Genomic DNA, 122,500 nt, shown 5'->3' with positions numbered 1-122,500 from the left:
AACTTGTCAGAATGGACCTTTCTTTAGGCCGGAGGAAAGTTTTTTTATTTCTATCTGCCTTATTGACCGCTGGTAAGTGTTGTAGCGTGGTAGGTATATTTGGAGTGAGAGCGTGTATTTATTTGAAAGGATAGTTTTGATTAAGTTTATTTAGTGAAACACACTTTTAAAAGGGAGACTAACTAATTCCATCATGCGACTGTTCCTGAATCCTGAATCGCAAGTCTGGCGGCTGGCGTCGGAGGATTCAGGAAGTCTCGCATAGGTACCATCCAATACAGACAACAGGCCTACGTGCATGCGAGGTCTACGCGACTCGCATCAAATTCAAAATAACTTTATTTTTCCGTTATGAACTTCACATGTGGAGGAGCAGCAGCGTGTTTCCATACCCAACAGTGCATACAATAAACAACACGCGAGAAATAAATAAATAAATAATTAAAAAAGATTCCAGGTATTAACACGAGAGGATACAGTTCAAAGAGGGGTTCAGCCATTCAAAAGTCGTATGGATGCCGGGACAAAGCTTGACAGGGCTACTTGTCCTTACTATAAGGCCCCTGTGTCAGTGGCCTGAGGGTAAGAGGCAATAGGCCTACTGGCTGTGTAGAGTGTGTGTGATGTCCAAGGTGATTTGTGTTGCTTTTTGCTTAGTCCTTTTGTCGTATATATTGATGAGTGATTCCTGCTGTTGTCCAATTATTTTGCTGTTCAGTTTGATGATTCTGTTTAGTGGGTTCCTATGGATGTTGGACAGTGCTCCAAACCAGAAAGTGATGTTAAAGGTGATTATGGATTCAATGAAACATCTGTCGAATTCCTTTGAGAACGTATTGATGGACCTGGAGTTTGCAGAGTTTGCGAAGGAAAAAGATGGTATCACTATTTGTTTTGAAGTTGAGTTAGTGGTCGGTTGTTGTCCCAAGGCATCTATATGTGTCTACCCTCTCTATCGGCTGGGGCCTTACGGAAGTCTATTATTAGTTATTTTGTCTTGGTGATGCTGAGATCAAGGCAGTTCCGCCTGCACCTGTCTGAAAAGGTGGCCAGCTCAGACTGTAACTGGTCTGATGAGTTGGTGGAGTCCACGATGACAGTGTCGTCAGAATACTTGATGTATGTAATGTCTGGGTTTGTGCTTCTGCAGTCGTTGGTGTAGAACAGTAAGCTCCGTGCAGCATCGTAGTGTGGCGTCGTCTACCACTCTGTGACGTTTGTATGAAAACTGAAGCAGGTCAGTGTACACTTACTGACCTCTGCCTGTAGTTGAGTGAGAATTAGCCCCTCAAAGTCTTTCATGACCTGGGATGTAAAGGCCACAGGTCGGTAGTCATTATCCCAGGTGGGTTTACTAGTCTATATACCTACCTATTGTTTATATCCGATGGAATGTTGACACACCGCTACGTAGAAAGGTTTACAAAGATACTACTGAATCAAAATCTGAATCAGAATAGCTTTTATTACCTCCTTACTTACATCTTATTTTAAGAGTTAAATTCTTAGGCTTGATTCCTCAACAGCCAAATAGCAGCAACAATACAAGATAAAGTATATCAAGATAAGTAGGCCTACAAATTAAAATAGGTAAAAAATAAGTCGCAGCATCGATCACAATAATAAAATAAATAGTCAGTATTAATAAGAGAAACTAAAATAGTTTGAGTAAGTTAAATAATAAAAACATAGGTATAGTAAAGTGTAAGTGTGTTCTCAAGGTTATTACTAGTTATAATGTAGTCATACTTATATCATTATGGTTGTGTTTGACAGGAATGACTATATATATATAAGGAAGTGTCATGTGATGGGAGTTATCTGTACTGTGATCCCCTTGATTCGTACTGACTGTATGCGGTGGCACATAGAGAAGGTGTCCGGTATAGAAGGTGATCAGGGCCTCCAGGTGATCAGGGCCTCCAGGTGATCAGGGCCTCCAGGTGATCAGGGCCTCCAGGTGATCAGGGCCTCCAGGTGATCAGGGCTTCCAGTCCGGATCCAGGGGCTTCGTTGACAGTAGAGGACGGTCAGCTGACGGCTCGCTCTTAGTTTTTCTCTCCCTCAACTTCTAATTTATTGACGGTTCCTAAGTGGAACCAAGGGGTTCCAAGGGGTTCCACTTAGGGACCGTCAATAAATTACAGTTTGAGTGACACAAAATCGTTGTAATTTACATTGTGTGTGACTTGCTCATATTAGAGACAATCATCCCTCTTGCTCCACTTGCTGATTTGAGTAACTCTGTCACCACCAGTTTGGTATTTATTAAGTTCTGGTGGCCCCGTTTTCTGTTGATCAACAGTTCTGCAGGTGACTTCCTGTGAGCCAGTGGTGTGGCTCACAGGAAGGGCTAGATATTGTTTCCCGAGTCCATATGAGGTTTAGGAATCTGTTTGTTTTAGCAAATTCAGCTTAGGATCTACAGCTAAATTGAGGTCCAGTGTCTTGTTTGCCAGGCTCGTAAAGAAAGACTTGGTGTGGGGAATCACGGCAGAGGCTTTGGTGTCCTTCAGTTACGCAATTTCCGGTCCGTGCCATGAATAGAGGATGAGGTATATTACCACTTTGTTCCAAATGTTACTCTATGGCATGCGTGGTAAGCGCACTCAAGGGTTCCACAAATTAAAGCATTTGGTACGAGAGGACTTTAGCATTGTCTATTCTGCATTCCCGTCTGGTTATAGGCCGATTCTTGAGGGTCAACTGTGAATGCTCCGGCATAATGTCCCAACGTTGCAGAGAGTAGCAGGTTGTCAAGTCCCTGGGAAAGTTCAACGAAGCCTACTGACTGCACAGAGGCTGAGTCACCGATCACCAGGTTTAAGGTGTGGCTCACACTGGATTTCCTTCCTTTGTGTCCAGCACTCTCTGATGTACACCCTGATGTTTCCTCTGCAGGTGGCTTTCTTTGTGATTTGTTTGGCCACGACTGTCAGAGATGTTTACTTTGAGTTATTCTAGATGCTTATGAAAGTATCATACATGTCTTTCAAAGTTGTGTCATGGACGAAAACAACAACCCACAGAATGCTCCCCAACATCTTTCTACTGTTTACCACATGCTTGACAATGGATTACTGCCAAGTGTGGCTTTTGTCAGGTATACAGTAAATTATGACAGCCAAATACTTAGCTCTCTGAATGGCCTCCACATGCTTCCGTTCAGCCTGACTAAAAACATGAGTTATTGTGGGTTTTTTTTTGGGATTCTTGGCCAAGCCTAATAAAAGAGCCTCCTTTTATTAGGCTTTGCCAAGAATTCAAACTAGGCCAATTCATAATCAACCTCCTAATATGTATTGGCTTCATTAGATTTGTATTGAGCCTGGCCGTCATTTTTTTTTCTTAGCCTTATTTAAAAATGCTTTCATCGTTTATTTGGTAGGCCTATCGTTTATGTCTGTCAGTGTCAGGTCTACATCTTTCTCTTCATTACCACGTGTTCATTCAGGTTAATTTCTTCAAGGATAAGAAAAAATAATGATTGTACAAAGGTTCATATTGATGTCCCTATATTCTTTGTTATAGATACAGTTAGACACCCTTTCTCTTTCATCTACAGTTGGCATATTTGGTGACCCGTGCAAAGTCACCCATCAGGGCAAAGCAACGACGTACAACATCTCAAACCCTAAGAGCAATCCAACGTGTGAATACAGCTGGGCTGATTCTAATGTAAGTAAAACATTTATTAAGGTGGATTACTGGATTACTGAATGATTGTGATTAGGGATGTCCGATATTGGCTTTTTTGCCGATATCCGATATGCGATATTGTCCAACTCTAAATTTTCGATTCCGATATCAGCCGATACCGATGTCGATATTGGGGTTATTTTTCCTCAAACCTAATTTAGGTAACATTACATATCTCCTGTTGTGGAATTAACACAACATGCTTAATGTTATTGTGATGCCCCACTGGATGCATTCTTGAATGCAACAAGGCTTTCCAAATGTTAACATTGTCTGTGCAAAATAAGAAAAATACTTCAACTTAATTTAAGGGAAAAGTGCCATGATTATTTTTATTTTTTTAATGGTCTCAGACAACAGTTTGGATTACACTCTCCCTGAGATAATCTTGACAATGCCCACAACAAATAGGGCAAACTTGACTTCACAAATGATAAAACATTGTACCTGAACAACTATGTGCAACATAGCAGTATGTTTCTTTAACTAAAACTCAATGACCTTGATTGAATAAATGCACAAATATGAGTCAATTACAATGTGCACTGTACTGCACAATTTTGAAAACATTTATTTGAGCTATATAAAAAAATTAAAAAAAAAAAAAAATCGGTTTTAAGGCAAAAAAAATCCGATACCGATATTGACAGATATTACATTTTTATGCTAATATCGGGCCGATAATATCGGTGGGCCGATAATATCGGACATCTCTAATTGTGATTGATACTAAAATGAGCAGCTGAATATTTTATTCAATGAGTTTAATCGCCTACTGTTTTAGTGGCATTATGTTGCACATTAGGGTTATGTTGCACTTCTCCAAAGCATTGATTTATTGGCCATTTCTAGCAGCAACGTTGTACTTCAATTTGACACGGAGTGACATACAGGCCGACGCCATTTTCAATTCTGGGATGGCTACAGTAAGTGTTCTTATGGCACGTTTCCACCGGCGGGTTCGGTTCAGTATGAATAGGTGCGGTACGGTTCGCGTTTCCACCGCCAAATGTGGGCGGGGTCCCGACTAAGCAGTGATTAGCCATATTTATCTCTCAGTGCTCCTCCGTTGGGGTACCAAGACGGTGGAAAGGAAACGATGGAAACGCGCCGTATTAGATGATTTGGCAAAGGACCACGCAATAATTTGGAGAACAAATAAGATGTTTTTGTGATGTGTTTAGTTTAACTTTTAGGTAAATTAAGGTGTATCAATGTGTGTGTCAATCATGTCTAAAAGTCCTACACGTTCCTCCTGTACGCTTGAACAACAGGGCACTGTACTGGCAACTGACGGAGGTCCCAATAATGGAAATATATCCTCATCTGACTCCTTCCTCACGTTGCCTGGATGCCTGAAGAAAGTTTGTGTTACAATTGATTGCCATCCGAAGGTAAGAGAACCTCAGTACTTGAACTCCATTCAGACAGGAAGCCCTGTGCATTGTTGTCATCTCTGAATGTTTTCTGTAGCTGGCACTGAGCCAATCTCCGCACAGTGTTTAAATATGTCAGTTCTGAACCTTTCGTGAGTCTGATTTCCAAACATTGGCATCATATCCTCACAACATAGCCACTATATCAGGATTATTCCTTGTTTCATGAGTAGCCTATTCCTTAAAATAAGAAATAGATTTGTGATATTGCTACTCCTGTATAACCATGGACCAACCTGGTCCTCCAAGCTCACATAAGGTTTCTCTCTTCAGGTTTTGTGGGCCTATAGTTGAAAAGTAGGATGTAAGGCTATGTTATCACAAGTCAAATAAATGGTGAACATCGCTATTGTTACATTGTGGTCCAACACATTACTTGACAATTAACCACTTCCACCCAAGCATTTTGTTATTTATTATCTCCTCAAACAAAAGGTCAATCATTAAAAGCCCCTTTAATATAGGGGCCAATCTGATGCCCAATCTTTGGCTTGGTGACTGGTTAATACCCGTTTTGTCCGAGTGAAAGCAGGAACAAGAAATGTTAATTTTGCAATTCATCTCATCTCATTTTCGTCCGCTTATCCGGGGTCGGGTCGCGGGGGGAGCAGCTCAAGCAGGGGGCCCCATACTTCCCTTTCCCGGGCCACATTAACCAACTCTGACGGGGGGATCCCGAGGCGTTCCCAGGCCAGTGTTGAGATATAATCTCTCCACCTAGTCCTGGGTCTTCCCCGAGGCCTCCTCCCCACTGGACGTGCCTGAAACACCTCCCAAGGAAGGCGCCCAGTGGGCATCCTTACCAGATGCCCGAACCACCTCAGCTGACTCCTTTCTAAGTAAAGGAGCAGCGGCTCTAATCCGAGTTCCTCACGGATGGCTGAGCTTCTCACCCTATCCCTAAGGGAGACACCAGCCACCCTTCTGAGAAAACTCATCTCGGCCGCTTGTACCCGCGATCTCGTCCTTTCGGTCATCACCCAGCCCTCATGACCATAGGTGAGGATAGGAACGAAGATCGACCGGTAGATCGAGAGCTTTGCCTTGCGGCTCAGCTCTCTTTTCGTTACAACGGTGCGGTAAAGCGAACGCAATACCGCCCCCGCTGCTCCGATTCTCCGGCCAATCTCACGCTCCATAGTACCCTCACTCGCGAACAAGACCCCGAGGTACTTAAACTCCTTCATTTGGGCTAAGGACTCGTTTCCTACCCGGAGTAAGCAGTCCATCGGTTTCCTGCTAAGAGTCATGGCCTCAGATTTAGCGGTGCTGATCCTCATCCCAGCCGCTTCACACTCAGCCGCCAGCCGATCCAGTGAGTGCTGAAGGTCACAGGCCGATGATCCCATGAGGACCACATCATCTGCAAAAAGCAGTGACGAGATCCTCAGACCACTGAACTGCAACCCCTCCCCACCACGACTACGCCTCGATATCCTGTCCATGTATATCACAAACAGGATTGGTGACAAGGCGCAGCCCTGGCGGAGACCAGCACCCACTGAGAACGAAACTGACTGGCTGCCGAGGACACGAACACAGCTCTCGCTTTGGAAGTACAGGGATTGGATGGCCCTGAGGATAGACCCCCTTACCCCATACTCCCGCAGCACCTCCCACAGTTTCTCCCGGGGGACCCGGTCATACGCCTTCTCCAGATCCACAAAACACATGTAGACCGGATGGGCATACTCCCAGGCCCCCTCCAGGATCCTTGCGAGAGTGAAGAGCTGGTCCGTAGTTCCACGTCCGGGGCGAAAACCGCATTGTTCCTCTTCAATCTGAGGTTCGACGATCGGCCGAACCCTCCTTTCCAGCACCTTGGAGTAGACTTTACCAGGGAGGCTGAGAAGTGTGATACCCCGGTAATTGGCACACACTCTCTGGTCCCCCTTTTTGAACAGGGGAACCACCACCCCGGTTTGCCACTCCTTTGGCACTGTACCCGACTCCCACGCGATGTTGAATAGGCGTGTCAACCATGACAGCCCCTCAGCACCCAGAGCCTTTAGCATTTCTGGCTGGATCTCATCAATCCCTGGGGCTTTGCCACTGCGGAGATGTTTGACTACCTCAGTGACCTCCACCAGGGAAATTGACGACGAAACACCATCAACCTCGAGCTCTGCCTCCAACATAGAGGGCGTGTTATTCGGATTCAGGAGTTCCTCAAAGTGTTCCTTCCAACGTCCGACGACCTCCTCAGTTGAGGTCAACAGAGTCCCAACCTTACTGTACACAGCTTGGATGGTTCCCCGTTTCCCCCTCCTGAGGTGCCGGATAGTCTTCCAGAAACACTTTGGTGCCGACCGAAAGTCCTTCTCCATGGCCTCTCCGAACTTCTCCCACACCCGCTGCTTAGCCTCCGACACGGCAGCATCTGCAGCCCTTTGCCTGTCGGTACCCTGCAACCGAGTCAGGAGTCCTCCAGGATATCATATCCCGGAAGGCCTCCTTCTTCAATCGGACGGCTTCCCTGACCACCGGTGTCCACCACGGTGTCCGAGGGTTACCGCCCCTTGAGGAGCCTAAGACCCTGAGGCCACAGCTAGCCGCCGCAGCTTCAGCAATGGAGGCTTTGAACACCGCCCACTCCGGCTCAATGCCCCCAACCTCCACAGGAATGCCAGAAAAACTCCGCCGGAGGTGTGAGTTGAAGATACCTAGGACGGGGGCCTCCTCCAGACGTTCCCAGTTCACCCGCACTACTCGTTTGGGCTTACCAGGTCTATCCGGAAATTTCCCCCATTCCCTGATCCAACTCACAACCAGATGGTGGTCGGTTGACAGTTCCGCCCCTCTCTTTACCCGAGTGTCCAAAACATGCGGCCTCAGATCAGATGACACGATCACAAAATCGATCATTGATCTTCGGCCTAGGGTACTCTGGTACCAGGTACACTTATGAGCACCCTTATGTTCGAACATGGTGTTTGTTATGGATAATCCATGACTAGCACAGAAGTCCAATAACAAATGACCGCTCGGGTTTAGATCAGGGAGGCCGTTCCTCCCCACCACGCCTCTCCAGGTGTCTCCATCGTTACCCACGTGGGCGTTGAAGTCACCCAGCAGAACTACGGAGTCCCCTACTGGAGCCCCATACAGGACTCCATTCAGGGTCTCCAAGAAGGCCGAGTACTCTGAGCTGCTGTTTGGTGCATACGCACAAACAACAGTCAGAGTTTTCCCCTACAACCCTTAGGCGCAGGGAGGCGACCCTCTCGTCTACCGGGGTAAACTCCAACACCGCGGCGCTCAGCCGGGGATTTATGAGTATCCCCACACCCGCCCGGCGCCTCACGCCCTTGGCAACTCCGGAGAAGAATAGAGTCCAACCCTTATCCAGGAGAACGGTACCAGAGCTGAGACTGTGCGTGGAGGTAAGCCCCACCAGATCTATCTGATAGCGCTCCACCTCCCTCACAAGCTCCGGTTCCTTTCCCCACAGCGAGGTGACGTTCCACGTCCCCAGAGCCAGCTTCTGCCGCCCGGGTCTGGTCCGTCGAGACCCCTGACCTTCGCTGCCACCCATGTGGCTGCGCACCCGACCCCAACGGGTCTTCCCACAGGTGGTGGGCCCATGAGATGAAGAGAGGAGAGGTGCCACGTCGTTTGTTCGGGCTGTGCCCGACCGGGCTCCGTGGCAAACCCGGCCACCAGGCGCTCGCCATCGAGCCCTCCGTCTGGGCCTGGCTCCAGACGGGGGCCCCGGGCTTCCTCCGGGCCGGGTCACATCTCCTCTTATTCCGATATTCATTGAGGATTTTTGAACCATTCTTAGTCTAGCCCCTCACCTGAGACCACTCTGCCATGAGAGACCCTACCAGGAGCACAAGGCTCCAGACAACACAGCCCTCAGGTTCACAGGGACACGCAAACCTCTCCACCACGATAAGGTGACGGTTCCAGGAGAGGAATTTTTTTTTTTGCAATACTTAATAAAGAGGTATTGACGTCAGCTAGAAGCCATCAATGCTATTGAATCTGTTCTACAACTTCCAAACTGCAACACTAGCAAATGGAATATACATCTGTGAGCCAGTGGTCCCAGAAAGTGTTTTAAGAGTTGACTTGAAGAGTTTACTTTGTGTAAAACACATGTTCCTTTTCTCCTCTCATTGTAGCACCACACAACCTGCTGCCCCAGTGAGTTTATTTTTATACTTGATGTATTTGATATATATTATCAGCAATAAACATAAATATTTAATTTTGAATTCATGTTTTTTTGCTTAAAATATTATTCCAATGTCAACATTATTTCAATGTAAAACAAAATTATATTTTCCCAAAATAATTTCCTGTTAATCTGATGTGATGATGGAACCAATATCTTGGGGATAAAATTAGTATAGAGTTGAATTATATGAATGGTTGGTTTTAAGTTTTAGTTAATGTTTACTTTGCATGTTTATTTCAACAGCTGACTGCACTGCTGCACCAGAACCTCAAGGTAGGGATGCATTACTTTCACCAACTCCACAAATGGCAACATGCAAACCTATTGTCTTCTGTCTTAGTTATCTGGTAGATTACGAACGTCTACAATTAATATATAGAATTAGACTACGCCAAATGTGGTCGTTATTTATTTTAATTTTAAATGTTTTCTCTTTTTCTACTGAACTTTGGTTGTTCTTGTTGTTTGGTCATCTAATGTGAACTCTTTTGAGGGCGGTACAATTAATTTGACCTGTCAGTATTGTACTTTTACAGCTATTCCCGCCTACAAATCTGAAACTAATTGTTGGTCAGAAACTTTCATTTCATGAGCAAATGTTTTCATTCTGGATCAAATTTTTTGCTTTGTATGGTATATAAACCATGAATTTCAAAGTAACACATAGATTTACCTCGTAAAATTAGAACAATCTTTAGTGTTTGCCAAACCTGAACCAAGATATTCAACACCCAAATCGGCCGATTAATTTGAAATATAGTCAGCAATTTCAGACTTCATATGGGTACAACAGAGTTAAGCAAACCCTGTTGGGGGAGGCTGAGTGTGGTAGCCATTAGTGTGTGGTCTTACTATGCGTTGATTCAGATTCAGAGGCTTTGCCAATCACCCTTCAATGTATTTCTGCTTATAGAACGCACTGACCCCACAACCAGCAGCCCGGCTCTGGCTGTAGTCTTGACTCCAGGGGGCATTGCAGGGACTGTGGTCGGGACTGTCGTGGTCATTGCGGTGGTCATTGCGGTGGTCATTGCGGTGGTCATTGCGGTGGTCATTGCGTTTGAAAAGAAAAGAAAGAAAAAGGGGTATTGCAAACAACATTTTCGATCACAGTCAAATGTCCTAATTGTCGCAGCCAGTAATTAGGAACCATCTTCACCCAATTAATCCATGCGCAATTCACACTGTTGGCTAAACATTATTTTCACCTAGATCGCAAAATTTTGTCGCTCTTTACTGTGAATCTAATGTGTGTGTTTGTAAGCCTACATCTATTCTTCTGGATGTTCAGTGTGGCTGTATGAAACCCATATTATGAGGGCTCGAACAATATTATGGTGCTCTTGTGCATTGAAGACTCTTTAGCCTACAGTTGATTACTAATTGAATTAATTGAATATGGATTAAACACCCGATAGAGGCAAGGCCTACATAGTTTAGTGAAGTGTATGCACAGACCAAACGATAGAAAGATAATCAAGAGGTTGATGTGGTCTGACTGGTTATTGTTGATTTACTGTTGAAGTAGATAATGTTGATACTAAGGCTTTGCCACACAATGTCTTATGGATATCATAGTAAACTGTAATTTGAGATTATTGTGCGCCACAGAATTTTTTAATTAATTATTCCTTTAAAATAAGAGATCTTTTTTCCTTTGAATTATACATTTTGATATGGTGGAAATATTTACATGCAGTTTATTTATGATGATGCCCTTTTTTCACTTTCTAATAATACAGTTTGTTCGAGCGGTTCAAGGGAGCGTGTTCTTCAAACGAACCACAAAGCGGAAGTGGAGCAGATGGAAGACCAGAGGTTATAGCGATGCTAGACGTTTAGACACGTGACAAGGTTGAGTTCTATTGGCTGTGGAAGCTGGCAGACTCTTAATGCTGTACCAGAGTGTGCACTTTGGAGTGATTTTGGTCCAGTAACACAGAAACGGGATCATGTATAAATCTGAATAGGCTGAATATTATAAATCTATAAAAATATGAATATTATATTATTATATACTAGACAAAGTATTATTATTATTATTATTATTATTATGATGATGATGAGGCTGGTCAAGTGGAGTGAGTTACAATGTTCAAATGAAAACAATACTATAAATCCAGTGTAGAACTGTGATTGCTGATCAACATGGGAGGCATATGTAATGATGTGGAAGCTGTGGAAGCTCTTCATGCTGCACCAGGGCGTGCACTTTGGAGTCACGTGTATATGAATGAATCTTATTATCGAATTGAATTTTGTACTCTCTTTCTCTCAAATATTGCATTTAATTTACGACTATGGACTTAAAAAAAATCAATATATACAGTATCTATAAGTTATACAAAAATTCTACAATTTATTTCAAACTCTAGGCCTATATACTCACATATATATATATTTTAACAGGATCAAGACAATAAACCCTATTAGATATAAATGCATGTTATTCTCCTGTCTCTTTGATTTCTGGATGGATTATGTATACGGTTAAGGGTTCAGCATGGGCTGTGTTCTTGAGACATTGGCAAGGGGGCGTTTTTTTAATCTTCCGATGTGGCGTGATGATGACTCACAGAAGGGAATTTACTAACCACAGAAACGTCAGCATGCGGTTCAACTCTGATTGTTCTTTGCTTCATAAATAAATTGGCTTGACTAGTATTGCAAATAATCTCAGTCTTGCACTTCTTACAATCTCTGAATCCTGAAATTCATACTTAAAGCAAAGTTGACTGTCTAGGTTTGATGTCAGAGAGATAGTACAGTGAGCCAAACGCTGTCTACTGCCGCCCCCTCGTGGAGAGAGATGGTACTGACGCTGATTATTATCATTGTTTTGCTGTCGTAGATAAATATAGCTATAACAGCGATACTATAACATAATATAATATCGCTCTCGCCCCCTCTTCTCTGTCTATTTCTCTCAAGCCTCCACACAGACACGCAGACAAACATGCATCAGCGCACACACACACACACACACACACACACACACACACACACACACACACACACACACACACACACACACACACACACACACACACACACACACACACACACACACACAATAGTAATGTAATAATGATGTAATTATTTCAGTCTATCTATCTATGCTACTTCTGATGAGATGTTTCAATCTAACAACATTGGATCAATGGTTATGAATGGTTTCTTCTCCACATAATGGAAAACACCATTTAAGGTTTTATGATTTTGTAGATTAGTTAAAGTTAAACATTGGCACTTTGCCATTTCCGCTTAAGCCAAGAAAGACCGGGGGTTTACCTGGGTAAAAGAATTTGGCGTGCCTGATTTACCATTCTGCCCACTTACTCTGTTCACCTGAGGCCTGTTTCAGGTAGCTGGTTTAACATACTCTGAGTTTAATCCTGCGCTCTGAGTTGGTTGATTCAGAGTTCAGGGTTGAAAAGCAACTCTGGGTTTTCGGTTTCAGAACAGGCGATCAGCGTTGGCTTAATCAACTCGGAGTGTGTTCACGCTGGGTTGGGGGCGTGCCTGTTGACTATAAAGAGCCATCATCAATGGATCTCTGATAACATGATCAAACATGGACCAAAAGCGGAGATCCACTTACTTTTCCCCACGGAATTGGAAATTCTAATGAACGCGTATGCCGAGCAGTTACCCCTTTAAACAAAAAAAAACAATACCGCCGCGGCAGCGAGAGCGCGAGAGATTGCTTGGCAGGAAATAGCTGAACAAGTCAATGCCTGTGTAAAATAAATTAGTTAAATAAAATAAGAGGATAGTTTAATATCTTCCACTCATTCAATATGTAGGCTAAATTGTGTGTGTGTGTGTGTGTGTGTGTGTGTGTGTGTGTGTGTGTGTGTGTGTGTGTGTGTGTGTGTGTGTGTGTGTGTGTGTGTGTGTGTGTGTGTGTGTGTGTGTGTGTGTGTGTCAATTTACGCAACCCCAAGTTGCCCCAAGAGGATTTGGCAGCAAATGAAGATGAAGTACAAAAATATAGTTAAAAAATGTAAACTAATGTTTAATTGAAATCAAATCAATTGTGCTGTTTTGCCTGCTTTTCAACATGTGATGGGCCTATATTTAAGCAGTAAATGTAAGAGTATGCGTCCTGTGGCTGAGGGCATCCCTGGGGGGAGCTCCTCTGACCCCCCCCCACCCTCCAGGATAGAAATGCCTTTATAAGAGGTTGGTTATTCAAAATAATTAAATATGTACACGCAACACAGCACGTTACAAATTAGATGGGGATTCTGGCTCAAGTAATAATTTCACTGTCTAATCATCTTCTTCCAGTTACTGATGGCGTCATCGCCCTAGGCTACTTGAACCAGATGCCCACACCAACCTTCATGCAATTGTAACAATTCAAAAGATGCAAAAGGATGCTTTGGAGATCCAAATTTTGGAACATAAGTTAAAGGTGGGTGAGGTGGAAACTGGGATACTGTTCCCTGCTCTAAAAACATACCCAATATGAATGACTTTGTGCTTTCAGGAAATAAAGAAATCCTCATAAAAAGTAGATTGTCTTTATTAGAACACGGGCTGTGGTGGGACAAGTTATTTTGTTGAACAGTTTACTCAAAGGGTTTTACTTCAGTGAACATTGCAGACGATTATGCTGAGCATGTGCGTGTAGAGCGGAACAGCATCTGGTTAAAAGCAGTACCAGGGACTTTTCTGCCTTGCATTCTTAAAATGAATTTCTTGACTTGCAGCAGTTATAGGTCCGTGGTTAGTCAGCTACTCTGATCATGGGAAAGCCACAACGTTAAAGTGACTGTAGTAGCCTACAGAGCGGGTGGGATGCACGGGGCAGATCATTCTACTCATGCGTTAATTGCGTCAAAAAACTTAAACTTAAACTTCAAGCATGCCCCCGGTGCGTTTGACAGTTAACATGGGGGCTGAGAAGGTGGTCTAAATAAATGATGGATTGCGCTTAAAAACGATAGCGCTCGTGAAGAAAATTATCAGGAAAATGAAGTATATCCAACCGGGGTCTTAATAATCGTTCCTCACGGAGATTCCTTCTGAGGATCGAAGCCTCTACTACGTACACAGGCTCTCGTAGAAAAGGACATGCCATTTCTAACACTTCCTTCTGTCGGAGAGCTGCCCTCTGCCTTAGATAACAAACTCAGAGTAGGTCTAACCACCTCCCGAGCAGGTTAGGTCCACGGCGTATGTTGCCGCAGCAACTAACTCTCGGTTGCGCTGAACCTGCTACCTGAAACGGAAAATCCAGAGTTTCCACTAACTCAGAGCGAACAAACTCGGGGTTGCCTCAAAACCAGCTACCTGAAACAGGCCTCCGTTCACAGAACACAAGCTCGTTTACCTTGTGTCTCTGTTAGAATAAACCATCTGAGGAACATTAACCACTCTCCGAGTCATACCTAGCCCGAGACGACCATACCACAAAGGATCGAATTTGGAGTCGGAATGAAGTTGATTTTTTTATTCATTCCAGCCTTATTTACCGGTAAGTGTTGTAGCTTGGACTGTATTTGGAGTGAGAGCGTGTGGGCTGGTATCTATTTGAAAGGATCGTTTTTTAAACGACGCATTTATTGAGCGAACCACCATAAACGTAACGCGCCTAACCTGCCGCTTGATCATTGTGTGTCACAAAAATGGTTCAACGCGCCTAACGATTTCAACCCGACATTTTTTAATACATGTGTAACTTTGTACACATTTGTTACTTCGGCCTACTCTGCTAAATATATATGATCGATTTCTCCTCAGATTAGGCAAAATGTTGTAGCGTGGTCTATATTTTGAGTGAGAGCGTGTGGGCCGGTATCTATTTGAAAGGATAGTTTCGAAACAACACATTTATTGATCGAACCACACTTATTACGACTATTATGTGTGTTCCTGAAGAAGACAGCCTTCCTAGTCAGAAGTTGGGAAATCGGCAACTAAATACAATTCTTGCTAACCCTATTGAATAATTATTAGTAGCCTAACTCCATATTGGAGGACAAATAAATAAATAATTAAAAAATATTCCAGGTATTAAACGATACAGTTCAAAGAGGGGTTCAGCCATTCAAAAGTCTTATGGATGCCGGGTCAAAGCTTGACAGGGCTACTTGTCCTTATAGGTGCTCTGTATCTGTGGCCTGAGGGTAAGAGGCAATATTGCCTGGCTGTGTAGAGTGTGTGTGATGTCCAAGGTGATTTGTGTTGCTTTTTGCTTAGTCCTTTTGTCGTATATTGACGAGTGATTCCTGCTGTTGTCCAATGATTTTGCTGCTCAGTTTGATGATTCTGTAAGGGAATGATGTTAAAGGTGATGGTGAGGTATGGATTAAATTACAAATATGTGGAATGCAACGGGTTGATGGACCTGGAATTTGCAGAGTTTGCGAAGGAAAACGAGACGTTGCTGGAACTTGGAGTGGATGGTATCACAATTTGTTTTGAAGTTGAGTTTGTGGTCGATTGTTGTCCCAAGGCATCTATATGTGTCTACCCTTTCTATCGGCTGGGGCCTTACGGAAGTCTATTATTAGTTATTTCGTCTTGGTGATGTTGAGTTGAGATCAAGGAAGTTCCGCCTGCACCTGTCTGAAAAGGTGGCCAGCTCAGACTGTAACTGGTCTGATTTGTTGGTTGAGTCCACGATGACAGTGTCGTCAGAATACTTGATGTAATGTCTGGGTTTGTGCTTCTGCAGTCGTTGGTGTAGAGTGTGTAAGGAACTGGTGAGATGACAGAGCCCTGTGGAGCACCTGGAGAGATCCTTCTGGATGAGCAAAGGTGGCCTTTAACTAAGTTTTTGTCCCATTAGATGGGGTTGCCCAGTATTAAAGGCACTTGAAAAGTCTACAAACACCAGCCGCAGAAATGACTTGGGCTTCTCCAGGGCCGGATTAACAATTTTCTGTGCCCTGGTCATCAAGGCTCAAGGGCCAAATCCTGGGCCCCTATACTATAGGTACTGATGGGCCCCCCTGCGCCAGGTTGTTGACGGGGGGGGGGGGGGGGGGGGGGGGGGGGGGGGTTGGTCCGGAGCGATTGTTGAGGGGGGGGGGGGGGGGTTGGTCCGGAGCGATTGTTGACGGGGGGGGGGGGGGGGAGATAGTAAAAAAAATTGTTTTGGTCGTGTTATGTGGTGTCTGAAGAAGTATGTTTGCACTTTGAAAAAAAAAAAACGTTATCAAGGGCCCCTTTCATGTCACGGGCCCTGGGCAAGTGCCCAGTTGCCCTAATGGTTAATCTGGCCTTGGGCTTCTCAAGGTGGGTGTAAGCTCCGTGCAGCAGCGTTAGTGTGGGTCGTCTACCGTAGACTCTACCCGTCTGTTACGTTTGTATGAAAAGTGAAGCAGGTCAGCGTACTTACTGACCTCTGCCCTTAGTTGAGTGAGAATTAGCCTCTCAAAGTCTTTCATGACCTGGGATGTTAAGCCACAGGTCGGTAGTCATTATCACGTTTACTCTACACCTACCTATTGTTTATATCCGATGAAATGTTGACACACTGCTACGTAGGATTACTACTGAATCAAAATCTGAATCAGAATTGCTTTTATTACGTCTTTCATTTCATCTTATTAAGTACACAAGGGTTAAATACTTAGGCTTAATTCCTCAACAGCCAAATAGCAGCAACAATACAATATAAAGTAAATCATGATAAGTAGGCCTACAAATTAAAATATGTAAAAAATAAGTAGCAGCATCGATCACAATAATAAATAATAATAAAATAAATAGTCAGTATTAATAAGAGAAAGTAAAACAGTTTGAGTAAGTTAAATAATAAAAACATAGGTGTGTAAAGTGTAAGTGTGTTCTCGAGGTTATTACTAGTTATAATGTGGTCATACTTATATCATTATGGTTGTGTTTGACAGGAATTACTATATATATATATATATATATATATATACATTAGAGCTGTGAGTTAAACGCGTTATTAACGGCGTTAACGCAAACCAATTTTAACGGTGTTCATTTTTATTATCGCACGCAAGCTAAAATCATTCAAATTAATGTGCTTTATTTTTATCTCAAATTATTGGATCACATACTCTCTTGCGCTCCGCCTCCAACTACGAGATGGTTAGTTACATCTTTCCCGCTGTCGGCTCCCAGACCGAGGAGCGCAGGTGACACGTTCCCTCCAGGGCCGATGCTCTCTCGGGGGCAACAACACCCTTCACTTTGACCGACAGTGAGTCTGCCTATAGGTCGGAATATGATGGAATGAAGCGGCCACCGATTCTTGACAGGCTGGGTACTTTATTCTTACACACAACCGGACTCGTTCATTGCTTCACTAGACTGACACGCACGCTATCGCTCGCTCTCCTCGCTCGTCCACCTACTCGCTGACGTCACACATAAACACACGCACACAGACGCACACACACACACACACACACACACACACACACACACACACACACACACACACACACACACACACACACACACACACTGCCAGTGATATGCGCACGATATTTCCCCGTGCTCATGAGATACTTTCTCGTCCGCACGACATACTTTCTCGTGCGCACGAAAGTATACCACTTTGTTCCCAATTTTTTTCTTCCCAAGTGCAGTCAAGGGTTCCAAAAATTAAAGCATTTGGTAGGGGAGGACTTTCGCATTTTCTATTCTGCATTCCCGTCTGGTTATAGACCGATTCTTGAGGGTCAACTGTGAATGCTCTTGCATGATGTCCCAACGTTGCAGAGAGTAGCAGGTTGTCAAGTCCCTGGGAAAGTTCAACGAAGCCCACTGACTGCACAGAGGCTGAGCCACCGATCACCAGGTTTGAGGTGTGGCTCACACTGGATTTACTTGTTTGTGTCCAGCATTCCCTGGTGTTTCCTCTGCATGTGGCTTTCTTTTTAAATTTGTTTGGCCACGACAGTCAGAGATGTTTACTTTGAGTTTTTCTAGACGCTTGATGAAAGTATCATAGAGTCCCATTCAAGTTTGTGTCATGGACGCAACAAATCCCACAGAATGCTCCCTAACGTCTTTTAACGTCACAGTTAGCTACCACACGCATGACAATGGATTACTGCCAAGTGTGGCTTTTGTAAGGTGTACAGTCCATTATGACAGCACAATACTTACCTCTCTGAATGACCTCGACATGCTAGGTTCTGTTCAGCCTGACTAAAAACACAAGTTATTGTCTCCCCGTATTTCATCATTTCATTTCATCTTATAGTTTTATTTTGCCAACCTCCTTTGGTATGTTTCTGTTTTTTTGGGAACTTGATATCGCTTATTTGTATGGGGCCTTTATTTACCATTTTAATTCTCCCCTTATCTGTCAGTTGATCTGCCCATAAGGTGGGGTCTTCACCAATGATCGCAGTCTCTCACACATCTGCGGCTCTCGTTGGCGCTGCTCAGGTGGCTCTGGGGTGGGGGTGATGCAATCTGCTGCTGCCTGTCTGTGTCGCCTCTGACCCCTTCCTTCCGCACTGTTGCTGCTGGTACATCGCAAGCAATGGTTTGGCACTCGTTTGCCAAGAATTCAAACTAGGCCTATTCATAATCAACCATCCTAATCTGTATTAGCTTCATTAGAATTGTATTGAGCATGGCTGTCATTTTTTTCTTAGCCTTAATTAAAAATGCTTTCATTGATTATTTGGTAGGCCTATCGTTTAATGTCTGTCAGTGTCAGATGTACATCTTTCTCTTCATTACCACGTGTTCATTCAGGTAAATTTATTCAGGGAAAAGATAAGATTGTACAAAGATTCATATTTTCTCTCTATATTCTTTCATATAGATAGACAATATAGTTAGACACCCTTTCTCTTTCATCTACAGTTGGTGTATTTGGTGACCCGTGCAAAGTCACCCATCAGGGCAAAGCAACGAGGTACAACATCTCAAATCCTAAGAGCAATCCAACGTGTGATTACAGCTGGGCTGATTCTAATGTAAGTAAAACATTTATTAAGGTGGATTACTGGATTATTGAATGATTGTGATTGATATTAAAATAAGTAGCGGAATATTTTATTCAATGAGTTTAATAGCCTACCTCTCTATTGACCTACTGTTTTTATATTATGTTGACATAACAATTATATTTGTAGTTATCGTGGGGTTAAGAAACTTATCCGATTTTTTTTCTGTTGCACTTCTCCAAAGCATTGATTTATTGGCCTTTTTAGCAGCAAATTTGTATTTCAATTTGACATGGAGTGACATACAGGCCGACGCCATTTTGAATTCTGGGATGGCTACAGTAAAGTGTTCTTATGGCGCGTTTCCACCGGCTGGTTCGGTTCGGTATGAGTAGGTGCGGTACGGTTCACGTTTCTACTGTCAAAAGTGGGCGGGGTCCGGACTGAGCCGTAGGCCTACTTATCTCTCAGTGCTCCTCCGTTGGGGTACCAAGAACTCGGAAAGGGTGCCTACAAGTTCCAGCTACACACGCTGTCCGTTGATTGGTCGACCGAATCGTCACTTCCGTGCGACACAGGGTTAATAACAAACAAACACATTACTCGTGAGGTATTTCTGAGGGGTGTTCCACGAACGGAGGTTTAACAAACACTGAGTTAACGCTGAACTCTAGGTTGATTGACCCTGTGCCGACCAACCCAGAGTTTTTCGGTTCCACAGCAGCGGTTATGCATTAGTTCAATCAACTCGGGGTTGGTTAACACAGGGTTGTGCGCGTCCACGCCAAACTTAAAAAGACGTGATGTATGGATCATGGAAACCCTGATCGATATGGCGAAACGGGCCGCTTATTTCAATGAAATGGAACTCCAGGTTCTCCTGGTGAGCTATGACGAGGAGAAGGACATTATCGCAAGAAAAGCGAACGCTAAAACCTCTGGAACCCGGAGAACCAAAGCCTGGCAGCGGATCGCTGACCGCGTAAATGCGTTAGTTACACGTCAAAAGCATGATCCTTAATATTTGAGCCATGAATATATAAATATCCCAGTTAAGCATTCTTAAAGATCCTACCACATAACCCCTTTCTTCTAAAACAATATGTAGCCTACTCCGATTGCTTCCAAGCGGTCAGAGGATATATAAGTATAAAGTATAAAAAACATACAAACTGGTAAGCTTTTCCCACCATCGTATTGGTATAAATTTAAATAAGCCATTTTTTTAAGCCAATCGTGAAAAGGCCGGTACCTGGAGGTAGGCCTACCTACCACCTCAGAGAGTCATCATGGGCCATACCCCACACTGGTTGAATGTAGGTTTTTGTGTTTTCTTGTAGGCCTGTTTTAGATTTTTTTTGCCTTCGAAGTAACACATGCAAACCGTGTGCTTGCCACAGCGCATACTATTCCAAATGTTTCTTTTTTTGGTAACTGGGTAGAAAACCTAAAAGTGACAATTCATCAACTTCACAGATCAAGATGGATCAGTGCTTGTAATGAAGCCGCCGGCTACGATCGAACATTCTCCAGTGGATGCAAGTCCGTTAGGACTATTTTATACTTTATGTTGTAAATGCCTCTCGGCATAGTACTCAGACAATATTGCTCTTTGTATGATAGGAGGCCGATACAAATCTTGGATGGGTCATCTGAAACGACTGTGATGTGCTCAGCATCTCCAGCATTATAGCCTAGATAAAACTACCATTTGAAAAAAACGGAGGGCTACGCAAATAGTCTGGAGTGAACTGAGGCCAGGTCCTCGATTGGTAGAGTTGGCTATGTAAGGCTATTTAAATATATTAAAGATTTGCGCGAGAATCTATATCTCTCCACTCCAGCAAAAAGTCATCCAATATGCCAAGATGTCGAGCCGTGGTCTTATCAATCGCTCCCGGTGGATTGCACGTATAATTTGCGCTCTGATATCAGCAGTTCTCTCATCAAAAGGGCATGCCATTGTGAACACATGAAATCTGCGGTGAACGCCGGTTGAAATACCCAAAACCGGGTTATGTTTCAAACTTAACCTGCGCAAAACCTGGTCCGACCAGGTTTGATTCAGAGCATATGTTGCTATAGCAACTAACATACCGTGATCCTTTTGGAACGGAAAACCTAGGGTTACCGAAAACCCTGGGTTAACTTACCCGGTTATGTGATAAAACCGGCTTTGTGGAACACCCCACTGGACAATGGCGATAGCTTTGTTTGTTGAAAATGTTGTGCAAAAGTTTGCCTTCCTTCTTGGCAGGATACACTGTGTCGGGCTGCTATGAGGTCACGATGCTTACGTAGCTAGCGTGGCTATCGCTATACGACTTAAACCCGCCCTACCATAAGGGTACTGTCGGCGATGGAAACGCAAGCCTTAACTGAGCTGGGCCAAACCGCACCGTCACTGCTGGACGCCTCTTAATCCGCAAAGTTTGGAAGGCATGAAACAATTACAGTGCTGTCAATCATGTCTAAAAGTCTGACACATTCCTCCTGTATGCTTGAACTACAGGGCACTGTACTGGCAACTGATCCCAAACCCAATAATAGAAGTATATCCTCATCTCACTCCTCTCTCACTTTGCTTGGATGCCGGAAGAACGTTTGTGTTGAAACTATTTGCCATCCGAAGGTAAGAGAACCGTGGTACTTGACCTCCATTCAGAAAGGAAGCCCTGTGCATTGTTGTCATCTCTGAATATTTTCTGAAGCTGGCACTGAGCCAATCTCTGCACAGTGTTTAAATACGAATGCACCAGTTCTGATACAAAACCTTTAGTGAGTTCCAAACATTGGCATCATATCCTCACAATATAGCCACTATATCAGGATTATTCCTTGTTCCATGAGTAGCCTATTCATTAAAATAAGAAATAGATTTGTGATATTGCTACTTCTGTGTAACCATGGACCAACCAGGTCCTCCGAGCTCACATAAGGTTTCTCTCTGCAGGTTTAGCGGGCCTATTGTTGAAAAGTAGGATGTAAGGCTATGTTACCACAAGTAAAATAAATGGTGAACATCGCTATTGTTAAATTCTGGTCCAACACTTGACTTGACACTTAACCACTTCCACCCAAGCATTTTGTTATTTATTATCTCCTCAAACAAAAGGTTATTAATAGCCCCTTGAATATAAGGGCCAGTCTGATACCCAATCTTTGGCTTGGTGACTGGTTAACACCTGGGAGAATATTGATCTATATATATTGTTTTGTCAGAGGGAAAGCACCAAACATAATGTTGCCTTTGCAATTGCAATATTTAATTAAGGTTTTGACGTCAGCTAGAAGCCATCAATGCTACTATACCTGTTTTACAACTTCCAAACTGCAACCCAAATGGAAGATACATCTGTGAAACACATTGACTCAGACTCACCTCGGGCTCCAAGTCTTGTGCTCGGAGACGCCTTCACTTTATTTAGCAGACCCTTTTATCCACAAAGTGTTTTAAGAGTTGACTTGAAGAGTTAACTTCCTGTAAATCACTGTTCTTTTTCTCCTCTCATTGTAGCACTACGATCCAATCTGCTGCCTTGGTGAGTTTATTTTTATATTTCATTATTATTAACGAGAAACATAAATATTTATTTTGAATTAATGTATTTTTGCTTAAAATATTATTCCAATGTCAACATTATTTCGATGTAAAACAAAATTATATTTTCTGAAAACAATTTCCTGTTAATCTGATGTGTTGATGGAACCAATATTTTAGGGATAAAATTAGTATAGAGTTGAATTATTTGAATGGTTGGTTTTAAGTTTTAGTTAATGTTTACTTTGCATGTTTATTTCAACAGCTGACTGCACTGCTGCACCAGAACCTCAAGGTAGGGATGCATTACTTTCACCAACTCCACAAATGGCAACATGCAAACCTATTGTCTTCTGTCTTAGTTATCTGGTAAATTATGAATGTCTACAATTAATACATAGAATCAGATTATGCCAAATGTGGTCGTTATTTGTTTATATTTTGAATGTTGGCCCTCTTTCTACTGAACTTTGGTTGTTCTTGTTGTTTGGTCATCTAATGTGCAACTGAAGTCTTTTGAGGGCGGTACAATTAACTTGAAATGTCAGTATTATACTTCTGCAGCCAACCCCACCGACAAATCTGAAACGAATTGTTGGTCAGAAACTTTAATTTCATGAGCCAATGTTTTTATCCTGGATCCAATCGTTTGCTGTTTATTATTATTTTTCTCTACGACGCTCAAAGCAGTATCGTGCATTTATAAACCCTGCATTCCAAAGTAAAACATAGATTTAATTTGTAAAATTAGAACAATCTGTAGCGTTTGCCAAACCTAATCCAAGATATTCAACACCCTCTAAATTGAAATATAGTCAGCAATTTCACAGACATCATATGGGTTCAACAGAGTTAAGCAAACCCTGTTGGGGGAGGCTGAGTGTGTTAGCCATTAGTTTGTGGTCTTACTATGCATTGATTCAGATTCAGAGGCTTTGCCAATGACCCTTCAATGTATTTCTGCTTGTAGAACGCATTGACCCCATAATCAACAGCCCCCCACCTCTGGCTGTATTCTTGACACGGGAGGTCGCTGGAGTGATTAAGGGGGGGATTTTGGTGGTCATTTTGGTGGTCATTGCGGCGGTCTGGTGCAGAAAGAAAATAAACAGGTATTGCATGCAACATTTTTGATTACAGTCAACTGTCCTTTGATTACAGTCAACTGTCAACTGTTACTGTCCTCATTGTTGCAGCCAGTAATTATGAACCTTCTTCACCAAAATTAATCCATGTGCAATTCAGTAATACACTGTTGGCTACACATTATTTTCACTTAGATCGCCACATTTTGTCGCTCTTTACTGTGAATCTAATGTGTGTGTTTGTAAGCCTACATCTATTCTTCTGGATGTTCAGTGTGGCTGTTTGAAACCCATATATAAGGGGTCGAACAATATTATGGTGCTCTTGTGCATTGAAGACTGAAGAGTTAACGTGAATAAGTGAGAGTGGACACATTAAATACTTCCAAAAAGTGTACCTATCAGTGGCGGAACATCTTTACACACAATAAATAATACTGCCTGCCAAGATTGTTTTCGGGATTTAATTTCACAGGTTTTCTTTTTTTAGATTTTGACTCCCACCATGATCAAATAGTAACTAAAATCACAGGTATATAAACATAAATGTCGACTTCAACATTACCTTTAGAGATTGTTATACTGGCGGTTCGAGGACACGCTGACTAAAGTATGTCTGGGCCGATGCCCTTTGGTGAGAAACCCATTTCGCCGATAGTGATTGGGCCAGCCCACACTCAAAAAAATGAACTAGGGCATGTGTTTGATTAGCAAGCTAGAATTATGTTAACATGAAATGATTGAAACATGTTTTTCGTCATTACATGATTCATTCTTGTTCATAATAGCTGATTTTAAGAAAATGCAGATCAATTAGAAACATATATATCAATCCAATGTGAAGTGGATTAATCAAGACATTGACTGTTGTACTGTGAGCTATTGCGCATGCTCGTTCCCGCCCTTGACCGACCGGATGACACGGACTGATACCTACGGACGACTAGCACCTACTCGGCGCAGACGTGATCCCCTGTACAAAGTATCGCGACATGCTAATTTAGCCGCTACCAAAACAACTAGCTCGTCACCGCTGATTTCATTTCAACAATTAAAAATACGAACTTCATAGTAAATAAACCCACGTTTCCCCTGCTCGATGCTGTGCTCATTCGTGTCGATTATGTTGTAACATTTAGGGGACGTGCTGTAATGAAATAAATGAAACATAATCCGGTGGTGGTGATAAACTACATTGAACGGCAGCCGCCATATTGTTATGCCCAAACGGCGCCTGCGCATACATCGCGCTTCCAACGAGATCCCGTTTTTCTCGAGAAACAGGCAGAGAAGAGAGAACGCAAAAATGCCACCAAAGAAAAAGATGAAACCTATTGCAGGTCAGCAAACTATTGCAGCTGCATTTTCTGTCCCCACTACCTCTGCACTCCTCCCTGACTCTGATCAGCCTAGAGAGAGTACCTCAACATTGCCTGTACCTACTTCTGCCTCCATATACGTTCATTTATATACATTTAATTTAAGAAATAGAATAATAATAAAAAAGAAACACATTTTTTAAACTGGGGAGTCGGGACCCATTGAATTTCTCAGGGACCCACCCAACTCGCCACCTGTGGGTCCCGGGGACTCACTACATTGAAAACCTATCAACATCACTGATGTCTGTGCTCATGACGTCATCAGGAATCTCAGCTCCTCCCCTTACTCTGCCTGGCCCGCCCAGAGACGTTGGCCCGCCAATGAGATTCGACCGTGCGAGCGCCACATGTGTGTGTGTGAATACACACACTGTAACGCAAGTGTTTCTTGTCGGTTCTTTGACGTGTCTTGTATTTCCACAACAAGACTGTCGTGGGGGTTATCTGAGCCATGGTTGAGAAGGAATTGGGGGAAAGGAACTTTGGTTTGACTCGCTGAAGTACATGAACTGCGACATGCCGCCGGTTGCCGCGAGGCACCATCGCCCGGCAGCGGGCAGCCGGCAGCAGGCAGAGCGCGGTTCAGTCGACTTCAGGTTGATGTGAAAGTGGAAGAACCAGAGTATCATCATAATATCGTCTGGAGGCGCACACAATATGTTATATGATATAGATATCTATGTATTATATTATTTAGATATAGAGCTCCAGGACTGTAACGCAAGTGTTGTACACTTCCTTGTTATTTGGATAACCGTTCTGCTGTTGGTGTGATGGCGCATAACACGTCGGACTCTCGTCTCTGGTATTTCTACAACGAGACTCGTATTGGGGGTTATCTCAGCCAAGGTTGAGAATGAATTGGGGGGGAAGGAACTTTGGCTTTGACTCTCTCAAGAACATGAACCACGACAAGGAGGAGAAAGGGATCTTTGCCGGGCAGCGCTTATGCACCTCCGCCTCCGGCGGTGGTCCCTCAGCGGGGCTCAAGCGGGAGACATTCGCCGCCAACAATCCCTTTCTCCTCCATGTCGTGGTTCAAGTTTGGGGTTAGCAGGGGAGCGTTGACCTCTATATCATTACGACTAGATGTGCCAAAATACATGTTCTAACGCACTACATCTTTTAAGTGGCAAAACATACATTTGAAACTAATACAAATAGAAATTGTTTGTTTTATGACAGACATAACGTAGTTTTAGTTTTAATACAATATTGATAATTTTTATCTATTTTGTGCAGAGCTGGTTTGAACTCATAAATTCAAGCACAAATAAAACGATGTACATATTATATTCCACAGAACACAGACACCGAGGTCAGCGCCTGCAAGGCACAAACTGTGCTGGGAGTCTACGCAATGAAAAGGGAAGGCGCGGAGCCTGGAGACGAACTAGAGGACGTTGGCATCCTCATCGAGGGAGAGGAGGTGATCAGCGATCTTGGCAACATCGGGATGGCCTTCGTGCTTTTATTTGGACTGATTTACTGCCTTAACTTAACCTACCCAGCAGACCTCAAGTGTACATTCGAAGTGGTACAGAAAATTCTTCTCAATCTGGATGGGCAGAGGCTGTCCTCAAAGGCACAGTTCCTAAAAAATAAGCTGATGGAGTGAATTCCCTCCAGATAGACAGTCTGTGGAGATTTTTTTTTATTTTTATAAGTTTAAAACTAGTTCAGAGGGTCTTGCATGTTTGTTGAGCAGAGAATCTTTTTTTGATGGTGTGTGTGTGTGCGTGCGTGCCTGCGTGTGTGTACCTGCGTTTTTTTTGTGTGTGCGTCTGCATGCCTGCGTATGCGTGCCTGCGTCTGCGTGCGTGCCTGCGTGTGCGTACCTGCGTGTGTGTGTACCTGCGTTTTTTTTTGTGTGTGCGTCTGCGTGCCTGCGCCTGCGTGTGTGCGTGCCTGCGTGTGCGTACCTGCGTGTGTGTACCTGCGTTTTTTTTGTTTGTGCGTCTGCGTGCCTGTGCCTGCGTGCGTGTGCGTACCTGCGTGTGCGTACCTGCGGTTTTTTTTGTGTGTGTGCGTCTGCGTGCCTGCGTATGCGTGCCTGCGTCTGCGTGCGTGCCTGCGTGTGCGTACCTGCGTGTGTGTACCTGCGGTTTTTTTTGTGTGCGTCTGCGTGCCTGCGTATGCGTGCCTGCGTCTGCGTGCGTGCCTGCGTGTGCGTACCTGCGCGTGTGTACCTGCGTGTGTGTACCTGCGTTTTTTTTTGTGCGTGTGCGTACCTGCGTGTGCGTAGCTGCGTGTGTGTACCTGCGGTTTTTTTTGTGTGCGTCTGCGTGCCTGCGTCTGCGTGTGTGCGTCTGCGTGTGTGCGTACCTGCGTGTGTGTACCTGCGTGTACATGCATTTGGGTAAAAAAAATTGCGAGTGTGTGTGTGCACCTGCATTACATCGGTTTTTCAGACCAAATGTTGAATAAAATTGTAAAATTTGAATTTGTATGCTATCTATTATGCACATTTGTTCGTATACAATACATTCTTGTACTAGGAATGAAAGAAACACTTGCAAGATCAACATTAGTTAAACTGACAAACCCCACATGAATTACTACAACAAGGTGAAATTATGTTGGACTAAGTTGTTTGACCAATAATATAATACATTTAAATTGATTTGATAAAAAAAACCTGCAAATTAGTTTAATTTAAATATTGAAATTATGTTCAAATAACATGATTAAGGTTCGCTGACATAACATGATTTGTTTAGGTGGCATGATAAAATCATGTTGGTTCAATGAAGTACAAACAAATAAATTCAACAAGATGCAAATTAGTTTAATGAAAATATTAACATTATGTTCAACCTACACATGTACAATGTCTTCAAATAACATGATTAAGGTTCGCTGACATAACATGATTTGTTTAGGTGGCATGATAAAATCATGTTGGTTCAATGAAGTACAAACAAATAAATTCAACAAGATGCAAATTAGTTGAATGAAAATATTAACATTATGTTCAACCTACACATGTACAATGTCTTCAAATAACATGATTAAGGTTCGCTGACATAACATGATTTGTTTAGGTGGCATGATAAAATCATGTTGGTTCAATGAAGTACAAACAAATAAATTCAACAAGATGCAAATTAGTTGAATGAAAATATTAACATTATGTTCAACCTACACATGTACAATGTGTTCAAATAACATGATTAAGATTCGCTGACATAACATGATTTGTTTACGTGGAATTTAGGTGGCATGATAAAATCACGTTGATCCAATGATTTTTTTTTTTGAGTGCAGTGTCAATCGTGTCGCTGATCAACTGGCTTTATGGGCCACTCAGACCAATATATAAAAATAAAAAGTAACAGGTGTTCTGCCAACTAAACTGTCTCTTTGTTAGTACCTTGTTTCACTGAATGTTTCTATTTCACTTTATGTATGAGGTGTGTAGGCCTACTGTATTCTGTTATGCTCAAAATCTTGAAAATAAATCTTATATAAAAACAAGAAAACACCAGATGCTTCCTCATTTTAAGTGTCTGGTCTGGTATGTTGATCCAATATATAGTAAGATAGTCCCGTTAGTCCTTCATGGCCTCGTTGCCAGATTCGTTGCTCTTACCATGTCCCACACAAATACACCAAAGTAGGAGATCTTTTGCATGTTTCACTGTGAGAGCCTGTTCGACTTTGCTTATAACTGCGGATCCAGTAATATATTTATCATAATCATCTGCAACAGCAGTGATTCAAAATGAACACTGAAGGTTTGATAGGCCAACGCTGGAATAGTTGAGTAAGGTTACTAAAAATGTAAGAAAAATTTCAACTATTGTCATGTTCTATGAATAAAGATGACATTGTTGTTATTAATGAAAGTGTGTGTGTCCGTTTGGTTATGGACAGAAGAGCACCTGACAGGAGAAGAAACAGCCTTGTTGAAAAGAGTAAGTATAGAAAACTAGGTGATCTACATTTGCATTTAGGACATTTAGCAGACGCTTTTTAATCCAAAGCGACTAACAATTCATACGGTTAATCTACGTCACGTTTTCTGGAACGCCGCAATTTGCATGACCCATCTCGCCTAGTAAGGCCGCCCACACCGCTCATCTGAATGTTAGAGAGAGAGAGGTATCTGAAAAAAAATAACAACGATTTTAGGCTCCGATCCTCATTTTTTACCCCCAGTTTTTTTTGGTCCATTAGTATCGGCCTCACGCTTGCTTCAAATAAATGTTCATGACATATATATTTATTTAGTCCACAACCCCTCCCCATACAGTGGAGATATCTTGAAAGCGTTCAAGAGCACTGATGCCTACCAATATGCTGTGGCTGGATGGGTGAAGGACGCTAAAGTGAGGCACTTGGCCGCCAATAATCTTTGTCTGATAATGGCAAAGTTAAGTACTATATATTTGTGACTTCTTGTGAACATTTTGTGGTGGGTTACTATCATTGGTCGTTGAAATCAGTCATTAAATCATAGACGATAATTTTGCCGGGGACGCTTAGGACGAGTTTTCTTCAAGAATAATTTTGTACCCAAAACAAAACCCGATTTGAATCAGTATGGATTATTTTGGACAATGAATGAGGTATTAATACCAAGACTCTGGCTGGGACGTTGTCAACATTGGGTATATGGAGCAGAACATAGTGGGTCATATTTCAACGTTTTTTGCATGCATTTTATTCATTAGTAAGCTACATGGATATGCCATCTTTCAGAACCTTTCATTACCGGCACTAAAGAGAATAAAAGAGCGCATCCTCATTGTTTGATTGTGGTCGTAGGTGTTGTTGTTGGCGCTGAGTTACAACTGAAACCAGCGGGTCAGTGGGTGGGATCGGTCGTCAAGATGGCGGTGCAAGTGAACCAAACGTATAAGACCATTCATCAGAAGAAAGAGAATCAACAATACATACCCATTTCTTTAGCCCTTTAATCCCAGTGAGTTCATCCCAGTCAGAGTCTCCAGGGCTTCAGAGGCCGGCCCGCCCCTAGCAGAACCCATCCTGCTGCATGTTGGGTATGAATCTCTCTCTGTACCGTAGAACTCTAGGACCAGGACTCACCCCGGTCTCTCTCTCCAGGGGGGCCCCAGCCCGCGAGGCTCCCAGCCCTGGCTGAGGTTCAGCCCCTACCACACCCCCCCTCCCTCCAGGGGGCCCCGGACCTCCGGGACCCCGGCCCCCCCGCGGGTCTGGACCCAGCGAGGGAAGCGGCTCAGGGCCGGAGGTGGTAGACTGGACCACCTCTGAACTCCTAGTGACCTAGAGTGACCAATAGTGACCGAGAGTGACCGAGAGTGACCGATAGTGACCGAGAGTGACCGAGAGTGACCTGGACACTTGGAGCCAACCGCTATCACAACCCCTACATCCAGCCCCTACTGCTACCAACTAACACTCTCCCACTACCTCAACCACTACCACTACCACTACCTCTACCACTACCACTACCTCACCCACTACCTCTACCTCTACCTCTACCACTACCACTACCACTACCTCTACCTCTACCACTACCTCTACCACTACCACTACCTCTACCACTACCACTACGACTACCTCTACCACTACCTCTACCACTACCTCTACCTCTACCTCTACCACTACCACTACCTCACCCACTACAACTACCTCACCCACTACCTCTACCACTACCTCTACCACTACCTCTACCTCCTACCATTGCCCACTAACGCTATCCCACTACCACTACCCATACCCAGTGACTACCCACTACCTCAAACACTGCCTACTAGTGGGAAGTTTTCCGACAACCACTACCCATACCCACTACCACTACCTCTACCTAAAGTTACCTTCTACAGGTAGGGGAGCGAGGGCGGGTCTTCAGTCACATGGGTATAGCGGTCAGAGTGAGGACGGGACTTCAATCACATGGGTATAGCGGTGAGAGTGAGGGCGGGACTTCAGTCACATGGGTATAGCGGTCAGAGTGAGGGCGGGACTTCAGTCACATGGGTATAGCGGTGAGAGTGAGGGCGGGACTTTCACAACAACCTCAACCAGTGGCGTTACATCATGGTGATATGCCTCGGTGCAAATATTTATTTTGTGCCCCTGCCTTGTCGCGTGGTCCTGCTTACTACAGCAAGGGTTTCGTATAATTTAATTAATTAATTAAGTGCGCCACCAGAGGGCGCCACCGACACATTAGCGATCGCCTAGGTCCTTTTTTTCTTCCTCCATGGGCCCCAGATGCCGTCTGGGCCCTCGATATTTACGCCACTGACCTCAACAACGAAGGAAAATATTGATGAATATTTTAACACTAACTTCTGAACTTCTACGGATCTGGACTCCAACATAACTTTCACAAACTATTTATGAATCGACAATGTGAGACCTTCGGAAAACCTCTCTAAGATTCTTTCTCTCTGTATCACCTAATACTTACCCATAATGCAGTACCTTTATTGAATAATTTCGTTCCCGTGTAAATAGAGTTTTTTATACATTCTTATAATGCTGGATGTGATTTTGTATTTTGTGTTATGTTTAACTTTGATGTTGTCTGTGATCGTGATCAAATTAAGAACTATCTTAGCTTATCAGTCTTCCAAACTAAGAAAGGAAAAATAATATTTATGGGAATCACATTTTTTTAGTTTTTGGTCACAATATGAATAATAAAGACAATCACATTAAAGTGGGCTTGTGTGAATCTGTATTCCTAATGTGTTGGTCATGCGTCATATCAATGTCATTGCTGTGCACGGTTCGTACCAACGGTTTCTTGCAATATTAATGTGTAGAAATATGCAATAGGCTACTAAGCTATAAATTGTAAAATAAGGTACAACTGTGCACCACTAGAATGCTATATATTCCAAAGAAAATTTCACAATTTCGCTTTACCTGAATTACTACATTTGAAAATGTTGCACGTTCCAAGAATAAAGAAACATAACTTACAATTTATTTCATTAAAACACAGATTTGTATTGAAACTGCTCATAGGCAGATCAACTGGAAATTACAGTTTTCAAGTAAAGTCCAGTTTGAATCCTGAAATTCATACTTAAAGCAAAGTTGACTGTCTAGGGTTGATGTCAGAGAAAGTACAGTGAGCCAAACGCTGTCTACTGGCGCCACCTACTGACGCTGAATGTTATCATTGTTTTGCTGTTATAGCTAATACATATGATTGATATGTCTCTCTGTGGCCAAACCCGAACACAAACGTACAGTTCCTTCGCTATTTCAATACACCGTCTAAGAACCAGCCACCCATACCTTGTTAATTACACACTTGATCCCATATAATAACGAAACTATTAAAAACATAATCTAGGTGAACTGGATGTGGGATTTGGATTTAAAAATCATCAGAAGATTCAAAGCGTATGAGTTTCCCTTCTGATGGAGAGTTACACGAACGATTTGTATTAAATATATTCTTCTCCCCACAGCATGCGACTGAGCAGGAAGAGGAGGGTACTAAGCCCCGCCCACATGATGTTCTGCGGCGTGATTGGTTCAGCTTATAATGGAGAGCATAGAAACAGGACAGATAGATAAACAGTACATGTATATATCGGCCGTCGTTTCAAACGACTGTGCGTGTGTAGACTATTAATCTACGCTGTTCATGTACAATATGGTTAGTGGATATAAAATATATATAGGATGCTCTCCCCTTGAATAATTCACAAAATATGATTCAGTTATTCTGTGACCGTCGCGGTCACTCAATTATAACGCTATCATGCTGTCTTCATTGGCTCAAAACTCCAAACAATACGTATTTTAATAGATTCACACTTTTATTTAGAGTGTAGTTTCACTGTTCATGCATATTCTACGCGTTGTCGGCTGAAGCCTGCACCCCTGTCACCGCGGTCTGCTCTTCTACGCGTCGTGCTTCTATGCGCGCATCCACGGGTCGGAGGTGAACGTCCAGGAGTAACCCGCACCGCGTCACATCGCACCACTCTCTGCTGTTCATGGAAATGAGCTCAGCATGATCTGTGTGTAGTTTCATCCCAAGTGAAGATGTCAAGGTAAACCCGGACCCGGTCTACTACACACAGCGTCTGGATCTGCAGAGGAGGAAGGATTGCGTGCCAATTCTTCACACAGGGTGAGCCCCTTGTGTTGTGTGTGGTTGTCGGGCTTCTTACTTCGCTGGTGTCTTCTTGCTGTCTGTGTTGGCCCTGTCACTTGACGTCCAGCCCGCCGGCCCAGGCCACGCGTGTGTACGCACACAGGTAGACACCACACTTTGCATAGGAACTCCTCAATTCCGAGCCGGCGGCATCGTTTACTGGTTACCTTTCATTCATAATCACGGATTATGCAGCGCTCGACGCTATTATCTGCGTATTTGTTGTGCTGTTCTAAGTGGTTGACGCAAACTGTGTGTGTGTGTGTGTGTGTGTGTGTGTGTGTGTGTGTGTGTGTGTGTGTGTGTGTGTGTGTGTGTGTGTGCCCGGTTTTTCTGGTCCCACAGGTAAGTGGTCCCCAGGTAAAATGTTGCTCATAGGGACCCCGCGATGTGCTTCACTCGGTAGTAAACTTGTGTGGTTGCGTTGTATTCTGCTATGCGGATTGTTCACATTCCCAAAGTCGGAATCCGTTCCTAGAAATCCTAAATTGATGAGTGTCATATCCTATTTCTAAAAGGTTTGCTTAACGTTCTGTGTTTTAATTGTACTTATTGACGTGAGCCAACGTTTGATGGTTTCCGTTGGATCGTTTAAGCTTTGGTTTCAGGTTATCTGGGTTTCGTAGTAGAAAACCACTTCTCAGATCATGCAGGCTCTTTCACGTGTGTCGTTTCGTTCTGTTAACCCCTGGTTAGACCTGGACGCTCTGCAACAGACGGTATCAGCCCCCAAGCTGCGATTTCACAAGCTCTCCTGCAATATCATCCTTTCATTTTTTTTTGTTCAGTTTATGCAACACGACAAACAACTGGTGACCTTATGGTGTTACTCTGTCCCCAAGGGTGGACCCCTGTGTCTTTCAGCATCCTCTCTCTCTATCACCCCATCACCCCATCTTCTCTCATCCTCTCTCTCCTTCTCTTGCCAGTTGTCTGTCTGTCTGTCTGTCTGTCTGTCTGTCTGTCTGTCTGTCTGTCTGTCTGTCTGTCTGTCTGTCTGTGCTTCCTCATCTGTCTCTATCGCCCTATAACCTCATCCTCTCTCTCTCGCTCGCTCGCTCGTTATCCTCTGTCTGTCTGTCTGTGCTTCCTCATCTGTCGCTATCGCCCTATAACCTCATCCTCTCTTTCTCTCTCGCTCGATCGCTCGCTCGTTATCCTCTGTCTGTCTGTCTGTTTGTGTTTCGTCATCTGTCTCATTCACGGCCCTATTGCCATGGAATTTTACCCTAGTGTAAACTTTGCACAAAATGCTCACACAGAAAACCTAGACGCGTTTCAGTGAGGAGAACGCCACTAAGACGCCCGTCATATACTCAGTATTAACATGAATCCTAACGCGCCCCTTTCTCTCCCTCCAGTGGTAGCAGCCTGTACTCGCCCCCCGCCCCCCACAATGGCCCAGCCGGACCCTCCTCCCAACGCCCGCAAGAAGCCGGTCCTGGGCGGTCTGCCCTCCCGCTTCGTGGTGGGCTCGGTGTCGGAGGAGAACTCTGAGGACGAGGCGGCGGGCCGGCCCGACGGGACCCAGGAGGGCAAGGAGACGCCGCGCTCCGCCTCCCCGGCCTCCTCCCTGGGCTCCGACAGCACCTACGAGACGGGCTTCGACAGCAGCGACGGCACCCTCAACAACCTCAGGTCAGAACCCCCACCAACCTCGGGGCAGAACCCCCACCAACCTCGGATCAGAACCCCCACCAACCTCGGATCAGAACCCCCACCAACCTCGGGTCAGAACCCAGAACCCCCACCAACCTCGGATCAGAACCCCCACCAACCTCGGGTCAGAACCCCCACCAACCTCGGGTCAGAACCCCCACCAACCTCGGGTCAGAACCCAGAACCCCCACCAACCTCGGATCAGAACCCCCCCCAACCTCGGATCAGAACCCCCACCAACCTCGGGTCAGAACCCAGAACCCCCACCAACCTCAGGTTAGAACCCCCACCAACCTCGGGTCAGAACCCCCACCAACCTCGGATCAGAACCCCCACCAACCTCGGGTCAGAACCCCCACCAACCTCGGGTCAGAACCCCCACCAACCTCGGGTCAGAACCCCCACCAACCTCAGGTTAGAACCCTCCCCAACCTCATGTCAGAACCCTCCCCAACCTCGGGTCAGAACCCTCAAGAACCTCATGTTAGAACCCAGATCCCTCGCCGAACCTCAGGTCAATCAACCTGCGAGTTACAAACAAAGTTGTTGGCATTCCCCGTCTGTACCTGAGCCATGCTACATTCACGTTTACCTTCAGGGCGTTTAGCCGACGCTTTTATCCAAAGCGTCTTACAATAAGCACATTTCTCAGAAGAATAAGAAACAAAAATATATATCGCTGTCGGTACAGTAAGGATGTTGATAGAACCAAGTGCCGAGCACTTACCATCACTAGGTTAACCCATGCCCTGTATACTACAGAGATGGCCAGGGTAAGACGCTACACAATGCTAAGGACTATTTTTAAGTGTAAGGACATACAACAGATAATAAGTGCGAGTGCCTTGTCCGTATAGCAGTACAGAGTACAGGAGGCCAGGCTAGTGCTGTGGTGTCTAGCCTTGCAACCCCCAGGCCCAACGCTCTGGGTTCGTACCCGCAACGTCTGATGTCGTAGGCCTCCTCGAGCAAGCCGCCCCCTAAACCCGTACCCCTGAAAATGAATCCACCGTGAGCCTCTTGTGATAAAGGCCTCTGCTAAGGCCTAAAAAAAAAAATATGTTTGGTTCCTGTTGGTTGTCAGTTGAGGTCATGTGTAGGTAGGGAATTTATTTTATTTTTTTATTTTATTTTTTCCAGCGGCAGCGAATGATAGGTAGGTTGTTTTCATTTAAAAACGAGAACATTCGCTCATCCTTGTACAGAATGAAGAGGTGCTGTACAAAAAACGTAATTATAGTTTGCATCAAAAAAAAAAAAAAATTGCAGGCGATGCAGGCCTGAATGTACAGCGCATGTGAAAAATGTGGTTGCTCCAGCTTTACACTAGCACAAAGGCACAGTCTTCATGGTGTGGCTCCTCTCGCTCCTTCGCTCTTTCGCTCTTTCTCTCTCTCTCTCTCTCTCTCTCTCTCTCTCTCTCTCTCTCTCTCTCTCTCTCTCTCTCTCTCTCTGACCTTCTTTATTTATCGTCTATGAATCTAATGTTGATTCATTCCCTCGAATGTTCAGCCTGGTGAATGAACTCCCGTCTCTTCATCCTCAGGGAACAATCTTCTCTTTACGTCCTTTAAGCCCTGGACCCTTCAGTTCTCTGCTGGTTGTCTGTTGGTTCTCTGAAGGCTGCTGTTGACTCTCCTTTTGACGGACCCTCTCTACTGATGGGTCTGAACCCGCTACCCTCGGGTCCCTTGGTGTCGTCCCTCTGGAGGACCACGCTGTCCGCTGAGGCTCCGTGTTGGGACGGAAGGGATCTGGTGTCCAGACACTCGTATAGTTTACCTTCACCCAAGGAGATTGAGTTCCCAGAACACTATTTCACCCCGCTTTGCCATTCGATGAAACCAGCTATTCCTTATCCATTATTCATCCAGGCTATCCCTAAGTCTGGGCTAGTCTGAACGCTAGCCTAAATGCTATCCTGAACGCTAGCCTAAATGCTAGCTTAAATGCTAGTCTGAACGCTAGGCTAAATGCTATCCTTAATGCTAGCTTAAATGCTACACGATTTTTTGGATGTCACCTCCAGTGGTTGGCATGTGTACCGGTTTTGTGGTCAGTTTCACGGCTGGCGCGGGCGTGACAGCACTGAAGGGGGAGGGGAGGGGGGGCATTGAATACTTGGTATAGTATTCTATTGTCTCTGGTCGCTGTGGAACAAGAACGACTCAAACCTCCGCTGGACTGGTTGCCATCCCGTGAACCGGCATTCTGGCAGTAGTTCCCTCTCTGTCTCTCACTGTCTCTCTGTCTCTCTGTCCCACTGTCTCCCTGTCTCTCTGTCCCACTGTCTCCCTGTCTCCCTGTCTCCCTGTCTCTCGGTCTCTCTGTCTCCCTGTCTCCCTGTCTCTCTGTCTCCCTGTCTCCCTGAATCTCTATCACAGACTCACTGTCTCAATGTCTTCCTGTCTCTCTGTCTCACCGTGTCCTTTGCTCCCAGTATCCCTGTCTCACTGAATCCCTGTCTCTCTGTGTGTCTCTGGCTGTCTGGCTCTCTCTCTGGCTCTGGCTCTCTGTCTGGGCGTGTTACACTTGCTCTCTCTGTCTGTTCCTCTCCCTCCCCCCCTCTCTCTACACCCCCACCCCCCTCCCCCACCCCTCCTCTCTGTGATGTTAGCTTGCTGCGTCAGTCCCAAGCAGTCAGCCTGACAAACGGGCTGGGGAACTGCCACACCTTCCCTCCCCCTCCCCCCCTCTCTGGGGTGGGGTTCTGCTCCTGTTGGAGACGCCAGTCCTGGCATGTTGACACACTTCCACTCCAGGGAACCTGAGCCGGCGGTTTTTGACGGCACCGCGACCAGGTCCCCCTCGCTTCTGATCGCCTGGTCCAGAGACACGCCACCTGGTCCAGATACGCACACACCCTCCCTGGTCTCGACTGGGTCACCCCGGCTATCGCCATGTTTACTCATGATGTTTTATGATTACTCAATCGATTAAAAAAAAAAAAAAAAATGATAGTTCAACAAATAATCAATATTGTTTCCCAATGAAAGTTATTTGCAGTTTGATTGGTGTATGTACTTTACTGATGGGTTCCGATTAGAGCTGGTGTTCTGGAAGTTGCTCTGATAACCTTGGCCTTACAGAAACTCAACCTTTTTAGAACAATGATTTGGACCTGGCTGAGATGAACCGTCCTGGCTGCCTGTGCATTCATATTGAACTTTTATCTGAGGCGATGTACAAGTGGGGCTGAGAGCAATCAAAGCGTAAACCAGTTTGATTATGCAACTACAGAACTAAAACCATATCTCTATAATCCTGATGTTTCTGTAGCCTGCAGTCCTATGCTTTCAGCAATCCTACGATCGATCCCTCGACTCTCCAGGGCTCGTCTAGTAATGCTTGCCGAGAACCCTACGGCCTACGCTACAATAAACATATATTCTAGATAAGACACGCTACTCCAATGCCACGATCTACTTTCACCTGCTTCTGGATCTGCGAGGATGTTTATGTCTCTATACCTGATGGTTTACAGACACCCGCTGTCTATAAAGGACGGCTACAGTTCAATATGGCCACAACCTAACTGCGCTCCATAAATCTCTGAACACGTGACTAGCAGAAGCAGACAGGATGGTCTATTTGGCTGGGTGTTTGACTCTCAGTCTAAAGGTTGTGGGGTTTGATCCCTAATGCCGCAGCCTATGCTCGTGTAAGAAAGGATATCGGTGTGATTGTTTGAATGAATGTGCTTTTCAGTTTGAGTTTGAGTTGAGCAGCTGCCCGTAACTTAGAAATAAGTGACCATATATGGACTCCTCTTCTCCTCTGGTCCGACCTGATATGTCAGACTACGATCCGGATGATAGGACTTGAATGGAAGACCTTTTTAGAAGTGTCGATATAGATGAAGGGGTTCTTCACCACACAGAGGACCTTGCTATAGACTGCAGAGTGGTAGATGCGTGTGGAGGCTTCTGGGTCCTAAAGGGGCCGGGTTCTAAAGATCCCAGGTTGTAAGGTCCCGGGTTTTAAAGGTCTGTGGTTCTAAAGGTGTGTGCAGGCTCCGTGGTTCTAAAGGTGTGTGTTCTCGGTGGTTCTAAAGGTGTGTGTTCTCTGTGGTTCTAAAGGTGTGTGTTCTCTGTGGTTCTAAAGGTGTGTGTTCTGTGTGGTTCTAAATGTGTGTGTTCTCTGTGGTTCTAAAGGTGTGTGTTCTCTGTGGTTCTAAAGGTGTGTGTTCTCTGTGGTTCTAAAGGTGTGTGTTCTCTGTGGTTCTAAAGGTGTGTGTTCTCTGTGGTTCTAAAGGTGTGTGTTCTGTGTGGTTCTAAAGGTGTGTGTTCTCTGTGGTTCTAAAGGTGTGTGTTCTCTGTGGTTCTAAAGGTGTGTGTTTTCTCTGTGGTTCTAAAGGTGTGTGTTCTCTGTGGTTCTAAAGGTGTGTGTTCTGTGTGGTTCTAAAGGTGTGTGTTCTGTGTGGTTCTAAAGGTGTGTGTTCTGTGTGGTTCTAAAGGTGTGTGTTCTCTGTGGTTCTAAAGGTGTGTGTTCTCTGTGGTTCTAAAGGTGTGTGTTCTCTGTGGTTCTAAAGGTGTGTGTTCTCTGTGGTTCTAAAGGTGTGTGTTCTCTGTGGTTCTAAAGGTGTGTGTGTTCTGTGTGGTTCTAAAGGTGTGTGTTCTGTGTGGTTCTAAAGGTGTGTTTTTTCTCTGTGGTTCTAAAGGTGTGTCTTCTCTGTGGTTCTAAAGGTGTGTGTTCTCTGTGGTTCTAAAGGTGTGTGTTCTGTGTGGTTCTAAAGGTGTGTGTTCTGTGTGGTTCTAAAGGTGTGTGTTCTGTGTGGTTCTAAAGGTGTGTGTTCTGTGTGGTTCTAAAGGTGTGTGTTCTCTGTGGTTCTAAAGGTGTGTGTTCTCTGTGGTTCTAAAGGTGTGTGTTCTCTGTGGTTCTAAAGGTGTGTGTTCTCTGTGGTTCTAAAGGTGTGTGTTCTCGGTGGTTCTAAAGGTGTGTGTTCTCTGTGGTTCTAAAGGTGTGTGTTCTGTGTGGTTCCCCAGACCCAGCATGTCGGGTCTCCACCTGGTAAAGCAGGGCCGGGACCGCAGGAGGATCGACCTCCAGAGGGACTTCACGGTGGCCTCGCCCGCCGAGTTCGTCACGCGCTTCGGGGGGAACAAGGTCATCGAGAAGGTCAGAGGTCATTTGGTTTATCCATGATGTTTATTTGTCGGCTGATAAACCTACTTTTAGTGCCGATACCATATTGATTATTCTCATCCGTGGTCGTTTTTCGCAGCTCTTAACAAGGGAACAGAACAAAATGTTTTTATGATATTGCTCAAACCCGTCGGTTAATATCAGCCGTCCTCACGACTTTCCCGCTAACTCTCCGATCGCTGCAGGTTCTCATCGCCAACAACGGTATCGCTGCGGTCAAGTGCATGCGGTCGATCCGGCGCTGGTCCTACGAGATGTTCCGCAACGAGCGAGCCATCCGCTTCGTCGTCATGGTGACCCCGGAGGACCTGAAGGCCAACGCAGGTCAGCGTTTTTATCGGGAGTGCGCTCCGAATTAAATCTTAAAAACACAAACTACTGTAAGGTTTAACAACCGTTAAGTTCTGGTTGCTCAGGCTAGAAGTAGCCCCTCCTTAAGATTAACGCAAAAAACATTAACAACGCTAATATTTATTAAAGATGTTCAAATCCGAATTGTCCCGTTAACCTTTGACCTTTTAACCTCGTCTCCAAACAGAGTACATAAAGATCGCAGACCATTACGTCCCGGTGCCCGGAGGGACGAACAACAACAACTACGCCAACGTAGAGCTCATCCTGGACATCGCCAAGCGCATCCCCGTCCAGGTACGACCGGCTGCTGCCGCTGCGACGCCGTGATGCTAGCCAGGTTGCTAGGTTACGTTAGCATCCTTAAGCCATGGGTTGCTAACTATGCATGGGTTCCATAATGGAACGACTGCCTTCTCTGTTTCATTACGAGATCCTTAGTGTGTTTAAAGATGGAACCGAAGGAACACTGTTTTGATAAAAAAAATGTACACAGAGAACTTAAATGTAAACGTAATTCTTTACGATAACTTAAACGTAAATATTTCACTCTTCGGACATGGTAATAACGAGAATGTGTCGTTGGTTTGACTGCGTGAAGAACCTGCCGGGACCTGGGTTTCTAAGGTAGCTCCGCAGGCGACCCAAGGCCCGGGTCGAAGGTTGAGGAACCTCTGGGTTCTGAGACTTGTGTGTTGTATCTCCTTAGGCCCAATCCCATATCTACCCCTTACCCCTTCCCCTTACCCCTTCCCCTTACCCCTCCCCTTTACCCCTCCCCCTTGTTTGGAAGGGGTAAGGGGGAAGGGGTAAGAGGAAGGAGTAGGGGGAAGGGGTAAGGGGAAGGGGTAGAAATGGGATTGGGCCTTAGGCCCAATCCCCTTCAAAACAAGGGGGAGGGGGAAGGGGTAAGGAGCAGAAATGGGATTGGGCCTTTTTCCGACTTTGTTCTGGCTCTTTGCTCCCAGGCCGTGTGGGCCGGCTGGGGCCACGCGTCGGAGAACCCCAAACTACCCGAGCTGCTGCACAAGAACGGCATCGCCTTCATGGGTGAGTGAGTTGAGCGTCAGTCGAGTAGAGTTCACCTCGACTCTGCAGAGCATTTTCTTCATTTCCTTCTTCCTCACCGTCCGTCCGTTGTCTTTGCCGTCCATCGTGTGATTCTACGTGTATTGATTGGTTTGTATAATGAACGGTTTTTAATCCTTGTGTTCTGCCCCCAGGTCCGCCCAGTCAGGCCATGTGGGCGCTGGGAGACAAGATCGCCTCGTCCATCGTGGCACAGACGGCGGGCATCCCCACGCTGCCCTGGAGCGGCTCAGGTCAGCTAGCCCTCCAGCTAACGCTAACCCGCAGCCTTAAAGCTAGCCCTTCAGCTAACGCTAACCCACAGCCTTAAAGCTAGCCCTTCAGCTAACGCTAACCCACAGCCCTAAAGCTAGCCCTTCAGCTAACGCTAATCTTTCAGCTAACGCTTACCAACAACCTTAAAAATAGCCCCTCAGCTAACGCTAACCCACAGCCTTAAAGCTACCCCCTCAGCTAACGCTAACCCACAACCTTGACGCTAGCCCTTCAGCTAATGCTAACCCACAGCCTTAAAGCTAACCCTTCAAGTTGCTACAGTCCACTGGGTACCATCGTAAGTCCTTTAGAAGCTAACCCACACTTAGCTATTCATTATCCTTTAGGAGAGCTAACCTTAGCCCTTTAGCCTACTGTTATCCTTAGGTAAACTAACCCTATCCCTTCAGCTAACTATAATCCCTAGTGAAGCTAACCTTAGCCCTTCAGCTAACCGTAATCTTAAGGGAAGCTAACTCTAGCCCGTTCAGCTAACTGTAATCCTTTAGGGAAGCTAATCCCTTCAGCTAACCATAATCCTTTAAGCAAGCTATGCTATCCCCTCAGGGAAGCTAAACCTACCTTTCAGGAATGCTCAGAGTTCCATCCCTACCTTCCTGTGTCTCGCAACATAATAATTTACACATTCCTGTTTGGTGAGGTGTTCTTAGCAACTGTTACAAAGTACAAGGACCGCTCTGGCAGCATTGTACCTGACTAGTGGTGATCTCTCTTTACAACACAGGCGTTTCCAGTTGTAAATTACAGGATGTTTATTTTGTTTGCCTTTTGCTGCAACTAACAATAGACAGGATTCTTTTGTGTGTTTAAAAAGACTATGTGTTTGAGTTACCACTAATTACATTTTATTTGTACAGCCCTTAATCACAGGTACAGTCTCAAAGGGCTTAACAAGCAATACACTTAGTTTATTTATACAAAATTAACCGTCGTTACATAAATATATTTGTCACTATTATTGAGGTAAGGATGTGTCAAAAATGTCAGAGGGCCTTCTCTGGGCCTCGAGCCTCGGGACTATGTCCTGATGTCCGCTGTGTCTTTCTCGTTGTGTACACGGGCAGAAGTGGCTCAGGAGGTAGAGCGGGTTGGCTGGTCACCGGAAGGTCGCTAGTTTGATCCCCGGCTCCTCCCCACTCAGTGTCGAGGTGTCCCTGAGCCAGACGCCTCACCCTGACTGCTCCCGACGAGCTGGCTGTCGCCCTGCGTGGCTGACTCCGCCGTCGGTGTGTGAATGTGTAATGAAGGGGTGAATGTGAGGCAGTATTGTGCAGCGCTTTGAGCGGCCGCTGGTTCGGGAAGCGCAGTATGAATGCAGTCCGTTCACCGTTTCCATTCGCGTGTTGACGTCGTGGTTCGCGTGTCGCTGCAGGGCTGACGGTGGAGTGGACGGAGGCTGAGCAGAAGAAGAAGCTTATCAACGTGCCCTCAGACGTCTACGAGCAGGGCTGCATCCCCGACGTGGAGGCCGGCCTCGAGGTCGGTACAACTTCTAGATTCAACTTCTTTATCATTGTGCCGAGTACAGAGACAACGAATGCAGTTAAGGTAGTAAGATGCAGAGTATGTGCATGTAATGATAATATATATGCAGTGTCTTCAGTAGTAATAGAGAAAGTACTAATTATAGTAACGGTTATGACAGAGAAAATACTAATAGTCGTATTAATCGTGTGTGTGTGTGTGTGTGTGTGTGTGTGTGTGTGTGTGTGTGTGTGTGTGTGTGTGTGTGTGTGTGTGTGTGTGTGTGTGTGTGTGTGTGTGTGTGTGTGTGTGTGTGTGTGTGTGTGTGCAGGCTGCCGAGGTGGTGGGCTACCCTGTGATGGTGAAGGCCTCCGAGGGCGGCGGCGGGAAGGGCATCCGCAAGGTCAACTGCGCCGACGACTTCCCCAACCTCTTCAGACAGGTGAGTGGGGGCGGGGCTTAGGGTGGAGGGGGTGTGGTCTGGGCCGGAGGGGGTGTGGTCTGTGGTCTCAGTACTTTGTGGTACCAGAAGGTAAATATCAATCAGGAGCAAATTATCTCTAGTGGAATAGTTTGAACCGGGCCAGTCTGCCGTCTCTGGTTTACGTTAACAGCGTAAACTGAGTTTACGTCGAAAAAAATAGGTTAAGAACGAAAAATATGTTTACACTCAGTTTACTTAGAAAAATAAAAAACCTAATTCTTCACTCATAGCGTATGTGCAAAATTATGTTTACAATCATAGCTTATGATTGTTTTTTTTATGCTTGCCCTCATAGTTTACGTTGAAAAATATGTTTACACTCAAAGTAAGACACCGAAAAATTGAGATTTATTTGCTATAAGAATGTAAACCCTAGTAGTGTCCGTCCAAACTTCCCCAAGCCCCCCGGGTTCACTCAGGGGGGGGTCCAACGCTCCATCACTCCCATCCCCACCCCACTGAGGTGCACAGTGTCCCAACCCACCTCTGACCTCTGACCTCTGACCCCTCACCCCAGGTCCAGGCGGAGGTTCCCGGCTCGCCCATCTTCGTGATGCAGCTGGCGAAGCACGCGCGGCACCTGGAGGTGCAGATCCTGGCCGACCAGTACGGGAACGCCATCTCCCTGTTCGGGAGGGACTGCTCTGTGCAGCGCCGCCACCAGAAGATCATCGAGGAGGCGCCCGCCACCATCGCCACCAGCGACGTCTTCGAGGACATGGAGAAGGTACGGCGCCAGGGCTACCACCGTGGTGTTAGGGTGGAGCCTCCACCCTGAGCCTCCACCTGGAGGCCCGGGTGGAGCCTCCACCCTGAGCCTCCAGGTGGAGCCGCTAAAATACTCTAAAATACTCCACTGAGAACGCTAAAATACTCCACTGAGGTCAGGTGAGGTACTGCAGACTTGTTTTGAGTTCGTCCTCTCCCCCCCCCCCCCCCCCCTCCCCCTTTAGTGTGCGGTGAAGCTGGCCAAGATGGTGGGCTACGTGAGCGCGGGCACGGTGGAGTACCTCTACGGGAAGGACGGCAGCTTCTACTTCCTGGAGCTGAACCCCCGACTGCAGGTGGAGCACCCCTGTACCGAGATGGTGGCCGACGTCAACCTGCCTGCCGCGCAGCTGCAGGTCAGACACACACACACACACACACACACACACACACACACACACACACACACACACACACACACACACACACACACACACACACACACACACACACACACACACACACACACACACACACACACATGCATGGACATGCACGGACACAAACACACATGCATACGCACTCACACAAACAGACACACACACACATGCATGGACACGCACTCACACAAACACACACACACACATGCATAGACACGCGCATAGACGCCTAGACGCACAAATGCACAGACATGCACACATGCAGGCATAGACACATGGGCACACGCACGAATAGAGGCACAAAAAAGTGCACAAACAAAACTCATAGACGCTCGCGCGCACAAGCCTAGACACGTGCATAGAAACAAGCATGCATAGACGCACACACACATACATGTGTGCACACACACATATACACGCGCATAGACACAAACACACGCACATAGACACGTGCACACAGACGCACACAAACACACACACACACAGATAGACAACAACACACACACAGTAATGCACACCATGGTAAACTCGTGTTCCTCACCCGCAGTCATGTGCACATGCTCATGAATGGATGCATGCACGCACTCCCTCAGTTACACACAGAAACACCCCCCCCCCCCCCCCCCCCCCCCCCCCCCCCTCCGTCTCTCTGGCCTCCCCCAGTCAGGGTGTGTGTCCGTCTCAGTGGGGCGCTGGTTAGCCACGCGCCGACGCCCTGCCCATCCCGCCCGCCGGGCCCCCGTATCCATGACAACGGCGTGAGAGGCACCGGGACGAGGGTCAATGTGGCGGTGATGGGTCACGTGGTCGGAGCCGCTGTCGTGTGTGTGTGTGTGTGCGCGTGTGCGTGTGTGTGTAGTGTATCTGACTGTGTGTGTGGTATTGTGTCGGACTCATTATTGGTGTTTCTGTCCAGCTGTGTGTGTGTGTGTTTGTGACACTGTGTGCATAGTGTGCCCCTGACTGTGTGTGTGTGTGTGTGTGTGTGTGTGTATAGTATATTGTACGCGTGTGTATGTAGGTCAGGGTGTGTGTAGTATATTGTGTGTGTGTGTGTATGTAGGTCAGGGTGTTTTGAGGTGTGTAATCAAGCAGCAGACCTTTGTCTTCTTCGAGCACGAAGGGGGTCACACTAAATCACATCTCAGATTGGATACCAATGTTCACATGTTCCACACGCACTAGGAGGATGGAGGCTGGGGACTGTGTGTGATGTTATAACATATATCTTTACCTTACAACCCTATGGGGGTCGATACTGGGAATAGAACTCCCAACCCTGGCACTGTCAATGCCTTGCTCTGCCGGTTGAGTAACAGGGAATCAAACACCAAATACATGCCCTACCAGTTCATCGTTACGACCTCCTAGGTATATTTGACATTGTATTTACACGACAACCAATCACCTGTTTTAATTGGCTTAATGAGGCTAATTTGTGTATTGGTACATTAGACTAAACTGTGTGTGTGTGTGTGTGTGTGTGTGTGTGTGTGTGTGTGTGTGTGTGTGTGTGTGTGTGTGTGTGTGTGTGTGTGTGTGTGTGTGTGTGTGTGTGTGTGTGTGTGTGGTCCAGATCGCCATGGGGATCCCCCTCCACCGCATGAAGGACATCCGGATGCTGTACGGGGTCCATCCGTGGGGGGACTGCCTCATCGACTTCGAGGGGCTGTCCACCGCCCCCTCCCCCCGCGGTCATGTGATCGCCGCCCGCATCACCAGCGAAAACCCTGACGAGGTACAGTGAGCGAGGCAGCCTGGGGGGTCGGGACTCTTTAGAACGGATCTTTATGTGTTGTGTTTGTATTCATAGAAACGATTGGGATTATGAATTACATTTTCTTAATAGTGCATTTTTAATTGTATTCACATTTTACTAAGGCGTAATAAATAAATAGAAATATCAATAAAATGTCACGTATCGTAAAAACATTAAAACAACCTTAAAAAACATTCAGTGTGCGTGTGTCTGTTTGCGTCTGCGTTGTGTCTGTTTGCGTCTGTGTGTGTGTGTGTGTGTTTCCCTCTGTGTTGTGTGTCTGTGTGTGTGTGTGTGTGTGTTTCCGTCTGCGTTGTGTGTCTGCATGTGTGTGTGTGTCTGCGTCTCCATGCGTGTCTGTCTGCTTCTCCGTGTCTGTGTCTGCGTGTGCGTATGTGTCTGTGTTTGCGTCTGTGTTTGTGTTTTTCTGCGTTACGTGGGTGTGTGTCTGTGTTTGTGTGTCTGCTTCTCCATGTGATTCTGTGTCTGCGTGTGCGTTTGTGTCTGTGTGTGTGTGTCTTTCTGCGTTACGTGGGTGTGTGTCTGCAGGGCTTCAAGCCCAGCTCGGGCACGGTGCAGGAGCTGAACTTCCGCAGCAACAAGAACGTGTGGGGCTACTTCAGTGTGGCGGCGGCCGGCGGGCTGCACGAGTTCGCCGACTCCCAGTTCGGACACTGCTTCTCCTGGGGGGAGAACCGCGAGGAGGCCATCTCGTAAGGACACGCACAGAGAGAGACGCACACCGAGACACACACCGAGACACGCACAGAGAGAGACGCACACAGAGACACGCACAGAGAGACACATACAGAGAGAGACACGCACAGAGAGACACATACAGAGAGAGACGCACACCGAGAGACACATACAGAGAGACACGCACAGAGAGACACATACAGAGAGAGACGCACACAGAGAGACACACACAGAGAGACACACACAGAGACACACACAGAGAGAGACGCACACAGAGACACATACAGAGAGAGACGCACACAGAGACACGCACCGCACAAACGGGAGAGCCACACGCACGTACACTCACAAAGAGACTGACAAAGAGACTCACACAGAGACACTCTCGCACTGAAACAGACGCGCACACACACACACACTCACAAAGAGACACGCACCGCACAAACAAAGAGCCACAAGCACGTACGCTCACAAAGAGACTCACAGAGAGACACGCATGCACACTCGCACCCAGACTCAAAATGAGAAAGACGTGCACACACCCACAAACACACTCACAAAGAGACTCACACAGAGACACACATGCACATCAACTCAAAAACAGACCCACACACACGCACGGCATCACAAAGAGTCTGAATCACCTTCAGTTCAAACATTGCTAATTTGGATTTTTTGTTTTCTGAATAACTTGTACATCCCTGAACATTCATAAATCTACTGTGGAAAACCTCTACCTTGGCTGAACTGGGGACAACTAGGGGAGTTCAAGTTTGTTCGCTGATACAGCGGACATTGTCCCGGACCTAGTTGTGAGGGATCAGCATGTCTCAGGATATAGAGGGACTCTGTCTGCTTTTGCTTGCGCTCTTAAACGCTTGTCCTTTAAAGTGTTACATAATGTGTTCCCTGCCTCTGTGAAGCTCAATGAACAGCCTTTCTGTTTTGAGGGTCGCTATTTAAATCAAAGTACCTTCCCTCCAACTCTGTAGCCGCTGACACAACACAGTCAAAGCAAATGCACCGTCCAGCATCACGTCCTTCACCCTCTCTCCTCCTCTTCTGCGTAGCAACATGGTGGTGGCCCTCAAGGAGCTGTCCATCAGAGGGGACTTCCGGACCACGGTGGAGTACCTCATCAAGCTGCTGGAGACCGAGTGCTTCCAGTCCAACAGCATCGACACCGGCTGGTTGGACCGCCTCATCTCGGAGAAGATGCAGGTACGCCCTCTGTCGCACGCCCTAGGACCGGCTGGAGGCTGGAGGCTGGAGATGTAGCTGAAGGACCTTCTAGAGGCTGGAGACGTAGCTGAAGGACCTTCTAGATCTAGAGGCTGGAGACGTAGCTGAAGGACCTTCTAGAGGCTGGAGACGTAGCTGAAGGACCTTCTAGATCTAGAGGATGGAGACATAGCTGAAGGACCTTCTAGATCTAGAGGCTGGAGACGTAGCTGAAGGACTTTCTAGAGGCTTGGGACGTAGCTAAAGGACCTTCTAGATCTAGAGGCTGGAGACGTAGCTGATGGACCTTCTAGAGGCTGGAGACATAGCTGAAGGACCCTCTAGATCTAGAGGCTGGAGGCTGGAGACGTAGCTGAAGGACCTTTTAGAGGCTGGAGACATAGCTGAAGGACCTTCTAGATCTAGAGGATGGAGACGTACCTGATGGACCTTCTAGATCTAGAGGCTGGAGACGTAGCTGAAGGACCTTCTAGAGGCTGGAGACGTAGCTGAAGGACCTTCTAGATCTAGAGGATGGAGACATAGCTGAAGGACCTTCTAGATCTAGAGGATGGAGACGTAGCTGAAGGACCTTCTAGATCTAGAGGATGGAGACATAGCTGAAGGACCTTCTAGATCTAGAGGATGGAGACATAGCTGCAGGAGAGATGTTTTGTGGGGCGACGCTGTTCACAGGGAACTAGAGACGCTGAGGTTGTTTGAGATGAAGGGTTTTGACGTGTGTGTGTGTGTGTGTGTGCGTGTGCGTGTGTGTGCAGGCGGAGCGACCCGACACCATGCTGGGCATCGTCAGCGGGGCTCTCCACGTGGCCGACGTCAAACTCCGGAACAGCGTCTCCAACTTCCTGCACTCCCTGGAGAGGTAAACCCCGGGAGTATCACATCGTTACCGCTCGATCGGTCCCATCTGAACCAGTGACATCTTAACCAGTCACGTCTTAACCAGTCACGTCTTAACCAGTCACGTCTTAACCAGTCCCGTCTTAACCAGTCCCGTCTTAACCAGTCCCGTCTTAACCAGTCCCGTCTTAACCAGTCACACACAAAGACACCGTACTTAGTGAGACATTGTTTCTGTATAGTTGACCTGACTCTAGTTAGGACGAGAGATGTTCCGTTAAAATCTTTTCCTTCCGCTTCCGGTTTCAGTATCGGAACAACTCTCGTTAGTACATGATAACGTGCCGAGTCGTTTAGGACCTTAACTTCCGCTCTTTCCCCCCCCCCCCCCCAGGGGTCAGGTCCTCCCCGCCCACACCCTGCTCAACACGGTGGGGGTGGAGCTGATCTACGAGGGCACCAAGTACGCGCTGACGGTGACGCGGCAGTCGCCCAACTCCTACGTGGTGATCATGAACAGCTCGTCGGCGGAGGTGGACGTCCACAGGCTCAGCGACGGGGGGCTGCTGCTGTCCTACGACGGCAACAGCTACACCACCTACATGAAGGAGGAGGTGGACAGGTACTACATTACAGCTGCACCACCTACATGAAGGAGGAGGTGCACAGGTGGGGGTGATGGTGAGGGAAGGATTTAGTAGGGGTGGGGTTATAAGAGATATTGAAAGGGGTGGAAGACATTAGGCGTAGGGGTGGGTGGTGTTTTGAAAGGGATGGATACATTAGTAGTAGTAATAGCCGTAGTTTGGTGGGTGGTGTTAGGAGAGATATATATTTAGAGGTACACCATGGGGTGGAGGGAGTTGATGTAAAATATTAGTAGCGCGTTGTTATTATTAATGTATTGGGAACGGGGAGAGGGAAAATTGTAGCCATCAATGCAAACTTTAGTCTGAGACGTTATTTGATGCGTTATTTGCCGTTATTCTACTTCATTTAAGAATGCTCGATTCTGATTGGCTGTGAGGGGTGCATTAATCTGGCATATTGCCCGCTGACTTGTCGGTTCTACTTGCTGCTGACTGAGCACAGTAGATCAATACGCCGCTTGTATCGTTTTCTATCACATACATTTGAAACATGAGGTCCATTGTAAAAGTAACCTTGTATAAAAAAGTTTCTAAAATGTGTCGGAAATCTATCAGAGGGTCAGTCGATAGTTTGATACGAATGTAGCAACTACGTTATTAAACTAGTGATCAGATGCAGCCTTGTGTGGTTGCTATAGAAACGAGTTACCTACAGCTGAGCTAACGTTATTCGCCGTAGTTCTAAAGGGAACTACTTTTCGAGGGAGATGAACTTAAACAGAGTATACATTTAATAAGCATGCAATACGAATAAGGAAAAGGCTAATTATTAAAGTATTTGAATTGTTTTATTATGTTGGCCGGCGAGAAGTAGAATAAACTGAATAATCACCTCAAGGCAGGGCAATAAACAGTTTGATATGCCCGGCTCGTGGAAGGCTTACCGCCCGAGACGAGCCATTGTTTCGCATCAAACTGTTTATTGCCCTGCCTTGAGGTGATTATTCTTTACTTAGTTAACGTTTCTAACAGATCCAGTCCGTCTGTGTTTCGCTCCACCTTAAGCTCAGGAGACAGTCCGACCAAGACCTTTTGTGTGTGTTCCTCTGACACAGTGTGTGTGTTCCTCTGACACTGTGTGTGCGTGTTCCTCTGACACAGTGTGCGTGTGTTCCTCTGACACTGTGTGTGTGTGTGTTCCTCTGCCACAGTGTGTGTGTTCCTCTGACACAGTGTGCGTGTGTTCCTCTGACACTGTGTGTGTGTGTGTTCCTCTGCCACAGTGTGTGTGTGTTCCTCTGACACAGTGTGTGTGTTCCTCTGACACAGTGTGTGTGTGTGTGTTCCTCTGACACTGTGTGTGTGTGTTCCTCTGCCACAGTGTGTGTGTGTGTGTGTGTTCCTCTGACACTGTGTGTGTGTTCCTCTGCCACAGTGTGTGTGTTCCTCTGACACAGTGTGTGTGTGTTCCTCTGACAGTGTGTGTGTGTGTGTGTGTTCCTCTGACACTGTGTGTGTGTGTTCCTCTGCCACAGTGTGTGTGTGTGTGTGTTCCTCTGACACTGTGTGTGTGTTCCTCTGCCACAGTGTGTGTGTTCCTCTGACACAGTGTGTGTGTGTTCCTCTGACAGTGTGTGTGTGTGTGTGTTCCTCTGACGTTGTGTGTGTGTGTGATCCTCTGCCACAGTCTGTGTGTTCCTCTGACACAGTGTGCGTGTGTTCCTCTGACACTGTGTGTGTGTGTTCCTCTGCCACAGTGTGTGTGTGTTCCTCTGACACAGTGTGTGTGTTCCTCTGACACAGTGTGTGTGTGTGTGTTCCTCTGACACTGTGTGTGTGTGTGTTCCTCTGCCACAGTGTGTGTGTGTTCCTCTGACACAGTGTGTGTGTTCCTCTGACACAGTGTGTGTGTGTGTGTTCCTCTGACACTGTGTGTGTGTGTTCCTCTGCCACAGTGTGTGTGTGTGTGTGTGTTCCTCTGACACTGTGTGTGTGTTCCTCTGCCACAGTGTGTGTGTTCCTCTGACACAGTGTGTGTGTGTGTTCCTCTGACAGTGTGTGTGTGTGTGTGTGTTCCTCTGACACTGTGTGTGTGTGTGTTCCTCTGCCACAGTGTGTGTGTGTGTGTGTTCCTCTGACACTGTGTGTGTGTTCCTCTGCCACAGTGTGTGTGTTCCTCTGACACAGTGTGTGTGTGTTCCTCTGACAGTTTTGTGTGTGTGTGTTCCTCTGACGTTGTGTGTGTGTGCGTTCCAGGTACCGCATCACCATCGGCAACAAGACGTGTGTGTTTGAGAAGGAGAACGACCCCACGCTGCTGCGCTCGCCGTCCGCCGGGAAGATCATTCAGTACACGGTGGAGGATGGGGGCCACGTGTTCTCAGGACAGTGCTACGCCGAGATAGAGGTGGGGGGCCGGGGGGGCAGGGAACTGTGTGTGTGTGTGTGTGTGTGTGTGTGTGTGTGTGTGTGTGTGTCTGGACCGACGTGGGAGGGAGGTGTGTGTGATGTAGGATAGTGAGTCTGTGTATTACGGTGGAGGTGTTGTGTAGTGTGACTGTGATGTGATGTTATAGTACCTGTAGGTGATGATGATGATGATGATGATGATATGTATAACCTCCAGACGATGAAGATGTTGATGATGTTATGTGTGACCTCCAAGTGATGAAGATGATGATGATGTTATGTGTGACCTCCAGGTGATGAAGATGATGATGTTGTGTGTGACCTCCAGGTGATGAAGATGGTGATGATGTTGTGTGTGACCCCCAGGTGATGAAGATGGTGATGACCCTGACGGCGGCCGAGTCGGGGTGCATCCACTACGTGAAGCGGACGGGGGCGGCGCTGGAGACGGGCTGTGTCATCGCCAAGCTGCAGCTGGACGACCCCAGCAGGGTGCAGCAGGTCAGTGGGGGGGGGGGACCCCAGCAGGGTGCAGCAGGTCAGTGGGGGGGGGGGGGCGGGGGACACCAGCAGGGTGCAGCAGGTCAGTGGGGGGGGGAGGACACCAGCAGGGTGCAGCAGGTCAGTGGGGGGGGGGGGGGGGACCCCAGCAGGGTGCAGCAGGTCGGGGGGGGGGGGGGGGGGTTGCTATGTTGCTATGATCGTGGTGTGTGTGTGTGTGTGTGTGTGTGTGTGTGTGTGTGTGTGTGTGTGTGTGTGTGTGTGTGTTTGTGTTTGCTTCCATAACAACAATGTGTGGATGGATTGATATGATGTGTTAACCTGTTTGTTGGGTGACAGACAGACAGACAGGTTTGTCGATCTAGTTATTGTGTAGATAGATGGATAGGTATTGTGTGTGTGTGTGTATCTACACATATATAGATGGATGGATCTATATCCATTCATATAGATAGAGATATATCTTTAGAGATAGAGATGGTTAGTATAGGTACTGTGTGTTTATAATGGATGGATGGAGGTGTGTGTCTGACTGTTTGTGTATAACAGATAACGAGGTGTGTCTGACTGTTTGTGTATAACAGATAACGAGGTGTGTCTGACTGGGGGGCTGTGACTGTGGGGGTGTCTGAATGTGGGGGGTGTCTTACTGTGGGGGTGTCTGACTATAATGGAGGTGTGTGTCTGACTGTGTATATAATGGAGGTGTGTGTCTGGGGGTCCTGCAGGCTGAGCTCCACACGGGGGTCCTGCCGGTGATCCAGGCGGTGGCCCTGCGGGGGGAGAAGCTGCACCGCGTGTTCCACAGCACCCTGGACCACCTGCTGCACATCATGAACGGCTTCTGCCTCCCCGAGCCCTTCTTCAGCATCAAGGTCAGCACGCACCGCGGCACAGAGACACACAGACACACACACACACACACACACACACACACACACACACACACACACACACACACACACACACTCACTCTGGACTGACCATAAAGTATCATAATGCCTTAAAGAGCTGCTTTATGAATAGAGATTATGAAGTTTATTACGCATGCTCACCTGGTTCTCTCCTTGTTCCCTCGTGTGTCTCCTTGCCCCTTCGTGTGTCTCCTTGCCCCCTCGTGTGTCTCCTTGCCCCCTCGTCTGTCTCCATGCCCCCTCGTGCCCCCCCCCCCCCAGCTGAAGGAGTGGGTGGAGCGTCTGATGAAGACCATGCGGGACCCCTCCCTGCCGCTGCTGGAGCTGCAGGACATCATGACCAGCGTGTCGGGTCGCATCCCGCCCGCCGTGGAGAAGGCCATCAAGAAGGAGATGGCCCAGTACGCCAGCAACATCACCTCCGTGCTCTGCCAGTTCCCCTCCCAGCAGGTGATGCTCACTCACTCACTCACTCACTCACTCACTCACTCTCTCTCTCTCTCTCTCTCACTCACTCACTCACTCACTCACTCACTCTCTCTCTCTCTCTCTCACTCACTCACTCACTCACTCACTCACTCACTCACTCACTCACTCTCTCTCTCTCTCTCTCTCTCACTCACTCACTCACTCACTCACTCACTCACTCACTCACTCACTCACTCACTCACTCACTCACTCACTCACTCACTCACTCACTCACTCACTCACTCACTCACTCACTCACTCACTCACTCACTCACTCACTCACTCACTCACTCACTCACTCACTCACTCGCTCGCTCACATGCTTGCTCACTCACTCACTCACTCACTCACTCACTCACTCACTCACTCACTCTTTCATTCATTCATTCATTCTTTCACACGCTATCACACTCAATTACTCACTCACTCACACTCACACACACACACACGCTCATTCTCTCTCTCTCTCTCTCTCTCCCGCTCAATCACTCGCTCACCCACTAACTCACTCTCTCCTCCCCCAATGGTCCCCTATTAATTGTGTACAGGAATGTTTGTCAGGGATGGGCAACTGGCGGCTCGCGGGCCGCATGCGGCCCGCGGGCCGCCAGTTGCCCATCCCTGATCTATATGGTGGTTCTCTACAGGCCAACATTATAATGTAAATGTTTGTATGGAAGTGACGATGATAATGTAACGACATGCTGAGTATTTCGATTTCGATTATGTGAGGTAGAGATAAGACTGAATAAAGATACTGGTAATAATGTCTGTATGGTAATGATTTGATAATGTAACAAGATGATGATTGTTACATGACGTTATGATATGACCTAATGAAGATACTGGTAATCCCGTGATGTGTGGTGCCGAGACATTAACCGTGTGTTGTGTTCCTCAGATCGCCAACATCCTGGACAGCCACGCCGCCACGCTGAACCGCAAGGCGGACCGGGAGGTGTTCTTCATGAACACACAGAGCATCGTGCAGCTGGTGCAGAAGTACGCACACCTCTGCTCCGATCACCGTTTACCTTCGGGGCGTTTAGCGGACGCTTCTATCAAGTACATTTGTCAGAAGAATAATCAACAACGATATATCGCTGTCGGTACAGTAAGGATGTTCATAGAGCCAAGTGCCAAGCTCGACCAATCGCTAGCTTAACCCATTCCCCGTACACAACAGAGATAGCTAGGATAAGATGCTACACAATGCTAAGGACTATTTGTAAGTGCCAGGACGTACAACATACAATAAGTGTGTACCGTCTGACTAGGACTGGACTTCCTCTATTCTCGTCTAACTTAGTCAACGTGTGTGTGTGTGTGTGTGTGTGTGTGTGTGTGTGTGTGTGTGTGTGTGTGTGTGTGTGTGTGTGTGTGTGTGTGTGTGTGTGTGTGTGTGTGTGTGTGTGTGTGTCTCCAGGTACCGCAGTGCGATCCGGGGCCACATGAAGGCGGTGGTGATGGACCTGCTCCGTCAGTACCTGAAGGTGGAGGTGCAGTTCCAGAACGGTAACTACGTCACCCCGTCAACACACCTGTGTGACTCTGTCATGTCTCGTATGGGGCGGCGTGTAGCTCAGGAAATAGAGTGGGTCGGCTGGTAACCGGAAGGTCGCTAGTTCGATCCCCGGCTCCTCCTTAGTGAGGTTGGATCTAATCGCTTGCATCATGTTGCGTTTTGGCAGAGGTGTAATTACTCTGCATGTCCACACAATGGTGCTGGTGGACAACGAATTACTCTACTACCTTCAGCACTTGCCTTGAAAACTAGATATTAATGGTGTGCGTGCGTGTGGCGTGTGTGTGTGTGTTTCCACAGGGCACTACGATAAGTGTGTGTTCGCCCTGCGTGAGGAGAACAAGGGAGACATGTCCAACGTGCTGAACTACATCTTCTCCCACGCCCAGGTCACCAAGAAGAACCTGCTGGTCACCATGCTCATTGTAAGTTCATGTGTTCATCTGACGTCAGTGCGCTCATGTGTTTATCTGAGCCTCGTGTGTTCATGTGTCCATCACACTCATCGTAAATTCATGCATAAATCTGGTCCTCTTTCATGTGTTCATCCGAGCCCAGTACGTTCATGTGTCCATCATGCTGATCGTAAGTTCATGTGTTCGTCTGATCCTGGTTCATGTGTTCACCGTACTCATCATTAGTTAGCGTGGGGATCTGATCTCGGTATGTTCATGTGTTCATCACGCTCATCATTAGTTAGCGTGGTGATCTGATCTCGGTATGTTCATGTGTTCATCGGGCTCATCTTAAGTTCATGCGTTCAGGACCAGCTGTGCGGTCGTGACCCCACCCTGACTGACGAGCTGATGGCCATCCTGACGGAGCTCACCCAGCTCAGCAAGACCACCAACGCCAAGGTGGCGCTGCGAGCCCGCCAGGTCAGACCGGACTCCACCCGCACCGTCACCCACCTACCTCCCCTCCAACACCTCCACCTCCTCACCCCCACCACCTCCACCTCCTGACCCCCTCCAACACCTCCACCTCCTCACCCCCACCACCTACCTCCCCTCCATCACCTCCACCTACCTCCTCTACCACCTCGTCCACCCCCCCAACCAGCACCACCCTTAATCACCACCACCACCACCGACCTAGCTCCCCCCCACCACCTCCACCCCCCACCACCACAACCTCCACCTCCACCCTAACTCGACACCCCCATCAGCGACTTACCCCCCCGCCTCCACTGCCACCACCTCCCCCCCTCAACCACCACCTCCCCCCCTCACCACCACCACCTCCACCACCACCACCACTCCCTCAGAGATCAAACCCCAGGTGAGGCCGCGTGGGGATGCGATCCATAACCACTGGTTGTGTCCCAGGTGCTGATCGCGTCCCACCTGCCGTCCTACGAGCTGCGCCACAACCAGGTGGAGTCCATCTTCCTGTCCGCCATCGACATGTACGGCCACCAGTTCTGCATCGAGAACCTCCAGGTAGGGGATGGGGTCTTCTCCCAGTAGGGGATGGGGTCTTCTCCCAGTAGGGGATGGGGTCTTCTCCCAGTAGGGGATGGGGTCTTCTCCCAGTAGGGGATGGGGTCTTCTCCCAGTAGGGGATGGGGTCGCCTCCCAGTAGGGGATGGGGTCGCCTCCCAGTAGGGGATGGGGTCGCCTCCCAGTAGGGGATGGGGTCTTCTCCCAGTAGGGGATGGGGCGGCATTATCACGGTTGATTACAAACATCGTAATTAGGGTGGTCTTTCTAAAAGATTCTGAAGATCGTTCTCCCCTCAGGCTCACGCTCTCTCTGTCTCTCCGTCTCGATCTTCTTCTCCCTTTCTCTCTCAATAGAAACTCATCCTGTCGGAGACGTCCATCTTTGACGTGCTGCCCAACTTCTTCTACCACAGCAACCAGGTGGTGAGGATGGCAGCACTGGAGGTAAAGAACCCATCACTGATCATCTCTCGCTCTGTCTCTCTCCCTCGCTCTCCCTCTGAAGTCTGGTTCCATGCATGTCCCGTTTCTCCCCTCTCCTCTGGTGCCCCCTGCTGGTGAGCAGGTGTACGTGCGCAGGGCTTACATCGCCTATGAGCTCAACAGCGTTCAGCACCGGCAGCTCCGCGACAACACCTGCGTGGTGGAGTTCCAGTTCATGCTGCCCACCTCCCATCCCAACAGGTAGACACACACACATACGCACAAACATGGACACACACGTACACGTATACACACACAGGTACACAAGCACGACACACATCGATCTGAACACACACAGGAGTGAGGTATATGGAGGCACACACACCTGCACACATCTGCATCAGATCTCTCACACACACACACACACACACACACACACACACACACACACACACACACACACACACACACACACACACACACACACACACACACACACACACACACACACACACACTCAAACATAGACGCACACACGCACGTACGCAGGTGTGTGTGTCTCCATGTACTTCACTCCTGTTCGTACAGGTACACTCAATCGCCTCCCTCCGTATCCTGCTTCTATCCCAGTTTGTGGCATCGTGGAAGAGACCCAGTTCTAGAAGTACGTCTGCTCCATAAAGAAGACATTCGTTGAGGATGTATCCCATACTTCCTACAAAGAATGTTTGTAGGAAAACAGGATACCAGGAACGACTGATGAGAATGCTGTATTGATTAATCAAACAGCCGATTTGACAGATTAGTCTAATTCCTGATTGAAAAGCACTTGTGTCTGAAAGGCTTTCAGCAGAGTAGTCGCAGACCGTTCAAGGTCAGAAGTATTTTGGTTCTTTATCTGTTATCACTTTTAAAGTGTGGCGGTATTTCTTCCATGCTGCTATGAATGAGTGAACTCCCCCTAGCCATGCGGCAATAAACCCGTTTATGCTCTTCATAAAACAAAAATGATGACCATGCCAAATGATAAAAGATATATTCAAACAGAAGTTAAATCATTCCCTACCTCCTCAAGTGTGGGGCCAGCCAGCCATGTAAATCCTTTATGATAAATAACTCAACTTGTGTTATTATTGTTATTATCATATTATATTCAATTTGAATTGGTCTCGTCAAATCCTGGTTAATATTCACCTTTTTCTAGAGTGGAATATCTGTGAAGCTGCAGCCTTGCTCCTCCTCCTCCTCCTCCTCCTCCTCCTCTTCCTCCTCCTGTGACCCACTCTCTGTGATTAGTGTGTTCCTTCTCATAGATATGTTGTGATTAGTTTATAGCCCCCCCCCTCCTCAAACGCCGCCCCCACGCCATCGCATGCGGCCCGTGTCATGTGTCCTCATTAACCTGTCGTGATTGGCTCCTTAGCAATCACAAACAGGTGTGTGTGTGTGTGTGTGCGTGTGTGTGTGTGTGGATCCACCAGGTTGGAGGTCGATGAGTCGTAACGATCCACTAGGGGCATCACGAGTGGGGCAGTGGCGTTGAACTACCCATCATGCAACTGGGTGGACTCTCCCACTTGTGATGTCACAAGTGGACCCCGAGATGGCTTTTAAACGGCTCGGCCAATCGACCCCCCCCACCTGGTGGTGAAAGAGGGGCGGTTTAACATGAAGAGCGGAACCCCCCCCCCCCCTCCCCCCTCTCGTTCAACACCTGCTTCAATGTGCCCTTAAACATTCTACACACATGCGCCGCGCACACACACACACACACACACACACACACAGTGTGGCTGATGCCTGCCACTAACTCCATGATAACTGTTATGATGTTTGATTGCAGAGGGAACATCCCCACACTCAACAGGTATAGTAAACTTCTTCCTATTCCAGCTAGTCTGTAGCCGTAGCCTTGACCCAGTAGGCTAGCTAATCACTATGTAGCGCTAGACCTGACCCAGTAGGCTAGCTAATCACTATGTAGCGCTAGACCTGACACAGTAGGCTAGCTAATCAGTAGGCTAGCTAATCACTATGTAGTGCTAGCTAATCAGTAGGCTAGCTAATCACTATGTAGCGCTAGCTAAGCAGTAGGCTAGCTAATCAGTCTGTAGCGCTAGACCTGACCCAGTAGGCTAGCTAATCACCATGTAGCGCTAGTGACGCAGTAGGCTAGCGCATGATCTTAACAAACGCCATGTATGTATCAGTGTGTAGTACTTATGTTTGTCTGTGTTTGTTGGTATAAAGTAAAGGTCCATATGTGTTTCCCCATTAGTATGGACCCGGACATTTATAGTATAGTACTGGGTGATGCCATAATGTGACACGAGTCCGTCAGAAAGTGTGTAAAATAAAGGAGAACTGTAATAGTGGCCAGTATGCTGTGGTGGTAGGATATCTGACTCCCGGCGCCGAAAGGTACCTGGTTCAAATCCCCGATATCCGCAGCCTACACTGTATGCCTCCTTCTGAACCCCTTACCTACTCTTCCCATCCATGCACCGTCCATCTCTTCTGGAATGACACGTCATCTCCAGTTTAACTGGAGGCCGATAGGCACAGCAGTGTGTACTGCTGTGAATGCTCTGACCCGTCTGCCTGTCCTCCCAGGAGACTGTCCGTCCCCATATTGGACGGCAGGAGGGCGTCCGAGGGTAAATTGCGGAGCATACAGCAGTATGTTAGCATAGACGAGGCTAACGCGGATAAGGAGACTGAGTCAGACGCAGACAGGTTTGGACCATTCAGAACCCTTCTCTCGCTCTTGGACAATCAGGGAACTAACACGGAGCGTTCTGGGAACTCTCGAAACCGTCAAGGGCTAATATGGTTACTTAATTTGGTTGTTTTTATTATTTGTGGTGAGGGAGATTCTGCAGTGAGGGTCGTTCTGAGACACTTGTAACCTTCTGCGATCATCGCTTTCTGGGGTGAATTCATTGAATTCTTATCGTGAATCTGTGGTTTTCTTACCCTTTAGTGACCCGTAATTCACTCTTAATTCAACCCTAAGGGTCTTTAAAGCGCGTGACTTTGCTTGTCCCGCACTTCTAAACGCCTGAAGTTCCCCTATTCGACCGCCAGGTGCGAGGCTGATTGGTCTTTACACAACATTTCACAAACTATCCACTTGTGACCTCACAAGTGGGTGTCTGATGGATGGATCCACACACCAGTCGGTACCGTCCACCAAGAGTGGGACCGGTTTGTGGATCTATCCATGCACCACTGAGCTGGGAGATGTAGAACTCATGGTTGTGATGTCACACGTAGATAGATTGACCATCGGCGCCTACCTGGTGGTCAAACGGACACCCCCTGTAGAAGGAATCAAAAGCCTTTCTTGGGATGGGAACCCGACAGAGATCAACGAGAACCAGACCGCAGGATCTGGTGAATCTGGCGGTCGTGTCTGTTCGTACTCACGCCTTCTCCCTCTCCTTCTCCTTGTCTTTTTCTTCCTTCTCTTTTTCCTCTTTTCTTATCCTTCTTTCTCCTCCTCCTCCTTCTCATTCTCCTCCTTTTCCTTCTCCTTCTCCTCGTCATTTTCCTCCGTCTCTTTCTTCTCCTTATCTTACTCCTCCTCCTCCTCCTCCTCCTCCTCCTCCTCCTCCTCCTCCTCCTCCTCCTCCTCCTCCTCCAACAGGATGTCCTTCTCCTCCAACCTGAACCACTACGGCATGGTGCACATGTCCAGTGTGAGCGACGTGCTGCTGGACAACTCCTTCACCCCGCCCTGCCAGCGTATGGGCGCCATGGTGGCCTTCCGCTCCTTCCAGGAGTTCACCAAGTCAGTGCAAGTCAACCCTAATCCAGGCCGTCTGTTGGGCCAGCCTAACATAACAGCTTATGTTTGTGCTTCTGCTTTGTGGTTTCTCTTTGTTTGCTGAAACAGTTTGTTTAATTTGTAGTATCATGACATCATGAGTAGATGTGTTGCATATTTCAGCTTTTGGCGCTTTTTGAAAAGATTTTACCCGGGTTACACGTATTACCTGGGGGGGTGACCGTGGATCTGTCTTTCTGTCCTACAGGAACATCGGAGACGTTCTGAGCTGCTTCTCGGACTCCCCACCCCCCAGCCCCACCTTCCCCGAGGGGGGGAACCCGGTCCTGTACGGGGAGGACGACGTCAAGGTACCCAGCACAGAGAGTTAGCATGTACAGGTAGCCGTTGATGGCTAGAAGTTTGCAGTTGATATTTAGCAGTTGACAGTTAGCATTTATCGGTTTGCAGTTAGCGGTCGACAGTTAGCAGTTGACAGCTGATAGTCGACAGTTAGTAGTTGACAGTTGATGGTTTACAGTTTGCAGATAGCAGTTAGCAGGTAGCTGACGTTGACTGTTGACTGTTTAATAGTTGACAGTTAGTATTTTTTTGCTAGCAGTTGACAGTTAGCAGTTGATGGGAAGCTCCCCTCTCAGACCACCAGAACCCTACAAGATGGTGTCCGTGCGGTGGTGAAGTCAGACTGTTGTTCCCCCCCCCCCCCCCAGAGCATCGTGGACGAGCCCATCCACATCCTGAACGTGGCCATCAAGACGGACAGCGACATCGAGGACGACGGGCTGGCCGCCATGTTCCGGGAGTTCACCCAGTCGAAGGTCAGCTGATCGGCCTCTTCCTCTCCTCCTCCACCTCATTCGCTCGGGACACTGTATCCTCACCCTCGCTCGGCCGTCTTCTCTTCTCTCTCCCCGCAGAAATTGCTGCTGTTCGAGCACGGCATCCGAAGGCTTACCTTCCTGGTGGCGCAGAAGGTAGGCGGTCTGCATGTCCACGTCCGCGGAAACCCCCTCCCTCTGTCCTCCCTGTAGGCCGTTCTGAAGAGCTCCTTTGAAGAGCTCCCGTTTGGCAGCTAGCCTAATCCCTGAAATCACCAACAACAATTGAATTACCCTGGAATGTGCATGCGAGTGTTCCTGTTTCAATGCAGTAGCACTAATTGCTGCTGTGTGATCTGAAATCTGGTTTTCCATTCCCCGTACGCTTGCCTCTCCCATTCCTCCCGTCTCTCTGCCTGCTCTGCAGGACTTCAGAAAGCAGGTCAACTGTGAGGTGGACCAGAGGTTCCATGTGAGTATGTTCATGGGGCCGGGGAAGTCAACAAAACTTTCCTCAAAGACGCATGAGTTGTGGAAGATCCTCTTCAGTTTTTTCGGCATGTTGCACAGTTTTCCATCAGCCGAGATTCTTCAATATTGAAGTCTCCCTACCTCTGATATGTGTCACTACGTCCCCCGGATAGAGGAGCAAACGTTTTGTAGGGATTCAGCTTTTTACCGTAAGGTAGTAACGTTTCAGACCCCCATCCTCCTCCTCCACCACCACCACCACCACCACCACCTCCACCGCTAGCTCACAGCGCGATTAGCATTTACTCCTCCTCTCCGACATAAGCACCTCCTCACCGCCTCTCCCTGGTGGTGCAACACACCCTGATGATAATGACAGAGGATCCAAACCCCGGGTTACGCCCTGAAGACGCCTCCGCTCCGCCGCCTCCACAATAGAGCCGTGATTTCCCCCCGACCCGCCGTCTGATGAGCCGTAATCGCCGCCGCTGCCGCCGCCGCCGCCACCGCCTGAAGCCCGCGCTCAGCGAGACCGCCGTACGCCAGCAGCCGACTCACCCTCACCGACGATTACCACGCACTCACTCCCATACGCCTCCCCTCACCCCCTCCCTCCTCTCACCCCCTCCCTCCTCTCACCCCCTCCCTCCCCTCACCCCCTCCCTCCCCTCACCCCCTCCCTCCTCTCACCCCCTCCCTCCTCTCACCCCCTCCCTCCTCTCACCCCCTCCCTCTCCTCACCCCCTCCCTCCCCTCACCCCCTCCCTCCCCTCACCCCCTCACCCCCTCCCTCCTCTCACCCCCTCCCTCCCCTCACCCCCTCCCTCCTCTCACCCCCTCCCTCCCCTCACCCCCTCCCTCCTCTCACCCCCTCCCTCCTCTCACCCCCTCCCTCCCCTCACCCCCTCCCTCCTCTCACCCCCTCACCCCCTCCCTCCTCTCACCCCCTCACCCCCTCCCTCCCCTCACCCCCTCCCTCCCCTCACCCCCTCCCTCCTCTCACCTCCTCCCTCCCCTCACCCCCTCCCTCCCCTCACCCCCTCCCTCCTCTCACCCCCTCCCCACCGCTGAATCACCGCCCCCCTTCCGACCGCACGGCGCCTACCGCCGGCGTGACGTGCGTCCGTGTGAGTGTGCGGTTCTGCCGGCGCCGTTTGTGTTTACCAACGAGTCCTGGGGGGGGGAGGTGATGAACGGCCCTCTGATTGGTCGAGAGGCGGTGTCTCTCAGGGTCACGAAAAAAAACAAAGGCCCAGCCCGCCCGCCCTGAAGTGGAAATGTGGGGTGAAAGAGGCGATGTTTAATTCATGAGCGCGCTGGGTTGTCAGTTGGTTGTGTGGAGGGGGGCGGGGGGGGGGGGGGTTACACATCGTGTGTTTCCCTCCGTCGTCATTATGTGCTCAAGCGGTCCGTGTGAATACACGCTGATTCACGCCGGAGGCCGGACAGCGCCCCCATTACTGCGGGATGGGGGGGGGGGGGGGGGAGCGAGGGGTCCTCTGAATGTAAACGAGCTTTTGATGAACGCCGATCGACGCTCACTTGAGCCGCGGCGGCGTTCCCGGCTCCGACCCGCGCTCCGTGATTTGGTTTCAAGGCGACTGTGCGGGCCGCTCAGCCAAATGATGCACTTTAAATGCATGTGCTGTCCGCCCAACCACAACACAGCGCTGGGGCAGGGGGGAGGGGGCGGGGGCATTTACATGATGTTGTGGACCTTCTGTGTTGTTGTTAACTCAACACTTCTTTCCTTCTGTCCCTCCCTCCCTCCCTCCCTCCCTCCCTCCCTCTCACTACCACTCTCTCCCACAGAGAGAGTTTCCGAAGTTCTTCACGTTCCGAGCGAGAGACAAGGTACACACACACACACACACACACACACACACACACACACACACACACACACACACACACACACACACACACACCGTAGCGAGGGACTGACAATGTAAGCGTTTCCTTGAGTTCATTAGCGTGTTTAAAGTAATGTATATTTAAATAGAAATAATGTTTAAACTTCTAAATATAAACCTTCATAAGCAAGATGAATGACACACACACACACACACCGTAGCGAGTGACAGACAACGTAAGAAATTCCTCGAGTACATTAGCACGTTTAAAGTAATGTATATTTAAAAAAAGATATATCAATATAGAAATAATGTTTAAACTTCTAAATATAAACCTTCATAAGGAAGATGAATGACACACACACACACACGCGCACACACGCACACACATTGTAGTACACATTGGTGTACATCACGATCGCTCTCCCACCAGCCCCCTCGTTTGGCTCTCTTCAGCGTCGCCACGGAAACTCATTAAAGTAATGAACTATTTAATTATGTCTCCCATTTAAGAGAGATGACACCCATTAGGAGAGCGTCCAAGATGGAGATTGCCTTGGCGTTAATTGACTTAATGCGGGCGCGTGGCTCAAAGGCATCTTCCCGCTTCCACTTCTGAAATCGTGCTAATCTCAACTGCTGATTGGCTGCTGCTAATGACCGCTGTGATAGCCCTGCTTCCCTGGTAGCTCTGACGTGTAGCAGCGCTGCCTTGTAGTGTAGATAAGGAGAAGCACCCCCAGAAGAACACTTTACATTACTCCCACTGGTCCACTAGTTAGACGCTTCCATCCAGAGAGACGTGCGGTGAATCTTTTTCCTGGATTCATGTCTAATGAATGGGTAGGGGTCAAAGGGACCTTAAAGTGGACATAGGGTTTAGAACCCAGAACCTTTCGAACGGCGATCACTACGCCAGTGGTTCATAACCTTCTGACCTTTGTTCAGGTCTTAACCTTCTTGCGACCCCATCTTAATGAGACCTCTATCCGACATTTCAAACCTTTACTGATTTATGATTTAATAACAGCTGGTCAAAGATCTGTAGCGTGTGAGTCTGTGATGTCCTGCGACCCGTAAATACATCAGCTCACACAGAGGAACAATGCACCGGACACATCCTCAGGCCTCTTCTTCTGGTGCTGTTGGACCTGGTGTTTTCTTTTTTATCCTTTGTTTCACCAGGGTAGTCACGTTGAGACAGTAGTCTCCTTTACAAGTGAGCCAAGAAAGGCAGCTCCTAGCTAAAGACAGAGAAAAACAGAAAAACACAACATAAAAACATAAAAACATAAAAACAGGAAACATATGCAGGCTATTAAAAGACACCCTAGACCCATTCACATTGGTCATGTAAAGTGTCTGCAACACTTCATTTAAAATCAGAAAGGGCGGTGAACAGATTAAGTTGCAGTTTTTTTCTGTAGTGCGTTCCAAGTTGAGGGGGCATTATAACGAGGTACGGCTATGATGGTGTCTCGCCTGACGGTCTCCCCTGACAGTGTCTCTGACGGTCTCCCCCCTGACAGTCTCCCCCCTGACGGTCTCCCCCCTGACGGTCTCCCCCCTGACGGTCTCCCTCCTGATGGTCTCCCTCTGACGGTCTCCCCCTGACGGTCTCCCCCCTGACGGTCTCCCCCCTGACGTCTCTCTGACGGTCTCCCCCTGACGGTCTCCCCCCTGACGGTCTCCCCCCTGACGTCTCTCTGACGGTCTCCCCCCTGACGGTCTCCCTCTGACGGTCTCCCCCCTGACGGTCTCCCCCCTGACGTCTCTCTGACGGTCTCCCCCCTGACGGTCTCCCCCCTGACGGTCTCCCCCCTGACAGCTCTCTGACGGTCTCCCCTCTGACGGTCTCCCCTGACGTTGTCTCTGACGGTCTCCCCCCTGACGGTCTCCCCCCTGACGTCTCTCTGACGGTCTCCCTCTGACGGTCTCCCCCCTGTAGTTCGAGGAGGACCGGATCTACCGCCACCTGGAGCCTGCGCTGGCCTTCCAGCTGGAGCTGAACCGCATGAGGAACTTCGCTCTGACGGCCATCCCCTGCGCCAACCACAAGATGCACCTGTACCTGGGAGCCGCCCGCGTGGAGCAGGGCATCGAGGTCACCGACTACCGCTTCTTCGTCCGCGCCATCATCCGCCACTCGGACCTCGTCACCAAGGTGGGTCCCGCCTCCTGGACCTCGACCTGGTCCCCCTGGGCCTCGACCTGGTCCCCGTGGACCTGGTCCTGGGTCAGACCTGGTCCTGGGTTAGACCTGGTCCTGGGTTAGACCTGGTCCTGGGTTAGACCTGGTCCTGGGTTAGACCTGATCCTGTCAGACCTGGTCCTGGTCAGACCTGGTCCTGGGACAGACCTGGTCCTCAAGGTGGGTCCTGGTCCTGGGTTAGACCAGGTCCTGGTCAGACCTGGTCCCGGGTCAGACCTGGTCCCGGGTTAGACCTGGTCCTGGGTTAGACCTGGTCCCGGGTCAGACCTGGTCCTGGGTTAGACCTGGTCCCGGGTCAGACCTGGTCCTGGGTTAGACCTGGTCCTGGTCAGACCTGGTCCTGATGGGTGTGTCCCCCTACAGGAGGCCTCCTTCGAGTACCTCCACAACGAGGCGGAGCGTCTGCTGCTGGAGGCCATGGACGAGCTGGAGGTGGCCTTCAACAACACCACCGTCAGGACCGACTGCAACCACATATTCCTCAACTTCGTCCCCACCGTCATCATGGACCCCTCCAAGGTCAGCCCCCGCCACCTGACGTAGAACCCTGACGTAGAACCCTGACGTAGAACCCTAACCCTGACGTAGAACACCAACCCTGACGTAGAACACCCTGACGTAGAACCTTAACCCTGACGTAGAACACTAGCCCAGACGTAGAACACCAACCCTGACGTAGAACACCAACCCTGACGTAGAACACTAGCCCTGCAGTGGAACCCTGACATAGAACCTTAACCCTGTCGAGACTGACGTAGAACACTAGCCCTGACGAAGAACAGTCACCCTGACGTAGAACAGTCACCCTGACGTAGAACACCAACCCTGACGTAGAACAGTCACCCTGACGTAGAACACCAACCCTGACGTAGAACAGTAACCCTGACTTAGAATCCTAACCCTTACGTAGAACACCAACCCTGACGTAGAACACCAACCCTGACGTAGAACACCAACCCTGACGTAGAACAGTCACCCTGATGTAGAACACCAACCCTGATGTAGAACACCAACCCTGACGTAGAACAGTCACCCTGACTTAGAATCCTAACCCTTACGTAGAATACTAAAATAGAACACTCGCCATGACGTAGAACCCTAGCCCTGACGTAGAACCCCCATCCTCTCCCTGTGCGTGCCTCCTAACCCCCGCCGCGCCCCCAGATCGAGGAGTCGGTGCGCTCCATGGGGATGCGCTCCTCTTCCTCATGTCTCCCTCCTCCTCCTCCTCCAGATCGAGGAGTCAGTGCGCTCCATGGTGATGCGTTACGGCAGCCGCCTCTGGAAGCTGCGGGTGCTGCAGGCCGAGCTGAAGATCAACATCCGCCTGACGCCCACCGGCCACCAGATCCCCATCCGCCTCTTCCTCACCAACGAGTCGGGCTACTACCTGGACATCAGCCTGTACAAGGAGGTCACCGACTCCAGGACGGGACAGGTGGGGCCCAAAGACCGACAGGTGGGGCGCTCACACTCATCCTCCATCTGCCCCTCCTCCACCTCCACCTCAACCTCTCTCCTCCACCTCCACCTCCCCCTCTCTCCTCCACCTCACCCTCCTCCTCCTCCACCTCCACCTCACCCTCTCTCCTCCTCCTCCTCCACCTCCACCTCACCCTCTCTCCTCCACCACCTCACCCTCCTCCACCTCCACCTCCCCCTCTCTCCTCCACCTCCCCCTCCTCCTCCTCCACCTCCACCTCACCCTCTCTCCTCCACCACCTCCACCTCACCCTCTCTCCTCCACCTCACCCTCTCTCCTCCACCACCTCCACCTCACCCTCTCTCCTCCACCTCCACCTCACCCTCTCTCCTCCACCTCCACCTCCTCCTCCTCCTCCACCTCCACCTCACCCTCTCTCCTCCACCTCCACCTCACCCTCTCTCCTCCACCTCCACCTCCTCCTCCTCCACCTCCACCTCCTCCTCCTCCACCTCCACCTCACCCTCTCTCCTCCACCTCACCCTCCTCCTCCTCCACCTCCACCTCACCCTCTCTCCTCCACCTCCACCTCACCCTCTCTCCTCCACCTCCACCTCCTCCACCTCCACCTCACCCTCTCCTCCTCCTCCTCCACCTCACCCTCCTCCTCCTCCACCTCCACCTCACCCTCCTCCTCCTCCACCTCCCCCTCCTCCTCCTCCACCTCCACCTCACCCTCCTCCTCCTCCACCTCCACCTCACCCTCTCTCCTCCTCCTCCACCTCCACCTCACCCTCTCTCCTCCACCTCCCCCTCCTCCTCCTTCTCCTCCACCACCTCCACCTCCTCCTCCTCCTCCACCTCACCCTCTCTCCTCCACCTCCACCTCACCCTCTCTCCTCCACCTCCCCCTCCTCCTCCTTCTCCTTCCCCACCCTCTCCTTATTATGTAGTATTCAATAAATACATTTATTTATACATTTTGTAATTTATTTCCCCCTCAGCAACTTATTCAGACTAAGGATGGCAGGGAGGGGCTGTGAGGGGCAGGTAGGGGGCAGGTACGGGGCAGTTAGGGGGCAGGTACGGGGCAGGTATGGGGCAGGTATGGGGCAGGTAGGGGGCAGGTATGGGGCAGGTACGGGGCAGGTATGGGGCAGGTACGGGGCAGGTATGGGGCAGGTAGGGGGCAGGTAGGGGGCAGGTAGGGGGCAGGTATGGGGCAGGTACGGGGCAGGTATGGGGCAGGTATGGGGCAGGTACGGGGCAGGTATGGGGCAGGTATGGGGCAGGTATGGGGCAGGTACGGGGCAGGTACGGGGCAGGTAGGGGGCAGGTAGGGGGCAGTTAGGGGGCAGGTACGGGGCAGGTATGGGGCAGGTACGGGGCAGGTACGGGGCAGGTAGGGGGCAGGTAGGGGGCAGGTAGGGGGCAGGTATGGGGCAGGTACGGGGCAGGTACGGGGCAGTTAGGGGAAGCCAGTGGTTAGCGCTTCTTGCTCAAAGTTGCCTTGAGGGAGGCGGTCAGCCTCAGGGAGGCGGATCCAGTGACTGGGAGTCCGACACCCTGGACAGGTGGTTTCATTAGTATCTCCGCGCCCTGTCCTCAGAACCTGAAGGGAACAGAAACAGAGACGAGGAGATGAACAGAACTAGATTTAGTGGCTGGGAGTGTGTGTGGAGATGATTATAGTGGGAGCGGAGTGTGTTGAGTGGAGGTGAGTGTGTGTGTAGCTGAGTGTGTGTGTGTGGGGGCTGAGTGAGTAGAGATGAGTGTGTGAGGGCCGTCCGCGCTGGTCCGGTGAGGGGTCTTGAGGTGAGGTGAGCCCCTCTCCATCCATACCATCCACCACAGACATTGGGGCCATTTGTTGTCGTTTGTTGTGTGTCGTCTTTCATGTCACTGTTATGTTGGTTTGTTTTTGGTTGAATTTGTGTGTAAAGTGGAAACAAAACTGTTTCAACGAGACACTACAAATATATCCCAATGTTATGTGGAGGTGAGTTAAGAGATGAACATGTGAAGCCATCTGATATCTGATCATTTATAACCACTAAAGTCACATCAGATAAACTAGCGATTCAATGTCAACAATCAAAGTATGCGTGAAAATGAACGGTAACACGCTTTTCAAAATGTGCTTTACATTATCAAAAGTCCCACAGTGAAAACAGCAGCAGACCATAATGACACAGTAGGGCTAAGACACAGCCCTTATCCCAGCCAGCAGAAATAAAACACACTCTCTTCTTCACTTCATCTCATTGCTCTTTTGGTTCTCGTTGTTTGGCGATTGTTTGACGTCGTTTCTCTGGAGACCCCGTCTCCCTCCCCCGGACCCATCTCCCTCCCTCCCCTCCTGACCGTCTCCCCCCTGTGTGTCCAGATCATGTTCCAGGCCTACGGGGACAAGCAGGGCCCGCTGCACGGCATGCTGATCAACACGCCCTACGTCACCAAGGACCTGCTGCAGTCCAAGCGCTTCCAGGCCCAGAGCCTGGGCACAACCTACGTATACGACTTCCCCGAGATGTTCAGACAGGTAGGCCTCTCACACCCTCCCACACACACACCTCAGACAGGTAGGCCTCTCACACCCTCACACACACCTCAGACTGGTAGGCCTCACACACCCTCACCACGCTCAGCCTCAGACCTGTAGGCCTCACACACACACACATCTCAGACAGGTAGGCCTCTCACACCCTCACACACACACACCTCAGACAGGTAGGCCTCTCACACCCTCACACACACACCTCAGACAGGTAGGCCTCACACACCCTCACACACACCTCAGACAGGTAGGCCTCTCACACCCTCACACACACACCTCAGACAGGTAGGCCTCACCCACCCTCACACTACCTCACACACGTCTCAGACAGGTAGGCCTCACACACCCTCACACATGTCTCAGACAGGTAGGCCTCACACACCCTCACCACGCTCAGCCTCACACAGGTAGGCCTCACGCAAGCCTCATCAAGGTCGGCTTAGCTCATGAGATAGAGAAGCTGTCTTGTAACCGAAAGGTTGCTAGTTCGATCCCCAGCTCTTCCTAGCTGAGTGTTGAGGTGTCCCTGAGTAAGACTCTTCAAGCCTCGTCCCAGGAGGTACAGGAGACTGATCTTTGTTTAAAAGGGGTTTTATTAGAGCTGTCAAGCGATTAAAATATTTAATCGTGATTAATCGCATTAATGTCATAGTTAAATCATGATTAATCGCGATTAATCGCAATTTCTTTTTCTATGCTAAATATCCCTTGATTTTTTTGTCCCATAATTCTTCTCATTTTAATTCTCTTATCAACATGGTGAAGTGCATCGGCTTGCCTTGTGCAAATGATTTTTTATTGATAACAACATTGGCATATACTGATAAAAACAGGACGATACAAAAAAAGAGCCTATAGTGCAATTAAACGACTGCTTCTTTGTTTTGAGCCAAAGAAAAAAAAAAAATAATTGTGTTTTTTCAAATGAAATAATTGCGTTAATCCCGCGATAATTTTTTTAACGCCGTTAAAATTGGTTTGCGTTAACGCCGTTAATAACGCGTTTAACTGACAGCTCTAGTTTTTATATCAGGTGCTGGGAGATGTTCTTCAACAGCCGCGCTTTACCCATCACTGTCAGACTACTACTACTATACTACTACTATAGGATGTTAATCAATGTGTTACTTTACATTCACTCTGATTAATAAGAGTTGTACCGTTGGTCAGAGCGAGGAGATCAAGTTGAACCTTGTTGATGTTGGGGTTTCTCGGTCATAGTAAACCACATGTTGTTCATAAAAAAACTGTGTGTGTCCAGGCCCTGAAGAAGCACTGGGCCTCCTGCAGTGCCTTCGCCGACCTGCCCAAGTGCCCTCTGCCCTCTGAGCTGCTGACCTTCACCGAGCTGGTTCTGGACCCCCAGGGCCAGCTGGTGCAGATGAACCGGCTGCCCGGCGGCAACGAGGTGGGACCCTGTCCGTCTCCACGTCTGTCTTTTGCTCAGTTTATGTCTCTCTCATTGTCATCGTCTGGCCCCCTCTCTGGCCCTCTCATTATCTGCCTCTCTCTCATCGTAAACTGTCTCTCTCTCTCTCTCTCATCATCTGTCTCTCTCTCTCATCATCTGTCTTTCTCTCATCGTCTGTCTCTCCCTCAATCTGTCTCTCTCTCTCTCTCTCATCATCTGTCTCCCTCTCTCTGTCTCTCTCGGTCTCTTATAATCTGTCTCTTTTTCCAGCTTTCATAAACTCTCTCTCTTGCTCTCTCTCCTCATCATCTGACTCTCTCTCTGTCTCTCTGTCTCTGTCTTTCCACCTGTCTATGTATATATCCTTCAGACCTTCAGTCTTTTCATGACTGCCAGAACAGCCTGTATCTATAATAACTACAGCCTGTATCTATAATAACTACAGCCTGTATCTATAATAGCTACAACCTGAATCTATAATAACTACAGCCTGAATCTATAATAACTACAGCCTGTATCTATAATAACTACAGCCTGTATCTATAATAACTACAGCCTGTATCTATAATAACTACAGCCTGTATCTATAATAACTACAACCTGAATCTATAATAACTACAGCCTGTATCTATAATAACTACAGCCTGTATCTATAATAACTACAGCCTGTATCCATAATAAGTACAGCTAGAATGTGTAATACCTCCTCTGCCCTCTAGGTGGCTCTGCACATCTGTGGCTCGTTTGTTCGGTTAAACAGTCAAATTGTTTTTATATAACGAAGGCTGTTCGTTTCCCCTGAACCATAATGCACAACTTCTCTTTTATACTCCAATCTTTTCCAAACAATTTCAACCTTAATGTGATGATAACTGCAAGGATGTCTCAGGTTACGTCTCCAAACCTTTCCATTTTTTAATCATTAAAACAAACCACACAACTGTTAATATCAACGAACACACGAGGAGATGGACTTTATGGATCCCCGACTCTAGATCCGGGGACCTTCTGTTCCCATGGTTACATCGGGGCTCCGCCCTCTGACCCATCTCTCCCCCCCCCCCCCAGATCGGCATGGTGGCGTGGCGGATGACCATGCGCACGCCGGAGTACCCGTCGGGCCGCGAGGTGGTCGTCATCAGCAACGACATCACGCACAAGATCGGGTCCTTCGGGCCGCAGGAGGACGTCCTGTTCCTGCAGGCGTCGGAGATGGCGCGCGCCGACGGCATCCCGCGCGTCTACATCGCCGCCAACAGCGGCGCCCGCATCGGCCTGGCCGAGGAGATCAGGCACATGTTCCACGTGGCGTGGCAGGACCCCGCCGACCCCTACAAGGTACGGCGCAGGGTCGCCGGTGCCACCGGACTGGTTCTACGCTGGTTGGGTTCCCAGTTTGTTTGTGTTCCTGACTGATCCTGAACTGGTTTGAGTCTTAGGTTGGATTGGGTTCTAAACGTGTTTGGTTCTAAGGGGATTCTGAACCGGTTTGGTTCTAAAGAGATTCTTCATTGAATTGAGTTCCAAGTTGGTTTGGGTTCTAAACTGGTTTGGATTCTAAACTGGTTTGAGTTCCAAGTTGGTTTGGATTCTAAACTGGTTTGAGTTCCAAGTTGGTTTGGGTTCTAAACTGGTTTGGATTCTAAACTGGTTTGAGTTCCAAGTTGGTTTGGGTTCTAAACTGGTTTGGATTCTAAACTGGTTTCAGTTCCAAGTTGGTTTGTGGTTCTGAACTGGTTTGTATTCCAAGTGGCTTTTGGTTCTTCGAAACTGGTTTTGTTCCAAGTTGGTTTGGGTTCTGAAGAGATTCTGAACCGGTTTGTGGTTCTGAAGCGTGTCTGGACGGGGTGTGTGTGTTCCTGCAGGGCTTCAAGTACCTGTACCTGACCCCCCAGGACTACAAGAAGGTCTCAGCGCTGAACTCAGTTCAGTGTGAACACGTGGAGGACGAAGGGGAATCCAGGTGTGGCTTCATCATCATCAACCCCTCATCATTCACCCCTCATCATTCACCCCTCATCATTCACCCCTCATCATCAACCCCTCATCATCGTGTGTGTGTGTGTGTGTGTGTGTGTGTGTGTGTGTGTGTGTGTGTGTGTGTGTGTGTGTGTGTGTGTGTGTGTGTGTGTGTGTGTGTGTGTGTGTGTGTGTGTGTGTGTGTGTGTGTGCTAAGGGAAATTAAAGCAGTGTAAATGTGTGTGTGTGTGTGTGTGGTCCATTACTATGGGTGTGTTAACCTTGTGTGTGTTGGGGGTCCAGTACTATGGGTGTGTTAACCTTGTGTGTGTTGGGGGTCCAGTACTATGGGTGTGTTAACCTTGTGTGTGTTGGGGGTCCAGTACTATGGGTGTGTTAACCTTGTGTGTGTTGGGGGTCCAGTACTATGGGTGTGTTAACCTTGTGTGTGTTGGGGGTCCAGTACTATGGGTGTGTTAACCTTGGGTGTGTTGGGGGTCCAGTACTATGGGAGTGTTAACCTTGTGTGTGTTGGGGGTCCAGTACTAGGGAGTGCTAACCTTGTGTGTGTTTGGGGGGGTCTCTAGGTACAGGATCACAGACATCATCGGTAAGGAGGAGGGTTTGGGGGTGGAGAACCTGAAGGGCTCCGGGATGATCGCTGGAGAGTCGTCCCTGGCCTACGACGAGATCATCACCATGAACCTGGTGAGGAGCACAACTCTATTCATACCTTCATAACGTTCATACGCTCATTCATCCACACGCCACCTCTCCTGTCTTAATTCAAACCTGGTTACTACAGTATTGTGATTTCTGTATGGGGTATGTATGGTAAAAACATATTCAACCCTCAGACGTAGAGTAAAAAAATCACCCATTCACACACGTTTACATCTATATTTATTTAGGGCGTTTAGCAGACGTTTTTATCCAAAGCGACTTACTATCAGTGCATTTGTCAGAAGTAAGAGAAACGACAATAAATCGCTGTCGGTAGTAAGGTTGTTCATACAACTAAGTGCTAAGCACTAACAATCACTAGGTTAACCCATTAACCGTAGACAACAAAGATAGCTCACACTTATTCACTAATACCTGCACCCATTGATTGACGAACATTCACTCACTCATTCAGTCATACATTCACTCATTCACAACCAGTCACACACTAATTCTTCATTCATTCTGATTATTTAATGAATTCACCCTCTCATCCTCCTCCTTTCGTTCCTTCTCCCTCTCACCCTCTCACCCCCTCACCCTCTCACTCCCAGGTGACGTGCCGGGCCATTGGCATCGGGGCGTACCTGGTGCGTCTGGGCCAGAGGACCATCCAGGTGGACAACTCCCACATCATCCTGACCGGGGCGGGCGCGCTCAACAAGGTACACACTCGCACACACACACGCACACGTAATGCACACACTCGCACTCACATTCACGACACGCACCTACATGCATGCACGCAACCACACGCGCGCACGCACGCACATCCACACTCACATCACCACACACGCATAATTTCACACGGTCACACTCACGCACCCGCACGCATAAACGCTCACCCACTCACTCACATGACTACGGACACACACACGACTACGCACACACACTCACTAAGACAGACACAGTCCCACTCAAGCTCCAGTAGGGGGTGTGCAGTGGAGTGGACGGCCTGGTGTTCTACAGCAGTGCGGCGGTGTGGAGATCACACCAACGCTCCTGACCGCTTAATAGCGCTGGACAGACACCTCCTCTGCACGGGACTGCGTTGGTTAAGCAGGAGGTCTTCAAACACGGGCCATCTGGAGATAGAAGACAGGACTGCAAACCTGAAGTATAACCCGATGCCACGTTTAGAGAAGTATGAGTGGGAACGTCTGGATGTTGTGACGTCACAACTTAAATATCGATCATAAGTAATTAAACAAGAGTGTAATCAGGACCCCGATCGCCACCGTCGTCAAGCCCGACGTTGGTTTGTCCCAGAACAGGGGAGCGCTGGTTATTTTCCGCTGTGGTTTTGTTGTTCGTACTGAGAGGAGCGACGGCGGGCCCAGAGCCATTGTGGTCGCGCCTTCACACAGCACACACACACACACACACAAACACACACAAATACACACAAACACGGGCGGAGGGCCGACGTCTAAATCAAAGGAGAAGGGGTTTGTAATGGATACACACTTCACATCACATCACGGCGGCTGGTCCCGGCTGGTCAGGCCCCCCCCCCCCCCCCCCCCTCCCCCTAAGGGCTGCTCCGCCTGGCTGCCCGGCTGGCTGGTTGCATGGCTGCATCTCTACCTGCCCTTTCTGGCTCTCTGTCTGATTGCCTGTCTGTCTGCCTTTCTGGCTGGCTGGCTGGCTGGCTGGTTGGCTGGCTACCGGCCTGCCTGCCTGTCTGTCTGCCCCTCTGTCGCTCTCTCTCTGCCTGTCTGTGTTCAGGCCTGTTTGCTTGCCTGCCTGTCTCTCTGTTTGTCGGCCTGTCTCCCTCTCCGTCCCCTATCTGCCTTCCTGTCTCTTCTCTCTATGCCTTTCTGCCTGCATGTCTGTACATCTCTCTCTCTCTCTCTCTCTGTCTCTCTCTCTCTCTGTCTCTCTGTCTCTGTCTCCCTCCCTCTCTCTCTTTCTCCCTCCCTCCCTCCATCTCCCTCTCTCTCGCCCGTCTCTCTCTCACTCGGCCTCTCAGCTTGCCTCTGCCTCTCTCCCTGCCCGTCTCCCTCTTTCTCCCTGCCAGTGTCCCTCTCTCCCTCTCCCGGCCTGTCTGTCTACCTGTCTGTATCTCTCTCTCTCTCTCTCTCCCTGCCGGTCTGCCTCTCTCTGACTGTCTGCCTGTGCGCTGCCTGTCAGTCAGCCTGCTATAATTGAAAGAGAACAGGCAGTTGTTATTTGCATAGAAATAGCTCGGGGCCGCGGCGCAGCCTCCTGCACCCATATCATTTGTTCCTAATCAAAATGAAAGTTTTGCTGAGACAGATTGTTTTTGTCTGTGTGTGTCTGTGTTTGTGTGTGTGTGTGTTTAGCTACATATGTTTGAATGTGTGTGTGTGCATGCGTGTGTTTACTTTGCGTGCATGAGTGTGCGTGTGTGTGTGTGTGTGTGTGTGTGTGTTTAGCTGCATATGTTTGAATGTGTCTGTGTGTGTGTGTGTCTGCGTGCCGTGCGTGCCGTGCGTGCGTGCTTGCGTGCTCCTCGTGCATGTCTCTCCTCCATTTACTCATCAGTCCATTAACGCGACTCCTCTCCAAATTACGTGACAAATTTGCGACATGACAAAACATGCAAATAGATCAATGATGACATATCCATTTGCAGCTCTCCTCTTCCTCCTCCTCGTCCTCCTCTCCTTTGTAACAAGCTGCGGTGGTTTTTAAATCAACTCTCCCATTAGACGTCCATGATGAGAACAGAGAGCCGGTGATAGCCAATCACAGGGAGACGCTGGGGGCTGGGGGGGGGGGATTCCTGTGGGCTGTAAATGAGTTTTTAAAGTGGTGTTTGGTGGAGGGAGTCACTCAGGGTTAAAATAAGCATACATGGCGGCAAACAGACCATATTCGGGAAAAAGTTGTTACTTGGAAGGGTCGGGAATGTTTCAACCCAAACTACAGTCCGGGATCAGGCTTTTTTTTTTTTTTTTTTTTTTTTTTTGTTTGTTAGCCTCCAGAATTTTTCTTTCCTGTATTTGCGGTCGGAGACTAACTGCACATAGCCCAGTGAGCTGTGATATACTCATACACAGTATAGACAGAGCTGTACAGCTACTACACGCACATACACACACACACACTCATACACAGTATAGACAGAGCTGTACAGCTACTACACACACATACACACACGCACACTCATACACAGTATAGACAGAGCTGTACAGCTACTACACACACATACACACACGCATACACATACACAGTATAGACAGAGCTGTACAGCTACTACACGCACATACACACACACACACACTCATACACAGTATAGACAGAGCTGTACAGCTACTACACGCACATACACACACGCACACTCATACACAGTATAGACAGAGCTGTACAGCTACTACACACACATACACACACGCATACACATACACAGTATAGACAGAGCTGTACAGCTACTACACGCACATACACACACACACACACTCATACACAGTATAGACAGAGCTGTACAGCTACTACACACACATACACACACGCATACACATACACAGTATAGACAGAGCTATGCAGCTACTACACACACATACACACACGCATACACATACACAGTATAGACAGAGCTGTACAGCTACTACACACACATACACACACGCATACACATACACAGTATAGACAGAGCTGTACAGCTACTACACGCACATACACACACGCATACACATACACAGTATAGACAGAGCTGTACAGCTACTACACACACATACACACACGCACACTCATACACAGTATAGAGAGAGCTGTACAGCTACTACATACACACACGCATACACATACACAGTATAGACAGAGCTGTACAGCTACTACACATACACACACACACACTCATACACAGTATAGACAGAGCTGTACAGTTACTACACCCACCTACACATACGCACACTCATACACAGTATAGACAGAGCTGTACAGCTACTACACACACATACATACACACACACACACACACACTCATACACAGTATAGACAGAGCTGTACAGCTACTACACACACATACACACACACACACTCATACACAATATAGACAGAGCTGTACAGTTACTACACACACATACACACACGCATACACATACACAGTATAGACAGAGCTGTACAGCTACTACACACACATACACACACGCACACTCATACACAGTATAGACAGAGCTGTACAGCTACTACACACACATACACACACACACACTCATACACAGTATAGACAGAGCTGTACAGCTACTACACACACATACACACACACATGCACACACACATACCTACCACGTACCTAGCGTAGGTGGGGGAGGTGGAGGTCTCAGTGGGTGGGGGTAGAGGAGATGGTGGAGGTCTCGTGGGTGGGGGTAGAGGGCATGGGGAGGTGGAGCAGGGTGGGGTAGAGGGCATGGGGAGGTGGTGCAGGGTGGGGTAGAGGGCATGGGGAGGTGGTGCAGGGTGGGGTAGAGGGCATGGGGAGGTGGTGCAGGGTGGGGGTAGAGGGCATGGGGAGGTGGAGCAGGGTGGGGTAGAGGGCATGGGGAGGGGGTGCAGGTTGGGGTAGAGGGCATGGGGAGGTCTCGTGGGTGGGGTAGAGGGCATGGGCAGGTGGAGCAGGGTGTGCGTGTCAAGGTGAGCGCGGGGCCCCGGCCTGCCGGCTGACAGCTTTAGCGGCGCGCTGCAGATTTGTGGCGGAGCGGCCGACGTTAGCGGTGATAAAGAAAGTAAATGATGACCGAGAGGTGGGAGGAAGGAGAGAACACTGATCCTCCCCCGTGACCTCTCTCTCGCTCGCCCTCTCCCTCGCCCTCACTCTCTCTCTCGGTCTCGCTCTCCCTCCGTCTCTCTGTCTCACCGCCTCTTTCTCGCTCTCACTCTCTCGGTCTCACTCTCTCTTGGTCTCAATCTCTTACGGTCTCGCTCTATCTCACTCTCTCGGTCTCACTCTCGCTCCCACTCCCTTGGTCTCACTCTTAGGTCTCGCTCTATCTCGCTCTCTCATTCTCACTCTCTCTTGGTCTCACTCTCTTTCAGTCTCACTCTCTCGCTCTCATTCTCTTGGTCTCACTCTCTTAAAGTCTCGCTCTATTTCGCTCTCTCGGTCTCACTCTCTCACTCTCTCTTGGTCGCTCTCTCTCTGTCCTGCTCTGTATCTCTCTCTGTCTCTGTCTCTCTCTCTGTCTCTCTGTCTTTGTCTCACTCTCTCTCTGTCTCTGTCTCTGTCTCTGTCCCTGTCTCTCTCTCTGTCTCTCTGTCTTTGTCTCACTCTCTCTCGGCCTCTCTCTCTCTCTCTCTCTCTCTCTCTCTCTCTCTCTCTCTCTCTCTCTCTGTCTCTCTGTCTCTTTGTCTCACTCTCTCTCGGCCTCTCTCTCTGTCTCTCTTTCTCTCTGTTTCTCTGTCTCACTCTATCTCTTGGTCTCTCTGTCTCTCTCTCTGTCTCCCTCTGTCTCTCAGTCTTTATGTTTGTAACCTGCCGCCTGTTCATGTGCGTTTTGAGACGGAGTTGGTTTATAGATAGCTGGTTGGTTTATATTATAGCTAGCTAGCTCACAGAGGCAGTTCTTTACACAGCAGGAGTTGTGTAGTACTCTCGTTGTCGTGCGTTATTCAACCTCACACACACACACACACACACACACACACACACACACACACACACACACACACACACACACACACACACACACACACACACACACACACACACACACACACACACACACACACACACACACACACACACACACACACACACTGTGTGTGTGTGTGTCTGTCACAGACAGCTCAAGCAAAACTAAAATGTGATGTGTTGCTGTAATGCAATGCATTTTGTATGCAGCGTTTGAATTGTATTATTTGAAATCTACATCTGGAGGTTTTGTTTGTGTTTTAGTTGCTCTGAGTCAGGGAGTTCTGTATTATATTACATCATAATACCAGATTTGTTTTTGACACCCTGTGCTGGGAAGAGAGGTGTTAATTATGTTATATTGTATGATATCATAATGTGTCATATTTGTGTTTGACCAGATACTTGGCAGATAGTTTTACAAATATGTACTGTGCAGTGAGGTGTGTGTTATATTATGTTATGTTATGGTACGTGATATCATATGTATTACAGGTTCTTGGCAGGGAGGTGACTGTGTTCTGTTATGTCGTGGTATATGATATTTAATGTATTTCTTTTTGTTTCTCCAGGTTCTGGGCAGCGAGGTGTACACGTCTAACAACCAGCTGGGGGGGATCCAGATCATGCACAACAACGGGGTGACACACTCCACCGTGTGCGATGACTTCGAGGGCGTCTTCACCCTCCTGCAGTGGCTGTCCTACATGCCCAAGGTGAGGACCGGGATCAGGGGGTCGCAGTTTGAATACGTTAGAACCACAGAATCCAGCTCAAACTAGACATTCGTAGACTAAACATACAATTGTGATTAAAATTTTGGAATTTGGAATTTTTTATTACAAATTAGTGACGCAAGGTAATGCAGAAATGTAAGTTATGAGTCCTACTACTACTATTGGTATATCCGTACAAATATATATTATTGTTAGATGAAATTACCCGTTTAATTTATTTAATATCCAATTATAGTTGCTTTTGTATTTTTACATTTGCTCTATTTTTCATTCAACAAATCACAAATACAATACAGATGGTGATTTCTGCGTGTGATTTCTCTGTAGGATTTCTGTGTGATTTCTGTATGATTTCTGTGTGATTTCTGTGTGATTCTGACTCCTGCGTCCCCAGACTAATGCCAGCCCGGGGCCCATTCTCAGCGCCAAGGACCCCATCGACCGGCTGATCGAGTTCATCCCCACCAAGGCCCCCTACGACCCCCGCTGGATGCTGTCCGGACGCCCCAGTCAGTGTAAGACCCCCTTCCACAGGCCTGGGTTGAAGGAGCCTGGTTACCTCCAGGTCTCCTGGTTAAAGGGGCTGTCTAGGGTTTGGGTTTTAAAGAGCCCCTTTTCAGCAAAACGCCGCTTAACCCTGACCTGCTCCTTAATGGTCTGTATCACTCTGGATAAAAGTGTCTGTCCAATGACAACATAGTCAGAAATAGTAACTCTTATTATTTTTCTCCTTCTGCTCCTCCTCCTCCTCTTTCTCTCCTCCCTCTCCTCCTCCTCCCCCTCCTCCTGCTCCTCCTCCCTCTCCTCCTCTTCCTCCTCCCCCTTCCTCTCCTCCTCCTCCTCCCTCTCCTCATCCTCCTCCTCTTCCTCTTCTCCTCCTCTCCCCTCCTCTTCCTCCTCCTCTCCTCCTCCTCCTCATCCTCCTCCTCCTCCTCCTAATCCTCCTCCTCTCCCTCCTCCTCTTCTCCTCCTCCTCTTCTCCTCCTCTCCCCTTCCTCTTCTCCTCCTCCTCCTCCTCCTCCTCCTCTTCTCCTCCTCTTCTCCTCCTCTCCTCCTCCTCTCCTCCTCCTCTCCTCCTCCTCCTCTTCTCCTCTCCTCCTCCCTCTCCTCCTCCCCCCCCCCCCCCTTGCTCCTCCCCCAGCCCCTAAGGGCTCCTGGCAGAGTGGTTTCTTCGACCAGGGCTCCTTCATGGAGATCATGCAGCCGTGGGCCCAGAGCGTGGTGGTGGGCCGCGCCCGGTAGGCTGCACCCCCCCCCCCTGTGTGTGTGTGTGTGTGTGAGAACCTGTGTGTGTGTGTGTGTGTGTGTGTGTGTGTGTGTGTGTGTGTGTGTGTGTGTGTGTGTGTGTGTGTGTGTGTGTGTGTGTGTGTGTGTGTGTGTGTGTGTGTGTGTGTGAGAGAGTATCTGTCTTTGTGTGTGTGAGGTGTTGGTGTTTGTCACTTAGGTTTGTAACGTGTGATGTTTTAAATAAAGGTTGGGAGGAATCCCTACCGGAGTGGTTGCCGTGGAGACCAGGTCTGTAGAGTTGACCATCCCAGCTGATCCGGCCAACCTGGACTCTGAGGCCAAGGTAAGAGCTGGACGCACACACACACACACACACACACACACACACACACACACACACACACACACACACACACACACACACACACACACACACACACACACACACACACACACACACACACACACATCTTCTGACTGGCTATTGATCGGGTTGTGTGATTGGGTATGGGTCAGATATTCATGGTTATTGATCTGAACAGGGTATTGATTGTTTGATCGGTTATTGATTCTGTATTGATTGTGTGATCGTGTATTGATTCTGTATTGATTACTGTGGGATCGGGGAATTGATTTTGAATGGATTTTGTATTGATTGTATGGGTCATTGATAAGGGATCGTGGTGTGGTTTGTGTATTGATTGTGCGGGTCATTGATTATGGATCGAGGTGTGGCTGTGTATTGATTGTACGGGTCATTGATAAGGGATCGAGGTGTGGCTGTGTGTTGACGCCCTATTGATCGGCCCTGCAGGTCATCCAGCAGGCGGGCCAGGTGTGGTTCCCCGACTCGGCCTTCAAGACGGCCCAGGCCATCAAGGACCTGAACCGCGAGGGCCTGCCTCTCATGGTGTTCGCCAACTGGAGGGGCTTCTCCGGCGGCATGAAGGGTATGAGCGGCCACACCTGGTTCATGACCTCCACCCTGACCCCCACCCTGACCCCCAGCCTGACCTCCTGACCCCCACCCTGACCCCCACCCTGACCCCCAGCCTGAACTCCTGACCCCCACCCTGACCTCCACCATGACCTCCACCCTGACCTCCTGACCCCCACCCTGACCTCCCCCTGACCCCAACCCTGACCTCCTCCCTGACCCCCACCCTGACCTCCTGAACCCCACCCTGACCTCCACCCTGACCCCCACCCTGTCTCTCTGCCCCTCACCCTGACCTCCACCCTGACCTCCTGACCCACACCCTGACCTCCACCCTGACCCCCACCCTGACCTCCACCCTGACCTCCTGACCCCCACCCTGACCCCCACCCTGTCTCTCTGCCCCCCCAGACATGTACGACCAGGTGCTGAAGTTCGGGGCGTACATCGTGGACGGGCTGCGGGAGTACCGGCAGCCCGTGCTGGTGTACATCCCGCCCCAGGCGGAGCTCCGCGGGGGGTCCTGGGTGGTCATCGACCCCACCATCAACCCCCGCCACATGGAGATGTACGCCGACAAGGACAGCCGGTGAGCCCCGCCGAGAGACCGCCCACACCCCTGCTGAACCAATGGGGTGGTGTTATGGTGGTGTTATGGTGTATCTGGTTGTGTTATGGTGGTGTTATGGTGTATCTGGTTGTGTTATGGTGTATCTGGTTGTGTTATGGTTGTGTTATGGTGTATCTGGTTGTGTTGTGGTGTATTTGGTTGTGTTATGGTGTATTTGGTGTTGGTATGGTTGTGTTATGGTGCATCTGGTTGTGTTATGGTGCATCTGGTTGTGTTATAGTTGTGTATCTGGTTGTGTTATGGTGCATCTGGTTGTGTTATAGTTGTGTATCCGGTTGTGTTGTGGTGTATTTGGTTGTGTTATGGTGTATCTGGTTGTGTTATGGTGTATCTGGTTATGTTATGGTGTATCTGGTTGTGTGATGGTTGTGTTATGGTGCATCTGGTTGTGTTATGGTGCATCTGGTTGTGTTATGGTGTATCTGGTTGTCTGATGGTTGTGTTATGGTGCATCTGGTTGTGTTATGGTGTATCTGGTTGTGTGATGGTTGTGTTATGGTGCATCTGGTTGTGTTATGGTGCATCTGGTTGTGTTATAGTTGTGTATCTGGTTGTGTTATGGTGCATCTGGTTGTGTTATAGTTGTGTTATGGTGTATCTGGTTGTGTTATGGTGTATCTGGTTGTGTGATGGTTGTGTTATGGTGTATCTGGTTGTGTGATGGTTGTGTTATGGTGTATTTGGTTGTATTATGGTTGTTGTGCTATGGTTGTTGTGTTATGTTGTTTGATTTTTTGGTGCATTTGGTTGTGATCTGAGCCCTGTACCACGAAGCTCGCTTAGGGGGTTAGCGAGGTATGTTGAGCTCCAAGCCTGGGTTAGTTGTACCACGAAAGTCGATCTCTTTTAGCGTCGATGTATCACCATGGTGACTTATGCTCGCAACCAAACCTGGTCGGGAGCAGTTTTTCGGCTTAGTCTAGCCGGAGATCGGTTACTTAAATCGGCGTGCGCAGCTTCCTAGCCCCTCCTCTGACAATGGCGTCACCATTTGTGGGTGTTCCCGTGGACCCCGGCGCACTTCTCGTACAGGCGTCTCTCCGGAGACAAGGGTTTTACGGGACAGAACCGATCCCTTGGCATTGTCTGACGATATTCAGATTTCAGACTTTATTGTCATTGTGCAAACAACGAAATTGGGGTTCTACATGAGAGATACAGATTCTCATCAGAGGGTGTTCGTTATTTGATCGTCCTTTTGGACCTTATGTAGACAATGATTACTGTTGCGCATTGTGTCTCAGTGACAGATGCTAGAGTGGAGGTAGCGCGTCAGTCTTGAATTTCTGCGCGGGGGGTTCGACTCCCAAGTGACGCGAATTTATGTGAAGCTTAAAAAGTCCTAATTCTCATGCATATGGAATACTTATTCACTTAAGCTTATGGAATTATATTTTTGTGCTTATTTCGAACTTGAACCCATATTTTCAAGGCCGTGCTGGCACCACATCTATGGGGGTAAAATGCATGATGATAGACCGGCGAATTTGAACCCCGGTCGCTGGCGTTCGGGTCTTATACTAATCCACTACGCTACAGCCGCTACCTCTCAGAGGTCGAAAACATGCGATACATTTCTTAGGGTGTATTTAAAGTGAATATCCCTAAATTATAGAATAAGGCAGGATGGACGTTGCTTATGCATTTTTAAATCATCATCATTCTATTTGGATTAATGGCGAACAATTCTGCATTTGGCATAGTTATTTTACAGACAATATGCAGAATCTTTTCACTTATACTCATATAGACTGCTTGATCTATCGTAAAGGTGAGAAAAATGACGCAAAAAACGCCCCTTTCACGTGAACGCGCACTGAACCTAAAGCGGAAAACCTGGTTCTACTAATTGAATCTAAAGTGAGCTTCGTGGTACCATTTAACTCTGATTGCGAGTTGCGGCTCTGTCGAGCCAGGTTTTCCCAAGAAAGCCTGGGTATGTTCAGCGAGCTTCGTGGTATAGGGCACTGGTAGCTGTTTTTTTGGTTGTATTCTGGTTGTTGTTTTGTTTGTACTCTGGTTCTTTTGGTGTTTCTGGTTGTGTTTGCTGGTTGTTGTTTTGTTGTTAGTTGTCTTGGTCGTTTGTTGTTGTTTTGCTGTGTTCTAGTTGTTGTTTAGTGTTTTCTTGTTTACCCAACAGTCTTGTTTCGGGTCGTCTGTTGTTGTTGTGCTCTGGTCTAGTTGTCTTGTTTCGGGTTGTCGTTTGTTGATGTCTTGGTTGTCGTCTGTTGTTGTTGTGCTGTGGTCTAGTTGTCTTGTTTCAGGTTGTGGTTTGTTGTTGTCTTGGTTGTCGTCTGTTGTTGTTGTGCTCTGGTCTAGTTGTCTTTTTTCGTGTTGTCGTTTGTTGTTGTCTTGGTTGTTGTCGTCTGTTGTTGTTGTGCTGTGGTCTAGTTGTCTTGTTTCGGGTTGTCGTTTGTTGTTGTCTTGGTTGTCGTCTGCTGTTGTTGTGCTGTGGTCTAGTTGTCTTGTTTCGGGTTGTCGTTTGTTAATGTCTTGGTTGTCGTCTGCTGTTGTTGTGCCGTGGTCTAGTTGTCTTGTTTCGGGTTGTCGTTTGTTGATGTCTTGGTTGTCGTCTGTTGTTGTTGTGCTGTGGTCTAGTTGTCTTGTTTCGGGTTGTCGTTTGTTGTTGTCTTGGTTGTCGTCTGTTGTCGTTGTGCCGTGGTCTAGTTGTCTTGTTTCGGGTTGTCGTTTGTTGTTGTCTTGGTTGTCGTCTGCTGTTGTTGTGCTCTGGTCTAGTTGTCTTGTTTCGGGTTGTCGTTTGTTGATGTCTTGGTTGTCGTCTGTTGTTGTTGTGCTGTGGTCTAGTTGTCTTGTTTCGGGTTGTCGTTTGTTGATGTCTTGGTTGTCGTCTGTTGTCGTTGTGCGGTGGTCTAGTTGTCTTGTTTCGGGTTGTCGTTTGTTGTTGTCTTGGTTGTCGTCTGTTGTCGTTGTGCGATGCTCCTGTCTGTCACTGACCTCCACCTTCTCCTCTCCCCAGGGGCGGGGTTCTGGAGGCCGAGGGCACGGTGGAGATCAAGTTCAGGAGGAAGGACCTGGTGAAGACCATGAGGAGGGTGGACCCCGTCTACACCGGCCTGTCCGAGCGACTGGGTCAGTCCACCGGGGGCCTTGCACTGCTCACAAGGCGTCTCACAAGGCATCAGACCCCGGCTGGCGGAGGTCCTGAGGTCCTCCGATGGGTTCAGCAGACCTCCCCAAAACCCCAAACCGGGGTTTGGGGTTTTTGTGTATCTTAACTAAAGTGGGGACTTTAGTTAAGATACACAATTAGGATAAAAAAATAATTTGATTTGTATAGCGCCTTTCATCAAGGCCCAAGTAACAAAAACCCTTTTTATTGAATATAAAATATGAATAACTATATAAATAAAAAATAATCAATAATGAACACAGGAATTGCCAGTTTTGGACTCAAATATGTGACACTAAGAACAAATACAATCTCTTGTTTAAAAATGTCTTGACAACGCCAGCGCCAAAATGAAAAGCCGTCAAAGATTGTCCATCGGGCGTCCCCTCCGCCTCCCCCCTCTCCGCCTCCCCCTTCTCCTTCTCCCCCCCCCACCCCCCTTCAGGGGGAGGGGGGGGTGGGGCACTTGTTTTTATCTCCGTTGGATGGTATGATCTTCACAGCTCTGGAGGTGTCAATCACAGCCTGGGATCAATCCTCAGCCTGCCCTCATCATCTAGCACCACCCCCTCCTCCACCCCCCCTCCCCTCCTCCGCCCTCCCCACCTATCGATTCCTCCCCTGGGCTCCTGGGAGGTGGGGGTGCTGTTTGGGCTCGTTGGGGGCTGGAGGCGATCTCAGCCGGGGTGGGGGTGGAGGTGGCGAATTGACAGAAATCACTCTCGCTTGCTGACAGCGGGCCGGCGCGTTGGTCAGCAGTGCGTTATTTTTAGTGTGTGTGTGTGTGTGTGTGTGTGTGTGTGTGTGTGTGTGTGTGTGTGTGTGTGTGTGTGTGTGTGTGTGTGTGTGTGTGTGTGTGTGTGTGTGTGTGTGTGTGTGTGTGTCAGTTAGTGAGAGGTGGTTCAGGGGGAACCCGTGGATGGGTGTTGTGAGCGATGGACAGACGGGGGGACGGGGGGACTGACGGGCGGACGGGCAGACTGACGGACGGCTGTGTTTAACTCACACAGCCGCCCTAGTGTGTGAGAGCCGTGTGTTGTTTACGTTTAGACGCTTTGATCCAAGCGACTTCAGAGCGTCCAATCAAATCTGGTGCTGATGAGAGTGCTGCACGATGGCGATGTAGTAAATAGCGGTACATTCACATGACATAAGAATAATAGAGATAATAATATAAGAATAATAATATAAGAATGATTAGTTTGTTTTTATTGCACCCTCAAGGTCCCCTTAAAGTGCAGTAAAAAGAAACAAATAATAAATCACGTTTGTCTGAGTTAAAACTGCGCCGAGTGAAACTGAACGGAATACCCGAATGACCGTCGACCACACGTCGTCTCCCGTCTCCCCACTGAAGGAAGTGTCTCGGACTCTCTCCCCGCAGGGACCCCCGAGCTGAACCCCGTCGAGAGGAAGGAGCTGGAGGGCAAGCTGAAGGAGCGCGAGGAGTTCCTGCTGCCCATCTACCACCAGGTGGCGGTGCAGTTCGCCGACCTCCACGACACGCCCGGACGCATGCAGGAGAAGGGCGTCATCACGGTGAGACTGAGATATAGATGACACTATTATTATTATACATAGTATTACAACGGACGGCGCGGGCAATCAGGGGGAGAGGAGACACTACCTTTGTTGGACGTGACATCACTTCCTGTCTGTCTGGACGTGACATCACTTCCTCTCTGGACGGGACGTCATGGTTCGACCTGATGATGGCCGCTGAGGAGCGGTTTCGGTGAAGCAGCATTTAAAAACATTTTTCAAAAGCTTAGAATAAGTCGTTTGTTCCCCAGGTTTGATCCAGTGTGTCAATTATTCCAACGGCTAATATCTTCCATATCGTCACTTTGTAAGATTTAACTTCATTGACATACACTTTTATGCGATCAACCCATTCATTTACTTTATGAAATGCTGGTCGTTAAGCAGCTCAATGTTAGACATCTTGACCTTTGAACCCAGAACCTTCCCGCTGGGAGTCGAACACCCGAACAACTCTCCGGCTGACACAGACTGACCCCTGATGGGTCGACTGACTTACCTTTATTCCCACACTTATAATCTCTGTTTAACTTCCTGCGTTGTGTCATGAAAACAAGGCGCTACCTTCTGTTATCCACGCTGATCTGTGATTGGCCGAGGGGAAATATTCCTAGCCAATCCCGCATTCCTCTGAGACTCGGGATGTGTTGTTCTAATTATCACGCGATGACCCTGGTCCATCGCCCCGGCAACCACAGACCTGCCTCGGGCGGCCATTCTTGCTCTCGCTCTCTTCCCTCCTCCCTCTGTCTCCCTCTCTCTCTCTCCCTCTCTCTCCCTCTCTCTCTCTCTCTCTCTCTCTCTCTCCTCCTCCTCCTCCTCCTCCTCCTCCTCCTCCTCCTCCTCCTCCTCCTCCTCCTCCTCCTCCTCCTCCTCCTCCTCTCTCTCTCTCTCTCTCTCTCTCTCTCTCTCTCTCTCTCTCTCTCTCTCTCTCTCTCTCTCTCTCTCTCTCTCTCTCTCTCTCTCTCTCTCTCTCTCTCTCTCTCTCTCTCTTTATATATATATTCATATAAATGTCTTCCACTTCATTGCCTAATACTCATTGCTCCAGTTGGTATTAGATTCTGCAATAACTGAGGGGGATAAAGACTTTCTTTAGTTTTCTGATAAGTTAAAATTAAGCAGCGATGGGAAATATTTCCGTTAGAACAATAGAATAACTTTCCACAGTTCCAACCATCGCTACGCTATCAGGACATGGGGCATTTACTCCCAACTATAGAAACGAAATTGTATTTTTGTCAAGCTGATGAAACGGTTATTTGTCAGTTTTATTAGCGTTGATGCAGACCTGTTTGTTTGTATCTACGCTAACAAAAACCAACGCAAACGATTTGGTCGTTTCTGTGTAGGCCTACGCCAGTTAAACTGTTTATTAGTTTGTTAGCACCTAGCTAACAAAAACCACCACAAATGATTTGGTTGTTTCTGTGTACGCCAGTTAAACTGTTTATTAGTTTGTTAGCACCTAGCTAACAAAAAACACCATAAAGGTTTGGCTATTTTTGTCTACGCTAGTAAAACAGTTTATTAGTTTGTTAGCACCCGCGTTAACAAAACTGTTATTTTGTTTGTTAGCCTCAATGCGTACAAAACCATTCTCCGTTGGTCAGCCCCCAGTGAACAAACTTTATGTGTTTATCCGCGTCCGCGCCAGCCTAGCGGGCGTTTATCTGTTAGCCTCCATGCTATTAAAGTTATCCTCTCCGACAGGACATCCTGGAGTGGCCGACCTCGCGGCAGTTCTTCTACTGGCGTCTGCGGCGCCTCCTGCTGGAGGACACGGTGAAGGGCAAGATCCACGCGGCCAACAACGAGCTTACCGACGGACAGGTGCAGGCCATGCTGCGGCGCTGGTTCGTCGAGGCCGAGGGCACCGTCAAGGTGAGACTGGCCGTCTGTCTGTCTGTCTGTCTGTCTGTCTGTCTGTCTGTCTGTCTTCCTTCACCTAAAAGGTTTACTGATGTAAACTCACCTAAAGGAATGTGATGATGACTGTTTTTGTTTCTTGTTCTTACTTATTTAAACAATTTTACATTTGTATAGCATATTCATACTTTATTTCAGCAATAATGACTCATTATTTAATGTAATATCAGCCAAAGGGAAACGGGTTAATTAACTGGGCCAATGTTTGACTTATGTAATCATTACAATATAATCATGGCTTCAGGATTAGCATTATGGTAACGATTTCAGAGTTTTTTGTCACATTCTAATTATACACTCATCTCTTGGTTTGGGTTATTGCAAAACGTCCCAAATCAGCCAAGGCCAATTTGTGAAGAACATGAGTTCCTCTAACTCTAAGCTTGATTGAACCTCATTCTAGGCCTGTTTGAGGGGACTCTGAATAGTGGGGACTCTAGACGTATACAACAAAGATAGCTAGGATAAGATGCTACACAAATACTATTTTTAAGCGCCAAGACCTACAACAAACAATAAGTGGGGACCACGTCTCTTGGTCCTCAGTTTTCCAAGAAACCCACGTCTAGTCTACCATCACATGACCGCAGGGCGCAACAGAGGGGCAGGAACGTTGGTGGAATTATATCGAGTCCTATTGATCCAAACCGAGATACGAGCGTCAATGAATAGGGACCCTGGAGGTGGAAGGGGTCCATCGGAGACGGTTAGCGCCCCGGGGGCTAGCCGCAGAGCTAGGGCTAGCCGTCCCCAGCCTTTCTGTCTGAGGACTATTAAGAAGCAGGCCTCTCATTGGCTGCCGGGGCTCCAGTGATGTGCCCCGGCGTCATTAATCACCGGGCTGGCTGGGGCAGATAGCACGGCAACACGCTGTTTCTTAATTAAAAGCAAACAGATTAGAGATGATTAATACGGGCATTAAGGGTTCTGCCGGACCTCAAGTCCAGGCGCTCATAAAAAGAGACGTTGAATGCCCCCCCCCCGAACACACACACACACACACACACTCACACACACACCCCGACCCCTCCCCCCCCCCCCCCCCTCCCTGTAAAATGGACGCTAATCCTGGCTTTGTTTAATATCGGAGGTTTCAGAAATTGATGAATATTCATTTTTCTTTTCTTCCTTCCCTCCGTTGGGGCCAGGCAACAAAAGCACTCCATTGTTTATTTTAAATAATAGCTTGTTGTGTTGTGTTGTGTTGTGAGGAGGACAATATTTCCCTCACAATAAAAGCGTTTATCAGTTTGAATGCTGTTCTTTCACAGTAAAGGTATTCTGTAGTCCTGAGGCTTTCTGGACCTGAGAGAGCAGGCGTCCGACACCAGCGCCTAAGCCTGCTGAAGCCCGCTTAGTGAGCTGACAGGACCTCGCCATACTGGCGTCCTCCTCACTAGTGGGTTTAGCTAGTAGGACCTTAGCAGTAGTTAGCAGTGGTAGTAATGTTTGTAGCGGTATCCATTATATAAATATTTGTTTTTAATGGTTTCATGTCATTTATTTCTTTACCAGAACTATGATTGATTTGAATGAATAATAAATTGATTTGATTGATCGATTGATTGATCTTAACAATTGATTGTCTACTGAGGGCCTACCTTAAACAAACGATAACGAGGAGGTGGTTGATTGATTGATTGATTGATTGATTGATTGATTGATGTATTGATGTATTGATGTATTGATTTATTAATTGATTGGCTGCGGGGTGTGTGCAGGCCTACCTGTGGGATGATAACGAGGAGGTGGTTGATTGGCTGGAGAGGCAGCTGGCGGAGGAGGAGGGGGCGCGGTCTGTCGTCGACGAGAACATCAAGTACATCCGCAGAGACCACATCCTCAAGCAGATACGCAGGTAACGCACGCACAAACACACACAGACTCACACACACGCACACACCCTACCTCACATCAGAGACCTTCCAGATCAACATGGGATTGATCTTTCTCATCATCATTTATTTAAGAGTTTATCTCAAACTTTAACATTTGAAAGGCAGTGTTGTCGTGGAAAAGGAACATTTGCCTCACTAAAGCACAAACGTGACATAATCCTAATCAATTATTGTATTGGTCTACAAGTGTATTAATCCCTCAGCAGAATATGTTCAGAAGACTTTTCATTCGCTTTAAGTCGGAGGATGAATGGATGCGAAGGAAGGGTCATGACCTCATTCCCTCCCTGTGCCCCCCCCCCCCCCCAGCCTGGTCCAAGCCAACCCTGAGGTTGCCATGGATTCCATCGTCCACATGACCCAGCACATCTCCCCCACGCAGCGGGCCGAGGTCGTACGCATCCTGTCCACCATGGAGACCTCGTCCTCCACCTAGAGGGGCCGAGAGACCCCCCCCCTCTCCCTCGCTCTCGTCCCTCCCCCCCCCCCCCCCCCCCCCCCCCCCTCCCTCTCCTCTCTCTCTTTCCTCCTCCCTCCCCTCCCTCCTCCCATCTCTGCCTCTTTGCTCCCCTCTCTCTCCTCCCCCTCCCCCTCCCCTCTCCATCCTCTCTCTTCTCCCATCTCTCCTCTCTCCATCCTCTCTCCTCTCCCTCTTTCTCCCCCCCCCCCCCCCCCCCCCTCCACATCGCCCCAGCCCCTCTCCCAATGACCGCGACGCCCCCGCTGGAGTCTGGGGGTAATTGGAGGAGCCATCGCCACGGCCCTACGGCGCACGCCAGGGGTAGCCATGAAGCCGCCGGCTATGATTCACACTTATCTCCAGGGGGAGGGGGGGGAGGGGGGGAGGAAGGGGGCGGGGGAGGTGAAGGGAGGGAGAGTGTGGTGAAATGACAGATGTCAGTTTTAACACTTTTCTGTGTACATTTCCGTTAGACAATGCGTATGTGTGTGCGTTGAACCGGTAAGCTATAGTTAATATAAGGGAAAACAGGAAACCGTAGAGACCTAAACACTAGCGTGTGGCGCGTCACGTTTGGCGTGTTCTGACCCCGTTTACATACGATTTACGACTACGGCTCAGAATTAGAATCATCCCGTTTCGTTCCTTAATGTGGGCTGAGTTGACCACGGTGAGTTAAAGACGGGGGTCCTGGTACGTCGGGGTCGTCCCCAAACAAAACCCGAACCTTAATACTCTGACGGTACGTTTACTGGGGACGTCGGCTCCGTGATTGGTCGACAACGGGCCGACGACTTTACTGCAAAAAATAAAGGATTTGCACACCTTGTTCGGATGCACTTAATGAGGGAGCTCCGACATGGGGTGCACAGTGGGGGGGTGGGGGGGGGGGGGGGCGGGCCAATGAAGGTAGGGGACCGGAGGAGGGTAGGAGGTGGTGGAAGAACGAGGTGGAGGAAAGGGGGTTGGAGGGGGAGGAGAGGAGGTGGTTTGCTTTAAGAGATGGACAGAGGACTCCCAGCAGGGAGTGGGGGACGGAGCAGCCCCCCCCCCCCTCCCACTAGCAGCATTAGCGAGGTAGCACCCGCTGCACACGGAATGGCAGCTGTCACTTCTGTCTTAGAAACACACACACACACACACACACACAGTAACACACGTGTGACCCACAGCCCGCCACAGGAGCGTGCAGGCTGCTGTTGGTGCACTTTACTGCTCATTGTTCCCTCGTCTGGCCTCCAACGTCAGCGCCACGGCGTGCACACACACACACACACACGCGCACACGCACATGCACACACACACACTCACTAACATGCACTCGCATGCATGCACACTCACGTACACACTCACGTACACACTCACGTACACACTCACATGCACACTCACATGCACACACACACGCACATTAAAAAGCAAACACACACACACACACGTAATCACATGCACACACACTCTGCCATGCAAAAACACACCCTCAAACACACACACACACATTAACACGCAAACTTATTCACATTTACACACAGTAGCGTGCACACACAATCACACACACACTAACATGCACACGCACAAACACTTAAAGACACACACAATCACACACATTAACATGCACACACACACACACTTCCTCAGAGTTGTGAAAGGAGGTTTTCATGTGAAACAACTTGCAGAAACATTCAGGCTAAGTTCTCAAATGATTGGGACTTGATTCCAGAAACAGTCTTAAAAAAAGTCTTAAAAAGGTTCACACTTTTTTGAGTTTAATTTTCTCAATGTTTTTGTGTCGTTTATTTTTTTACTAAAAGTGACTCAATTATTGGTCCGCTTTGTCAGGTTTGCTGGACCAGTACACCTGGTTTGTACAACTTAACTGGTTCATACTTTCTGAGTATTTCATTTAGTTTACTGATACGTTTGCATGTTTAACTTTAGTTTTTTCTTTTTTTAAATACTGACTTGCTAGAAACGATATGACATCGAGAGTTGCGAAGAAACGTGGACAAGCAAACTAAAACCTTATTATGATGGAAGAAAATATACTTTTTAACAAACTACTGAAAAATGACGTTGAACTAAATGCTGAACTAAAGCTGCCAAACAGACAAACATGTTGGACAGTGTTTGAGGTTACTGTGTTCCCTGTTACTTTTTAAAATGTTTATTTTCCGGACTGTGGTTGGAGATTATATTTACAATGTTGTACCCTGATGACCATGTCAATAAAAGCTAATGTAAAAAGCACCAAGGAGTCACACGTCTTTCTGACCCCTCCGACAGCGCCTCACCAACGACGGGAAGGGAGGTCACGTTTCCCGGGCTAATTTAATTTCTCCGTCGCGCAAACCCGAATCTCTCCGAAGACGGATAACGACGATGACGTCACCGGCGGCCTCGTTAATTCCTCCCCGGTCGGAACAAAGTCGTAGCGCCAGAGAGGGATGGATCATCCTGAGACAATGGCGTCCCATTAACGGCGTTTTATTTTGTCAGCCCTTTAAACATCAACCGTCTTAGCGTGGATGAAGCACATCAAACAGAAAGTGGGGGGAACCATCTCACACCCCTTTTGTTTCCCCCCCCCGTCCCTGCCCCCCCCCCTTGGCTCTGTCAACTCTATTACCCAACGACCAACAAATATGTGAGACAAATTGAGTTGCTCGGGCCCAATACCCACCACAATTATAGGACGCCCAATAAGAAAATGATTCATTTGGCGGTATAATTGGAACCGCGTCTTGCCAGGTCTCCCCGGAGAGGTTGGGCTCATTTGTAGCGGGGATCCGGCGCCCGCTAATTCTCCCTTTAATCACGGGCGGGGGGAGGACCGGGGGTCCCTGAGTCGACCAGCCAAAAGGAGGAGGGAGAGGAGTGTTTCCGACCAACTTGGAACAAACTACACGACTTGGGTCCTTTTTTTTTTTTTTTTCTCCCTCCATTATTTCAGGACACAATTAAAGACGGAACCGTAAAAAACACATGAAATTCCAATTTGTATTCTTCCTTGTTAATGAACTGCCGTTTTCTGTGCGCCCTAAACCAAGCAGAACTCAGACGTTTGTTTCCTTTTCATAACGGTTTGTTAAAGCTGGTTTAGTGCGTTAGGCCCACAGGCCTACAGCTTAGTTAAGGGTAGCATTTAGCTATCTTAAGGGTAGACCTACAGTCATGTTAAGGGTAGGACTGCAGCTATGTTATAGGACTACAGCTATGTTAAGGGTAGACTGAGAGACATGTCAAGGGAATACACTGTCCAACAGCAGTTAGCCACTGGTAGTATTTTTAGTAATTTGTTTTGTTCTGCGGTTTATATTCTTATCTGTTTCTTCACACTATCTGCCATCTCCTGCTCCCCCACAAACCTCTTCTGTAGCCACCGTAAGTTAAACGCTGTTTTTGACGTTCCATGTTTGTTGTTGCTGGGAACGTTGGAGAACGGAAGGGCGAGGTCATGGAAGTTAAAATAAAGACAGGTTTCAAGAGGCGTAGGAATCGACTCGGAAGAATAAACAGTTGGAGGGGGAGAGAGGTGGGGGAGGGGGAGGAAGGCTTTAAGACATTGTTCGAGAGGTTCAATCTCTCGTCGGAAGGAAAGCATAATTCCATATCCACGCGTCGCAGAGACTCGACGGCTCTTGAGAGACAAAACCGGTGACCCAGTTGCCAGATTGTAATTAGTGTGTGTGTCTGTGTGTCTCCATCTCTCTGTCTCTTTCTCTGTGTGTGTATGGGTGTGTGTGTCTCTCTGTCTCTCTCGCTCGCTCTGTCTCTCTCTGTATGTGTCTCTCTCGCGCGCTCTGTGTCTCTCTGTCTCTCTCGCTCTGTGTCTCTGTCTCTCTCTCGCTCTGTCTCTCTCTCTCTCAATCTCGCTCTCTCTGGGACACCACTACATGGTCCATGGTCACGACGTCTCCAGATCTTTTCGTCTTCTTATTATCGCTGGTGAGGGTTCATCTTTTATATATTTTAATACAAAGTCATCAAACCTGGGAATGTACCATTAATGACCCAGTACCATTAATACGCCAGTCAATTAACCAGCACCATTAATCAATCGTCCCAGTGATCAATCAATCCCCTCTGTTTACTAATGAACCAATCAAGCAGGCATCAATCAACTAGAACCATCAATCAATCAATGAATCGTTAAACAGTCAACCATTCCTCAATGAACCCATCATCAATCAACAGTCAATCAACCGGTACATCAATTAACCATCAATCAGTCAACAACAACCATCAACCAACCATCAATCAATTCACCAATACCAATCCACCAATGGCATCCATCGACCTGAACCATGTGACATGTGGGGGCTGGCCCGCCGTCTCTTCTGTTTCTCCAAGCTTTACTATGCTAGGGCTAAGGCTGATGCTGCTACTACTGCTAAAGCTAATGCTACTGCTAGGGCTCATACTGCTAATGCTACTGCTAGGGCTCATACTGCTACTACTGCTAATGCTACTGCTAGGGCTCATACTGCTACAAGTACAGCTGCTAATGCTAGGGCTCATACTGGTGCTGCTAAGGCTCATACTGCTACTGCTACTAGTACAAGTTCTGCTACAAGTACTACTGCTACTGCTAGGGCTCATACTGCTACTAGTACTGCTACAGTACAGCTACTACTATTACTGCTCCTGGTAATAGTAGGCTACTCATACTGGTACTGCTACAAGTACAGCTACTGGCACTGCTACAGGTACAGCTATTACTACTACTGCTACCACCACTACTGCTACCCCGTACTCGGGTAGGCTACTCTACGTGCCTCATGTGTTGATAAACCCGGACACTGTCGCTATCATCCTTACACAGGAGATCTTGTGGTTTTGATGTATTGTTCTAATCTCGGGGCCTGGGTTCTAATCTCGGGGCTAACCAGCGGGTTGCTATCATCTGCTTTGTGCCTCGCTGGAGATGAGGGGGAGAGCGCCTCCTTATCTCCGTCCTCTGACCCGTAGCGTCTCTCCCGGCTGGGATTGGAACCTATGACCTCTCCCTTCACAGACGTCCTTATCTATACGCCTGTAATCTGGAAGAACACACACACGCACGCACACACTCGCGCGCCGCGCGCACGTGAACCATTTCATACACCCCCGTGGTGAGAGGGCTGTTGGATGAAGGATGCCTGGTACTCTGTATTTATTTCGTTTTTATGGGGCACATCTTTTCTAAGAACTGAATGTATTCACGGAATACATTCAGTTGATGAATACATCCTGGAAGACTCCCATATTAGTACATTTTTGTTTATTGAGGCATAATAAATGTATAAAACATGAATAAGATGGAAGGATGGATGGGTGATGGTGGTTGTATGGATGGTTTGTTAGATGTGAGGATGATGGTGTCTGGATGAATTAATGGATGTCGGATGGGTGGGTGAATAGTGGATGATTGGATGACCCTAGTACTGCACCTCTACTACGACTAACACCTGCCCTCCACTGGCAGAGAGAGAACAGCCAGGGAGACTCCGCTCATAACAGATCAGTCTCCCTGCGTTGGTCCAGCCTGGCTATTGCCAGACCAAGCTCAATCGTAGATCGCACGTTGGTCTGCAACGTGCGATCTACAGTCTACAAATGACTGTACGCAATTGGCTGCTTGCCGTCGCTTCCCTGTCGTCAAATTGTTAAACCAGCCAGTAGTGCGCCAGGGGGGAAAGCCAGCGTGGCGATTGGCTCCCGCAAAAAGGTATTGAAACTAGAAAGAAATGTATTGCCCTTCTCCAGACTCTTCTGCAGGGCGACCGCAAATCGCCGGCAGAATGGGAGGGGCCACCCAGTCCAGCTTTGGTCCTCCTGTTAGAGCCTGATTGATCCGGAGGCAAAGGGCCGTCAATGCCTCGGCGATGACAGACGTTTCAGATCCTTGTGGTCATGCCACTGGAATGGTGAACCAACACACAGAACCTCCTCAAAATCCCTTCAGCACACATTCATTACACCTGCGTCAGACTCACTCAGCCGTAGTGTGTTTATGTTTATGCAATGCATCAAGGTACCGTAAACCCTGACAGTAAAACATACGTCCGGTCGAATTAAAAAACGTTACCGGAGAGAGAGCAGAACAACCAGATTCAGGATCACCCCAAAAACACCCCATAAACCTAACGTCTCTTTTATAATGCGAGGGACGGGCCCCCCAAAAATAAAAGCTTTGTGGCCCTCGGGGGCCGTGAGGGCCCGCCTGCCTGCCTGCCCGACCAGGAGCTTAATCTCTAATCCCCATTAGAACTGTTCCTCCAGGGGCCCCCAGATTAGCACGCCCTCTGATCACCGCAGCTCCGCGCGTTCCCCCCCCCGCCTGCAACAGCTTAGTGCCCCCTGTCTGGGGAATACATAAAACAGGGGCCCGACCGGGGGCCCCTCTGGGGGCCGGCTGCAGCAGGCGGAGGCGACGGGGACAAGCTGCGACCGGCGATATCAAGCCAGGTGTAAATGAGTAAATTCAGGAGAGGCCCCCTCGCATTCTGGAGGAATCATAGACCGGTCTCTGGTATCAAGGACCGGTCTCTGGTACCACGGACCGGTCTCTGGTACCACGGACCGGTCTCTGGTACCACGGACCGGTCTCTGGTACCACGGACCGGTCTCTGGTATCAAGGACCGGTCTCTGGTACCACGGACCGGTCTCTGGTACCACGGACCGGTCTCTGGTATCACGGACCGGTCTCTGGTATCACGGACCGGTCTCTGGTACCACGGACCGGTCTCTGGTACCACGGACCGGTCTCTGGTACCACGGACCGGTCTCTGGTACCACGGACCGGTCTCTGGTACCACGGACCGGTCTCTGGTACCACGGACCGGTCTCTGGTACCACGGACCGGTCTCTGGTATCACGGACCGGTCTCTGGTATCACGGACCGGTCTCTGGTACCACGGACCGGTCTCTGGTATCACGGACCGGTCTCTGGTATCAAGGACCGGTCTCTGGTATCATGGAGAGGTCTGTTGACCACGGACAGATCTGGGATCAGAAAGAACCGGTAAGAAGGAGTGTGTGTCTCTCTCTCTCTCTCGCTCTTCTCTCTCTCTCTCTCTCTCTCTCTCTCTCTCTCTCTCTCTCTCTCTCTCTCTCTCTCTCTCTCTCTAACATGAAAGACCTCCATTAACAATAACATGGTATGATATAATGTGTACAATATTAATACAACAATAACAGTAATAGTCATAATAATATCCTGGATAAAAAAAAACAGTCTGTGACAGAAATGCAGACCAGGTGAGTTTTCTTCCTGCGACAAGCTGCTGATTACACACACACACACACACACACACACACACACACACACACACACACACACACACACACACACACACACACACACACAGAGACACGCAGAGACAGACACAGACACACACACACACAGACAGAGACACACACACAGAGACACACACACACGGAGACACACACACACACACACACACACAACATTAACATTCATAGAGGCAGTGGAGCGCAGTGAAGCGCGACCATCACACCGGAGAAGAGATGAGGAGGGAGGGGAGGGGGGGAGAGGGAGGGGAGGGAGGGGAGGGGGGAGGGGAGCTGTAGGTGGAAGAGGGGGAGAGTGGGAGAGGGGGGAGGAGAGGGGGAGGGAGATAAAGGGGAGGAAGAGTCAAAAGGAGAAGGGAAGACAAGAAGAGGGGAGGTGGAGGAAAGGAGGTGCTGGGGGGAGGAGGGGGGGGGGGGTTTAAGGCTTATGGAGGAGGAGGAGGAGGAGGGGGAGGAGGAGGAGAGGAGGGGGAGGAGGAGGAGGAGGAGGAGGGGGAGGGGGAGGAGGAGGAGGGGGAGGAGGGGGTGTGATGTCTGAGTCGGGGAGAGGTGGAGGAAGAGGTTCATGGTGGAGGGGAGGGGGAGGTCCTTAGGTCTGATTGCGAAGGCAGGGATCAGGTGGAGGGTGGAGTGAAGGGGGAGGGGGGGGGAGGAGGGGGAGTGAGGAGGTGGGGGTGGAGGTGCTCGGCTGGGGGGGTGGAGCAGAGGAGAAGGGTGAGGAGGTGGAGTGAGGGGGAGGAGGCGGGACTGGGGGTTGGAGGTTGTGAGGGGGGCTGTAGAGTAGAGGAGGTGTTTGTGGGGGGGGGGGGGGGGGGTGGAGTAGAGGTGGTGGAGGTGGAGTGAGGGGTGGGAGTGGGGGTGGAGTTGGGGGGGGGGGGGGGGGGTTGTTTTGAAGGTTGCCCGGAGTGCGCTCCAGAGAAAGGTCAGTGCGCAGCACGCCGCGGCCGCGGCCATACATCATGATTATTACTGTATAGGTCATCGATCGCTATGGAAACACACGCCACCACCGGCGCCGGCTGACCGACCAGGCAGGGCCGGACCCCCGGACCCCGGGACCCGGTCCGGGGGTCTCTCTAACCCCCCCCGGCCTCGCCGGTCCCCAAACTAGACCCGTTTCATGGTACTTTCATGTATCTGATTTACTCTTATGTTTAGAGTCGGACACCCTAATCCTCTTAGACAGATGTGAAGAATCACCATGTTCTGCTCATTTACCATGTATGTTTCCTATTTTATACATGTAATCATTTATTCGTATTTTATTTAAATGTTCCCCCTAAATGGAGGCAAGATATACCTTGACTTATCATCTCCATGCTGTGTTGTAGACGAACAAAAAGAGACAAATGGAAAGCAGCCTACTGCATCTACAGAAGTTATGAAGAGAGCTCTGGAAGACGGATTCACACAGGAACGTAGCAAGAAAGGTGAATAACAGTCGGACACACATACACGTGCACACACACACACACACACGTACACGCACACACACACACACGCACGCACGCACGCACACACACACACTGTAACACACACACACACTGTAACACACACACACACACACACACACACACACACACACACACACACACACACACACACACTGTAAAACACACACACACACATACACAAGCACACACAGCAACAAACACACGATCACATTTACATACGCCACTGTTTGCCACTTAATGGTGAAGCCCAGAAATGCTGACCCACGGCGTTTTGCATGAACGCCAACATCCGTCGGAGGCTGCGGTGCGGCGAGCGGCGCCCGTATTAAAATGCATACATAGCGGTGACATCGCTGACGCGTGGAGGGACCGGCTCCCGGCGGGCCGATCCGCCGTCGTCTGGGGGGAAGGGGGGGCTGCCTGGGGTGGGTTTGTCATGGTGGGTCGTCCTACACACGCCGTCCTCCACATCATCTGAAGGACGCTGCCGGCCGACCGGGGAAATCATCGGGCGTCGCGACGAGACGAGACGCGACGCTTTGCGTTCCAAGAGAAAAACCACAACAAATGTACGAACTCATGCATACTGCACACCGGGGCGGAGACGCGGAGGCTGCTATAGGGCGCGTTCGCACGGAAACCCTTTCAGACGCTTTCAGATTTACAGAACTTTGTTGCCTCTCAGCAGTGGCATGAAATCGTCTATGGGATGTGTGGCTCACATCGAAAATATCTAACCCGGACACTCTAACCTCCCCCAAACATACCCAAACTCCAACACCTAACCCATGTCATATCCAATCCCGAAAATCAACCCTAACCTACACTCCTTACCCTATCCCTCTAACCAAAGTATTACCCAAACACTAAACCACCATCCAAACCCTAACTCTGTCCTAGTCCCCTAACTTTAAACTATCCTCCTAACCCTAAACTACCCTGTCCTAGGCCCCTAACCCTAACTCTGTCCTAGTCCCCTAACTCTAAACGATCCTCCTAACCCTAACTCTGTCCTAGTCCCCTAACTCTAAACTATCCTCCTAACCCTAACGTACCCTGTCCTAGGCCCCTAACCCTAACCCGGTCCTAGGCCCCTAACCCTAAACTACCCTCCTTACCCTAAACGACCCTGTCCTAGGCCCCTAACCCTAACTCTGTCCTAGTCCCCAACTCTAAACTAACCTAACCCTAAACTACCCTGTCCTAGGCCCCTAACCCTAAACCACCCTCCTTACCCTAAACTACCCTGTCCTAGTCCCCTAACCCTAACCCTGTCCTAGGCCCCTAACCCTAAACAACTCTCCGAACCCTAAACTACCCTCCTAACCCTAAACTACCCACCTAACTCTGTCCTAGGCCCTGTTACGTATTTTAGGAACACAAGCTGTATTTCCCTCACTTAACCAATAGGGGGTAGGACCAAATATATAAGCCGTAAATACTACGCATAGCCACAAGGGAAAGCAGGACATTACTGAAGGCTGCAATAGATACTTTAGCCACAGAGGGCAGCATCACAGACCAGGCGAGGAAAACCGAGGATTAAGTCACACCGGTTCCTCTCCAAGTCTTCCGGTCCTCGCTGAGTCCATAAAGAAGCCCACCTGGCCATGAAAACATTAGAACTCTCCCGGCAGCGATTACCATACGTGGGTTTGTGGCTAGGATCAGCTAGGAGAACACTCTCGCACGTGCTAAGGCACATCACCAATCTCTCTTTACTTCAGAGCATCAGTTTACCATACCGAAAATACTTTATACAAATAAAGTCTCGTTAAAGCTATTCCTTTGGATTCGACCCCTCTTTCCAAGAAGAACATTGCAGCCCCTAACCCTAAACTACCCTCTAGACCCAAAGTCTCGGGCCCTAGCTTACCTACTCTCCTAACCCTCTCCTAGGCCCCTTACCCTTTCCCAACCTACTATAGTCCTGACCATACTCTCCTAACCCTGAGCCTATATCCCTCCTTCCCTTGCGCCCTAGCTCTCATGAAAGACGATATCTTCGTGGACAAAAGAGGACCCTACAGATGATCAGGAGGAACCAGGGACCGAAACGTGGCCCTCTCTGATCAAATGAAATAGATTCCCTCCTGGGCCGGCCTTGCTAGGCGGTATTGTCAGAGGCCTTAGATTAAGTCTCCGGCGAACGCTTTTCATAACTAATGTCCAAAACTATTTACATATAATACCTGCTGTGCACCACTCTGGATGTCTGATAACTAAACAAGAAGAATCCTATAAAATAATCCGCACACCGACCGAGGAAACGTTCAGCACTCATATTCGTTTTTCTTCTACACAAATAATTATAAGATCTGTTTTCCGGTAAGTGTTTATCAATGCATAACTTAGCGGTGTAGCGAACAGAGAGAGAGCTCCGATAAGGGCTGCGTATACACCGCCATATATTGTCGCCACAGCCCTTGAGATAAACACCAACGTGTTGACGTGTGACAGCGGCGGAGCCGGCAGATACGGCGGAGATTCTCTCTGATTGGAATCCACTGCAGAGGAATATAGACGGATGTGAGAGGTATAAAGCAAAGGGAGCAGGCGGCTGACGTTCTGGTTTATAGGACTGAACGCTAGATTAAATTAAGATAGCGCTTATAAATTAATCATTCGGTGTGCGCTCGCTGTTGTCCAGGTAGTCTAAGCAATTTATGAAATACCCCCAAAGGATGGCTTTTAATTTGAGAATCTGAACAAACAAATCAGCTCCGTGTTTGTTCCTGTGTCATAGAAGTGTCTGGAGACGCTGGCTCTGTGCAGGTCTGGTCTGCTGTTGATACCAGGGTTTGACTAGAACATTTTCCTGCAGAACTCTGGAGGGATGCTCTTCATGTCTGTAAGGGTAAAACACATCTCTGGAAGGAGTAAGTTGTGGTTTCAATACACACTTGTTCAGAGCATAGCCTTTCATACGGGGAATGGGTTAACCTTGTGATTGTCAGTGCTTGGTTCTATGAACATCCTTACTGTACCGACAGCGATATATTGTTGTTCTTCTTTCTTCTGACAAATGTACGTATTTTAAGTCGCTTTGGATATAGGCCTCTGCTAAATGCCCTACGTGTTAATGTAAATATCTAAAAGGAGTAAGATGTGGGGGGTCCCCCTCCACCATCATCATCATCATCACCATCTGATCCATCATCACCCAGGTCCAAGCCACTGTGCTCCCCACTGAAGGCCCCAGGGTAAGGATCATCCAGGGACAGATCTCCATCTAATTGTGGAGCGAGTTCCCAGAATGCCTGTTACACGTACGTAGGCTAGCTCTGGAAATGACAAGAGGTACTTGTAAAGTACAATATGCTAGCCTGGCTATACCCATGCTGCCTTGCGCGCAGTTTCATTTCGCTCTGCCAGGCAGCCTGGATTCCATGGATCCGAATTTCGCCTGAGATAGGGAACCAATCACAGAACGGGGAGAGACGGCAAGACGATGACGACGTCTATTCGACACACCCTTCTTCCTCATCGAATTTCTGTCGCTCTACATACGTCCTCTGGTATAATTGATATGATTGGCTATGAGCTACGTACAGACTCATATGATAGACATTCGTAGCGCCCAATAAACGGCTCCGGGCAATCGTAAACCACACCTCAAATATGAGAAAATTAACGTGTGGTTCCCAGACCTTCTCAATGTAGACCGAGATGAGGTCTGGCGTTAGCCAGGCTAACAATACGCAGTATTATTACTGTACTATGTTATAGACACAATGTTGTACTACACTATAGATACTGTTCAATATTATAGAAACAATACTTTACTAGATTATAGATACTGTACTCGATTATAGATAGTGTACTAGATTATAGACACACAATACTGTACTAGACTATAGATACTGTACGTATTATAAACACAATACTGTACAAGACTAAAGATGCTTTTGGACTATACTATTGGTACTATCCTATAGATACAATACCGTACTATATTCTAGATACCATACTATATTATAGTTAATATACTGTACTTGTATAGATAGATAGATACCTATACTACAGGTAGTATGGTATACTCGCCCTGTCTCTTTAGAACTCATTATACTATACAATACTATCGGTACTACCGCATCCTCGCCCTGCCTCCCCAGTACTCATTGATGAGTCCTCCCTATAGATAATATACTATACTATACTATACTATACTATACTATACTATACTATACGATAGTATAGTATACTCTCGGTGCTACAGTATCCCCCCCTGTCCTCTCCCTCTGATCCACCAGGAGGGGACCAGAGCAGACAGTGTGAGCATCGCTGATGCTGCTGCGCTCTTCAACTTTAATCAAAAGTACCTCCTCCCCCCTCTCATAATAATAGGCCAGTGAGCATGCAGGAGGTGGACTCCACATCAATCACTCCCCACATTTCACACCAGCGCAATAAATATGCTAATGAGCGCAGGCCAGTGTCTCACGCTTCGAGATCCCGGAGAGAAAAAAAAAGAACGAGAAGAAAAGTGTATTAATTGCCCATGGCCAGAGCAGCGGTATTACAGTGGCCAATGATTATACAACGTGTGAGTGATTTTCATATATTAAGCGGACCTGCCGCTTTGGGCCAAAATAAAGTAAAAGGAGTCGAACGAGAGAATCGGGTCAAATTCATCAACCAATGAACAGGCAAAGGGTAATGACAAAAGGCCGGCCAAATGCTTTCCATTACAAAGGAAAACACATTCTCAGATCCTAATCTTAAAAAGGCAGAGGAATTGTATTAATTAATTAACTTATAATAACGTGTTTCACGTCGGCATGACTTTACTCCTTTTGAATTATAGTAATATGCCCTGGGGGTGGAACTGGCATTTAGGTGCAGTGTTAAGGCTTTTATTAAAACACGTCCTGTTGACAGACTGGAGACTGTGAATGCAGGCAGACTTTTTGTCAAACATGTTGCCTTGCCTTGCCGTTAAAGTGGATTTAGGCCTTTGACAACATTCAGGGAGTATTTAGCTTCCTTAATTGATAGATTTCTCATTAAAATAGTGTCAGCTAGTATAGTGTCCTCGACTAGCTAGGAACTCATAGTAGAGATGTGAAAGGTTAGATAAGCTGACACTAGTTGCTATTTATTAAGTATTTTAAGCTGCCACTTTTATCAAAGCCACTTACGGTGAATTGTAAGCTACAGGTCAAGTAGCAGGTAGGGGTCAGGGGTCGTCCTGTGCCTGGCCTCCTACAGGTTAGAGTTTGGAAATGTGAATTGAACCCAGAACCTTTTCTGGGAGGGCCACCCAATGCACTGTCCTCAAAAACAAATCGATGTGGAAGTTAATCATCAAGTGCAACAGAGATAAAACTAAAAACAATTGGACGTGTACAACCCGGGGTTTGGCTCATAAATGTGTTTTAAATGCACATATAGTCTCTGTGGGCGGTTTGCCTGGGCGGTTTAATGCTGTAATCCGTGTCACATAGATTTACATTGATTACCTGGTGGTGTGTTTGCCTTGCAAATCTCTGCCTTAATCAAGGCATTTTGTTTGGCTAAACAAGGATTACTCAGATTAACAACAAGAGCGTTATCTTCTTCCAACAGACACCACCATCGCTTGATCATAGCTAATAGTTTTAGCTTAATTCATGACAACGTTTGCAGAGTCATCGCTTATTTTTATGAACTAATTGATTCTGTTAACGTCTGCGTATTTCAGAGGAAGGAGAATGACTTTGGGGTCTGCGGTGTGGCTAACGTTCTCTTACGCTCCCTGTGTGGTTTATTACTTTGCGATGCTGGTGCTAACTTTGTGAAGTGTAGTTAGCAGGTATGCTGTGGTCTGCATGGGAGACAGCTTTGTATCACGGAGAGCCTGGAAGACCAGTCGAGGTAGTTTGGGGTCAGGGTCGGCTGCTTCATGCACAACTGTACCGACTATGACCTCGGAATACATATGGATGGAGGTATTTCCAGAAAATGAACAAGCAATACGAATAAGTTCAAGAGATCTCTCATGGGACTCCCCATTGATGCAGCAATCATAACTTGGCATGGATAAGCTGTTTCACACGGTGATTCAGAGAGTCGAGGACACTCAGAGACGTTCCAAAGAAATGTACCTTGAGAATAAGATGATGTGCTCGACATTATTTGCACTCAACTTTCTATGGCAGATTTCTCCAGAGCTCAGAGCTTATCCCGTTACAGAACTCTGTGTGAGCTCATTTGTTTTAAAGGGCCGCTGATTTTAACTTCTCCTCCCAAGGGGGTGATTTAGGATTTAGGATGTGGCTTCTTCCATCGCCGGTCTCACCGCTACAGAGGAAGAGCTTGTTAGGCTGTGTGCTGTCCACGTCTCATACTTCTGATGAGAAAGTAGTGTACAGACATATATGTGGGCGGCACGTGGCTCAGGAGGTAGGGCAGGTCGGCTGGTAACCCCAAGGTCGCTGGTTCGATCCCCGGCTCCTCCTGGTGTCGAGGTGTCCCTGAGCAAGACGCCTCACCCTCACTGCTCCCGACGAGCTGGCTGTCGCCCTGCGTGGTAGACACTGCCGTCGGTGTGTGAAAGTGTGCATGAATGGGTGAATATTAGGCAATATTGTCAAATGCTTTGGGTGGCAACTGGTTAGAAAAGTTCTGTATAAATGCAGTCCATCTTCAGAGGGGAAGGTATGAGGAGGGCCTTGTAGGGACGAGGCGTTGCCCAGAGAGATGGGACTTGTAGTCTTTTACTGGTCTCTGAACTACAGTAAAGTAAAGTCCACCTCGGAGTGTTCTCATTGGTCAGAATCTCTCTCAGGTCGGTACCAGGTGCTGTTAATGAGCTAATAATAAGAACTTCTTGAGAACAATAAGTTCAGCCCCTTGCTTTAGTAACTGGTTTAATCTTTATTTAGGGGGGTTTCCTCATAATCGTGAAGTTTGAACTAGTAGAGGTCAAAGGACACCACCATGGCGTAGGTCATGAATGATCCAGGATCAGATGAGAGGATGAACTTAGAGCTCCTACTGGTTTCTGAGGACCAAATGGGTCGCCATAGCTCCACCGCATACCAAACGTACCCAAAGTGTCACCCCACCGATTACACCTCCTCCAATCTGAGAGTACTTTCAAACTCATGAAGACGTCATCACAATTTCTACAGCTAAATATAAAGGTGGTTATTTTTGATTAAAAACAATAAAAACCCAACAACCGTGGACACCACATCCTGAGAGAAAGCTTCACTCGAGTCGAGTCCCATGTAAATAGAGAAAATAGATGAGTTTTATGGTTATTTTAATTTTGCCTTTAGCTGAGCAGTGAAAATGTTCTCAAGACGTCCATTTTATAGCAATTACAAAATGCTTCCAGTTTTCCTCTGACCCAAAAGAAGATCAGGAAAGAGTTTTGTGTGCAGTGAATACCACAACATGTTTATCGTGTTCATATCCTAAAGTAAAGCCACCTTCCATAAATCCAAGACAATATTGTATTCATAAACTTATAGGAAGCCTACATCACAGGATTATGCACTTCTAAAAGTGTTTTATTTTGCAGTCTTGCTTGTCATAAGCTTATTTGAAACGAGTCTCTAGACAATCAGAGCACATATCACTGTCCGCATCGGAGACCGTCAATGCCTGTAAAATGTATTGATTCATCTGACATAAACATTAATGATGTGGATGCGATATCACTGAAGCCCACACAGCGTTTGTAGTGTTTGTGCTGCAGTTTATTTGGCAACTGTTTTTCTACTTATTTTAAACACAATAATACAAACTAGCACAGTGAGGAACCACATAAACAGAATAAATACAAAAGTTTGGTTTGTTTGCAATAATCGTCTTATCTGTATTTAAATCGAGAGTATTTTTATTTTTTTCAAAGGTGGTCGATATTCAAACCCTGAATACTGTTCAAGTAAACCGTGGACTGCTCTGTACAACTGTGTGTTATTGTTTAATACCTTTCAAAGTCATTATTCATATTTAGGTTTTGTGTTGTCCTTTTAAAGGCAAACCTGTGTGCTGGGTACCAAATCATTAACATTACAGAGAGGAGATAAATATCGATCGGTTCTTCACAATGCACCCTGGCCCTGAGAGAAGGCATTTGGTCAAATGATCATCGGTTAATACACATGAGAAATGGGTTTAATTAGTCGATAACTCTTAAAAAAAAGTTAACATTTGAATGTTTTGGCCCATATAAGACTGATGTTAACATAAAAAACAATATATTATAGGAAATGTGGAAATCATTTTCGTTAAATGTTTTATGGCCCAGAGACTGTAATGATGAAATAACGTTCTGCTTTTCATCTAATATATTAATTTAAGAGTAGATAAATAAATAAATACCTGCATAAATAGGCCACATAAAGAAATACATAAATAAATAAATAAATAGCCCAAATAAATACATAAATAAAGCGCAAACTATGACTAAATAAATAATATAAATAACGCATCTTTAAAACATACATTAACAAATTATTTCAGAAGATATAGCATTACATTTGCCTTTCATTCTTTTTTTTTTCTTATTATTATCAATCCCGTTTTATCCGGTTCGGTGCTGTGGTCAATTCCCGGTGGTCCGGTTCTGTCGAGCCCCAGTTGTCTAGTTCGGTCGATTCCCGGTGCTCCAGTTCAGTCGAGTCCCCGTTGCTCCGTTTCGGTCGAGTCCCCGGTGGCCCGTTTCTGTCGAGTCCCCGGTGGTCCTGTTTCGGTCGAGTACCCGGTGCTAAGGTTCTGTCGAGTCCCGGTTGTCCGGTTCTGTCGAGTCCCCGGTGTTCCCGCGGTCCTGCTGCTACCAGACGGTCCCCTCGCTGACCTCGGAGGATGGCTGGGACAGCTGGTTCGTGTATCCGTTCTCGCTGAGCGACAGAACCGTGAACGGGGTCCCGGACGAACCACACATGTCGCTGGACACGCTGCGCATGGAGCCGGGCCCCATGGACCCGGGGCCGTTGGATCCGGGCCCGTTAGGCTCCGGACTCGGCGAGTCCGCGGCGTGGTGGTGGTGGGAGGCCGACATGATGTCCGAGTAGCACGGGACGTCCTGGTGCCCGGGGTGTTGGTGCTGGTGGTGGGGGTGTTGGTGGTGGTGGTGGTGCTGCGGGTCCATGCCCCCCAGCGGGGTGCCGGTGGGGACGGAGGAGGGGACGTACCCCAGGTCTGCGGGGGTCTGGGCCTGGGAGGACGGGGGGCCCTGATAGTACTCGTAGTTTCCCCCGGAGCCGTAGTACTCACCTGGGTAGTCTGGAGGGTCGGGACAGACGGAGGAAACGGAATTAAAGACGAATAAGGCTATTTAATCATGTATCTCTGCATCTCATGCGTAGAACTGCGTCACTAAAACGTACCCAAATACATTCTGAAAACGATTTTCGTTTTAGTTTTTAACATAAGACAAAGGAATAGCGGTCGTGTTTATTCCACGTGACGCCAATCCAATGAACAATACGGACTTTAGCGTTCAGTCCACCTTGGTGAAAAAGAAGATTTCATCAAACGTGCGCGTAAAATACAAACGATTCCAAATAAACTCCGGTTGACCAAAAGGCGTCTTCCTTTTGGTCAAACGGAGTTTATGTGGTATCCTTGTTTGGTTGTTTTTTCATTTCAGCGGGGTCCGCGGAGATACCCCAAGGGAGCCGGGGTCCACAACCCACCTGCATAGTAGGAGAAGGGCCCCCCGGCCAGAAGCTCCCCGGGCTCCATGCGCTCCCCGAGGCTCCGCATCCTGCGCGGGCTCCGGAAGAACGCGTGTCGCCTCGCGCCCAGCGCGCTGAGCTGCTTCATGCGGCGCTCCTTGGAGCGGCGGTTCTGGAACCATACCTGGAGAGACACAGAGTCAAGGTTAATATAGATATTAATATAGATATTCATGTGTTTCTCGAACCATACCTGGAGAGACACAGAGTCACGGTTAATATAGAAATTAATATAGATATTCATGTGTTTCTTGAACCACTGCTGGGGAGACATAGAGTCCCGTTTAATATATATATATATATATATATATATATATATATATATATATAGTTCCGGCGTCATTATAGTCATCATGATGACTATAATAATGACACCGGAACAACAAGGTTAATATAATAATAGTTTATAAAGGTTTATATTTAATATTAAGTATAGTTTTTCCTTCAGGTTTGTCCCTGAAGGATATATATACACATATATATATATATATATATATATATATATATACACATATATATATATAGTCATCATAATGAAACCGGAACAACCAGGTTAATAGACTACTAAATATATTATATTAGAAAGGTTTATATTTAATATTAAGTATAGTTTTTCCTTCAGGTTTATCCCTGTAACACTGATTGTTAACAACAATATTATTAATAATAGCCCAGGGCATCACAATGGTATAACCATTGTTATGGGTTAGAAAATGTTCTTAATTTAGACTGTGGATTATGGTGAAAATATCATACAAAAATAATAAATTGTGTTTGTGGGTGCGTGCTTGCGTGTGTTTGTGCGTCTGTGTGTATGTATGCGTTTCTGTTTGTGTGTTCGTGTGAGTGTGTGTGTGTGTGTGTGTGTGTGTGTGTGTGTGTGTGTGTTTATGTACGTGCGTGCGTGCGTGCGTGCGTGCCAGTGTGTGTGTGTGTGTGTGTGTGTGTGTGTGTGCGTGTGCGTGTGCGTGCGCGTGCGCGTGCGCGTGTCTGTGTCTGTGTCTGTGTCTGTGTCTGTGTCTGTGTCTGTGTCTGTGTCTGTGTCTGTGTCTGTGTCTGTGCGTGTGCGTGTGTGTGTGTGTGTTCGAGAGAGCGAGCTTTATTTTGCACCTCCTCTGTTTATTTTTTTTCCGCTAAGCTTCCACCTGTTCTAATCGTTAATTGGCGTGACGTCACATCCGCCTCGTCACCGAGCGCCCCCCTCGTACCTGGATGACCCGCATGTTGAGCCCCGTCTCCTGAGCCAGCTGCTCCCGGATGTGGCGCGTGGGTTTCGGCGTGGCCGCGAACGCCGCCTTGAGCGTCTCGAGCTGCTTGGCCTTGATGGTGGTCCGGGGCCCGCGCCGCTTTCCCGCCACGCTCGCCTCCTCGTTCTCGTTGTTGGCGCCCTCCTTGTCCGAAAGCGGGCCGCCCTCCGACTCCTTGCCGTCGTCCGCCAGCGGGTCCTGCGGGTCCGGGGAGAGACTCGGGTCGCTGCACGTCGTCACTACGGAGGAAGACAAACACACGATGTTATGTCAGGTATTATGGATTGTTCTATTATGTTATGTTATGTTATGTTATGTTATGTATTATGTATTGCTATATGATGTTATATTACTTGTGATGTTATATTATGTATTATGTAGGCCTATTGTTTTATTATGTTTTATTATATATGGTGTATTATGTTATATAGACTACAATATATATAGATACTGTGTCGGTACTACGTCTGAGAGGACACACTACAGCCCATAATAATCAGAATAATAATAATGATGATAATAATAATGATAAATAATAATACAATAATAATAAAAAAGATTATAATAGGCAGATAAATAATAATAAATATTTTCAAACTAATATTTAATAATATCGGAGGATATATTTAATCTGGAATAATAATAATAATAATTTACTAATAATATTTATACTAATCAAATAAAATGAATATAGGCAACAAAATACTACTACTAATATTAATGATATTATTAATATAACGCTAATTATGTTATCTATATATTCATATCTGATACAATACTCCCCACGATAGCGTTATCCTCCCTTAGTGAACAAAGGGGTTCGGGGTTCGGGTTTCTAGTCCGGGTAGGGGTTCGAGTCTCACCTGACAGCAGCACGGTGTCGCGGCCCTGGCTGTTCTGGTAGTCCTCCTTGCAGATGAACTTGAGCTCGTCCAGGACGTACAGCTCCTCGCCCGTGGACAGCTGCTTGTTGCACATGACGCACGTGAAGCAGCCCAGGTGGAACACCTTGCTCTGCGCGCGCCGCACCAGGTCGCTGGGGGAGATGCCCTCAGAGCAGCCGCCACACTTTGTGCCAAACCTCCTGGAGCCAAGAAACACAGGAGGAGGAGACGATACTCAATTATACATTTACATTAAGGGCGTTTAGCGGACGGTTTTATCCAAATCGACTTACAATTTGTCTGAAGAAAGAAAAACAATATATCGCTGTCGGTACAATAAGGATGTTGATATACCAAGTGCCAAGCACTTACAATCATTAGGTTAACCCATTCCCTGTATGCAACAAAAATAGCTAGGATAAGATGCTACACAATGCTAAGTACTATTTTAAGTGCCAGGACGTACAACACACGATAATTGCGTACATTAAGCGCCAGGACGTACAATAAGTGCGTAAAAGAGGGGGGGGGGGGGGGGGGGGGGGGGGGGGGGGGGGGGGGATATGAACATGGTGAAACTCAAATAATACACAACGTTAAGGGGGGAAACCTGGGATGGAATATGTAGAATATTCACGTACAATTTACAGTTCAAAACAGTACAAAAATGAATTGCAACTGAGAGACTGACGCACAGAGTAGGCTAGTAGTTCAGATTGTTCACCTATTTTTCACATTTCATGCAACTTCGTTAACTGGGCCTGATTGCAGGATTCTGCATTGAATTGGAAGGAATTATATGATTTTAGATATACATTGCTATTTTCATGTTTCAAATTTCAAATCTTTCGTTTTCGTATAGAGAAAGCAACGTGTAGGTCCGTTATAAAACATGCATTCACAGCTGGACATATATTACAAATGTTAAAAATTAATTGAGTAGGCTACTAGTGAGATTACATGTAGGCCTACATGTGGTTGTTGTTGTCGTCGTTGTGTCGTGGTGGTAATACGTTGGTAAACTAATAGCGTCGGTGACAGACGTCCCCACATACAGCAGAACGCTTTATACATCAAACATCATACATAATATACCATACATCATATTTCATACATCATATATCATATATAAGGCTTATGTACAGCAGCCAACAGTGTAAACAAAGGACCATTCGGATGATTATGTCTCAACGGGCCATAGAATACCTTCATCGATGTAAACACAGGCCCGACCTTTTATCATTCATCCAAAGAAATTCCTACTCCTGGAAACATTTGATCCAAAATGATTGCCACGACCAACCTATTAGCCGGCTGTTTCTTTTCCTCTTTCCTTCCTTCAGCCTAACCAACGTGTCTACGACACACACACACACACACACACACACACACACACACACACACACACACACACACACACACACACACACACACACACACACACACACACACACACACACACCACACACACACACACACACACTTCTCCACGCGTCGAGGCTCACCTGAAGAAGTCCGTCTTGCAGTAGAGTCTCCCGTCTCTAGAAAAACACTTCTCGGTCAAATTGCTTTTGCACTCGCAGCACGTCACGCACTTGACGTGCCAGGTCCGGTCCAGAACTTTGAGCAGGAACCTGTCCAGGATGGGCTTGTCGCACCCCGCGCAGTGCACCATGGCGACGCGTCTCCGCCACAGGTAGAGACGGAGTCGCTGTTTATCTGCGGTGTCTGAAGCGTTTCACAGCCGGCTGTATTTTACGCGCCGTAATGTCCTGATCCGTCCAGCGGGGGCTCGGGTTAAAGGGTCCGTCTGGTGCTCCGGGAACCGCCGTGTATCCCCATGGAGATCACAGGAGCGCTGTCACCGTCCGTCCCGTCAGAGGCTGCTCTGCGTGTCGCCACCCTCAACCAAGAGGTCCATGTCCGGTGAGGACGCTGAGCCGAGGACGGGAGAAACCGATCAACAAATCAACAAATCCGAAACCGGGCATTTCTGTAGAAACCGAGGAAGAGGCCCGCTCTGAAACAAGAAGTTCCCACGATGAAGAAAGAAAGGTGCGACTTCAGAGAAGGAAGAAATAAATGATCGGGCGCACATGAAAACCCGGCGGTGGTCGCGTGTGCTCCTGCCTCCTCTGACAGCATCAGGACGCGGTTAATCTGTTGGAATTAGAACCCAGACGCGCGCCTCATCATCGCACCTCGCGAGAGGAAATGTCAGCCCGAGCGGCGGCGGGTATCGACCAGAGGACGTCGGGGCGCGTGGGAGCCTGCTCGGTTATATGCCCGTGACGTCACACCGGGGAACGAGCCAATGGGCAGCCGGCAGTGGGACGCAGCAGAAGTCTTTGCCTAGAAAGCAGAACCTCCTCGACCACGTTGTATAGTAGAATACTGCTTTAGCTTTCAACTCGTGTGTGTGTGTGTGTGTGTGTGTGTGTGTGTGTGTGTGTGTGTGTGTGTGTGTGTGTGTGTGTGTGTGTGTGTGTGTGTGTGTGCGCGTGCATGCTTGTGTGTGTCTGTGTTTGTGTGTCTGCTTTATTGAACTGCTTATTTTTTTGTTAATTTTACCATGATATAATGAAATTCGTTGATTTGGCTTTTGAAGTGTAACTTTAAGAGTGACTGTTTCTTAAACTTCACTGTTACGGTCCATAGTTCGGGAATATAAAATAGATGCGCCCATCTTGCATTATTTACTACAAGATGACGACTAGCATTTTGCCTTTCAACACCGCCGGAAGATCTGACATATACTATGAAATATGCACTAAATATAAAGCACGACTATAAGGTAAAGGTAATTTGGTTCTGAAAGCCTCGTCTCAAAGGGCGCGTCTTGGGCAAGGTCCTTAAAGGCGCGTCTTGGGTCAAGGTCCTTAAAGGCGCGTCTTGGGTCAAGGTCCTTAAAGGCGCGTCTTGGGTCAAGGTCCTTAAAGGCACGTCTTGGGTCAAGGTCCTTAAAGGCACGTCTTGGGTCAAGATCCTTAAAGGCCTAAACCATTCATTCAGGCGTAAACTGTCGAATCAAGAATTCGAATATTGTCTGATAGCAGTGACGTAACACGTTTGCACAGATTAGGAAATTATTCTGATCCTTATCCTGTATTGAATCAACACCAATTTAGGATAATACTTTAAACGATGTGGAATATGCTGCTTTAATGAGAACTAAGGCCTAGTTATTTCGTCTGGCCCAAGTCGGATTTCTGTTTTTATTATATTATTATAATTATATGAAATGTATTATTACCGTTATTATTTGTATTGTTATTAATAATAGTAGTAATAATGGTACTGTTATCAGGGCGCGAGAGCATCTGTCTAGAAGGGAGGTGTGCGCGCGCAGAACCCAATCTCTCCACACACAGATGAACGCTCCACACACATTATTTCATCATTCCGCGAGCGGAGGGGGAGAGAATGGGACGAAGATCACTAATGGTTCAAACATGTAGCGATGGTGGACTGCTTTGGAGATGTTATCGTGCCCGCGCGCCCCCCCCCCTTCCCCCGTGCACTCGCACAGCCCTGCGGGTCACTGATAGCGGGTACCCGGGGAAATCTACCCCTCCAAGCCCATAAAACCCAAACAGAGGCGTACGGCGGCCGTTTATTTCATGATCCTGTTCTGATTAATATATGGCCAGTGTTTGTGTTCTGCTCATAGTGGTCGTCCTATTATAGTCTCTCTTATTCCGTTGTTCGGTTATTATTATAAAGCCCAGTTCGCTGCTTTTGGGCTTGTGAAGGTATCCCATAAGTCAACTAGGACAAATATCAAGATAATCACTTGGTAGGCCTATACACAACAAGATAATAACTGCGGGGTTGTGTTGTAGGTCGTTTTATGTCCTTATATGGAAGAGGAAGATAACAAATGTTTATCACACAATTCGTTTGAGGAATCAATAGTCAGGTTTCGTATAAAACAGTGTTGATTTCAAGTGTTTGTGTTTCGAGACAATGGATGGGAAACTATAAGAAAATTACTGGATGTATGATCACACAGACACACGCTACGCACACACTCAGACACACACGCGCGCAAGCAAGCACACGCACACACACAATATATCCTCAATATTTAAACACACACACACACACACACCACACACACACACACACACACACACACCACACCACACACACACACACACACACAACACACACACACACACACACACACACGCAAACACATACAGACACATACAAAAAGATAACGTCAATTTTTAAACACACACACACACACACACACACACACACACACACACACACACACACACACACACACACACACACACACACACACACAACCCAACACACACACACACACACACAAACACACATCCTGAATATCAAAATTAGTTTGACATGCAGTTATCCAGAAAAGGACATTTTTTTCCTCATTTCCCGTGTTGTTGAACAAGCCTCACACAGACACCGCGTCTCAATTTAGTTTTTTAATGAATGTTGAAATTGAAATGGAAATTGTGTTTGCGTCGAAAAAAACAACAGTTAGCCTACTCCCAATAAGCCACATTAGCGGTGGAGTTTATCACATGGGGCAAAATCTGAAAATACATTTAAAGAAACAAGAAATGTGTTATACTGTCCGTCAAGTAAATAGTAAATAAATATGTAATTTCTCAGTCGGAATAAGAAATGTATTCTTCAAAGCAGTACTGGCAAATATACAGCTGTATATGATGCTGCTCACATCATAATGTTGATCAGGATATATTCATTTTGTATATATATGTACAAACACACACCACACAACACACACACACACACACACACACACACACACACACACACACACACACACCACCACACACACAAGCCACATATCTTTATGTATACATTTATATACAGTATATATATATATATATATATATATATATATATATATATATATATATATGATAACTAAAACTGACACCTTTGTCTTCCATCAGTTCAGGTAAGTAAAGGTCAGATGGGACAGTAATCGGACTATTCCACATGTACCTGACTACTTCTTATTGTTTGTACTGACGTGTTTTGTGCTGTTCTCCACAGGAGGAGATGACCTGCTCCTGCTGCATAGAAGCATGGATGTAGCTAGCTACCCTACAGACCCTGGGTCCTCATCTCACAGATAATATCTCTGATCTGTTCTCAGGTGTTCCCTACCGCAGGAGATTTCCACGGTTCCATGGTGTAATGCAGTCCTCCACCTGTAGGGGCAGGCACTGCCCGCCTGAATGGTTACTTCAGGGGAAGTTTTAAAAAGAAAGGTTGTTTTACAGGTAGTGGGGTGAACTGACCCAATGAGCTGAAAGACTGATTTGTTAACACATCTTTATCTCTCAGAAACAATTGTGTTTTAGACCCTGAGAGACGAGAGATACGCCAACAAGACGTAATATTGACCACAGAACAAGAAAACCCGTTGACCTCTGATGGAGAGAGGGGTCTTCTGACGGTGGTTTGACCGGATGGTATGTTTGCTTTCATTGATTATATGACTACTGTTTCAGGTTGGTTGGGATCTCTCCATTCTGAAAAAAAACGTTAAAATCATTTTAGATTCAAGGACCTCAACCAAGAGTCAAAAACGAAAGACCAGCTTCCTGTCATCATGAGCGTACCCTGAATGCCCCCATTTGCGTCTATTTTGATTTAAGTCACCGCTCTGATGTCTTGTTTGGACGAGACCCCGTGTGTTAGTGTGGATCCTGGGCGAGAGGTGTTGATTGGCTGGCTGGCCCTCAGAGCCCCGCCCCCCAGTGGCTCTCCAGACCTCTCACAGCGCAGGAGCTGGCAGTAGCTGGCAGGGTGCTCGCTGTTTGTTTTGGGCCCCAGAAAGCATGTCATTAGTTCGTGTTAATTGCAGCTAATTGCTGCTAACGAGATGAACAGTCCCCCCCGCTGGGACCACTCATACAAATAATTTGTAGGAAAAGTTAATTAACTACGAGGAGCTAATTAAAGCCAATTAAAGATTATCCAGTGATGCACAGGCCAGGGGAAAGTTCTGGACATCAATTAACACAACAATGCACAAACATAAACATGAGAAACTGATAACTGCTTTAGAGTGCCGTAGAGTGATCCATCAAAACATGTCCAACATCTGCAGTACACAACACCTTTATACTGCATTTAATACATAGATATATGACTTATTCATTTGTGTCTGGATTCTGATGAATGCCACACACAGGAACTCCTCTTCCCTCACTGTGTGGCCTCAGATGTCCGGACCACATGGCTGGACAGGATATCACTGGAACAGAGAGATAGTGAAGACAAGTCAATCACAAAAAATACATCCCAACATGTTCCGTAGAACCCAAAGGAAATAATCCTCAATCAATCAATCGGCGATCATCGTCTCAATGAAACCAACAAATGCTTTTGATCCTGATTGGCTGATAGTTCAGTTCAGTCCAATGATGAGCCGTCATAAGCCCCCTGAACGGACGTCATTGGTGTTTTCAATGAGCCGCTCACTAAACTCCCCAAAACCCACAGAAAGCAGGGAGGTATCCCCGACTAACGATCATTATTATATTAGTGGACTAAGTGGTTTAGACCGGGCTGATGCTGCTCCCCGCAGCATAATCAATCATCTGGTGAGGAGCTGGAGCTCTTCTGCTGACCACGGTGGGTTACAGTGGAACAGACACTGCTGGTTGAAACTCAGCACAGGAGATCAATCCTGTATCTGTTTTAAAATCGATGCAGTTATGTTATTTAAAATAGCACTAAAAGGCGTAAATAATGCAGACCGGGCCAGAGTCAGGGTTTGAAAAGGAGCGAGGGAGGGGGGAGGGGGGAGGGGGGAGATGGGGGTGCGGCTTCAGTTGAGGGGTTCAGTTAAGTTGACGGGGGGGACAGGGGGGGGGGGAGGGGGGTTGTGATGGGCTCGCACACGCACAAACTAAGGGGAGGCCCTATGACTACGACGTCAGGGGTCTCCAGGGGGAAGGAGCAGGGGCTATAGGAAGTCAGATTGGTGGCAAAACATTTTCGTGTGTGAGATCATAATATGTTTTATACACACACAATGTATTTATACACGTATAAATACATTGTGTGTGTATAAAACATGTTTTGTGTATCTGTATTTGAGATCTGTGTGTGTCCGTTGGCACTACTTTTACTTTAATGTTCCAGCTTGTAAAGATTTTGATTTATTATCCCTACAAAACTAATATTTCAACATTAAATATTTATATTTGTCCTACAGTCTTGACGTTTTGCACTTGTGGTCGTGCCTTGGTTGTAGATTTATTTAGCGCTATACATAAATAAAATATGTCATTATTATATTATTATAATTGATGGTCTCGTCCACCAAACCCGGTCAAACTTTATTGTCTAATGTATGTATTTTAGACTCTCTATCTTTATAGTCACACCATGTAGTTTAATGTATATTCACCTCTCCACTCTAGTCACACCATACAGCTTAATGTATATTAGACTGTTCCCTCCATCTTTATAGTCACACCATACAGTTTAATGTATTATATTAACCTGCCCAGTCTATCTTTATAGTCAAACTGTAATGTATATCAGACTGTTCTCTCCATCTTTATAGTCAGACCATACAGTTTAATGGATGCATATTAACCTGCCCGCTCTAAATTAGTGAAGCTGTTAATGTATATAAGACTGTTCTCTCCATCTTTATAGTCAAACCATTCAGTTGAATGTATATTAGACTCTCCTCTCTACCTTAAACGTGAACCTATATTCAACTTTTCCTAAAGTCAGATGTTTATATTATCGATATTATCTAATGTCTATTAAACTCTCCTCTCTATCTTAAACATATACTAAACTGTTCCTAGAGTCAGATGTATATATTACCTATATCATCTAATGTATGCAGGGGCCTCTCAATCTTAAAATGTATATTAAACTGTTATCTCTATCTTAAACGTTAAACGTATACTAAACGGTTCCAAGAGTCAGATGTGTATATTATCTATATCATCTAATGTATACTAGCCTCTCCTCTCTATCTTAAATGTTAAACGTATATTAAAACTGTTCCTAGAATCAGCTGTGCATACTATCTATATTATCTAAGGTATATTAGACTCTGCTCTCTATCTTAAACGTTAAACGTATATCATACAGTTTTCTCTATCTTAAACGTTAAACGTATATTCATCTGTTCCTGGAGTAAGATGTGCATACTATCTAAAATATCTAAAGTCTATTAGCCTCTCCTCTCTATCTTAAACATTAAACGTATATACTGTTCCTGGAGTCAGCTGTGTGTTCCATCTATATTATATAATGTATGTACGACTCTCCTCTATATCTTAAACATTAAACGTATATCAACTGTTCTCGTCTTAAACGCTAAACGTCTGTCAAAGCCTTCCTGGAGTCAGATGTGTACACATGCAGCCCCAGCGCTGTCCCATCTCACGGGGAAATAAAGGCTTGTGGACGCGAGACAGAAGCTGGAGGAGGAGGAGGAGGGGAGGAGGAGGAGGTGGGTGGGGTGGGGGTGGGGGTGGGGGGGGGTGGTGTATCAGAGAGAGGGGCTGAGTGTTCTGCCGCAGGGCCCCACAGTGAGAGGGCCCTGGGGACCCCAGGGGTGGCTGCCAGGCCCCTGATGCTGATTGATGCAGGCACAATTCAGACACCCCAGACGCCTCAGCAAATTAAAAGGCTATTTTGTAAAGTTGTAAAGGGACAGAATGGCAGAGGGGGGGGGGGGGTCCCTCTGTTCTCCTCCCCCTCCTCCTCCTCCTCCTCCTCCTCCTCTCTGTCTCTCTCTCCAGCTCTCTCTATCTGTCACTTTCCCAGCTCTTGTTGGGTGTCTTTACTGTCAGCAATTCCGTAGGGAGGCAGTCTGTTGTGTGACCGCCCT

The 122,500-nt window shown here is 47.8% G+C and overlaps 3 protein-coding genes across 14 annotated transcripts in view; 2 read left to right on the top strand and 1 right to left on the bottom strand.

Annotated features, from left to right (window-relative positions):
• Nucleotides 1-11,989, top strand: part of LOC115547241 (uncharacterized) — a 12,305-nt gene extending 316 nt beyond the window's left edge. Inside the window, exons 1-7 of the mRNA XM_030361309.1 lie at nucleotides 1-72; nucleotides 3,566-3,678; nucleotides 4,974-5,093; nucleotides 9,263-9,284; nucleotides 9,562-9,591; nucleotides 10,232-10,403; nucleotides 11,061-11,989. The exon at nucleotides 1-72 is cut by the window's left edge and continues 316 nt beyond it. Coding sequence (XP_030217169.1) covers nucleotides 1-72; nucleotides 3,566-3,678; nucleotides 4,974-5,093; nucleotides 9,263-9,284; nucleotides 9,562-9,591; nucleotides 10,232-10,403; nucleotides 11,061-11,160 — 629 coding nt within the window. The 3' untranslated portion in view covers nucleotides 11,161-11,989. The remainder of the gene's footprint in view (nucleotides 73-3,565; nucleotides 3,679-4,973; nucleotides 5,094-9,262; nucleotides 9,285-9,561; nucleotides 9,592-10,231; nucleotides 10,404-11,060) is intronic.
• A 21,166-nt stretch (nucleotides 11,990-33,155) lies between these two features.
• Nucleotides 33,156-93,101, top strand: acaca (acetyl-CoA carboxylase alpha). Of its 12 annotated transcripts, none has more exons than XM_030361157.1 (55): nucleotides 33,156-33,311; nucleotides 34,697-34,973; nucleotides 39,980-40,112; nucleotides 40,325-40,463; nucleotides 40,678-40,787; nucleotides 41,459-41,540; nucleotides 41,714-41,812; nucleotides 43,228-43,334; nucleotides 43,651-43,761; nucleotides 44,321-44,530; nucleotides 44,757-44,927; nucleotides 46,528-46,689; nucleotides 47,260-47,423; nucleotides 48,477-48,627; nucleotides 49,407-49,510; nucleotides 49,883-50,110; nucleotides 52,335-52,485; nucleotides 52,854-52,988; nucleotides 53,717-53,863; nucleotides 54,164-54,352; nucleotides 55,272-55,372; nucleotides 55,797-55,885; nucleotides 56,196-56,320; nucleotides 56,660-56,773; nucleotides 57,224-57,337; nucleotides 57,694-57,783; nucleotides 57,905-58,023; nucleotides 59,606-59,629; nucleotides 60,376-60,498; nucleotides 61,412-61,555; nucleotides 61,800-61,902; nucleotides 62,263-62,370; nucleotides 62,470-62,526; nucleotides 62,798-62,842; nucleotides 64,654-64,695; nucleotides 66,643-66,858; nucleotides 67,270-67,425; nucleotides 68,141-68,365; nucleotides 70,716-70,871; nucleotides 72,148-72,294; nucleotides 73,366-73,635; nucleotides 74,163-74,260; nucleotides 74,844-74,964; nucleotides 75,534-75,644; nucleotides 81,148-81,291; nucleotides 81,707-81,827; nucleotides 82,454-82,550; nucleotides 82,786-82,882; nucleotides 83,354-83,489; nucleotides 83,888-84,065; nucleotides 87,085-87,197; nucleotides 88,622-88,776; nucleotides 90,493-90,663; nucleotides 92,430-92,566; nucleotides 92,916-93,101. In XM_030361157.1, the coding sequence occupies exons 2-55, from the start codon at nucleotides 34,732-34,734 to the stop codon at nucleotides 93,040-93,042; spliced, it is 7,209 nt and encodes a 2,402-aa protein (XP_030217017.1). In that variant the 5' UTR covers nucleotides 33,156-33,311; nucleotides 34,697-34,731; the 3' UTR covers nucleotides 93,043-93,101. The 12 variants fall into 12 exon arrangements, with proteins under 12 accessions (XP_030217017.1, XP_030217018.1, XP_030217015.1 ...); XM_030361158.1 differs by having other exon boundaries at nucleotides 61,412-61,561; nucleotides 68,141-68,344; XM_030361155.1 differs by having other exon boundaries at nucleotides 61,412-61,561.
• Nucleotides 93,102-110,298: 17,197 nt separating this feature from the next.
• LOC115547225 (LIM/homeobox protein Lhx1) lies at nucleotides 110,299-115,855 on the bottom strand. Its single transcript, XM_030361285.1, has 5 exons — nucleotides 115,122-115,855; nucleotides 113,596-113,816; nucleotides 112,694-112,971; nucleotides 111,444-111,609; nucleotides 110,299-111,030 (listed from the first exon to the last, which is right to left on the bottom strand). Exons 1-5 carry the CDS (start codon nucleotides 115,289-115,291, stop codon nucleotides 110,579-110,581), a joined length of 1,287 nt encoding a protein of 428 aa, XP_030217145.1. The 5' UTR covers nucleotides 115,292-115,855; the 3' UTR covers nucleotides 110,299-110,578.
• Nucleotides 115,856-122,500: the final 6,645 nt, after the last annotated feature.

The sequence above is a fragment of the Gadus morhua genome, chromosome 7, assembly GCF_902167405.1.
Source record: "Gadus morhua chromosome 7, gadMor3.0, whole genome shotgun sequence".
In the NCBI taxonomy this organism is placed as follows: Eukaryota; Metazoa; Chordata; class Actinopteri; order Gadiformes; family Gadidae; genus Gadus; species Gadus morhua.
The sequence above is the reverse complement of the archived record's forward strand: the minus strand, read 5'-3'. Positions and strand labels throughout refer to the sequence as shown.

Coding starts and splice junctions, on each gene's coding strand:
- acaca (XM_030361155.1), top strand. CDS start 34,732: ATGGCCCAGCCGGACCCTCCTCCCAACGCCCGCAAGAAGCCGGTCCTG. Junction 54,353..55,271: donor GCCAGTTCCCCTCCCAGCAG/GTGATGCTCACT, acceptor TGTGTTCCTCAG/ATCGCCAACATCCTGGACAG. Junction 55,373..55,796: donor ATCGTGCAGCTGGTGCAGAA/GTACGCACACCT, acceptor GTGTGTCTCCAG/GTACCGCAGTGCGATCCGGG.
- LOC115547225 (XM_030361285.1), bottom strand. CDS start 115,291: ATGGTGCACTGCGCGGGGTGCGACAAGCCCATCCTGGACAGGTTCCTG. Junction 113,817..115,121: donor TGCAAGACGGACTTCTTCAG/GTGAGCCTCGAC, acceptor TCTTGGCTCCAG/GAGGTTTGGCACAAAGTGTG. Junction 111,031..111,443: donor GCCCTTCTCCTACTATGCAG/GTGGGTTGTGGA, acceptor CCGACCCTCCAG/ACTACCCAGGTGAGTACTAC.